This window comes from Budorcas taxicolor, chromosome 14, assembly GCF_023091745.1.
Source record: "Budorcas taxicolor isolate Tak-1 chromosome 14, Takin1.1, whole genome shotgun sequence".
NCBI lineage: Eukaryota > Metazoa > Chordata > Mammalia > Artiodactyla > Bovidae > Budorcas > Budorcas taxicolor.
Genome location: NC_068923.1, coordinates 4,480,991 through 4,601,658, shown reverse-complemented (window position 1 = coordinate 4,601,658; position 120,668 = coordinate 4,480,991). Strand labels below are relative to the sequence as shown.

At 41.1% G+C, this 120,668-nt stretch overlaps 1 protein-coding gene across 1 annotated transcript; it reads right to left on the bottom strand.

Annotated features, from left to right (window-relative positions):
• Positions 1-2,986: 2,986 nt before the first annotated feature.
• Positions 2,987-89,824, bottom strand: COL9A1 (collagen type IX alpha 1 chain). Its single transcript, XM_052651689.1, has 38 exons — positions 89,811-89,824; positions 89,248-89,321; positions 88,015-88,092; positions 87,749-87,881; positions 81,284-81,680; positions 66,375-66,458; positions 65,662-65,673; positions 64,320-64,394; positions 64,012-64,047; positions 63,814-63,876; positions 57,986-58,039; positions 57,683-57,718; positions 55,163-55,186; positions 54,741-54,794; positions 53,455-53,508; positions 52,787-52,819; positions 52,000-52,056; positions 49,777-49,830; positions 44,083-44,136; positions 42,727-42,780; positions 40,071-40,124; positions 38,633-38,686; positions 38,465-38,518; positions 38,285-38,338; positions 37,441-37,494; positions 36,331-36,375; positions 35,253-35,306; positions 35,094-35,147; positions 26,605-26,658; positions 25,951-26,022; positions 25,418-25,453; positions 24,522-24,566; positions 23,139-23,171; positions 19,399-19,545; positions 19,027-19,081; positions 17,347-17,535; positions 11,265-11,342; positions 2,987-3,174 (listed from the first exon to the last, which is right to left on the bottom strand). Exons 1-38 carry the CDS (start codon positions 89,822-89,824, stop codon positions 2,987-2,989), a joined length of 2,760 nt encoding a protein of 919 aa, XP_052507649.1.
• Between the last annotated feature and the right edge of the window lie 30,844 nt (positions 89,825-120,668).

Sequence of the window (120,668 nt, the reverse complement as noted above, 5' to 3'; positions counted from 1 at the left end):
ACTCTAGAAAAAAAAAAAGAGAGAGACTTGACCTATATTTATTGAAAACAAATGTTCTTTTTCTAAAAAGATATTTTAAATAATTTACATCCATTCCCTGTTTGTAAACAGCAGGATTACTTGTTGGCTAGTGCTTTTCTTAATATTGGTTTTTCACACCTTTTGCCAGGGCTCCCAGAAAATGTTTAAAAACCATTTTCTTGATATTTAGTGTGACTGTATGTATTCCTAGTGATCTTCCCCCTGTATTAGTTTATTTTTAAACTCAGACATGTTAATTATCAGAGAAGCTGTAACAGCCAAAAAAATAAAGAATACAGAGATTTATCTTCCAAAGCAGGGATTTACATTAAGCTTATTTCAGGTTGCAAGTAAATCAGATTTTACTTATGATGTTTAAGGATAGCAATATTCATGTAGTTAGCTTGAAATAGTGTGTTCATAAATAATAAAATCAATCAAGAAACTGATACGACTACTCATTCATCCTCTTCTGCTAGACAAAGTCAATGATCCCAGACTGTGCTGGGGAATTTATGTGCTCAGTCACCGGGAAGTGATTTCCACAGTTCTTACCCAACCTGTCAGATCTGTGGGATGGAAATCAGGTCACAGTGTCACAGACGCACTGGCTTAGAATTAGATCATCAGCCCTTGAGTAAGCAACACGCACGTTTCTAACCACCTGTAATTACCCCACACTTTTCTCAGCAACTCAGACACCTTCCAACTTCCCTGAGGTCTGGAGGGTTTCTGTTTTGCTGAAGAGAGAGATTTGGTCTAATTCAGGATTTATTAACATTCTTTCATGGAGAGGATCAGTGAGATGTTTTCTTTGCAATTTCTCCATCAAGTCTACACTGCTTCTGTAAGCTGTTTCTGAACTGGATTTACGATGGATTACTCCCACCATTGGGGATGTGCTCATTTCGCACAATCGCTTTGTAAGTAGTGGTTTCCAGTTTGCTGTGTCTATGGAGCTTGCTGTACAGCCTTTTGTATATCAAGTTTGTAGAACAGTTGACTCAACTTTTCCTTGAAATTTTATTTTTTTTAATTTTCTTATGAATCTGATAAACCTATTTATCGGAACTGAGAAATGTATTTATTCATCTTATTTTTCTTTTGTTGTATCTGACTGTGTCACTCCAGTTAAAATAAAACCATCTTGGTGAAAATAAAGGCGATTTCTTTGCATTTATTGGATTATATGTCACAGCACCTGAAAAGGTTCGCCATCCGTGTGGAGATCATGTAAGTAGTTATGACTGCTGTCTCGTCTGCAAAGATTATCTCTTCCATGAGGAGGAGGACCGTCCTCCCTGGCATGTAGATGGCACTGACCTACACAGCCAAGCTGGAATTGTTCCCCTTACACACAGTCCACACCAGGAGCACGGGACTCGAGGCTGTGAGTGGCTTTAAAGAAACCCAAATACATGTTACATGTTGATTGATTTAACCAAGTGAATGGGGCTAAGATTTTAAAATGCTGAGAGTCCAGCTGAGGGAAGAAATGCTTCACCAGTGAGGTGAGGCATCACACCTATCAGGGCTCACTCCCCTTGACTTGAGAGAACATAGTTCCATAAACGGAGAAGATCCTGACCGGCGCACTGTGCTTGGCCTGGGACAGGTAATCATACGCCCTGTGACACAAACTATGTTAAGGCTGGTCGATAGTTAACACAGATGTTGACAAAACAGCAGGCCAGTGTGATTATGTAAATAGTAATGGAGTGCTGGAGGGGCCAGGCAATACCTATCTTATTGATAAGAATACAGTGCTTTAGCTGAGCTGCCTTTATACAGTTTATAAGAAAAAATTGAGTACAACATAAATCATTTATGCAGTGAAGTTCTAAACAGGACAGCACTGAAATGAAGGCAGCAGTTTCTCCCCCAGAACCCGAGCAAGGCTAGACTTGGGGGGCCCGTGCAATCTGCCGTGGCATGCAAGCAGATTTGTGCAAGTGCATTCGTACATTTTTCTGGAGGATGGGTTCATAACTCTCATTTTATTTCTAAAAGGTCCATGAAACCTCCCCTACCACCTCCCCGAACCCGCCACGCTCCACCCCCACCATACACAAACACACAAAGAACTCTGTCACAAGGCCACACCCTCTGGGGAGCAGTAAGGGCTTTTTAATTTCTCTGTAGAACAAAGCACTAACATTATAAACACAGGCCTGCAGAAAAAGCTTTACGTATCTGAACAACTGTAAGTGACTCCTTTTCATTGAACACAGCTATAAAAAAAAATGCAAGAGAGTAAGAAACCATATTTATTGCTTCTTTGGTACAACCAGAGATGTGACCTCAAACCTTGAAAATAAATAATCTCATCAATAAAACTACCGAACGGTGGGGTATTAAGATTCTTTCTTTGCTTTCACATGGACGAGCCCAAAATACAAATGGGTTTGGATACAGTACAGTTCAGCAGAAAGGCAAGCCGATGCTGAGAACCCCACGGGTGTAAGGAAACCACCTCAAGTGGCACAGCAACTGCAGAGTCCCCAGGAGCGCAGTGATGGGGGTCTTAAGCACCAATTCTGTTGACAGGAATGGGGCTGCTTCTTAGCTAGTCTGGTAAATCCCTGCAGAGCTGGAACGAGCGTCTCAGGACATGCGCTCACTACAACATGGAAGAACTACTGCAACTGAGGTAAACCAAACCGCGGTCTCTGTTTATTGGCACAGCGGCCGTGACATACCACACACGGATAGCACACGCGAGTTCAAGAGCCTGGGGACGGGACTGCCGATTCACTCAAAGGGAGGGGTGTTGTCTGTCTGTCTGTCTGATCCATTGCTCTGTGGCTCCCCTCAAAGAGAAAGGAGAGAGGATTTGCTGAATAGCACCATTGTCCTAAACCTGATGCTCAGATGGGGCTTCTAGGTACCACTGAAGGGGCCGTCTCTCCCCCAGGCGCCTTCTTCAGGCGTGGTTTCCACCGACAGCCGCGTGGCACCAAGCCCCTCACTGACTGGGACCTTTGGTGTTGAATGCCCGCTGACCGGCCTGCATGGTGCAGGACGCTGGCTCGCAGAAACCAGGGGGGCCCGGGGGGCCTGGGGGGCCGGGCACACCGGGGATGCCCGCCGCCCCGGGGGGCCCTCGCTCGCCATCCCGGCCGTTCCTCCCGTAGCTGGCAGGACCCGGGTCACCTGAAACACACAGAGGGCGTGCTTGTGAGCAGGACACCCGCAGATGCAGAAGGCACTGGGCCCCTCCCCAGCCCGGCAGTGTCTGCAGAGGGCCTGGAGAAACGCTCGTAGAAACGACGGGATGGCCAAACCAGATCTGGATGGTGGGACAGGATCCCTTCATGGCAGTTGAGTCGCTGAAAAATTAAAGGTGTTAGGAGACCCCAGAATCTCTCATCCCCTCTCCCATCTGCCAGATACAGCAGCCTCTCCACACAGACGTCTGCTGAGCCCAGGAACAAGCCGACTCAGATGCCAAACACACCTGGACCTCAATCTCTAATAGTTCATCGATACAGTTTGTACTTATTACATAATGAAATTATGTTGGACCCAGTGGGTTAAACAGTTATTCCATCATCATACGTATATTAATCATTAAAATGAATTTCACCTGATTCTGACTTTTTAAACTTGGCTACTAGCAGATTTAAAATCATACACGCCAACTCGCATTTGCACCTCACGCTGTATTTCTTCAGACCACGCTCCTGTAGCAGCCACCCTTATTTCTAGAGGGTGATCAAGTTCCCCTGGGTGCCCCTGGGTGGTTGGAAGATGCAGACAGGCAAGCTGACGCTGGAAGGCCTAGCTCTGCCATACAAGTCACTCATCTCCCTGTCTCCTCATCCACAAGATGGATGATGCCTGCCTTAGAACTATATTCTCTGCCTGAATGCACCTGATGAATGACTATTGGAAAATTATTGCTTTGTGTCTCTTAGAAGACTGTGCAATGCACCCCACAAAGCTCCCTGAAATCCTTCTCATCAGAGCTATATCCCAATAGGAACGACACAGTGCCCTAAGCTCTTGTGGGGGGTTTCTTTCTTTTGTCAAGTCCAGAGATTGTTTGGTTCCTCCCTAAACCAGTGAGGCGTGGAGTCACAGACCCCATAACAAAGAGCCACATTTCTGCGAACATTCTCTCCATTGCACCAGCATGCTGTCACACGATGCCTGCAAAGGTGGTGATACCAGAGGCATGTAAAAGGAATCCTGTGTGCCAGGATAACACAGTGTTTACAGAGATCCTCCTTTGGGTCCGGGCTTCCCTGTTGGTTCAAATGGTAAAGAATTTGCCTACATGCAGGAGACGCAGGTTCGATCCCAGCGTCAGAAAGATCCCCTGGTGAAGGGCAAGGCAACCTGCCATGGCTGGAGAATCCCAGGGACAGAGGAGCCTGGTGGGTTGCATGGGGTCACAGAGAGTCGGACACGACTGAGCGACTAACACTTTCATTTCTCCTCGTGTCCACAGTCTTAACCTGGCTATTAAGCCAAAAGGTGGAAACAAAATTTATATGTTCAATTATATTCACTTAGATTTAGTTCCTTTCCCTGTTTCTTGGCAGTTTTTAGTTTTCTGTCCCTATTTTCAGTTCAGTTCAATCACTCAGCCGTGTCCGACTCTGCGACCCCATGAACTGCAGCATGCCAGGCCTCCCTGTCCATCACCAACTCCCGGAGTCCACCCAAACCCATGTCCATTGAGTCAGCGATGCCATCCAACCATCTCATCCTCTGTCGTCCCCTTCTCCTCCTGTCCTCAATCTTTCCCAGCATCAGGGTCTTTTCCAATGAGTCAGCTCTTCACATCGGGTGGCCAAAGTATTGGAATTTCAGCTTCAACATCAGTCCTTCCAATGAATACCCAGGACTGATCTCCTTTAGGAAGGATTGATTGGATCTCCTTGCAGTCCAAGGGACTCTCAAGAGTCTTCTCCAACACCACAGTTCAAAAACATCAATTCTTCGGCACTCAGCTTTCTTTATAGTCCAACTCTCACATCCATACATGACTACTAGAAAAACCATAGCCTTGACTAGATCGACCTTTGTTGGCAAAGTAATGTCTCTGCTTTTTAATATGCTGTCTAGGTTGGTCATAACTTTCCTTCCAAGGAGTAAGCGTCTTTTAATTTCATGGCTGCAGTCACCATCTGCAGTGATTTTGGAGCCCAGAGAAACCGTGTTTATCCCATCTGCCTTCTGTTGGTCTTGCTGCAGTGATCTGGTCTTTTTTAGCAGCCTTATTACACAGCCCACATACTTTTAGCAGGAAACTACATTAGAGACACTGCTTTACACATAACATTCTTCCCCTTATACTTACTATTAGGTCCACAAATAGCCACATTACAGGACAAAATGTAGCAAAGCTTTATACATCTCAAGGCTGTAGACAAGCAGATATAAGTAATTTCCCTTCATTTATCTCATAAGACTTCATTTGACTACAACAAGTGATGAAGCAGGTAATTCTGTGTTTTTCTCTCAAGACAAAGTCTACCCCTAACCCACAGCCTCTGTTGACAAGGCTTTAGCAGACCCTGCCTTTAAGCAGAGCCTGTTTAGATTTCCTGGCACGGAGACAGTTAAAGGTTGAGTTGGTCTTTTAAGGCTTACAAAGAGAGGCCAGATATAAACGCCTTTAAGTGGTCAGGCTGGACAAACGGCAGCCCATGAGCCAATGGCGGGGTTGTGAACAGTGTCATCAGGACACAGCGTGTCCGCTGTTTGCACATTGCCCTGGCAGCTCGGCACTACAAAGCACAGATCTGAGGTGCAGCAGAAGCCATCTGGCCCTCAGGGCTCAAAAAGCATGGTCCTGCAGCAGGGGGAGGAGAGGGCGGGAAAGGAAGAGAGTGGCATTGACACAAACGTGACCGCGCTAAACAGCCAGCCAGCAGGAGCTGCTGTGTAGCACACGGAGCTCAGCTGGCTGCCCCGTGATGACCTGCAGGAGAACAGGAGGAGGAGCGGGAGGGAGGTTCACGAGGGAGGGGGTATGTGTATACTTATGCACATATGCATATATATGCTTACATATGCAACGTGTGTGTGTGTGTGTGTGTATATATATAGTTGTACGGCAGAAACCTCTTTTCAACTCTTACGGGGAAGAGAAAGCACGAATTGAAATTGCTCTCACTCTGCTTTGCCTCCCTCGTGGGTGTCTGAGCTACACTAGCAGCCTAATAATTAGAGTTTTCTGAAATTTCAAGGACCTATAAAATGTTACTGCCAAACCTTTCATGATTTTTTAAAAATGAATGTCTGTGTAATTCTCTGTATTATCACTAGAGGGCAGTCGTGTTACACACACACACACAGAGGCCCAGCCTCTCGGTCCTAACAACACCTGCAGTGCAATAAAAGGGACTAAGACACAGGCTTTAAAAACAAAACAAAACATGGAAATCATTTCCAGCATTCAATAGGGAATTTCTTACATTTCTCACCTTGTTCTGAGCGTTTGACAAAGCACATATGCTTCAGGAATTCATGTATAAAGTGGTTTGTTTACGTAAGATCCCCACACCCCAATAAAAGAGTGGAGACAAGACAGCCGCAGAACAGGGGTAAATGACTATGTTAGACTCAAGCCCAGGCTTCCCAGGTGCCACTGGTGGTAGAGAACCCACCTGCCAACGCAGGAGACGTAAAGGGCTTGGGTTCAATCACTGGGTCAGGAAGATCATGGCAACCCACTCCAGTATTCTTGCCTGGAGAATCCCATGGACAGAGGAGCCTGGTGAGCTACAGTCCATGGGGTCGCATAGAGTCGGATATGACTGAAGCGACTTAGCACACACACAGACTTAAGCTTAAAGCGAGTGTGCCCTTTCTGCCTGGGAACTTCTTCACTCAGGATCCACAGGCAAAGCTCATCTATCTGCAAACCTTGAACAAGAAACCTGGTGCAATAAGTGCGAGTCAGTCTAACATCCGGGTTCATGTTCACACACAACCATCATTTAAGGTCCTCATTCTCCCAGCACATTTAGATACACAAAGAAGTCAGGGCCCACTCTTAAATATCTTTTCTTCAAATCCCCAGAGTGGGAAGCAACTGGTCCCCAGTGAACAAGTTCAGTGGCAACAGGCAAAGAGTTACTGGTGGAGAGACACTCCCCAAAGGTCTCTGTTAAGAGACAGACACAGGAGAGGTGAGGGCAGGGGGCAGGGTCTAAGGTCCCAGAGGCCTTGCTCAGTGTGGTCCCCACAGCTCTGGGACGGGGGCAGAAAAGGAAATGTGCCAAAGTCAGGGGCCAGAATGGTGAGACAGACTCAGCACACACCTGGACCGTCTGCACGTTACTCGAGAACATCACAGCACATCACAGCAAGAACCTGCACACGTGAATGTTGGCCTTGTCACTTACCACCCAAGAGATCTTTGTCAAGGCCCGTGACCTTCATGAGTCTGTATTTCCTCAAACATAAAAGGAGGAATAATAATAACTAAAGGTGCAGAATGGTTGCCATAAGCCAGGTGCTATGCTAAGTGCTTTCCAGGTATTAACACATCGACAGATCCTCCTCAGTGAGGAGGGTCTATCCATGCACTGGAAGCCCAGCTCCACACTCCGCCCCTCTTACACACCTGCCCTGCCCACCTCTGGCTGTGAGATGCAAACTCGACCATCTGTGTCCACGTTTAGACGACAGGGCACTACAGCCAAAATGACAGTCCCTGCAGTTGTCATGGTAAGAACCCAAGGTCTGTATCAGACGATGGACCATCACACCCCCAAGGGGCATGCAGTACTTCACAGTGAACATGCTGAGGGAAGGAGGGCAGACAGTGGGCAAAAACAGTCCAGAAAGAGCAGAGCCATTCTGACAACTGACCGATAATGAAGGTATTGCACTTCTTCCAATACATCAGCTATGTTAGCACCAAGAAAGTGAAAGTGGAAGTGAAGTCACTCAGTCGTGTCCGACTCTGTGACCCCATGGATTGTAGCCTACCAGACTCCTCCATCCATGGAATTTTCCAGGCAAGTGTACTGGAGTGGGTTGCCATTTCCTTCTCCAGGGGATCTTCCTGACCCAGGGATCGAACCCAGGTTTCCCACATTGCAGGCAGATGCTTTACCATCTGAGCTGCTAGGGAAGCCCAAGAAGAATGACCAAACGAACTTCTTTCCGTTTAGAAGGACCCAAGTCCCAGATTCAACAACAGGTCGCAGAATATCCTATTCTGCCAGTTCCCTCCTTTACTTAAGATGTGTGTTATCTATGAGGCTCCAGACAAGTCCCTGAACACAGCCCTGGTGAAGGGTCCTAAAGTCCACCCACCGTCAGGATTGTGAGAGACCAGAAATCACGTTCCTACCCACACTCCAAGCTCTCCCAAGGATATTTAAGGCAGCCCAGCTACTTGGTGACGTGATCTCCTGGGACCAGTGCTTTGCACTTGTGGTCTGGAGTCACAGCAATTCAGCAGACGGAGGGTCTGAGGTGTTAGGGGCAGTGCTGACTGACAGAAGGTCAAGAAAAATCCACAAAGGCTGAGCCAGGGTCCAGCTCTGCACTTCAGCCATCTCGAAATGCAACAGTGCGTTTGTTACATTAATAATAGTTCTAATAACTGGCATTTCTGGAGCATCCACTATAGCCAGAAACTGTCCTGGGCTCCTTTCATGGATTGATTGTTCTTTAATTCTCAGAATTAGACTCTCTGGGAGATGGGATTATTGGTTACTATCTCTCTTTTGTAAGTGGGGACACCGAGGCACGGACCCAGTCAGGAACTAGCCCAATGCCATAAAGCTCGGAAGTGACGGTCAAGGTGTAAAGCTAGATATCTGAATTACAGAGCCCACACTCCCAAGGGCCCACTCTCAGAGGACTCGATTTAGAGGCATAATGGCCCCAAAATCTCTTGTTCAGGGACCTGATGGATTTGGGAAACTGTTCCCTGAGTATGTTTAGGCAGAAACACGGGGATATGAGCCAACCCGAAACTCAACGATCCAGCTGGTGCCTCAAAACGGATGGTAGACACAGATCCAACTGCGTGCTCGGGAAAGTGAGCCTCCATTCTTTAAAAACTAATCTGTAACTGACTTCACCCTGCTGCTGCTGCTGCTAAGTCGCTCCAGTCGCGTCCGACTCTGTGTGACCCCATAGACGTCCCCGGGATTCTCCAGGCAAGAACACCAGAGTGGGTTGCCATTTCCTTCTCCAATGCATGAAAGTGAAAAGTGAAAGTAAAGTCGCTCAGTCGTGCCCAACTCTTAGTGACCCCATGGACTGCAGCCTACCAGGCTCCTCCATCCATGGGATTTTCCAGGCAAGAGTACTGGAGTGGGTTGCCATTGCCTTCTCCGCTGACTTCACCCTAAGTAATATCAAATATCCCCTCAACGAAAATGTACCTAAAGCACAGAAAACCACAGATGGGTAGAACCAGGAAGGGAGGGGCGAGGGCTGGAAAAATGCAGCAAGGAAACAGAGAAGGGCAGGCTTCTGAGCCCTGGACAAACCTGACTTTAACAAATCAGATTTAAGCCTTAACTCGAAGACCAACATGTAGTCATTTTCACAAGGAAGACCAGCTGAGGGTCACGTAGAGCTGCTGGGGATGACTTGCCCTACCTGACCACTCGCCCACACACGGATGGCTGGTGTCCTAGAAAGCAAACCCAGGGAGCCCCTTCTAGGCCAAGCAAGGGTCCCGGGGCACCATGCAAACTGCACAAATACAAGCTGGTCTCCACCTTCCTATTTTTAAATGCAATATGGGATTTATCAACAGATTTTTTTGAAAGCAGAAGTCACCAGATATGATCATGTATTTTTGGTAAATTGTGCCAGTAGTACAAGCTGCTGATCCAGGAACTGTAATTTGTCAACAAAATGGGAGAAGGAGAAATTGTCAGGATCTCCTTCAAATACATAGATAATTAGGTAAATCGTAATGAGGTTATTTTATTAGCCTTCAAACACTCTATTCCTACCACAGATAAGAGAGACGAGCCCTTAGTAAAGTCTGTTTTCCTTTTCTTTCTGCTAGACATCCATCAATGAATCCAGGCTTTATTGTTTATTAAAATCTTCCCTGGGTCCCATTCAACTCCAGCCAGATTTTCTTTCCCTTTCTGATCACAAAGGCTTCCTTTTCCAATCACAAAAATTCATCAACTTGTGAAAACATCTTGACAGGCCCACCAATTACCATTTTAGAAAGGCAGCGTTTGAGCTATCTCCAAATGCATTCATACTTTTTAAAATTCTTTTAAATGAGAAAGTGATCACCAGGAGTAATGAAATGGATAATTAGAAAGCAACGATGTTTGGGGGCTGCAATTATAGCCATGATTGACTACGTAAGCCTCCGGCAGAATTAGAAAACGATCATTTCTTTGCTTGATTTCCCTCAACCAAGTTTTTCAGATCCACGGCGGGAGTGTGGGCCACCCTCCTTCTGCACAAGTCCCCTCCCCTGACCGGTTTCCTCAGGGGCTTCAGGGGGCCTTCCTGAGCTTTGGCCCTGAAGCACTCAGAACGTTTACTGGAGGCTCAGGCTATTCACACTCTTCACCTGAACTGGATTTCAGCCCCCAGGAGGCCGCTTCTGCACTTGGACTTGGCGGTCACATCCAGCGGATTCACGTGGGGCAGCCTGGACCTCGGCCACAGAGTAGCCGGTGTGTAAGGAGAGCAGACACCCAGTGAGAGTGCCCACTCTCACTCAGACACGACTGTGTCACCTCAGTCTACCCAGCTGGGCTACATTCTTGGAGTGACTTTTGCAAGTAGGAATGTGCAGGTTTATTTATTTTGGGATATGGGTTTCTGGAGGGTCCGGGTGTTTGAAGGAGAAGCTTTCAGAATAAAATTTCAGTTATTCCCTGTGCAACATGAATAGCTGAAAACTTGGATTCATCTTCCTGTTGCTCTGACGTTTTAGTTAAAAAAAAAAAAAAAAAGAGGAAAATACCACTGGGCTAGAAATGGACAGGGCCCCATTCATCCAGAGTTTTATAACAAGTGCATTGTGGCTGGACCTCCACAGCAATGTTTAAAGTATTTATTTAAGAAAGTAACATTTCAAGACATGTATTCTTCTCTCAAAGAATACAGACATGATTTACAGACTATTTAACTCTTCATTAAAGGTGGTCTTCAAAAATCGATGGCGGTCATTATTATCACATGATAAGCAGAGGTAGTCAAAGAGCCATACTTTACAGTGTGATCCAGTTCAGACCGCCTGCTCGATACCACTTCCCACCTCATCCTGCCTTCATCCTTACCTGGGAGGCCAGGAGCTCCTGGCAAACCTTTGGGACCTCTTCCTGGGGGGCCACGATCCCCTCTTTCTCCTGCATCACCTGTGTGTCATTAAAGAAATGTTATTTTTCTATATGTCTATAAAAATGAACATAAAGCATAAACATAAATTCAACTTAAAGCAAAGCCCACATTCAGAAACCAAAAAGTCATGAGGTTGCCACAAACTAGGTCTTACTAAGTACATAGCAAGGCAAAAATCGAGTTAATTATATTAAGATATCTAAGGGGAAAAAAATCAAATGATCATCAGTAGATGCTGACAAGCCATTGATACAACATTCAATAAAATAAGTACCAAGCTACTTCCCTAACATGATGAAGTCCATCTGTCTCAATCTTGAAGCTGGCACAAAGCTTAACAAGAAACACAAGCAGCAGTTTCACTGAAGTCAGAACATTATTAATACAAACATGCCCACTTTATCACTATTATTATTTGGTTTGCACCATCCCTGCTTTCAGGTGATATGACTGTTTTCTGAAACCCTAGAAAATCAACTCAAAACCTGCTACAGACAATAAGAGAATTCAGCGAGGTACAAAATACATGGAAATCAATATTCATTATATATATAAACAACAACAGAAAGAAGAATCAGGAAGAAGGTCTGTGAAATGATGCCCAAGACATTGTTAAGTGTAAAAAGCAAGGCCCAGATGACTTACTAAAGGACAATGTGATTTGCTCCTAAAAGGACATGGGGAAAATATATATATATATTCATAGATCCTTTATAGTGTCACTGGTAAGGGTATGTAGGAAACTAAGAACAGCGACTCCCTGATGGAAGGATAAAGAAAACCAGGCAGATGGGAGGCAGGGATGGGACAGACACTCTTCACTAAGTATTTTTTTATACATTTAAAAACTCTTGAACCATGTAAATTTAGCATCACCAAAAATAAATTAATGAAGTTTCAAAATGTAAAGTGTGCTGTCACAGTGCCTACATTTCATTTCTGTCTCATTATTTATAGCGAATGTCCTTTGGATTGCAACCAACCCTGTGCCTTTGCAAGACCGTTGATTGAATTCAGGAATTCAGCAGCCACAGAACAAAACCTGTATTCATTATCCTGGCCCCTGCAGAGGCCAAACTTGGAAACTTGGCCTCATTAACAAAACACCCTAATACCTTAGTTAACAGGTGTTAAATGACATCGACTATGCCTAGTAGAAGACAACTTCTACTACCCCATTAGCACAGTAGTATGCGATTATTATACTATATCCTTAGAAGAGGCAATGGCATTTCACAATAAGTTCTATACGTCATCTTTTTATCCAAATATTCGTATCAATCCAACCTCATTAAATACCGACAGGTTTGTTACAATTTAAAAAACAAAATCACGCACAGAAAAAAAAACAGGAAGAATATCTGCACAGCCATCTGTACATTTGTCAAATAGTCAAAAGCCTCTAATTAAGAAATGAACGTTTAGTAATCATACTTTGACTTTGGCTGTGAATGTCCTTGTGTGAACATTTATATGATGAATCAACATTTTGAAGATAATTTAAATTTTATAAATATTATGTAAGGATATACATAATATTCAAGCTCAGCTTGAACTCATATATATAAACTAGCTATTTTTTACACCCATCATCAATATAACATTACTATAGTAGAAGATAAGACAATTAGCATTTTAAAAACTAACAGCTTATGCTCTCTTGTTAACTCGGCAATTTAAATGTCATTTGACTGTAATTCTCAAGGCCGGCAGTGAGAAAGTGCCACACTTTCTGAAAACACGAGATGAAGATTATAAATTAAAATGCAACTTTCACAGCAATAGTGACAGTTAAGCACATTCTAGCATGAAGCCACACCAACTTCAAAATGTTTGCAAGGAATAAGACCACTGCCTCTTTAAAACAACTTATATATATATGTGTGTGTAAACCAAGTCATAGGAAAAGATAGATATAATGGGTGAAGTGATATGATATTTCTGGAGAGAGATGAAAAGCCTTAACAAAAAATCATAATTCTAGAACCGAAAAATACAAAATCTGAAAGTAAAAACTCATTGGATGGAACCGCCAGCATATTTGGACACTGCAGAATGAAGGGAACACAGCGTGGTAATGTTAATTAGCAACACTGTATGATATGTAGAATAAAATCTTTTACAAATTAAAGAAAAGACCCTTGTCTTAGCTTCGATGCTGTTTCTGGAGGTCAGTCATGGAAAAACAGGTTCTCGACAGGCCCAGGACACAGCCACACCGCAGCCTGCAGCAGCTCCGGTGTGTGAGCTCTGCTACCCGCAGGGTTACTCTGCTTCAGCAAACACTGGCCACATCCTCCAAGGTGTAGGAGACCTGGCCTGGGAACTAAAGCCCACCTTTGTTAGCCTGTTGTGTCAGAAAGGACATATAAAAAGCATATAAAAGATGCTTTGGATACAGTATGAAGGGGATAGACACTTTGAGTAGAAAAATAGCTTTTTATGTTCAGAGTGGGGGAAACTAGAGAAATTCATATTGCTCCAAAATTGCTACTGAATTCATCTATTTGGAAGCCATAATTGATGCTCCATCTTCAAGTGAGGATCAACACCGGGAAAGGTGAGCTTCATGTGTGCCGGGTATACCTTCCCTAGCTTTCACTAACACAGACACATGTCTGCTTGAGGCCCACTAAAAGATTTAAAGATACACACAGCCTGTCTCAAAGGGGCTTAAAAGTAACAAACCACAAACATTTATAAAGAGTATTTATGACAAGAAAGACTTATTTAATTCTAAGCAAAGTGAACCCAGGTCCAGTCAAGGGTCACCTTCCATGAAAGGAGCACACAGCTCTAACAACGTTTGTGTAGAAGTGTGTAAAACATGTCGACAAAAACAAAATACACAAACACAATGGAAGCTTTGAGTGTGGTCTGAGGCTTATTTCTACTAGCTCCTGTTAAAAATGTTCCACTGTGTTTTTCAAAGTAACTTTTAAGGAAGAAAACAGTAATTTGATTAAGATACAGCCTGAACTGTTAAAAGCTTAGTAAAACTGATTTATTAATAGTTAAACTTGTCTGCATACGAATTTCCCTGGAAAATACCCTCAAAATGACTATGGCAAACCCAGACTCCCATCATCTCTTCTGTTATTAAGGATGAAGAAAAAGGCAAAGAAACACATCTCTTCTCTGATCAGTAAAATGGTAAAGTTTCAAGAGTGGAGTATTTACTCTTAGGGAAAATTTGAGCTCTAAACTTTGGGCGTTAGAACACCACGTGTTTTCTACTAAGTAGGACTATTAACGTCTGTGGAGGACAAGAAAGGTCAAGGCCAGCTACCTAGAACCGTACATCTTCAAACATGTGTCAACACTGAAAGATATAGAAAATCTGATTATTCCTTTCTGCCCACATCCCAATTTTAAGAAGTAAAACTGAGAGAAGATGCTGCTTTAATGGAACCCAATGCCAAGAAAGGCATGAAGGACAGGGAGAGAATGTTCATTAGAAAAAAGAAAAGAACAGCCTCACTTCTAGTTTATAAATTACGTCATGAATCCCAGGAAACAGGGGGAAGTCCCAAATACGATCAAACTCTGCTTAATGGATGGACTCGGTGCCAGAGACACGTCTTGGGTTTCCAATATAGAAATATAGTTTTCTTTCCTCCAAAATAAGGTGCACGTGCTGAGGACCACCCAGACACAACTCTGCTCTGTGACTCCCAGCTTCCCAGGAAGTTCTCAGGTCATGTCCCATGTGTTAGGAGTGCTCCTCAGTCCTGTGTGCACATTCAGATCACCTACAGAATATTTTTAAAGTCTGACACCAAGTAACCAGGTGGCACTAATGGTAAAGAACCCGCCTGCCGATGCAGGAGATGGAGGAAACGTGAGTTCAGTCTCTGGGTATGGAAGATCCCCTGAAAGAGAGCATAACAACCCACTCCAGGATTCTTGCCTGGAGCATCCCACGGACGGAGGAGCCCGGTGGGCTTACAGTCCGAAGTGTCACACAGAGTCGGACAAGACTGAAGTGACTTAGCACCAAGTAACCAAGCCAAGTGGATCGCAGTATCTGGGAAGGGGCTGCAGACATGGGCAGGGTTGAAGGCTCCTCGGGTAAGTTCCGTGGGCAGCCCGGGCTATCTCCCCTGGGCAGGCTGTCCTGACTCAACGAGCACACAGACCTCTTCCTTCCTTAGACGGAAGATGGAACTTCAGGAGCTGGCTCCTATGAACTCAAGGTTAAGCTCAGCCCCCAAAATGGGGGCTTCCTTAGAGCTGGAGAAAACAGGGCTGTGATCCCCATCACCCTACAAGGCGGTCCTTCCCAGGGAAGACAGGCAACTGCCCTGCACGAGCACATCTCCACTGGGGACCCCTCTCCAAAGTCTCTGACTCAGGGAGCCTGGGTGGGCGGGAGGATCTGCCTTCTGAACAAGGTCTCTGGTGATGCTGAGGCCACGGGGACCACTCTTGTGAATCACCGCTCTTTGGTTCCCTTTAGTGACCGCACACAGGCAGAGGAGTCACCGTGGGCTGGGGCACAACAGAGACAGCTAAGCCAACAGTCCGACCACGGTATGGGCTTCCCTGGAATGATTTACTTTTGCGGGTGAGTGCAGCGTGATCACAGCAAGTACCTCCAGTACGAATCCCTGAACAGAAGCTCAGAGCGGGACTGAGATGAATGGCTAAGGAACCTTTCGGAGAAGAGGTCCAGCTGAACTCACAGCTCTCTGCATAGTTGACCTGTCCAGCCTCCAAAAAACATGGCAACTGTGCCAAATTCACAAGAGGCCCCAATTAGGGCTCTTTTTTTTCTTTTTAACATGCAGCTCTTCACATGCCAAAAAAAAAGGTAGTGAACAACACTGTTCCAGCTGAGGGTGTTGTGAGCTAAATGCATCTCCCATTCAATTATAGATCCAGAAAGACAGCTTGCTTGACCTCTGACCATTTGCACCATATTTATCCCTAATTGGACTATCACTGTCTAAAAAACAAATCTCTCTCGTTTTGTTTTTTTATTGAAGGATAACTGCTTTACAAAATTTTGTTGTTTTCTGTCAAATGGAAACTTACATTACCATATGTAAAATAGATAGCTAATGACAAGTTGCTGTATGGCTCAGAAACCTCTCTTGTTTTTGACACCACGTTTTTCTGAAGTTCCTAGAAAGCTGTCAGTCACTCATCGTGATACAGAAACTCCACACTTTTCATCCTTTTGGTAAATTATCTGGGGCACACTGCCCCCAAGCTGACCTACTCACCTGAACTAGCAAGCACCATCTGAGGCAGCCCATTCTTCTGCAAATTCTGCAGAATACCTAACACACTCATAATCCTATTTTCCTACAAGACACCAGTTTCAAGAGCTTAACTTGCTTTAAATAAAAGAAGAAAACTCTCTCACACCCTCTCAACATGTTAAATAAGGAATACAGTTGTACTTCAGAGCTGAAAAAAATAATCCATCAAAACTGATATACAATGTCACTCTTTAAAAGGAGAGGGGGGTTTCCCTGGTAGTCCAGTGGTTAAGACTCTGCCAGTGTAGGGGGCATGGGTGTGATCCCTGGTCAGGGAACTAAGACCCTATATGCATATTTTTGGCAGAGCCAAAAACAAATAAAAGAAGAGGGAGGCAGCTTTAACTCGCGATGAGAACTGCTAACAAGCCTCATTAGTTGAAGTAATAGATAGAAACACTCCAGAGCCAGTCGCCATCTTAGAAGACCTCTACAGTGATTTCAGGGTCTCAAAAAACAAACAAAAAATCTGAACGATCCTGAAGTTTATCTTGAACTACAACCAAAGCAGCATGAGTGGAAAAGATCAAGAGCGAAAGTCAAGGAACCTGAATTCTGGTATTGGGTCTACTGCCATCACACACCAAGGTCAAGAAAATACCAAATGACAGTGTTTTAATCTTCACCAGCCCCACAGAACAGAATGATAATTTCACATCACAGACACCTGGCACTTGCCAGGACAAGTGAATTCACCTAAAAAAACAAAAAGGCCAGTGTGTGTTTCTGGTTCCACGTAAGTAAAAGGCCTTACCTTTAGGGCCCCTCACACCGAGAGCGCCAGGGGGACCCTTCATGCCCGGGAGGCCGCGGAGTCCCATCTGGCCTGGAAAGCCATTCTCTCCAGGGGGGCCCGGGGGGCCGGGGGGTCCAGGCCGTCCAGGGAGGCCCGAGGCTCCGGAGTCTGGACGCTTGAGACTCGCAGCCATCTGAGCAAAGTGCTCTACAAGGCAGTAAACAAAACCACGCAGGGAAGTCAGACACACATAGGCTATTCAAGGGAAATGCAAACTATTTCAGGTGCCTTTTTTCTAAATGCGTCACCAGAGCTTCAGAACTGGGGGTGAGGGATGAATAAAGCCCAGCTGGCTTTCCCTTGGGGTTTCTGCCCCGAGGTGTCACTGATGCCGCTGTGTTCAGCCCTCTGCGGGGAGAGCTGGTCCTGCTGCCTTGAGGCAGGGGAGGGGATAGAGAACCTTAACCTTCAGGACCCAGCCATTTCCAGAAGGATGAGTGTGTCACCCAGAACCTGGCTGGTTATCTGAAAACCCAGGATGCAACACAGCTGTAAGTGGACACCCTGAAGCTGTGTCAAAGCCAAGGACATTGTCCAGAATCAGTACTAAGATACCGTTTGAGACCTGGGCTCATGTCCTTAGCTTGAACATACTACTTTATGTGAAACATCCTGAGGACCCATGACTTGCTAATAATTCTCCTTCTCGAGTTTTTTTCATGCCTGGAAGATACACCAGATGTTAAAGAGAGCCTACTTCTTGGGAATGGTCACAATCTGTCTTAAAAAATTTATAACTGTGTAGGCTTTTTCAGGGTCCATTAAATAGATCAAGAATCATCTACTAAAACCAGAGAATAAGAACATTTTCCCATTAAAATACTCTAAGGGAAATATTCTAGTGTAATATTTCTTAAAGCTTTGGGTGCGAAGGAGAAAATGAATTTGAAACATATTTCTCACCAAAATTTCTAAATTGGTCACATGTGAATACCCTAGGTGGGCCTTATTTAAGTGAGGGTTAGCATAAAGTCATACTTTTCTCAACATGAAATGCTTAAAATGGAAATATCCTTTCAAAATAAGATGTCTTCAATATTGGTTTCCAAATATAGAGGTGACAATTTCATCCTGGAAAACTCCACGCATCTACTTGACAAGCTAGACTATCTCATGAACACATAAAAGGTAAGTGTTTCTTCATGACAGAATTAGTTCCAACTAGAATCAGACAATAAATAGGAACTGCCATAACTACAGATGAAGGTTAAGAAATGTGAAAATATATATCACCATTTTTGCAAAATTCCAGTTATAGATTTTCTACCTATGTGGTGCATGAATGGAAATAATGGCCTTAAGCTTCTTAAGGGCAGAAGTCTACTGATCATTTCTCATATAATCTGCAGAGAGAGCCTAGGTCAATGCCAGGGACACACCAAGGGGTAGGACATTTAGAAGGGAAAGAGCCTGAGAACTTGTTTTCCAAAGGAAGGGGAAAAGTGCGTGTGTGTGTGTGCATGTGTGCGTGTGTGTGTGTGTGTGTGCGTGTGTAGGCTGACCCAGAAATGTACTACTTTTCCTTGAGGCTATAAGCAAATGGCAACAAACTGTACTGAACAGAAGTGAAATGAACACTATTCAAAATCCCCCACCCTTTAAAGCCTACAAAAAGTCAAGCCATGACGACTTATTTACCTTGTATGACTCTCATGCAAACCTGCTTGATGTGCTGATCGGTCGGTGCTCTGCCCTGGGACGGAAAAGACAAAAGCCAGTCTGTCCACAAACGAGGCCCACAAAGAGGGCATTGTTGAATGGAAAACCGACAGGCTGGGCACGGGACCAGTGGCTGGACTTACAGGAGAACTGGCCCCGCGCTCGCTGCGGAGCAGAGGTAGGGTCCCTCCCAAACGCCTGTCCGCACCCCCAGCCCCCTAGCCCCCCAGACCCCTCCAGTCCCCAGCCCCCAGCACCGCTCCCCCAGCCCCCAGCTCCCAACCCCCAACTCCCAGCCCTGCCAAGGGGCGGCACCTCCAGAGGAAAACCGCGGAGCCGGCCCGCACTCACCGGGGGGCCCTGGATCCCGGGCAGGCCCGTGGCGCCCTGCTCCCCCTGCACGCCGCGCGGGCCGGGCGGGCCTCGGGGCCCTTCCTCTCCGGGAAGCCCCCGGCTGCCTTCGGGCCCCCTCACGCCAGGCTCCCCAGGGTTCCCCGCCTGGAACACAGGGGCGGCGCGCGTAAGTCCAGGCTGAACACAAGGAGGGCGCCTGCTTCAGGCTGAAATGAGCACTGACATGAAACTGTAGGTTCACCGACACTCTGCCTCCCAAGTTGAAAATCTAAGCGCCAATAGGTGTTGGCTCAGAGGTTACAAAGCCTCAAGGTGAACACACGTAATGCCACACAATTAACTCTCCAGTCTCTCAGAATTCCAATTCAAGTAAACACCTTAAAGATCGTTCTTTGGGGCCTAGATATTATTTCTAAATGTTAATGGAAAGAACACAGTTTAAAATCACGTTCTTCATACTTTAAGCCATTTCTAAGAGCAAGTTTGTTTTTAGTAAAACGTGTTACCTCTTTGGGGCCACAGAAAGACTACTGAGTTCACAAGACATGTTATACTGTGTATCACCAATACGAAAGCATAAAATAAAGACATTTCCAAGAACATAAGTTATTTAGCCTTTATAACATTCTTTGGAGAATCTGAGGAAGCCAGATGTATCCAGGAATTATAAAACACTAACGTGAATTAAATCAACACATTTAAAATGCTGCATTTAAAATACCAGAACAAAAAGGGTGAGTCCATAATTTATCTAAGGATACAGGAAGTTAAAAATCTAAATATTAAAGATGCTTAAACCACTACAATATTGTAAAATAATTAGCCTCCAATTAAAATGAATAAAATTCTTAAAAATAAAAATAAAACTGTTATCAAAAAAATAAAGATGCTTAAAAAAGCAAATCAATTATTTCTTTAAAACAAAACCATATACCAGTTAGAGTTTTCTTCTGAAAGCAGACCATTAAAAGCATCTTTATAGTCTTCAACTACAAAAACTGTTTTAAAGAGAAACTAAATTCATTTTTTGTTAAGCTACCTCCAGTGGAATTTGTGACATAGTAGTTACAGTGACTGCTGTTTACAGAATAAAAATGAGAGGATAAAAGTGAAAGAGCGTGGGGGAATGCCACTGCTCTAGATCTGATATTCATAAAGCTGCTCCATCCGGCTTCCTTTTCATACCGTTTCTCTAGGAAAAGTCAACTCATTCAAACATTCAGATGTTTTAATCTGAAGGAAAAATGGTAATGAAGCAATGCTTCCACCAGACACATCTTAAGAAAGCTCAAGGAGTATGCTTTTTCCAATCTCTTTGTACAAAAAAAAAAAAAAAAATGATATTCATCTAAGCCAACTTGTCAAGATTGCTTCTTCAAGAAATTATGGCTTTAAAAAATTTCCTGAGAGTCAGGCTCAAGGGAGAAAGCTAAGGATGTGCTGTGGAACTAAAGCTGGGTATTGTCAGGTCACTAGAATGCAAGGTATAGCAACTTCTAAAAAAGTCCAGTGTGTGTGTGCTCAGTCACGTCCAACTTTTTGTGACCCTTTGCACTATAGCTTGCCAGATCCCTGTCTATGGAATTTTCCAGGCAAGAATACTGGAGTGGGTTGCCATCCCCTCTCCAGGGGCTCTTCCCAACCCAGGGACTGGACCCACATCTCTTACATTCCTGCACTGGCAGGCGAGTTCTTTACTAGTGCCACCTCGGAAGCCCAGACTGCTGCTGCTGCTGCTGCTATTAAGTCGCTTCAGTCACGTCCGACTCTGTGCAATCCCATAGACAGTAGCCCACCAGGCTCTGCTGTCCCTGGGATTCTCCAGGCAAGAACACTGGAGTGGGTTGCCATTTCCTTCTCCAGTGCATGAAAGTGAAAATTGAAAGTGAAGCCGCTCAGTCTTGTCTGACTCTAAGTGATCCCAAGAACTGCAACCTACCAGGCTCCTCCCATGGGATTTTCCAGGCAAGAGTATAGGAGTAGGTTGCCATTGCCTTCTCCAGGGAAGCCCAGATGCTACATTTTAATTTCATCAGTATTCCTTGGGTAGTGACAGAAAAGATGGGGTGGGAAGGGAGGTGATCAATCAAGAGCTAATTCCTAGTACTGCATCCAAATTTAAATGAAATTAACTCACTTTGACACCTGCATTGTTCATCCTTTTTCTTTTATAACTTGAATTCTCACCTTTGAACGTTACTGATTATTTCTAGACAGTGAAGTAGGATTTTCACTATCAGATTCTATCCAGGCTTACCCTTTACAGTGTTTCTCAATCCTAAACCATTTCTGTCGAAGATTCTAAGGCATAAAGATGTTCTTTGAAGCTTGACTGTCACATGGTGTTTAGAGGCTATATGTACACAGGTGTGTGCATTTGTGTGTGTGTGTGTTAGTCATTCAGTCATGTCCAACTCTTTAAAACCCCATGAACTGTAGCCTGCCAGGCTCCTCTGTCCATGGAATTCTCCAGGCAAGAATACTGGAGTGGGTAGCCATTCCCTTCTCCAGGGGATCTTCCTGACTCAGGGATCGAACCCGGGTCTCTTGTATTGCAGGAGGATTCTTTACCGTCTAAACCACCAGGGAAGTCCAGTATGCACACAGGAAAGATAATATAAAATTTTCCATATCGAGGCTGCATGAAGAGCCCTGGGCGGGGCACGGTAACCAAGGCTGGGTGTGTCCTCCCAGAGAAGACTGGGTAGAGGATTGGGCTAAATGTTGGTAATCTAAGGAAAGAGAAAGAGTGCCCCAAACTAGGAGAACAGCACATGTCGTTAAACAGCATATGCCAAGTAAAAAGAACCACAAACAGATGACATCCAGAGAGGTCAGAGATGAGGCTGGTGAGGCTGCAACCACTTCACTGAAGCCTTTGTATTCTTTGCCAAGAGTCTGATTTTATTCTACAAATGCTATTCTCGAAGGGTTTTAAGCACAGGAGGGATAGATATGTAAGCTTTATCTTTTAATCTAGATGTCACTGACTGTCATCTGTTGGACAGAGAGGAGCGGCAGGATTCCAGACAAAGGAAGGTCTTGGGGATTAACGGAAGTTCCTGATAGATGCCCTGACACTGAAGTCTGAGCTTCATCCTTTCTCCTTGTAATATCTTAAATTTGTTATTGTATTAAGGTGTATATTCCTTTCAAAGTAGCAAGTCATTCTAGGTTTGCTACTAATTGATTATATAATTCTGAATACATCTAATCTCTATGAACATCAGATTAGTTTCTGAAAAGTGATAAACTGAAGGAGATGATCATTTTCTAGCCCTAATAGTTATCCATATTTTCTTGTGTACCATGCCTATATCTTACTTCTCCAACTGGAATACACAGGATATTATGAAAATTACTGAAATATTTACAATGATATGACTGACAATGAAATTCAGTTATGTTCTTGTCACTGCAAAGCACAGGTCAGTTCTTGTAAAACAATCCATTTGTGGAAGAGATTACAATATATACTCAGTGAGCCATTTATAATATGAAAAAAAAAAAAACTTCCTTTAGAGTGGTTAGGTCAAAAGGCAGATCCATTTACACTTATGAGTTTTTTCTCCTTTGAACTACTTCACTTCTTAAAGCATAAATTCAGACATTAACTTCCTTAAAGGTAAGTCCTTTTAGAATTGAATTTTACAGAATGATTTCATAAAGCAAAGCATTCTGTTTTTATAGCTTTGTTGATATTTTATTTTTATACCATTACTATTCATTATACTTACAGATCCCTTTGGGCCAGGTAATCCTATATCTCCCTAAATCAATAAAATGAAATCATATTAGAACAATGTATTCACATTTGATAGTTTCCTAAAAAACACTGAATAGGTTATCATGCTGCCAAAGTCAACAGAAAACCATGAACAGAAGAACCCTGACACTGCAGGAAAAAAATATGAGTCAAAATTTGGATTCTGGTCCCAGTTCTGCTATTTAATTTCTTGACCCTGTGTAAACTTTGTAAACCCCCAGCCTTTGGCTAACTCATCTGTTAAATAGTAGGGTTGAATCAGGGCTCTCCAAGGTTCCATCCAGATCTAAAATGCTAAGTGCTGAGAATTAAAACATGTAAGTCAAAAGATATTAAACTAGCATGCTGTTATACAACATAATAGACATTTAAATCAGATGACTTCATTTTTTAAATTCTAGCAGTGTTCTTAAAAATCCCTCAAATATGCATGCTTTTAAAAAAAAGCTTGCATATCTCCTACCACTAGCTCTAGGTATGAATTCAGCTCACGTTAGCACATTGGTGCATGTTCATTACAAAACAAGATGATTTTTAAACATTCTCTTAGCTTATAAAATGAACAGTTTCAACAGAATATAAAATTGAAATCATCCTTTTCTAGTTTATCTAATAGTTAGGAAGCTTTGTCTAATTCAGATGTTACATTTATATTAACTCTAAATCCTAAAAAACCTGAATAAAATATTATTCAGCATTTTCTCCTGAACCAAAAACCCTCTGAAACTACTTTCTGAGAATTCTGTCAGTCCCACAGCAAAGGACCAAATGTGACTTTCCACACTAGGTAGGTCCTGTTTGATTGCATTGTAACCGGAAGGAAGAGCCCGCAGACAGAAGTGCTGGAGGCAGTGATGATTTGTTCTTCTCCCTGCCTTCCTGGAGGTTCAGCAGAAGCCTCCTCTGGATTTGGTTTTAGACTCCAAAAGACCGTGGAAAACACCCACAGTCAAGCTTGCGAGCCACAGCTTTCTATCTACAATAAACTATTAATATAAACCACAATAAAGCTTTAGCTTTGTTTCCATGATAGGCACTATTCATAGACTTTCTGCAGTCTTACAAGAATCACCTGGAATTTCTAGATGGAAAAAAATGAGCAAACGTGCCCTCTAAAGGGAACACTTGGTCCTCTCAGTGCTTTAGGCCAGGTCTACCAATGCCGGAGTATTTCCCCTGCATTTTACTTGACCGTGGCTCAGTTCTGAGGGGTGGTGTGCGAGTTTATGTAAGAAACATCTTAGCCCTGAAAGAAGTCAGCAGGATAGCAGGGCCAGAGGAAAGAAGAAGGAAATATATCTGATACAGTTCAAAACCAGTGAGGCTCCACCAACATCCAGGAAAAATGTCTTACGAGTTCACCCCTTTCTCCAGCTTCACCCTCTTCACCAGAGGCGCCCTAAAAATTAAAAGTCACATTTTAAAAGTTCTTAGTCCCTTGGTTCAAATTTACCCAGTCAACACTGATAAAAATTCAGAAGTTCTCACAGTGCTCCCAAGGTCACACAGAAATACAACATGTCTTTAATGGTTTTCCAATCTAGCTGTCAGGGGCTAGTCCAACCCGGGACACAGACCAGAGAAAGGCCAGAAGATGAAGTTTGAATTTCAGCTAAAGTTAAGGATGAATGACTGTGTCAGCAACTGGATAATTAGGTAAGACTTAAAAAGGGCTCTTATAGGTGGCGGGGGGTGGGGGGGCGGGCCAACCTCAGGACGAAAACTAACTCTAATTCATATGCATTGTATTTGCTAAGTTCTTAGTGAAGAAAAGCCAAAACACTGTGATAAGGCTATGGAGGCTCCATCAGACTGGAGTAAACCCATCTGGTGAATGAGAGAGAGGCCACTCTTTTCAAAGGAAGGATAGTGTGTATTCTGGAAGGCAGGGCCACCGTTAGCTTGGATTATTAAAACAGTAGATAAGGTTACAGACGTAATTAGACCCTGGGCCTCACTCACTATACCGGGTGCTCAGGGCTGGTGCACTGGGACGACCCTGAGGGATGGGATGGGGAGGGAGGTGGGAGGGGGTTTCAGGATGGGGGACACATGTACACCCATGGCTGATTCATGTCAGTGTATGGCAAAGACCACTACAGTATTGTAAAGTAATCAGCCTCCAATTAAAATAAATAAATAAAGCCCTTGGAGCCTCCACAGTCTACCCACACCAGCAGATCAGCCCGTGCCCTCTGCTGGTGAAACACATTAGCACACGTTTCACAGGATTCCAATGCCGGGACCTACCTGTTCACCCTTTGGACCAGGTTCACCAACTACACCCTGCAATGAATAAAACGCGCTTTTTCAGTCTTTTGAGGTTTTTAACTATACAATCTCAAGTGAACCAACTCCACTACTGGGCTGGTGAACAGGAACAAGGATGAATATTCTCCATCTCCTCACTCTCTAGCCAGAGTCGCATCAGACCTGGAGAAACTCACGACAGTGCAAAATCACTGGTGACCTGAAGTGCCCTCTGACCACATTCATGTAAAATGTGACGAGTAAGAACAGAAATTGAGAACTGAATAGGAAGTGTGATTACAGCTGAAATTTTTCCTTTACTCGGCTTTTATTTTTCTTCCATCTGATAAATGATTAATAGATTCTTTTGCTTCTTAATCTCAGCTTTCCGTAATTTTAGAAATCTTTCTTGATAGTTCTCTATGGCAATGTCTAGAAAAATACTCCACTGGGCCAAAAGCAAGCTTGGTTTCTCAACATAGTAGAAATCACCCTTCCAAATAAGGAACTTTCCAGAGGGCTGGATATCTTACCCTGTCACCTTTCATCCCAGGAAGTCCAGGTGGGCCAGGCAAGCCAGGGAGGCCGGGGCTGCCAAGAGAACCCTAAAATAAAACACATCCCCCAGACCTACTGTTACTGCGATGCTGAGAGCACACACACCAGATGTAACTCATGCCTAGGATAGAAGTGCTGCGGTTGGTTTAACGCTGCTGCTCAGACTTCCCACTCTCCCAGATCTCAGGAGAAGACAGTCAGGCCTTCCTCCATCCCACTTCTGAGCTCCCCAATTCCCAGGTTTGCACCCCTTCCCAACAGTGGGCTCTTTGAGCTGAGTCCCTGCCTCCTCAGCTGTGTAAACATCACCGCTGGAGAAGTGAAAGGCAGCTTTCACACACGGTTCTCTCCAGTCCAAGAACAACCATGGCCAAATGGAGCACTTCGTATCTCCCCCAGTTTTAAAATAAATGCTACAAACCACACTGATTAAAATACCCTCTGAGGGTCTCCTAGATTAAATTTGAAATTCCCCATTTACATTTCACACATTCACATAGGAACAGAAACCAAACAAGGATGATTCAATTACCTGTTGCAAATTGCTTTTCTCTCTTTGCTCCCTTTTAAAATTTTATTATGTTTTGCATAAAGCAAATCCACTGCTGAGGACTAGAAATGCTACTTACCAGTTTACCTGGTGGCCCTGGGGGTCCCACTGGTCCTACTTCACCTCTGCTGCCCTAGAAACACACAAGCAGGACAGTCAACCAGGCAGTCTGCCAAAATGCAAATGTATGTTTACTACATCAACAAAGCAACCAAGCTACCTAGGTTTTTGTTTACACATATATAAAGGTCACCAAAGTGTTCCCGTCTTCGACTGAAGGCAGAGACCTTTATATAAACTGTCTGCAGCTTCCCCAGTGTTCATCCTGAGCTCTGACAGGCCTAACGCTGCTCATTGTGAATAGAGACTGTTAGATAATCACTCCTGAAACATCAACAGGAAGTAGCAATTAGGAATTTTCAGCATGTACATCACCCTCCAACTTAGATTATGGTTATTTGTGTACACACTTTATCCTCTCATTTATACTATGTGTTCTAGAGGTATAGGCACAGTAACATTTTGAATTCCACATAATTGTCTAAAACCCAGAGTAAATCTCAGGTCTACAGTACATTTTAAAGCAGTAGCTGGCAAATGACCTTGAACCTCAGAAGAGTGAAAAGACTCAGGACAGAGATGTTTGCCTTTAAATTACCTCTGCGACTTCAAAAGGACACACGCAGAAGAAACTCATAAAGTTTCCAAAATAATTCTTTGCGCCACTCATTCTACATATGTCTTAAAAGATTAAAGACTTTGGAAAGTACAATTTATAATGTAGTTGCACCAAAAGAACACTCTAATTTCATTCTGTGAACTAATTTCAATTTTTTATTGGAAACACTAAGCCCTTTGAGAAAAGGAATCACATGAACTCTTCCATTTCTTTCCCTGAGAATTTCATACACTTCTTTGAAATCTGCTAAAAGCTTGTTTCATTTCTAATGAATGTTCAACTAAGTTGAACATTGAGGTTGCTGGATAAATAATTACATTTCCTGGATGATGTACATGACAATGAAAGTAGTCTTTTGAGTTTGTGTTTAAAATGATATGACAACATATTAATACTTGATATTTATGAGTGCTGATAAGATTATCCTGATCTGACCCATACGCTACTCCTTCATCTATAAAAAGAATAAAATGTCAAGATCCATAAACTCTCTGCATTTCCAATTGCTCTAAAGGATCAAGAAATGTCAGCCAAATTACAAGCCTCTATGAGCTATAATTTCATGACAGCCGTTTCTTATGACTTATAGGTGATTTAAACAAAATGCTCTTAAGCGCTTTATGGTAAAGCTGAAGCTCCAATACTTAGGCCACCTGATGCAAAGAGCAGCCGACCCATTGGAAAAGACCCTGAGTCTGGGAAGGATTGAGGAGAGGGGGAGAAGGGAGTGACAGAGGATGGTGGGATGGCATCACCAACTCAACAGATATGAGTTTGAGCAAACTCTGAGAGATTGAGAAGGACGGTTAAGTGCTTTACAAAAACTTTCATATGAATGTTCTGTCTAATGTGTGAGTTTGAATGACACATTGATCCTTAACCCTTGTGAGCAGCCTGGAAGCCCAAAGCACTGCCTCATGAGGACAGATGCTGGAAAGAGGCAAGTCAGGTGAAAGTCAGCCACTATGATAGATTCTTCTTTGTGTCTCTACACATAAAGGTTTCACCCCATTACTTTGCTCCAGCACTTTGAAGTTCACGGTAGATTTTCTTCAGTATATCTGCTCTGCTGGCATTTTCTAATTATTTCTGAATTGCGTCCTGATTAAGATCCTAAATATCAATGGGATAAAATGACCTTAATTCACAGAACGATTAATAGTCACTGGTGGAAAACATAATTAATCATATCAGAAAGGGAAAGCAAGGTTCTTGACACAACCTCAAGTATTCATTTCTAAGTAAATGAACCATTATGCCATCCTATCCAAGACAAAGATGATTGATATACCTTTTTTTGTCTTCCACAAACCAAAGGGCTAAATGAAAATAAAGGATTATGAAACCTTTCTCTTACTTTTTGGAGAGATTAATCATCTTTTCAGGCAAACACAAAGATTCTCTGCTAGAATCTTATTTTCTCTGTCTTTCACGAGCTGGTATTATTCAGTTTCTAGTCTTTTCCAAGCCCTGGCAGCCCTTGGTAAAACCAATGAAAAGCTCAGAACCCAATCTAGGTAGCCCACTCTGCTGACCGACAGCCACAACAGGGCCACACACATAGGACCGAGGGAGGGCTGGGTGAAATGTTGAGCAGTCACTCTCCTGCCCCTGCACAAATACATGGCATGTGGGTCTTTGTTTTTATTTTACTTCTGTCCTATAAATCCTTTGCCATTCTGAACTTAGGCATTTCTATAGAAATTATTTCACTGTGAAAAAAAAAAGTTACTGTTTATTTTCACAATGACCAAACAGCTACAAATGTTAGGGCAGGTTATTCTCATGGCCATTCTGAAGATTTCTGTGTGTTCTAAAAACATGGATATTCTTCCCCTTAGTTCTTTAATTTCATCTGTAACTAAGATGAGCATGAGCAATCAAGATAGAAACAGTAATCTTTAAAAACACAGGTTAAACTAAATACATCCTGCAGGGAGCCATTCACCCTAACCTGGTAACCACACGTGTGCTAAATAAATGATAAATCTCTAATGTTTCAAAAGCTGTAGTGAAACCATATTTTCAGATGTGGCCAGGGAGTTTGGTAGGGAAATAGTTATTCTGCCACATGACTTATATTGCAAACCTCACGACAAAAGTCAAGGCTTTTAACAGGAGAATTGGAAGGAACCAGAACAATAGGCAAAATCCTACCTCTGAAAATGTGAAGACCATTAAAAAAAATGCTCTATTTTTTTCTCTTGAGTGCTCTGAGCCATCATATGTATCTCCAACATGTTAAGATACATCTGCCAATTCATCTCTATCTAAGAAGGCAATCAGACCTTTAAGAAAGATGCAGACTTTTACCAGTAATTGCCAACTCTGCCTGCACATCGGAATCCCCTAAGGAACTGTTAGAAATATATTTCACTGGTGTCTTCACCACCCCACCTCCCCATTCCCCTCCACCGCCCACCCCTCAGCCCCCAGTCCTGATTCTGAAGGTCTGGGTAACACCCAGGAATCTGTTGGGGGTTGTGTTCTGTTTGAATGTCTTCACCAGCTTTACTTAGACTTTTGTTGACTGCTCACTGCAGAAGTTCCATAAACACTAAACTCTTAAATTTGCTAAATATGTTTTGTGTTATTAGAATTTGCCAAGCTAACTTTAAACAAAAGATATCCAGCAGAGCCTTGACTTTGGAGGCACTGGAGGTGGAGATGAGGACCTGGACACCAGGTCTGAAGTCCAGCTCTGTTGTGCACCAGCTCAGTCCAGGCAGGCAACTCAACCCTTCCATGCTAGTAGCAATAGTGTTAGCTGCTCAGTCGTGTCCAACTCTTTGTGACCCCATGGACTGTAGCTGCCAGGCTCCTCTGTCCATGGGATTTTCCAGGCAAGAACACTGGAGGGGGTTGCCAATCCCTTCTCCAGATCTTTTCGACCCAGGGATCGAACCTGGGACTCCTGCATTGCAGGCAGATTGTTTACCATCTAAGCTACAGGGAAGCTCTTCATCTGTTTCCTCATCTGTTAAGTGGGTTTTGAGAGGATTAAATAGATACCTGAAGCACTTAGTACAATATCCAGCTCATAGTAAGCACCACAGATATGCTAATTACTATGCTCATCCAAGGTTTTATCCAAGGAATAAAGACATCAGTCAAAACTATGGTTTTCAATCAAATGATTCATTACATGTTCTTTGCTTTTCAAACCTCCCAAATTTCTTTAAAAGCACAAGTCATGCTCGGGGAAAAATGTCTCTAGTCCTCATTTTTTGAGTTTCTGTCAAGACCATTGATCACCAAGAAGGTACTCTTTTAATAAGCAAACACTACCAGCGACTTTGCAAAGCTCATTTCAATAAATACAAATGGATACTTCAATAAAGAAGTCTCCCTTTTAAAATGGAACTATCAGACTTCTAAAATATCATAGAAAAGAAACAATGTTATTACATTTGGGCCGTCATAATTATTTTACCAGAAGAGTGGGCTTTACTCTGCTGTGCTCTAGATTGTGTTGGTTGATACGTCTGCTCGATCACCCAAAATGCTAACTAGCTGAAGAACGAACATTATCCTCAGTACCTCTGCAGTTTCAGAAGAGGGAAACTATCACTATACTTAGTCTGCATTATACCCTAAGTGCCGATTTCTGGCAAAAATATGTTTAACCTAGAAGATCAGTTATGATTCCTAAAGACTGTTGCTTTTACAAATCATTTTCATAGTAACACTTGAAGATCATATTAGTCCTACTACAAGGATAATTTTGCCATAAAAATATTTATTTAATCTATTCAATTTTACCACATTGGATAGTTTATACTTCTCTCTAATGTAGGCTTAAATATCTCCTCACACACAGAGGCAGACCACAATCTGCTCACACTATAACCATCACAGCTGGTCCATAAAGCACTGAGAGGAGTGTTCTGGAGTGTTCCAGAGCCTGGTGTGGCAGGAAGGTGGCATAGATCACTCAACAGCACACCAAGTGGGACCTCTGTGTTGAAGCTGATGGGGTCACGGTAGGGGACTTCAAGAGAAAGGAGACAGGCTTCTACACACACTCCAGGAGTGCATAAACTTCAGAAAACCTGGGATAGATCAGCATGGCACTCATCCCAGTCAAAATCACAAGAGCAGAGCAAACCTAACCCACTAGACAAATGCTCTGGCAAGTTCTGAGGAGCCTGGAAGAGAAAAATGGACCAGGAGCCACTACTCAGTAACACCAAAGCAGAGGTCCCAGCCACCTGCTGGCTCTAAACCAGGAGTCCCCCAGATGCAGGTGCGTAATGGAAAAAGCCAGAAACACAAGCCAAGTGGGAAAGACATGTGCTCATGTGTACTCACTAGAGATGCTGAAACGCCAATATTTTTTGCTGTGGCATTGGCAGAAGTTGGTGGAACAATGGCGAGGAAAGTGGGAAACACAACTTAACTTCAAAGACGTATTTCAGTTAGCCCTGATTCTTTCCTAGGACACATCAGAAGTGGGTTTCATTTCTTCTACTCAGCTTTGCAACTTGAGATTTGCAGGAAAAACTGATCAAATTTGTGAAAAATAGTCGACATGGCATGAACTTACCTATGAAAATGAATTTAATGATGTAAAATGAAAGAACAAATGCCTCTTTCAGTAAGTAGATTTGGTGTTAAAATTCTGCTCCAGAACTATAATATTTATAACCTCCCATAATACTCTTCTGAGAAAGTTATAGTGGGTGAGAAGTCAGTTATCATGAACAGAAGCAGCATGGCAAGAGTTATCATTCCTCCCACCCAATGCATTTCAAGGAATCTTTATTGAGCACAACCTTACAGTGGGCCCTGAATAAAAAGACACAGGGAACACAAACAGGGATCAGACTTGTCCCTGCCTTTCTGCAGTGTCCACACCATGGGGGAAACAAGAGACTAAGGGTTACAGGTTCAGAATAAGGAGAGATCGTGTCTCTCAGAGGAATAGGGCATCATAAGAGATGACTCCATTGCAGAATTAACACTTCGGTCATATCTAGGAGGACACATGGGATGCTGAGTTAGAAAAATAGGGGAAAAACCCATCCCAGTTGCAGGGTATCACAAAGTATAAACAGGCAGACTAAGAAGCGTAGAGCGTGTTTGGGAATTAGCAAAGTCAAGCTTAGCTGGAACATGGGCTCTGAGCAAGAGAGAAAGGGGAGATAAAACTAGGGGACAAACAGACGCTGTAGGATTTCAGACTCTTTCATTGTCCGTGGAAACCCACTGAAGGTTTTTAAACGAAGGAGAGAAGTGATGACGGAAACTGTGCTTTGCAAAGATCATCCTGGAGGTGCGTGCAGATGTGGAGTCCTACACTTCTCCAGGCTTTTGTGTTTGCTCCCAGGACTGTTGGGGACACACTGGGGTTCGGGCGATGCAGGACACTCCCCCCCCCCGTGCCAGAGTCCTGGAGGAGGAACAACTATCCTGGCCTGAAGACCAACAGCATCCCGCGGGGAGACGCGGGCAGAGAAGGAAAGATGTGAGCAGGGAAGGCAAGTCAGCAAACGATGCAGTGGCAAGCCGCGGGGAACCGCCTGAGCTGGCGCGGGAGGGCCGGGAGCCGGGAGAGGTGCGCGGGCTTCAAAAGAAGAGGCAGATGGGAGGCCGTACAGACGCGGTGGTCGGATGAGCAGGTCCTCCTGCGGGTAGGAACGTGATGAAGGAGGAACACCGCAGCTTCGAGCCTTAGTGAGGAGACAGGGCTTCCCAGGTGATGCGAACAGTAAAGAACCTGCCTGCCAGCGAAGGAGACCTAAGAGACGCGGGTTGGCTCCCTGGGCTGGGAAGAGCCCTTGGAGTAGGGCACGGCAACCCACTCCAGTAGTCTTGCCTGGAGAATCCCATGCACAGAGGAGCCTGGCGGGCTACAGCCCAGATGGCAAAGAGTCCGACATGACTGAAGTGTCTCAGTATGCACCCACAAGGGCAATGGTGGGAAGAATACAGATGCTTACAGAAACTGAAATTGCAGTGAGGCTTGAAAACTTACACAGCCATCACTCCCTCTGAGTTGCCTCCCCACCATGAGAGGATGAAACACCGTCCCCAACCCATCTCTTTCTGCAACCCAGCTTAAGTCCATCGGTTTCTACACCCCATAACCCGGAGCTGGGGATGGGCCAAGCCCCCTCCACCAGCGAGGCTTGTGTTTAGTGTGTGGTCCCGCCATCATCAGGGTCCCACCATCTGCAAGGGGGTCCTGCCATCAGCAGTACTGTACTCAATTTTCTGCTCTATAACACGAATATGACACATTCCAGTCCAATTTTCTACAGCTCCAGCACCTCTGCCCCACAGTGTTCAATCTGCCTGTGATTTTAGAAATGCGATCGAGCTCTGACCTCATTCGTTTGTCAACTTAGGGAAAGTATTTTAATTAGAAATTCACAGACTTCCAGCAACAGAGGAGAAAAGGGAAGTGAGGCGTGAGGGGCAGGAGCTAGCTTGTTTGGCTGCAGAGAAACCTCCTGATAGAAGCTCCACTCTCAACTGGGATATTTCACTTTTCTGAAGCACGAAAATCCTCACTCACATGCTCAAGAAACGCTCTTTAAAATGTAATGGTGGTGTACCTATGGCTGATTCTTGTTGGTGTAGACAGAAAACCACAAAAGTCTGCAAAGCAATTATCCTTCGATCAAAAAAATAAATAAAGTGGGAAAAAAAGCAACAATGATGCCTGGAAACATTTCTGTGTCCTCACTTGGAGTTGTTTCTGTTACCCAGCAGGCTTTGAAAACAAGAACTTAAAATGAAGACAAGGAAGAATCGTTTAAAGTTAAAATTGAGTGTATCAGTTCCTCTCTAAGGGTTAAGGTCACTCTCTAAGATCACTAGGAATGTATCTAGTGAGAAAATGTGCATAGCTATATTTGCTGCAAAATAAATGCACAAACTCACACTGAAAGAAGCGTGGCAGGTTCTCATGACCCAGAAACTCCTCTCCTATACAGGTACCCAAAAGGAGTAAAACAAGTCTGTGCAAAAAAGTCTACATTTTCTACCTGTAGAAAAATGTTCATAGCAGCATTATTCGTAAGGACCAAAAAGTGGAAATAATCCAAATGCCCATCAATGGCTGAATGGATGAATAAAATAAGGTATGTCTATAGAACTGAATGGACATGAGTTTGAGTAAGCTCCAGGAGTTGGTGATGGACAGGGAGGCCTGGTGTCCTGCAGTCCATGGGGTCGCAAAGAGTCAGACATGACTAAGTGACTGAACTGAACTGAACTGATAGAATTGAATGTTATTTGACAATAAAAAGGAATGAAATACTGATACATGGTGCAGCATAGAAGAACCATGAAGCATTATGCTGAGAGAAGCCAGTCATTAAAAAATCCACATATTGCATGATTCTATTTACATGAAATTTCCAGAACAGGCAAATCCATAGAAAGTGGATGAGTGGTTTTCTAGTGTTAAAAGGGAAGGGGGGGAGATGTTAAATCTTCAAGTGGATCTGAAGTTTCTTTCTGAGGTGATGAAAACACTTTAAAACAGACTGTGGTGAGGGCTGCACAGGTCTGCAAATGTACTAGCCTCAATGGATCGTACACTTTAAATGGGTGACTTATATAGTATATGAATAATATCTCAGTAGAGCTGTTTTATATTACGGTAAAATACTTCCTTCAACATGGGATGAGAGTGGAAAGGGTCATCATGTTTCTTTTTTAAAATATTTCATCTTTATTTCCACTTTATGGAGAAAAAAGCGTATTGTATATCTAAACAGCATTCCTGTTTCGTTGGTTAATCTGGATTAGCAAATGTCAGGAGGCATTTGTGGATGAGTGACTGGAGGAATGAATAAAGGAAGAAAGGAGGGAGGGAAGAAGGGAGGAGGGAGCAGAGAAGGCAGTCTGGGAGGGGTCTGCAGAGAAGGAATACTCACAGAAAGGCCCCGGGGTCCTCGGGGTCCCACTTCTCCGGGCGGCCCCTGGCGGCCCTGTTATGAAGAAGGCAGGCAGAGAAAGAGTTAAACTCCCTAACCCTTTGCTTCGCCATGACAACAGGTTACTAGGCCTGAGAAAGGGAACTTAGGACGTCTTACCGGTTTGCCAGAATTCCCCAATTGACCGGGCTTCCCTGGAGCACCTGGGTTACCCTGAAGGTAGAAAACAGTAATTCAGACTAATTCAGAAAGTAAATAAGCAGAATGATCAACCTGACTTGTGCAGACCGGGTCTTTCCTACACTTACACAGCATTAACTTCCTGATTTTACACTGAGAACTTGGGAGAATGAAAACTCTCTTGGTGTATACATCAAAGTTCTTTAGATTTAGGATACTGTTTTGTCATTCCTGGAAGTATGATAAGGTGTTAAAAATGTTAAAAAGTCAAATGTCAAAAAAGGAAGGTCTTTAGCCAGACAAAAATAAGAAAGGCTTTTTCTTTTTTTACAATATTAGTTATATATGCCTTTCTTTATCATTTCCACCTCCAATACACTTCTTTGAGCCATTTGAACCTAACAGTGACACCACTAAAATTGTAAAGGATCACGCCAGCATGAGGAAACAAGGGATGTGCCAGCAAGCTCTGGGGAAAGCAGGTATCTGGGATGCCATCTCCACCATCAATTGCTCATGGTCTGCTACTGGGGGGGCACCTCAGCCCAAGATTGTCTGGGCCATTATGACCGAAAGGCTGGAGCCATGTAATCCAATCATGACCAATTTCTACATTAGTCACAGTGTACCTGTTTTATTTAAAGTAAAGCTATATTTTGCAAATTTTTCTTTTAACTATTATTTTTAAGTGCTTGCATATAAGCACCTAACACTGATTATTCTGTGAACAATATGCTTAATACCTTTAAGTTTCAGCTAAATCATCTTAATATTAATTGACAAAACCTCTGTGGCTTAATAATACCTTCCCTATTTTAAGTGGTAAACAGCAATGAAACCTCTGTTTTATAGTGGCAAAGGATGACTCAAGAAGGAAGTCTAATCAGTAACACTTTGTCAAAGTACTCTTTCTGCAGCTGCAGTTCTCTTTGATTTCCCCTTAAGGTCAAATATAAATTCAAAGGCAGGCTGGAACTATTTTAAATGATAAACAAAATAGACCAGTAAAAGAATAAAAATAGAGAAAAATATTAATTGCAAAGTTTTCATCTTTTACCTTTTCACCGGCAACACCCTTTGCGCCAGGAATTCCAGGTATACCCTGAAAGAATATACATGGAACGTGTGTTCAATCACCTCATCTGACAACCAGTGAGATGCCAAGCCCACTGCACACTGCCAAAGGGCTGAGGGCATCATGACAACCTCAAAGCTGCAGTGTAGGGGAGAGTCTCCCTAGATTCCCAATTCTGAACTTACAGACCTATCCACAATATCCACAAGCCACAGACTACAGACCTATCCACAAGCTACAGATCTATCCACAAGCCATGAGACTTTGGCTTGTTATGTCTGAACACCCTGGAAGCAAATTCTAGCTCTAAACTAACGTTACTTTTTAAGGATGAACTTCCAAATTAGAATCTGGTACTATTTTCAGGTCAACAGGAACTCTTCCTGGCATGATCTCATGTACAGAATACAAAACAGGAACCTGTCAATAAAGCTCAGCTGCAAGTAGAAAAATAGAATGACAGGAAAATCCTGGGCCTAACTGAGATTTGGTGCTATCTGGAGGCCTAATATTCTCTGGTTATTTTTAAAGTGTCAGATATCATAATAAACCAGAGGACAGTCCTCAACATCACCAAGTAGCTCCTTTAACTTGAAATATGTGCCTCCAAAGAGCCAAGAAAACACATGGGATAATCTACATGAACTTCCTGCCACAGTAATGCAGGAAAACACCAATCTGAATAATTCAAAATAGCACACAATCTGAAGATGAAATCTTATAGCTCACATGGTTCCCCAAACATACTCTCAACCTTATGGCTCAACCCTGGTCCTAGGGCTTCAGAACTAGTTAAAGTAGGAGGAAGTATAAAGCCCAGACCACAGCTCAGGGCTGGTGAAATGATATAAAGAAAATTGAGTGAACTAAACAGAGGAATGGATGTAAAAGATAAAGTTAAATCTTAGTGTGGTTATCGGAGAAATAACTAGTTATTCAGAGAAAAAGTACAAAAATGTACAACTGTAAAAACACAAAATTAAAGCATCTTTTCTTCCCCAGAACTTATCAAAACATACATGTTTCTACCCCAAATGCATATGTTCAAAATATGTATATAACCAATCAATATTTAAATACACAAATACTTACAGGTAACCCCTGCAAACCTGCTTCACCAGGAGGCCCGGGTTTCCCTGGTTCCCCCTGAAAAAAAAAGTTTTTGTTGATCCTGTATGAACTATTGTCTTTCTTTTAAGAAAAGGAAAGACAAAAACCGTCTAAGCGAAAGGGTTATCTGCATAGCTGACCTTATGTGCACTTTTATAATGCGACCTTGTTCAGGATGGGAAGGTGGAATAGGACTTAGGATGGAAATGCCATCAAAATATGTGATTTCCTTCTGCCTATGTTCATCAACAAGGCAGTTTTACTGAGCTTCTGAAAATAAGCAAACATTCTTTTTGTTTTTTGTGCTTTTTTAATTGAAGTATAGCTGATCTACAATGTTGCATTAATTTCTTCTGTACAACAAAATGACTAATATACATATATATAGATTATTTTTAATATTCTCTTCCATTATGGCTTATCCCAGGAGACTGGATATAGTTCCCTGTGCTATAGAGTAGGATCTTATTGTTTATCTATTCTATATATAATAGTTTGCATCCACCAACCCCAAACTGCTAGTTCTTCCCTCCCCCGTGGCAACCACAAGTCTGTTCTCCATGTCTGTGGGTCTGTTTCTGGCTGGCAGATAAGTTCATTTGTGCCATATTTTAGATCCCACATGTAAGTGATATTACATGGTATTTGCCTTTCTCTTTCTGACTTCCAAGAAGTATTTTGAATTGACCCTTGATGTAAAAAACTAGAAGGAGGGAAAAAAGCCGAAGCCAGCTCAATAAATGTCCCAGTGACATAGTGATGGAAGCTCCTTGGCGGGCCAGGGCGGAGACCACCCCATCGCCCTGAGACTAAACTGCACGGCTACCTTTGTTCCCGGCATTCCAGGTATCCCGTCACGGCCATCCACACCTGGCAAGCCCTAAAGATGCACAAAGAAACACAGTGTCCCTTAGAAACACATCCCTCTTCCTGTCATTATTTTCTAAAGTTTTATTACAATAACCACTTTGAAGAATGAGCTTGATGACTACAGCTCAGGACTTACCGTGTCCCCTTTGGGCCCAGGGAGACCAGGAATTCCTGGAGAACCTTGAGGCCCCTGCAGGGCAGAGGGAGGAGACAGAACAGAGACAGTTACCGTGTGTACTTAGGTCACGTCAAGGAGATCCACACGACCTCCATGCTGGTGGTGATTAACGTGGATTCGACTCACTCTCTCTCCCTTGGGACCTATTTCTCCTGGAGGTCCTCGCTGTCCTTGGTCACCCTGCACGAAAATAAAATTGTGTTCATATGAGCAGAAGTAACTTATTGATAGGCTTTTGAAATGATAAAATTCTATCCAAATTATCTTACATTGCTCTTTCATCTCAATGGCTTTGATTTATCATGGATGCCTCAAGAAACCTTTTTATAAAAACTATATTGTCCTAAAAATTGATATTACCATAAAGATCACCAGGACTGACATGTCAATTGATTTCACTGTAAATTCATAATGCTTCTGCACTCTTTGGATAAACAGGTATAATAAAATCAAGGTCCACACTGCAGGTAGCCTTGGCATCAGGAACTTTGTCCACACATCCTCTAGCCTCACTGACTGTCATGGTGGGTTGAGGTTTGGATGAGGTGCTAACCTTTTCTCTGTATTTTACTTACTTTCCATGTCAATAACAATGATTTCTCTCAGAACTATCCAGCTGATGCTGATACATGGTCAGGCAGTAACAGATGAGAGGACGTGTCTTCCTAAAACATGGCTTTGGTTGAATTGCTGAGCTGCTCTGAAACCTCAAACAGCTTCCAATTGCTACCAGATCGCTTATGATTGCCTGGATTGGCATAAAACATTCCATAACGTGCTTCCACCTTGTCTATTCCAGCTCATCTTCTAACAGGAGCTCCACACTCAGGCAGTGGCAGCCCTAGAGCAGCATGCCCCCATCACCCCAACAGGGCTGCTCCCCACCTGCCCTCGCTGTTCTATCCCACCTCACACATGTTTGCAGGTCCACCTCCCTCTAAGGTCTGCGTGGCACACCATGTCTGCAGCTTGACCTTATGATGTTATCCTCCAGTTACATTCTTTCTTTCCCCTTGGACCTTGACAGTTGGAAATTCTCAATCACTTACACTTTTTCTACTTTTTAATGTGGTATGAGTGAGTATCAATGAACCATTTTTTGGTTTATTTACTTCCAAAAAAGGTGTGAGGCAGTCTGCAATAAGGACACATCTACACATGGCCATTAAAATATCAAATAATGAGATCAGAAATCATACGAGAGGAAAAGCATAGAACTACCCAAGAAATTAAAGTGAGAGTTACTGTGACTCCTGACATCCTGGCAACCAGAGTGAAAGGGAAAAACACAGCAAGCAAAAAAAAAAAAACCAATTTGATTAAACTTATGAGAAAAACAAGACCCATGTCAAGTCAGAAGAACATTTCTCTGTACAAAAGAAAAAATAAAGGTGCTTGACTTAATTTTTAAAATTTTAATAAATATGAAAACTATTGCCCATTTTTCCACTTGATTCATATATAAACAATACCTGCACATATACATATATATATTAATAGCAAAAAATCTACCACTGATCATTGCTTAAAAAATCTATCAGTGGATCCCATGAAAAGTACTTACTGGTGCACCAGGGAGCCCTTGAGGCCCAGGTTCTCCATCTAAGCCCCGAGCGCCCTGCAAATAAACAAGACAATCAAAATGAACTTGAGATCAGTGATGCATGCTAAGGGTACTTCAGTCTGTCTAAAGAATTTTAACAGCCAGATAAGAAAGAGGCTTTGTGTCTTGTGGTGCAGTATATACTGATATTCATCAGTGAAACCAAGGAGTATTTAATCAGAAACCTCAGTGGTGAAAACACTGGTTTACATCTTCTCATTCCATCAAAAGTACTACACCCAATCTTTGATACCACCTTGGATATCCTAAATGAACAAACACAACACCCACTCCTAATTGCTGATGTGAGCTACTTACTGAGAGAACCTGGAAAGCCTATTGGGAAGGTTTGATTATCATGCTCTGGGGTTCCCAGGACCCCAGTGGGAATTCATTGCTGATGAAGACCAAGGTGCCACCTAAATAACAGTTGCCCTGGACCCTGCAGCTGCCACACCCAGGAGAGAGATTTCCATGACTCTGGATTCCCACCCAGATTTAGAATCAGGACTCCAGACTTGTGATTTGGAGGAAGAAACTGCAAAAAGGATGTGAGCATCCCCTCCTCCACCCTGAGTAAACAGTAGTTTCAGTTTGTGTAAAGTGAAATGATCTGTTTTCTCCATAATAGCTTCACCCTACCAAGTGATGCTGGCTAAAAACTACAGAGCTTTATAAATCTAATTATCCTGAAATTATCTCTGACTTCTGTATCTGTGGTACACATCCCCTCCTTATTTTCATTATAAGGATCAAAACATGATTTCAAAACAAAAATATGGGGATTTCAGCGCTTTCTATCTACGCTACATGGCAAAATACAGCCCCCTCCCCTTGTTGAAATCGTTTTCTCATTTGCCACTTGTATGAGAAGGCAGATGGGCACTTGAAGAGAATAATCCCTCTCCTAATGAACAGGCTTGGGAGAAGGAGATGATGAAAGAAATTTAAAAAAAAAAAAGTCAGAAAGGTATTGGGTAGATGTTAAGCCAAGAAAACCAGGTGGATGGTGTCTGCATTAAGAATTAAAAATTAGAAAACCTTTGATAGAAGGTTCAGACATGGGTAGAATCAAAGAAGCAGCAGAGATACCTACAGAGCCTTGAAAGTCTTTCATCCCTAAAAACTGGAATAGAGCAGAAGGTGTTCTCCATCCACCAGGAAGGAAGAGGTTTGGGAGACCTGAAAAAGCCTTTGAATTCATAGCTCGTGTTGCTGGGAGGTAGCAGAGCCAGCCCTCGTATTACAGAAAGGCTTTGATGCCTCTCTCTCTTTCTCTCTCTCTCATTGCTGTTCAGCGCCAGCTCAGACCCAAACTGCTGTTACTAGGTAACCACTGCATGGGTCTGAGTTCACCAGAAGAGCTTTTTTCTTTTTACTGAAAGCAATCTGACCACAGTCAGAGGCAACGAGAAAATTCTGAAAACTACCAAGTAGCAAACTACCTCAAATAAAGAGCATATCAACAACGGTAACTGGTTCCGAAATAAGGGTCACATATTTTAGGAGATGATTTAAACCCAGAAAACAAGCAAAAGCCTGGGTATCCGTAACTTCAAAATAAATGGGATTTATAACTTAGTAAAAGAACAGCATCAACAAAATGTGACCTAAGGTAACATGAATACAGAAATATAAAAATATGTTTTTAAAAACACAATGCTTTTAGAAAAGAAGTGCTCCACAGGAGATGGAAGAGGGAGCCAAGTACAATGAGAAAACCTAAAGAGACAGAGAAAAAGTTGAAAAAAAAAAATGACACTGAAGGAATTATTCACTGAATTATAATTCAATGAATTGCTTATTCACAAAGCAATTCCTTCAATCCACAAAACTGTGCATCTATTTTCTTAGAAAGTTGGAGTTCTTTTACTGAGCACCTGCAGTGTGCACATTTTCCTTTTCTGGTTGTGAATGACAGGCTGTGTGCTTCTGTCTAGAGCAACAAAGGATTAGTTTCAGAGGTTTTGTGAAGAATAAGGTGAGGGTCAGACAGGGTCATGGGCAAAGTGCCTTCTTCCTAACTTTCTGGAGCCCTACAAATGGGTTTTCTTAATAGACTTTCTAAAAAAGTGCAGACTGTTTTCTTAAAATCCGAGAGGTTAGACACACTCCATCACTCATGTAAACACACACACACACAGAGCAAGAAACATTTCTGAGCTCATCATGAAGGTTCAAGTTTGAGCTGTTTTCACATTTGCTATCCACCTAGCCAAGCAATCCCTGCCCTGCCCTCTCCACCAATGACAATGCCTCCTGGCCAGGCATTCTGCCTCCCCCACCCTTTTCCACCCTCCTCCGCCTCTGCCCTGCACCCCAGGTACTGTGTCAGTCTCAACTACTGACAATGACAAGATATGACAAACAACAGCCTGCTTACTCCTGCTTACCCTCAATAACTTAAGATACACAGTCAGTACATAACAAATATCCTGTGGATGACTCATTTCTATCATCTATGTTTATAACAGAAATGTTAAGAACCTAACCAAACTTCTACAAAGCATCCAATAAGAAATAAAAAGTGATGTTGTTGAAGATAAGATATTTTGAAATGGCCCCAAACATAAACATTTATGTGTTTTTATTTTGATGACCAGCATCATCATCTTACCTTTTCTCCTTTCTCGCCAGCTACACCGGTGATGCCTCTCAAACCTTGAGCTCCCTTGAAAAGTAAACAAAACGAGAGAGAAGTACATTCTTTGAGCTGGAGCACATATGCTTTGATGTCATCACAAAAGCTGATCCAGAAGAAGGATGCTATCATAACCAAAGGTAACAATGAGAAGAGAGACACACTTTCCTAATTTAGAAGAAAAATCCAAAAGGAATTCTGCTGATGGTAAAACTCTTTTTTTAAAATTCTGGAGACTTATACAAATCTGGAATTGGAATAATGACTGAACACAAAAAGAAAATACCATTAGCATAAAAGAATTATGATAAAGTATTTGACTTTTAACTCACACACAGAATTCACTGCCACCTTTGCCTTCTCTGTGGTTTGTAACTTGGTTACATGTCACAGGGTAGTGATTTTAAACCTTGGAGTAACTTTTCTCCACCGATAAATATATGCCATCCAAGGCAATTAGGCTCCCAAGGTAGCCCAGGAAAGCTTCTTCCTATAGATATAGCTGGGGTCTCCATCAACCACTCGCCATCACTCTTTGTTACACTGTTTCTACAATAAAAGATACTCTGAATTTCTGTTTGGGGCAGTAGGAACCCATCTTATCCCTTCTCGGGCATAGCAGTGGGTAATCCTCAAACTGAGCATGCAGGGTGTTATTTCTAGAATCCGCTTCAATCCTGAATGTTACCATTCTAGACTTCTGGCCCCACAGCTGTAGGGATCCAAAAACAGATGCTGTAGACATGCTGCCTGGGAAACAACAGGGGGAGACACGCCATCGGGAAAGCAGGCTGGCCACTTCCAGACAACCTGCTAACTGTCCACACTGGCTTAGGACAAACAGGCTCTAGGCCAGTCATTTCCCTGTGTTCTCACTGTCCCTACAACCAGCTCTGTTTTACATCCTGGTCAGCCCCAGTCTAGTCTCTGCAGAGCAGTTAGGAATGGCCTGAAATATACATTCAAGATGATCCAGCTCAGGACACAAAATGAGATGTGGCCAAATCAGATTAAAGAGGCTTCCTTACTGACTGTGGCTCACTTACTGACTCTGAACATAAATCAAAAAGAATTCCAGAAATATTTGGGTCAATAGCAGAGACATGGGAATGACATGTATTATCTCTCAAGGAGAGCTTTTGCATAAATATTCCAAAAAGCATACTTTTTACAAATCTGTGTGTTCCTTGACAAATGCTGTTTTTTATATAAAAAGTGAAAAAACTGAATTTTACAGAAATATTTTTGCGTGTCCTCTCCCAAACTGCAGAAGTAATGATATCCTCCAGTAACCACTGGGTTCACGCAGTGTAAGACTGAAAAATACTTAACCGGAGGTCCTTGAGCTCCAACTTCTCCCAGTCCACCCTGGTCCCCTTCTTCACCCTGAAAAGCAACACAGAGTAGGGCATCAAATGCTATTCCAGGAATTGACCTGAAGTGGGCTCAGTCTAACTCTGCATCCCCTGAATTAGTCTATTATACTTTCTTAAATCATTTTATAAGAGTAATCCATATTAATCGAAGACTATTCAGAAAATACAAACAAGTATAGCATTAAAGTCACCCCAATCCCACTTTTCAACTATAAACACCAGTAACATTTTAGATGCTATCCTTATCAAATTTTTCTAAAGAGGGAGGGAGGAAGAGACAGACACAGAGACACAGAGGAAGGGTGTGTATGCATTTAGGTACTGTGTGTGTGTGTGTGTGTGTGTTGTGGGTGTATTATTAGGGAAGTGTGACCACACTACACAAACTTTTCCATAAACTATATTTCTATTATGATTTTCATCTTAATTTTTTTATTACAGTTTTCATACCATGCACCATTTTTTAATTTATTTAAATCAGTCTTTTCTTCCATGACTTCTACCTTTGGTGTCACCCTTAGAAAAGCCTTATCTGTCTCCCAAAAATAAATAAATATTCATCTATATATATTTTCTTCTAGTAATTTTATATATATCATTTAATTTCTTACGTAGAAATCAATTATCAGTAATTTATTTTTATGTAAACATAAAGTAGAAATCTCTTTTTTCCTTCTTGTTGTTGTTATTAAGCCGTGTCTGACTCTTTGTGACTCCATGGACTGTAGCACGCCAGGCTTCCCTGTCCCTCACTGCCTCCCAGAGTTTGCTCAAGTTCATGTCCTTTGAACCAGTGATGTCATCCAACCATCTCATCCTCTGCCACCCTCTTCTCCTTTTGCCTTCAATCTTTTCCAGCATCAGTCTTTTTTTTAATAATAAATTTAACAATAATTAATAATAAATTAATAATAATATTATTATTATTAATAAATAATAATTAATTAAGTTTATTAATTATCCATTTTTAATTTTTTAGATTTTTAAACATTTTTAACTGGAGGACAATTGCTTTACAATATTATGTTAGTTTCTGCCATATATCAACATGACTCAGCCATAAGTATACATATGTCCCCTCCCTCTTTTTTAATATAAATTCATTTATTTTAATTGGAGGCTAATTACTTTACAGAACACGAGCATCAGTCTTTTCTAATGAGTCGGCTCTTCGCATCAGGTAGCCACAGTGTTGGAGCTTCAGCTTCAGCATCAGTCCTTCCAATGAATATTCAGGGTTGATTTCCTGTAGCATGGACTGGTTTGATCTCCTCACTGTCCAAGAGACTCTCAAGAGTCTTTTCCAGCATCACAGTGTGAAAGCATCAGTTATTTGGCACCCAGTCTTCTTTATGGTCCAACACTCACATCCATACATGACTACTGAAAAGACCATAGCTTTCACTAGATGGACCTTTGTTGGCAAAGTGATGACTTTGCTTTTTAATACGCTGTCTAGGTTTGTCGCAGCTTTCCTTCCAAGGAGCGAGCATCTTCTATTTTCATGGCTGCAGTTACCATCTGCAGTGATTTTAGAGCCCAAGGAGAGAAAATCTGTCATTGCTTCCCCTTTTTCCCCTTCTACTTTCCTTCTTACTGGCACTCCATTCAATATCATTTACTGAATAATAAATTCTCCCCACATAGGTTGGAAAATTCATCTTTAACATATATTAAATTGATAAATATACTTGTTTGTGGACTTCCTATTAAGCTCTACTGGTTTACTATACGATGTTGTCAATACCACAACATTTTAATTATTGAGATTCTATAATACATTTTAATCTTTGGTTGGGAGAATTTATTTACTCTTTTTTTAATTTAAATTTATTTATTTTAGTTCAGTCGCTTAGTCGTGTCCGACTCTTTGCAACCCCATGAATTGCTGCACGCCAGGTCTCCCTGTCCATCACCGACTCCCGGAGTTCACTCAGACTCACGTCCATCGAGTCAGTGATGCCATCCAGCCATCTCATCCTCTGTCGTCCCCTTCTCCTCCTGCCCACAATCCCTCCCAGCATCAGAGTCTTTTCCAACGAGTCAACTCTTCACATGAGGTGGCCAAAGTACTGGAGTTTCAGGTTTAGCATCATTCCTTCCAAAGAAATCCCAGGGCTGATCTCCTTCAGAATGGACTGGTTGGATCTCCTTGCAGTCCAAGGGACTCTCAAGAGTCTTCTCCAACACCACAGTTCAAAAGCATCAATTCTTCTGCGCTCAGCCTTCTTCACAGTCCAACTCTCACATCCATACATGACCACAGGAAAAACCATGGCCTTGACTAGACGGACCTTAGTCAGCAACTTTACAATATTGTATTGGTTTTGCCATACATCAACATGAATCTGCCACGGGTGTACACGTGTTCCCCATCCTGAACCCCCCTCCCACCTCCCTCCCCGTACCATTTACTCTTCTTTTTCATTTACAGTTACTCTTATTTTTCAGGTTTTCCTAAATGTATGTACCCTTAGACATGAACTTTAGAACTGTTGGGCAGCTCTTCACCAAAAAAGGCTGCTTGCTTTGTATTAGAACCTCATTAAATTAACAGATTATATAGAGAAACAATCTTTACAATACTGAATCTTTCCATTGTGGAACTCAGTATATCTTCTGAAATGTTTCCTTTTTCTTTCCATCACTAAAGTTTTGTTCTTTTCTTCAAATTGAATACTTAAGTGTGTTCTAAGGTATTTTGACTATCTGGTGGCTACTACGAATGGACTCTTCTTTCATCATGTTTTTTAACTATTCCTTTGACTTTTTATATCAGTTATATGATCTCTGATACATGTGCTTTTACTTTATTTATTTATTTGGCTGTACCAGGTTTTAGCTGCAGCATGTGAGATCTAGCTCCTTGACGAGGGATCAAACTCAGGCTCCCTGAATTGCACTGGGCCCCAGGACGGAACCCCCAGGGCAGTCCCTCTGATATATTTTTAAATGTTAGGATATTCTAAACAGAAATCCAAGTACTACTATTTCTTACAGAAAGATTACTTTATGGACTCTGAGAAAGTCATTTTTTCTTTGACTAGGATTTTGCTTTTTATAATAGATACACTACCCTACATTTCCTATGGTAACAAATAACTTAAATTGTGAAGTTAGTTATTAGAAAAATATCTTAATTTTTAATACATGTACATAATAGTAGATTTTAAATCCAATTCTATTGTTTATTACATGCTTCAATTCATTCATTTTCTTGTTCCACAGGCTGCAACTTTGTATTTGGAGATTTTTTTTTTTCACACATACACAAAGAAATACCAAAAAAAATTAGTAGCAGTATTAATATAGAACACCTGGTCACACAAAGCAAAGAACTAGGCTATTCCTAAATCACTTACACTTCATTTCTGAATAAACTCTAAGAGTCTTTTATAGTGGATTTTTGTTAGTTCATGGAGTGGATAATCAAAACATGTATAATTAAATACTACTTGTATTTTCCCACCTAAGTATAAAAACAACATTGATTATAATTTTTCATTAGCAGAGCTTGGGGTATTTTCCCATTGATTCTTGTTAAAACGTAGAGTAACATAGTTGATTTAAATATTTTACCAACAGGTGAATAGCACGCAGTAACTAATCAATAACCATAAAGCTAAATGACAAATTTAGGAATAGCAATTTATCATCATTTTACTGAAAGGTTTTTTTTTGATGGTTCATTCTTAGATTCATAACCAATTTTTTTTAATATTCATTAACTAATTTGTGGAGTAAATTCAATGCAGAATTGTGAATCTGAAAGCAAACTTCAAGACCCTAGTGTTAATTCTTCATCATTCTGTTTTCAGTTCACAACTAAATACATCCATTAGCCCTTTCAGGTTTCATTTTTCAAGGAGTTATATTATCTTCATAGATCAATTTTCAAAGACAGCCACTGAGAGTTTAAGTGACATATGTATGTGAAATAAAGGAACAGTCAACAATTTTAATTATGGAAAGGTTTTTCATGAAAATTTTGGCCAGTTGCTTAACACGCCAAGAATTTTGCAGGTTCCCCACTTTAGAAGTCCAGATAACTAGCTTGCATAGGTCTCAAAAATACTAGTTTCATGGGTGAGTAGTGAGACCTCTGATTGACTATTTCATTCCCAAACCCCATGGGATGGGGGAGTGGAAGTTTCCCAAAGAGAAAGGGTCACCAAAAAAAAAAGAGAAAAGGATACAGGGCATCAAAACAGCAGAAGTCCACTAAATCTGCTTTACTATACATACTACCTCGAGGTGTCTTTCAGTGTGGTTTAATATTGGGTTTCTGTGGTTAGATGATATTCTATTATATGGATATGTCATACTTAAATTAGCCACATCAGACATATTTATTCATTTCTGTGCGCTTAGCAGGACTTCCCTGGTAGCTCAGACGGTAAAGCGTCTGTCTACAATGCGGGAGACCTGGGTTCGACCCCTGGGTCGGGAAGATCCACTGGAGAAATAAATGGCAATCCACTCCAGTCACTTAGAATAAATCCTGGCACATAACAGGGATTAATAAATATTTGTTGATTTTTTTGTTACAAATTTAAAAATTCAATGGAGGAACGGGCACACAGAAAAACATCCAAAGTACTTGATGTTTTTATAATCTTCTCCAATTTGTCATCAAGAATCCACCTGTGATATGCCAGATGAATAAAATGGCTCAACTATTCAGAGCCTAAGTAATAAAAAACTTTTAAAATGTAAGTTCACACTGTAATAAGATACAGGAAATTGGTTTATTTATCTTCATTATCTGAGATTGTTCAATAGTTTTTCCTAAGGAATTCAAGAATATTAGTGCCTGAAGATATTAAAAACTCTCTTCTCAAGCTCTTAACCTCAAAAGACAGACTTCTGCCACCCTGTAAAGGTGTAAATGGACATATTCAACAAAGTCTAGATGACCCACATTAATACGAACAGTTTGGCTTTGTAAAAATATGCAATTTACAGGGACAAATATTCTACCATATAAGAAGTCAAATTCTTAATTACTTTAAGGCGATTTCATCCCGGTGGACGAAAAAAGACAAATAGATCACCTTACTTTAAATTTCAGCCTTGCAGGACACGCTAGCTCCACTATAAGTTGTGCTGTGGATTCCAAGTTTCTACCCAAAAAACAATATAAGTGCTATTGCTAACTTCCAGATGACTCAAAGCCTAAGTTATATTGAAATGAAGTCAGAAACAAACAAAAATTATTTCAGAACTTGAGAAGCTATAAGCCAGTTATCAACTTCCCTGTTTGCTTGTCTCAGCAACACTTGTCATAAAATTTTACACTTGTTATAAAATTTTGTCTAGTGGAGTGGAACAACCAGCTTGAATAACATTTGACTATCAAAAGCCTCAAGGAAAAGAGCTGAGTGTTATTGATTAGAAAAGGAAAGCGAGGGCCAGTAACACAGGAAGGAATGAAAGTGTGTGGTGCTTTCTTTGTTCTTTTTTTGTAACTGAACAACCTTAGGATATGATGCTTAGTCAGAATATTGATGCATCTACTGAGAACTTGTCAATCATCACTGGAAAAGGAAGGGGCAAAAATCATGCTTTGTTATTCTTTATATGCCCTTACAATGAAAGTCATTACAACCTCTTAATCACAATGTACCCACTAAATATTCCTTGTCCTTACCTTGTGACCTTGTCTTCCAGGTTCACCAATCTCTCCTTTAGCTCCTTTATGACCCTAACAAATGCAAAAATACATAAGTAAAGAAATAAATAAATGTGTTGGATTTGACACAGAAAGTGGTCAGGTGGCTCATAAAGTGACCTTGCTCCCCTAAATGTAAGTCAACGTGCTGCTAAGAGAAAAGGTTATGTCACAAAGAAATGACAGCCTTAGAAGAATTTTAAAACACCATGTGTACTACACAAGCATATATAATAGGTATCAGTTTCAGTTAGCAAACTCTCTCCTGGAATAGCAAATTCTCCATTACCTAGGTCAGTAACTAGATAATGACATTGCCCGCGGGTGTCTAGATCCCTTCTTCCCCAACTTCCTCTCACAGCTGGGTCTCCTGCAACATCAGTACCTCATTCTCCAGAGGTGGACCGCTGACCCACCAGACCCGCTGCCCGCTGCTCTCTGGAGCCTCCTCTGAAAACCCTCTTCCCCCTCTGCACCCATGGCTTTACTCGAGGCAGAAGAAGGGCTTTCCCAGATGTACAACTTTCTGCCCCTTCTTGTGCACAGTTTAAGTACAAATTCAGTTCAGTTCAGTCACTCAGTCATGTCCGACTCTTTGTGGCCCCATGGACTGCAGCACACCAGGCCTCCCTGTGCATCAACAATACCCGGAGTTTACTCAAACTCATGTCCATTGAGTCAGTGATGCCATCCAACCATCGCATCCTCTGTCATCCCCCTCTCCTCCTGCCTTCAATCTTTCCCAGCATCAGGGTCTTTTTAAATGAGTCAGTTCTTCACATCAGGTGGCCAAAGTATTGGAGTTTCAGCTTCAGCATCAGTCCTTCCAATGAATATTTAGGACTGATTTCCCTTAGGATGGACAGGTTGGATCTCCTTGTAATCTAAGGGGCTCTCAAGAGTCTTCTCCAACACCACAGTTCAAAAGCATCAATTCTTCGGCACTCAGCTTTCTTTCTTGCCTGGAAAATCCCATGGACGGAGGAGCCTGGTGGGCTGCAATCCATGGGGTCGCTAAGAGTTGGACACGACTGAGTGACTTCACTTTCACTTTTCACTTTCACGCATTGGAGAAGGAAATGGCAACCCATTCCAGTGTTCTTGCCTGGAGAGTCCCAGGGACAGGGGAGCCTGGTGGGCTACCGTCTATGGGGTCACACACAGTCAGACACAACTGAAGCGACTTAGCAGCAGCAGCAGCAGCTTTCTTTATGGTCCAACTCTCACATTCATACATGACTACTGGAAAAACCATAGTCTTAATTAGACGTACCTTTGTTGCAAAGTAATGTCTCTGCTTTTTACGTGCAAATAGACAGCTATAAACAGCAGTCAGCAAAGGCTACAGAGCACAAGAAGAAACTCCCATCTTTCATTGTCAGGACACCTGTCCTAACACTTTGGATCAGTAACATGAAATAAATGTGAAATAAACATTCCAAACATTGTCTGTCAGAGTTTTGTCCTGAAAACCTTTCTTGTTCCAAGGTTCAAGTTTCCATGAAAAATAAGACACCCATCCAGGCTCCCGTCTTCTGCATCGTGGGCGCACACCCAAGCTAACCTCGGAGAAAACTGCAATGGGAAACCTACTGCCTCGGAGTCTTTTGGACCTTGGCACAACTCCCCTGATCCGGAATTTTTCAAAATCATTTCAGACTCAGACTAGAGAGAGAAAGCTGATTAACCCCAGCATTTGGTATTTATTTCTTTATTCCAATGGGCAATTTTGAAGCAATTATGATGGCAGAGTGAGAGAAAAACACATTTGGAAAGTGTCTTTTTTTTTTCTCTATTTTGGACAGTTTTTCCAATTTCTTTTTGACGAAAACAGTTTGAAATACATTATATGTACGGTCCCTGGCTCCCATCTGTCACTACTGGAGTAAATTTCTGAACCTTCATCTGTTGTTCTAGAGTCTCTCAATCCAGTGCGTTTCATTGATATCTCTTCCCTGAGAAACAGAAGCACTGAATAGCCAAGTATCTGTGTCTTGTTAGGAATAGCTGTCAGCGTACCAGCGGGAACCTCCAGGACTGAAAAGGGACCACAGACAAAGCCACCAAATAAGCGACAGACTTGCCTAACCCATCAGAGTGGGGTCTGTGCACGAGCAAGGCCAATGCTTCAGGGAAAGCCTCTGTTTTTCATATGGATCGTACTCTTGAAGACAGAATACAGCACAGACATTATTGTCTTACCCTCATGCCTGGCAGGCCTGGGTATCCCGAACGACCCGGTGGGCAGGAATTGGGACACTGCCAGAGAAACAGAAAGAGAGTAACCGAGAGCCTCTGCTTTGTGATAAAATGATACATATTTTAGGGTTTCCAGCTGCAGAACCCCAGTGGAAGTCTATTCATTAAATAACTCTGGCTACTCTTTCCTTTTTTATTTACTTGTAAACTCAGAAATATTCCTAGTTTACAAAACATACAGAGAACATAACAAACCCTTTCCCCACGTATCCACCATCCAGATTTAATGAATACTACTATTTTGCCATATTATTTCAGATTCAATTTGTTCAAGAAATAAAACATTTGCAGACCAACCTCTCCCCCTCCAATCCAACAACTCTGTCCTAAAGGTCACATCCCCCCCACCCTGCCAATAAGTGGACCAAAACTGCATTTAGTGCAGTTTTCCTACACTGTTTGAATATCAGTCTATAAGTAAAACAAGTCTCAGAGAGTATTATTGGACTTAGATCTTCTAAAATTGGAGTGCTCTGGTGAAAAGCAGGTCTCCTCCATAAAGTAAAAAAGATTATGTAAAAAGAAAGATAATTCTATAATGAAAAAGTTAGTGTGAGTAGGTTTAAGTGACCAGTCCATCAGTCCAACAAATTGCTCTGCCATCTGAGTAAAATAAAACATGAAAATACAACATATTCTATCAAGATCATCTTAAAGAAAATTCATCTTCTAAAGAGAATTCCTGGTCTTTGACTTAATACTGTATTTTATTCAAAGGAAAATGTCTTACCAATGGATCTCCATCATGAAAGCCAATTGTTCCCTAAAGTAAAGAAACTGTTAAAGTCAAGAATATAGTGAAATATTTAATTCATCCTACTAATAATAAAATGCTTATTGGACAAATACAGTAAATGTATTTTTTGCACAAGCTATAAGGAATAAATTGCCTAAGATATGCTAATATTCTAGACACTTCACTCATGGGTCTATTCTGTTTGGAGAAATCGAAATTTTAGTACATTATTTCTTTCACACAATTGAAGAGAAGTAAAATGACAGGATAGAAAATATTCTGAATCATAAGTTGAAAGTATGGATTATCTCCCAATTAACCTCATTTTTTAAATTGCTCATTGTGTAAATCCTTCATAAAAACTAGTTCATTTGAAAGTGTTCCTTTTATATGTCCAAGTTTTGAGCATTTGAGAAGTCAAAAGCCTCAAAGCACTTCAAATATAATGCGTAAATCATTCCCTTGAAAATCACCTTTCAAATTATTGTGATTTCTCAACTATACTGGCCTTAAAAGACCAAGCTCTGAATGAGTGAAAATATCACAGCCATTTTGAAATTTTAGGACAATGATTCAATTTAAAAGTCCTTTCATTTTTGGTTCTTGGGGTTCTATAATCCCAACTTTCAGACACAGAGAAATTCAAACTGCAAATAACTTACACTGGGTCCCGGGGGGCCAGGGGGTCCCGGTCGTCCTCTTTTCCCAGGGTCGCCCTAAGTTATTTGAAAATTGTGACACAGAGGTTATACACACGTCAAAACACAGTGCACAAAACAGGTGAGGTATGAGAAACTGACATTCCTACAAACCCTGCAGAACTCAGCCTGCATAGACCTGCCACCAAAATCAATGGGTGACCCGCAATCCAATTAGTTCCACAAAGCTAGAAGAATAAAGGAGTTCCAGCCTCATCAAAGTAAGAGAAGGTGGAGGGAGACCTGGGGAAAAGAGCCAGTTCTTCTCTATACACTGATCACTTTACTCTGGAAACACTACGCATTTTTCTAGTTGATTTTCAGGGGAACCAGAACAGTCACTGCTGCCAGTGCCGCCCAGCTAAGGGCAGCTCACGCCTGCCTGACACTGTAAACAGGACGGCGACCTCTGCAGGGCCAGTCAGCCCTGGACTCTTCACTCGGAAGCTGTCCCTCGGTCTGTCACCGCACGCACTTGCAAATGTGACAAGAAGAGCAAAGATGGCTAAATAAGCCATTCAGATGAAAGTGGATTCCAGTTAGACTTAATCACCAGCGCTTCCTCCCCGCACACTTTTCCCTCTAATATTCCATCATAAACCAAAAGCATCTTACAATCCACTTTATAATCATTTTATATGCATTCTTGCATTCAGTAAATAAATTTGCCAAACAGCAGCACCTACAGAGAAGCTAGATAGGTATATATATGTGGCTCCCCCTTTCAATGGATTTACTATTATCGATTCTTCAGATAACATCACTACTTCAAGTTTTTGGAATATTTATTGAATATTAACATCAATTTCTCCCATGCAGTTCAGCTCTCTGTTGCCTAAAATTCTGTTGGTTCAATTATGATTTTACGATGCTAACATAAAGGCACGTGGGAATGGTTTTCGACTATACACTCATTTCATACAGAGAAACTCATACAAAAGACACTGGACCCCAATCCCAGCTGAGTCTGTAAAATGAAGGCGACACTTCTTGGCTTAATCACTAATTCTAGAAGTTGGGAAGAAAAAGTTCAGCTGAAAGCTTTGGGGGGAAAAAGTAAAATCTCTCTACAAAAATGAGATAGCATTATTACCCTGGTCCTCATCAGCATTATAAACTGGAATTAAACTTATCTGCCATGTCTTGGATTTGCAGGGGGAAACACACATAGGGCAGCCATCCCCAGTAACATCTCCTATTAAGTCGGCAAACATCTACCAACGTGCTGTGTTTGTGTCTCTGGTACTCACAATTGGTCCAACACGGCCAAGCTCTCCAGGGAGTCCTGCTCCCCCAGGAGGACCCTGAAGTCAACAAATTAGAGGGACATGGTGATTTATGACATTTTCACAATTTATGACAAGTGATATCAAATACGATAAACAATTGACTCAGAATGATGTATCTGTGCTAGCTTTGGCTTCCAATGAGACAACTCATCTGACCGAAGAGTAATTACTTAAAATGGAAATTTCTTAAATTAACAGAAATTTCTTAAATTAATAAAATATTTTTAGTAGAATAGGGGTGCTGTCATAGTAGCCACCTAAGATCCCTAGGGGAGGACACTGTCAACACCACTGGTAGAGTGCTGACTGGAGACTAAGGTTGGGATCTGAGAAACAGGCTGTTCTTACAGACTATGCAAAACAAACCAAGAGACGACACTTACAGGAGGTCCAGGGATACCACGGCCCTAAAAGGTTAAAATAAAAGTTGTTATGATACAGGACCCATACTTCATGTAAATACAGTAGTTACAGAAGTAAATACCGAAGTTACTTCTGTAAATACAGAACTAACTCAGTTCAAAAATAAACTACCAAGTCTATCACTAAATAAACATAAGATTCTCATTGGAAAAGAACGGACTCAGTAAAGAAAGCAAACTCGGCTCCACTTCTAAATGAAGAAGCTTGCTTCAGCTCCTCAAATGTTCTTTTGATGTCTAAGCTAGCCGGTAGTATTTTTTTCAAACTTTTTTTTCTTTTTTTTTAAGAAAAGCAAAGTAAAGAAAACCCACTCCAGTATTCTTGCCTGAAGAACCCATGGACAGAGGAGCCTAGCAGACTTTAATAGTCCATAGCGTCGCACAGAGTCAGACACGGCTGAAGTGACTTAGCACTGCAAGTAAAGAGGCCATCCATGCCTGCTGTCAGGAGAATTTACCATTCCTCACAAAGAGGCACATCACAACTGGACTTTTTCACATTCTTTCCCACTACAGTTTATTACAAAATAGTGAACATGTGCTATACCGTAGGTCCTTGTTGTTTATCTGTTTTATCTGCGGTAGTTTCTATTTGTTAATCTCAAATTCCTAATTTATCCCTCCCTTCCTTTCCTCTTTTGTAACCACAAGCTTGTTTTCTATGCCTGTGAGTCTATTTCTGTTTTGTAAAGAAGTTCACTTGTAGTATATTTTAGCTTCCACATATAAATGATATCATTTGTCGTGTTTTATAAGAAAGTGACATTAAAAGTAAGACAATATTGCTTTAAAATTTATAATATGATATTTGGAAATTGCCCAAACATTTAGCACAGAGAGGAAGGGGAGAACCAAAGTGTTTAGGAACATACCCCTTGACAGGTAAGGCTATGTATCCAGACACCAAATCCAGTAGAAATGGAAAACAAAACTGTCACTCCTAAAATGACCTCCAGCGGGATCCTCATTTATGCTGAATTTTATTTTAAAACCAATCATTCTGTCTCCCACTCCCTTACATTTACTATCTCTTGAGCAACATCAAACTGCATGTAACCAGGGATTGAAACGATGCCTTATGCAGCCTCCAAGCCTCAATTCCAAGCACAGGGCCGAGCACACAACGAGCGCTAACTCTGTGCTGGTTGAATTTAATAAAACTGAGCACCGCTGCCTTCAGGGCGCAGTCTCCCAGCCTTGGGCCTCCTCGTCACTCTCTCTCCTCTGTGCGCGTGAATCCCTCTTACGCACAGCTGTCTCTGACACCATATTCCTGACAGCTTGTACTTCCAGACTTCGTATTCTCTAGATAGACATATCTAAGATAGATATTTTCTAAAATATCCATCCGTATATGAAGCATCCAGGGGAATCACATCCTCTGATAATGATGCTATTATCTCTAATTATTTAGGCAGCCACAACAAGCATGAATTTCACATGAGTAATATGTTTCAATGGTAAATGGGGAGTTTTCAAGGCATTCTTTGAAAAATTACTTCTGTTTGAACATTATAATATGTGGATCAATATGGAAAATAAATGTTATGCTTGAAAATACCAAAGTAATCAATAAGTTATTTCATTATCAAGAGACCTAGAGCTTTGATGAATTTTTTAAAAGCCATCTCTATAAGATGTTGAGCTCTGAGTTAAAAATGTGGGAAGGAAGCCAGCAAACTATTCACCTCTGAAAACAGGCCTATAATGGAAAAGATGAAACGTGGCAAAGGAAACAGTGCAAATAGAAAACAAAGAGGAAAAACACAGATTAATAGCAAGAAGAAAAAAGGAATGAAGAACAAATAGAAAAAAAAAATAGCAGCCTGAGAATCCAGTTCTCCTCTGACTAGAAATAACACCTGGATTGTGCAACGTGGAAAAAGACTCGCCAGGGAAGCAGGTGGGTGATAACATGGCTGGTATTTCATTAGACATAGAACCAGTTGTGAAGAAACCGGTGTGATGCCGAGGTCTAAACACCGAATACTTAGGTTTGCTGCTGTTACTCAAGAAACAGTTTCCATCAATGGGAACAAAGTGAAAAGTAAAGTCGCTCAGTTGTGTCCGACTCTTTGCGACCCCATGGACACCAGGCTCCTCTGTCCATGGGATTTTCTAGGCAAGAGTACTGGAGTGGGTTGCCTTTTCCTTCTCCAGGGAACTTCCCGACCCAGGGATTGAACCCAGGTCTCCCACAGTACAGACAGACGCTTTACCGTCTCAGCCACCAGGGAAAGTCAATGGGAACAAAGAGGGGGTTATTTCCATTGGTAAATGCCACCTGCAAACAGATGTATGTATTTTGCACCATACATTCAGATTGCTCTGAAATTGTCTCCTCATAGTCAGAATGCTTATCATAGCAGAAAAGCCATAATCTCTTTGTTTTGTATATTATGTAGAAAACTAAATTGAAAAATTTCACAGTGGCAGAATTTTACCTAAAGACAGACTATAAATCACTTCACATTTACTTACTGGAAATCCACGAGGTCCTGGCACACCAGGTTCTCCCTAAAAATAAAAATAGCTCCATTGTACTTAGCTTTTTTAGCATGAGTAAGTACGTATGCAAACTGCATAAATATTAAAATCATTAAAACACTCCATCTTAGTGTTTGAATGCAATTTAGTTCAACTGTTATAAAACATGATTTTGGTTGAACAAGTGTATTTCAGCCACTTCACAACTAATCTGTTAATTGATTTGGAAATACTACAATAAAATTATGCTTCAGCATTTAATTGATACCAGCAATTAATACCAGGTGGCTAACTTACTTTTTGTCCTCTTGGTCCAACAGAGCCGGGGGATCCATCAGGACCTGTTAATCCCTAACAAAGCAAGATGATATTAGAACTAATACAACATCCTTAGGCAAGCCACTAAGTGGATAATTCCATTTTATTTATTAATTACATACAGGATAGTTTACCTATGTATGGTGCAAGTCTTTATAAAGAAAAACCTTTCTATATTCCTACTCAAAGGGAATGTTTGACATGACCTCTGACTGTTATAGTTACTTTCTGTTAATAAATTGTACCCTGTTCATAACTTCCCACTAAATGCACTGTTTATCACAGGATTCAATAATTTAGTATTTTTGTCTCTGCTTTGAAAAAATGGGAAGTAATAATTACAATGTTTTAATAGGTAAGTCTAATGGGACAACTCCAATACTTTGGCCACCCGATGCAAAGATGCGAAGAGCTGACTCATTTGAAAAGACCCTGGTGCTGGGAAAGATTGAAGGCAGGAGGAGAAGGGGACGACAGAGGATGAGATGGTTGGATGGCATCACCGACACAATGGACATGAGTTTGAGTAAACTCCGGGAGTTGGTGGTGGACAGGGAAGCCTGACGTGCTAAAGTCCATGGGGTCGCAAAGAGTTGGACACGTCTGAGCGACTGAACTGAACTGAACTGAATGGGACAACAGGACTTGGCTTTGCCACTTAGCCATGTTATGTATCTCTTGATTTCATTTATAAAGCAAAATGTTTTATATATGTATGTCTCTGTAGCTCTCAAATAACATCTTGAGAGTTAAAATGTTCCTTCAATAGTGATTAAAACTAATCAATCTCATTGTTGCCTTTTAGCCAACTAAAGCCCCTCAGTTACCTCCTAGCAATGACAACTGCTTATGGAAAACATTAACTTTTAAAGTTGAATCATTTGAGAGCATGTTTCTAGGTTATCTCCTTTAGTGAAATAGCTATAATTAAATATACATTTTCATGTGTGCCACTCAATGTGTAGACTCTAAGTCCATTACTGTAAAACACATTTATAACACCACATGTAATGCTAAAGTAGTTATTCAAGCATCACTTCCAACCATTGTTGCTTTCCCCACCAGTACTTATTTCATCATCATCCTAATATAAAATAATATAATTTAAATATAATATAAAATAATATGAAACAGATATCAAACCATGATAATACTACATGTACATCTGAATTTCCACATTGGATGAAGACACATTTTTATCTTTTTAGTTCTTCCTTTACTTTAGATGCTGTCATTTATAATACAATATTGAAATTATACCCTACAAAATACAATTATATGTACCTATATATGTAGATATATACATACTTTATGCACATACACATATACACATGCACATATAAATAACTTGTAAAATCTATTAGCAAGAATTTGAAAAAAATTAAAATGATATTAATCAAGGAGTTCCTTGAAAATATGAAAGTCTGAATTAATAATGAATCACCAAAGTGCATATTTAATCTGTCAGTCTGCATAAATATCAATAAAATGCATTCATGTAACTTATATAGAAAACTATTTCACCAGCCACCATTTTTACATTTCTCTGCATCAATTAATTTCCTTCATAACTCCAAAGACTGAATCAAAGAAAGGAGAAAAGAGTGAGTTGACAATATTAATTATTGGAAATTTACCAAAGAAGAAAGCTACTAAACACACGTGGAAGGATTTTTGACAGACTTTGCTTTTCAGTCTCTCTAGTATAATTACAATGCTCTAACTTGGGAACAGGCCTTAACATCTTAGTTGCTGAGCACCTGTGGTAATGGAACACTGGCTTCTGTATGTGAGCAAATAAACCATACCCCAGGAGCTCTCTGTAAACACATATGGCACAAGGGTTTTATAAACCTCACAGCAGGTCTGACTAAAGGGACTTCCAATGCCCACTTCACACATATACCCTCCAAGACCCGTCCTGGTCAGTTCCCACACACACTGCCAACTAACCACCTTTAATCAGGGGCTAAAACCACTGGCAAAGTTGGAGGGCAGTAGCTACTACGTATGGCAGAACTTCAGCTGCATAATAAGGAAGCACAGTGGCTGGATAACCTGGAGGCTGCTTCCAGATACTTCTTGTCTCAACTGTCTTCTGTAAGACATGGTAAACCACATCTAATCACGAGGAGGCTGTGAGTTAATGAAAATGTATTCTGGCATCCGATCTAGTGAACTCTGTTGTGACACAGCCATGCATTAAAGCATAGGCTCTGTGAGGACAGGACTCCATGTCCATTACAATCTGAGCACACTGCCCGAGCATCTAACACATGCAGAAGATTACAAAAGGCTACTGAACAGAAGATTTGGGCTAGCCTACTGGGTGGAGGGATTTCACACCTGTCGCTCCACATCATCTTTATTTTTAGTTCAAATGCCAGCTCTGCCACTTAGTATTAGGCCACTGCGGGCAAGTTACTCAACTGCATGGAGCCTCAGTTTCCTAATCCGTAAAACAGGTATAAAGTTAATATCTACCTCACATGGCAACTTTGAAGGTTCACTGGGATATTGTACACAGAGTGTTTACAACAGTGCCTGGAACAGCAGATGCTAAGTAAATGTTAGCTTTTATTATTATTATCATTATTTTGTAGTCAGATTATCCTAGAAGCTAATGAAGTAACATTTCCTGCTCTCTGGGAGCTTAAAATCTCATTCAGAAGAGATTCTGCAAAAAAAAAAAAACAAGCAAAAAATCTGGGTATTAACCACAGGCACTGTGCTTCACAGCCCCCTCACATTTCTCTGATGCCTAACTATTTCCCCTTACAGTGCCTTTCAGAATAATTTCTTTATTACTCATTATCCTAATCATATAACATCACAGATAATCGTTGTATACATTCAGAGGATGTTCTAATCTCTCTCCTATAAAACATAGCATAATGTAACTATAATTCATGTACTTAATTCTAATTCCTCTTTTCTGTATCTTAGATGCTATAAGAATGAAAAAAAATACTCTTTTAGAGCTCTTAGAGCTCACTAAGCATGCCACAGCATAAGTGCCTGTAAGAGTATAAGTTATTAATGATAACAGCACAGTTGCCCTTTGAGTACAGAGCTTGCAACCAAGCTTGGATTTCTTTAATGTTATGTGTCTATAAGGGAAAAGAATCAAGTTAAACTAAAGAAAAGAAGAGTTTTATATATATGTATATAAGTCTCTCACAACTTCCATTTACAAACATATGCATAAAAATCCAATTTGCAATCATTATTATCTGTCAAAGAAATGACAGAGGAATATATTGCCAGTGGCAGAAAGAATTGCTTTCATACAAATGTTTATGAAGATAAGGTTCTATATAGGATAAAATTAAAGCCCACTGTATTCTGAAATTTTCCACTACTGCTTGGCAAAGCAAGCAGCCCTCACTATTAATTTCCTTCCAGCATTCCACCACTCAGTTCAGGAGACCCAGGCCATAATCCTACAAGACTAGCTGCCATGACTCATTTACCTTTTCTGTCAAAAATTCACTTAATTCAGGATAATAACCTTTAAGCCGTATTCTTTTCAGATTCTTCCAGACAAACCATCTGATTGACCATTTGTTAACATTACCAAAAAAATACAGCATGTTTGTGACTGCACTTTAAAAAAAGTTCTACACAAATGCTAATCAGTATAGCTAATTTTTTGCTTAGCTCTAAATGTCTAAAATACTGCCCCATGCATGAACTTCTTACTTTTTTCTCTCCTTCCTTTCTCTTTTTCTTTTTCTGTTGCTTTTCTCTGCCATTCCAGAAAATTGATTCAATGCCCTCATCAGTTTCTCCCTGAGGCTCTTACAGAGTCAAAGTTCTATGATGTAAGAAGCCTTACTATTTTACACCTTTTAACTTTGGAAATCTTATTTGGAAATGGAAATCTATGCCATGATACTGCAGTTATAGACAAAAAAAAAGTACTTGCAATTATTAGTTACATTGTACTTCTAAAGATTTTGAAGAATTTTCTTTTTTATCCTATTTCTGTTCAAGTGTGGAAATTACTTTATAAAGTAAAACCAGGCATTGCCTTTATGAATTTATGGTACTAGAGGAAGAATAATTTGTTGAGCCTACTACAAAAGCACCATGAAACCCAGACACAGACAAGTCTAGTCCTTTGTCTGAAATTATGCAACTCAGTTGTAAGACAAGACTTCAGGTCGTTCATTTATGTTTCAACCATGACAAAAATTGATAATAATATAGTCATTTAATCTTCCATTTTCTTTTCACATAAAACAAGGTCCAAGGTTGAAAGGAACACAGAAATAAATCTAACCTACTGGTTTATTTGCATTCATCAGATTTTTTTATTTGGATGTGACAGTTCCAAGTAATTCACTGTGTTTCAAAGAGATGTTTGATAGCAAACAAGTTATATAATTTCTGTTCATATTATACAAATATTAGGCTGATATTCAGTTCGCGTTGTCCAAACGTTAGTCCCTAGTGACCTCATGCCCTGCCACTTTGCCTACATAGGAAGTTCAAACTAGGGTCTTTTAGGTATAAAACAAAGTCAGTCTCCTAAAGCAATGAATTGTTGTTGCTGTTGCTGTTTAGTCCCTAGCATAGACAAATATCCCCATTATACTAATCTTGATAAAGAAAGCACATCTTAATAACCACTAACATCTAGCTATTTTTCTTTTTCTCAAAATGAAGACTCTGTCTTAAATTCTAGCCAAAAGTTCTCAGAATCTATAATCATAGGTTTTCAAGGGCTTTGATTTAGAAAAGTCTTTAGTTTGGGGAAATCATATAAGCTGGTAACTTGAAGGATAATTTGAGGAACCCAGCACTGTCTGTTTTCTGAGAGCAGAGGTCCGGATATCACTTTACTTTATCCCAGCCGGGAAGTCAAGGAGTGGCCCTCAGTAAACTCTCAACAGTCCAATGCAGGGAGAGAAGAGATGAGAGCCCTGAAGTCCTTTTCCCTGAAGAAATGTTGACTAGTGTTGGGTTTACCACACAGCTCAGCATCTGAGCTTGCCTCCCATGCGGAGAGGCAGGTGTGTGACTGGGTATGTTGGGGAGAGGCAGCTGGTTCCCAGGCTTCAAGCAACCCTATCAGCTTGTTTCTGTCAGTGACTGCGAACCAAGGAAACACCGGAGGAAAGACAGAGAGCTAGGTTTGTGTTTTTGTTTGTTTTACTTACATTTTAGAAACCGTCAAGTCCAAGTCTTCTGAGCTGGATTTCTCTTGATTTTTTTTTTATTTTAATTGGAGGCTAATTACAATACTGTAGCGTTTTTGCCATCCAGTGACATGAATCACCCGTGGGTGCGCATGTGGTGTAGGACCAGCCCCGCCCCACACTCCCTCCCGGGCAGGCTCTCCCCCAGCCTCTTTCTCTGGTCTCCTCCTTGGGGTTTAGGGGGACTCTGTCCCTCCCCTGCCTGCAGGCCCTTTCCCTAAACTCACTTAGGGGGTGCCGGGGAAAGGACAAGAGCGAAGCCCCAGCACCCCCCCAATGGGGTGAGTGGTGAGCAGCCGCTGACAGGCAGAAACGTGTATCCACCGCTGCCCGCAGAGCAGAGAGGAGCACATGCCAGTGCCACGCTCCTCGGGGCCCCTCCACGCTCCGCAGACCCTCGCGCAGAAACCGCGTCTCAGCGCCGAGCCCGCGGGCACCGCCACGATCAGAGCCAGTCTAGCCTTAGCTTGGACCACAACCGCCTGCACGCTGCACTCTTCTCTCTCACACACACACAGACACGCGCGCGTGCACACACACACACACACACACACACACACACACACTGGGCCTGGCTTCATGCCCCCAGCACCCACTACTCACGTCGGCACCTGGTGTGCCCGGCTTGCCTGGAGCTCCTGGTTTCCCCGGCTCTCCAGGGGGACCCTGGGCAGGGAGGGGGGAGGAGGGGGGAGAAAAGGAAGAGAAAATGGGACAAAGTTGAGCCTCATCGGATGCTGTGTGGTCTGCAGACCACATTGGAAGGAAAGAAGTGGAGAGCCAAGGCGCTGATGTACTTACAGGGGGGCCCGGGGGACCCTTCGGACCGCGATCACCCTGGAAGGCAGGAGGGAAAGCAGGGCAGTGGGTGAGTGGAGGGTGCTGGGGCCCCTCCGGGACAGGGACAAGACAGATGGTGCGGGGCTGTGATCAACCGCCCGGGCCACGGGACGCAGGACGGCCTCCCTCCGCAGTCCCCAGGGGTCTGGGCCCCACTCCCAGCCCTCACACACGTCCCACCCCACCTCCGGGTAGAGGGCTTACGGCCTCTCTCGAAAACCCCACCCGGGCCGCTGGGAGAGGGGCAGGGGCTGGAGGTGGACACTTACGTCGATGCCGTCGATGCCCGGGACTCCAGGGGGACCTGGCGGCCCCGGAGGACCCTGCTCACCTGGGGGGCCCCTCTGACAAAAGAGCACACGCGGGTTAGGGGAGCACAGGAAACAAGGACGAAAAGGTGGGCGCGAGCCCGCCGCCTCCCCGCAAAGTCAGTGCCCGTGGAGGCCGGGTTCAAGCCCAGCATAACACGCTGAGACCAGACTTCCAAGGAAATGCGGTTGCTTCCCGTCCTCGAGGTTCTGAACGAGGCTGACAGTGAGGTGAGAGCAGAATCTGGGCCCCCAGAGTGGGATCCTCCCGTCTACGGAGCTTTCAACCCAACGGGGCTTGTGGGGAAGAGGGGGCCTCTTACTCATGGGGTTGGATCATGAAGATGGTGGTCACTGAATTCCTGAATTTAATCAGGAAATGCAGGTCACCTTTTGGATAAAGTGAGGCAGCTCAGAACCGAGGCGAGCCACACCAGATCAACTCCAGGATGGTTCTGTAGATCTGTCTGCGTTCAGAAGAAAACTAGGGGGCCCTCTTAGGGAGAGACAGGCGAGGCCGAGAAGCTCAGCGAGGGCCCGACCTCTTCAGATCCTCCTCTTGAAGGAGGTCTGTGCACCTCATTTCAGAAAGACGCCAAATTTCAGGCCGACCCCCGAGGGTGACCCCTTTTATCGGTTGCAAATAGCTCCACTTTGATGGCGCTCGATGGAAGACTGGCCTCTGAAAGTTTGGACGCGTTTTAGGAAATGTGGGAATTTTAGGTTTTTTCTCTTCTGAATGGAAGGAAAAAAAAAAAGGCTTCTTTCATCAAGGAAACCTTGGTTTTTCTAAACTCCCGGTGACCAGACAGGTTACAATGGGGTCTTTGTAAGTGAAACCTCAAACGGCGCCGCCCCCTACCCCGCCCGCCTCTGCCTGGTGCGGCCGAAATTCCGAGGTGAGCCCGGGCCGCCGAGTCCACGCAGGCGGGATGCGAGGTTGCCTGGGATCGCGCCTCCCCCGGGCTGGGCCGCCCAGGACGAGCGGCGGGGAGGGGACAGAGTGCGGAGGGAAGCACGGCTGAAAATTAAAGCCCCGGCCTCCAGCCTCCTCCGGCTTCCGCGGCCCGAGCCTGCAGTGTGGGGCCCGGGCGGTAAGGGGGCGCCGGTTCTCGGACCCTCGGGGTGTCCCCTCGGGCCCCCGCCTCCCACCTTGCTCGCTGCAGGTGCGTGGCCCGAGGATGCACGGAGCCGCGCGGCCCGCGGGATGCTCCGCATCTCCGCGCGCTTCCCCAGACGACTGCACCCCCGCCTCGCCCTGAGAGCACTTGGAACACGCCAGCGCTTCTCGCCCCCGGCTTACCTGGTCGATGGTCTGGAGGAAAGAGAAGAGGGGGGAGACAGTGAGAAGGCGGCCCCCTAAACCCGCGCACAACTTACTTGAGCCGCGCACAAGCAGAGCCCCGACAGCAGCAGTCGCAGCCCCAGGGCCCTGCGGCCCGACGCCGCCCAGGCCATGCCCGCAGCGCGCGCAGTGGCGCTAGTCCCCGCCAAGAGCGCCCCCGGGAGCCGGGGATGCGAGGGGGCGCCGGCCCAGGAGGCGTGAGTTCCTCCTGTTTACCCCCGAGAGGGTCCCTGGGATTGGAGGAGAGCTGGCGGGCCAGAGGACGGATAGAATGACAACAGTCCCCCTTAACCCTTTCCCCGCCTCCGCCCCACCCGCCCCTGGGGACCTCTCGCGGTCCCCAGAGTCTTCTCAGGTGGCCTGTGTGCCACCGAGGGTTTGAGTAGTCACCGGCATTTTCCTGGAGAGAGGCTGAGGGGTGAGGGGTCCGGGGGCTGGGGAGGATCGTAAGCCACCCAAGCTGGATCCATACCCCTTCGGTCGCCCCCCTCCCCCGCGCAAGTGGTTTCTACCCGCCAGACTGTGGGTGGGACCCGCGCTTCTTCAATATCTGGTCTGTGCAGCAAAAGCCTGGACTCTTTTAGACCAACAGTGAGGACGGGGAGAGTTTGCGGCGGTGTAGAGAGGTAAGCTGGCTGCAAGTGGCCTTTGCAGATAGTCTAGGGACTCACCGTGATCCTGGCTGGCAGCTCATGACAAGTTTCTCTCCGGGGTCGCAGGGGGTCACAATGGATCAGCATCCATTGAAGTTCAAACTGGAGAAAGACAGCAGCCAGTCAATTAGGTCTCTTTGGAGAACAGAAGTGGGTCATTTAAAAGGGAGATGCGATGGTAAATGTGGTCCAACTGTTGAGTCAGGTCATCAATTCATCTCAGCGGACTAGGACTCTCGTTCCTTGAATACAGTTTTTCCAGGAGGAATGGGCTGGAAATCCTTCCCACATTTCTCCTATCATTGGATGTAAATGACTTAGCTTTGCATTGCTCCAGCAGAGCCCTAGGCAGGAAACCCACCAGGGATATTTACTTCCTATTTCTGTTCCCACACAGCCTTCAAGAGGTAGATTCTATTAAAATGAGTCTCAGAGAGAAGAGGTAACTGTTGTAGGCACAAGCTAATAAATGTCAGAGTCTGGATGAGAAGAGGCCTACTGAACTTCACAGAGGACATATTCAATAAGATTTCACTCAGGAAAAGATTAGAAACAGACAGCAAAGAGGTGGCACCAGGAATGAAATAGAAAAATGGAAATTGGTCCTTGGGAGAATATACATGATAGATATTGGCCATGGGGTGTCTCTGCCTAAAATGCAAATAAGATCTAGAAGTGGAAGGAATGAGAGAAATCTAAGACTCAGAGAAAAAACAATAAAAAATACTTGAACTTTGCATAATACTAACATTTTCATTTGTTGAAGAGAGATAAAATTCCTAGACAACTAAAAGTCAGGTGTGTCCTGACAGCTTCTTACATTTTAGCAGGTGCTAAGGGAGAGAGAAAAGTAGGACAGGAAAGAAATAGAAAAAAGGAAGAATGGCCAGGTCTGAATCTGAAAGCCTCAAGCGAGAAGGTATAAAAGAAAAAATTAGTGTACCCAAGGGAAGCCTGCCACTAGGTACTACTCTGGCCCCTCCTCATTGAGGAAGTTCCTCACCAGGCATTTCCAATCAAATCTGTATTTCTGGATCAGCTGATTCTCCTGGCATTATGCAGATGTCTAAGAAAGTGAGCAGGTCCCAGAGCTAAACATAATACATCTAAATGTAAAGTAATATAAGGTAAAGTGATCTCTTTTCTCTCAACCAGTAGTGATTTGCCCTCCATCCCTCTTGCCAAAAGGACTCAATGTACTGGATCTAGAATTATTAGATGCATTTTCCCATTGTTACAAAAGCTTCCAGAGTTGAGGTTACTAGATGAAAGATCAAGTTTGAAAAGAATGAAAGATGAATTCCTTCCCTTCTGCCCACAGAGGAAGGGAAAGTTAAACAAAAGGAGGCTTTTCATTTTATAAAGGGGTGAAAATAAGACATGAAGCTTTGATGTTCCCACACTGATGCCCCTTCTCACAGGATTCTAATTGCCCTGGAGTTCTCCTCTTCCTGTTTTTCTTGTTTCCCTCAACCCTCCCCTGCCTTTTCTCCAGAAAAGATGGACAACTAGGAAAATGAATTAAGTGGGATGAAAAGAAAGCTAAAAGACATATTTGGAGATGGAAAGGTATCTACGAATTGTATGAAAATGATGACAGAGCAGCATACCTAGTTGTGTATTCTTGATGTGAATAATTTTCAATAGCATATTGACATCCTACAAAGGAACTGCTTTCCAAACCACACAGTGTCTTGCAGCTAAGGAAATCACTTTAATCAAACACTTTATTTTTAATCAGATTAGTCTTGTTTCCTTGGGAGGGATTTTATTTTGGTTCTGTTCTAAACTGCAGTGGAAGTTTTAAAAGGAAGATAAAAGAAGGAATGGACCAGCCTTTCCCTTAATGATTGCTAAACACGAGGACCACCTCCAACAGCTCTTGGAGGCCAGTCATGTATGGGAAAGGGGGCTCAGAGAGGTTAAATCATTTGCCACAGGTCACATAGCTAGTAAATGTCAGAACTGGAGTTCCAAATGTGCCTGACTTGAAAATAAGGTCAGCCTCCTGGGAGAATACATCCTATCTCCAGAATGAAGTATGATTTTTCAAGCAGGTAACCCTAGCACTTGGTGATTGAACATTTGTATTAAAGATGAATAGAAAAGACAGATCTAGAAATAAAAACTACATAAATTTGTTTCCAACATGTACTAGAAAACTTCAGAACTAGACTAAGAAATTTCCGTAAGACAAAAAAGAAATCCCTATTTGCATGCTTCTTATAGAAATATATCCAGAAACAAAATTTCTGCTGTTGCTTCTCAAATTAGCAGCTGCTTCTAAATGCAGTTACATATTCATGTGTATGACAAAATATGACATATAGTAAACGTGATTTTTCTTCCTTAATGACCAGATAAGTATTTTACCAAAATAAGAAAAGGTGTCTCCCCATCCCTAACTCTCAAAATAGAAGAGACCACTCACACAATGTTATTCACTAAGTCCTTCAGAAATTGATACCAAACTGGCATTCATTGTATGCATGTGATATTTTGATTCTCAAAAATAATTCGTACCTTAAACACCTTGAAAAAGTTTAATTATATTACTAACCAGGAAACCTATATCCTTTGTATTGATAGTTCATTTAAGTTACTTATTGCAAATGCAAAATAGTTTATTAAGCTATTTTCTCAGAAGTGTAGTCCTCTCTGGATAAATGGGTACACCTGTGTAAGTATGCCCAGGGCAGTTGTGATGCAGGATAAAAGGGAATGAGATGGAATTCATCTGTGAATACAGGCGGGTTGTGACAGAGTGCCACCCAGGTCAGAGGTTTCTGAACACATCTCTGCTTCCACATAAGCACCACCTACGCACTATACAATAACTGTTTGGGGGCATGCAATATTAATTCCAATTTCCATGTTAATTATTTTGAAGGCAGTTGGCAGAGTTTCCTGGTATAAGTCACTTTCATTATACATCTAAAATGTTGATTTCCACACATCCCATTTTCAAACCTATAATCATTCTTCTCTTTGAATACCCATGGACGAAATATGTGTGAAAAATATTTTAATGTAGTCCCAGTAGAAGCCAAGCACTAAGGAAATATTCTAGAGAAACCACAGATATTTTCCTTTCCACAATGGAATTACAGTATGTGACAGTTGAGAAAAAATTCTAAAAGAGAAAAGTAAAATGCTTTTAATTTTAATTTAATTTTATTTTATTTTAATCTGTTAAGCGGAACATAAAGTGCCCTAGGCCAACCTATCTCTCTCAACATAAAATACTTCTGCATTGTTTCAAGAAAAACAGTTGTGTGCGTGTAAGCTATCTTACATCTGCCCAAATTCATCATTACCCAATTCTTTTCCATAAAAGGTGTAATTCAATCCCCTAAGCTAGAATAGGGTCCAGAGGACAACACATTAAAACATGGAATTTTGGCCCCAACTCTTAATTCTTATTAGGGCTAGAGATTTTTACTTATTTTGCTAGGCTATCAATAAATATTAATAAAGTACTTAAGCCTTTCATAAAAATTAAACAAAAACTAATAGCAGACAACTATCTTTTCCTCCTGAAAGAGAATTCTAATGACAAACTATAGGACTTAGCTCAATATTAAAGAGAATGGAACAAGGCTTAATTTTCTTTGCAAACTGAATTATTGAATTTTATATACAATGCCTAAAAACTAGCTCTTCAAAGATAAATTCTTAAACATGAGATATATTTCATTAACATTTTTGTCTAGACAGTACAAAAAAGGTTTAGAAAAATTACTTGAATTCACAGATTTCACGCTTCTTTTTAGTTTATGAAGAAATGTTGGCTTCTACCATCATAAGGGAACTCCTCTAGGTGAGGCTTCTTGGCAACTGAGCAGGAGGCTCTGAGTTGCCACGAAATCGAATATCCCCCTAAGTCTATGTAGGCTAGGCCATGCAGTTCCAGACATAGTGCTGGAATGTGGTTAAATATGTTTTACATTTGCTCATTTTTAACTCAACATATCTTCATATAACTCATTCATGTGCTTCACATTCTCCTCTATGGAAGACACAAAAACGTTTAGTCTATAGGACATTAACTAAGCTGAAAAACGCTTTGACAATAAATACAATGGTAGTAGAGATGAGAAAGATATATTTCTGGCTAAAGCCATCAACAAGAGGAGGTCATATAATCTGGAATACTTGAGTAGGGACCTAAAGGGCATGTAAGGTTTTCCTAAGCAGAGATCAGGAAGGTGAAGGAGGTGACAATAATTAGGCACAAGGAAAGTTATGCAGAGAGAAGGGACAGACTCACTGTAGCAAAGAATTTTTCCCCCTTGAATTCTAAGGAAAATAATTTGAATATTATTGAGTAGATAATTAGGGGATTGTCACCAAAGTTTTTTGCTACAGGGATAAGATGAGGGAAGGTGGCCTTAATTTAGCAGGGCATCTGAGGGAGATGATGTGGTAATAAATGCTGGTCCTTTGAAGCCTAAGGCAATTACCGTAGCAGAGTAACAAGAAGAGTTGCACTCTGAGTTCTGGTGAGGTGTCCTGCGTATCCTCCTCTCGTGCCACATGCCCCTTCAGCTACCATCTTGTTTCCTTCCCCACTTCATACAGAGCTCGAAAGAGTGGTCTATGTTCATTGCTTCCAATTCCTCTCCCTTCCGTTCTCTCTTTAACCCTTTCTGACTGGGCTTTCACTCCCAATACTCCAGTGGATCTTTTCTCAAGATCAGTTCCATTGGTTTCTAAATCCAGTGGTTAATTCTAAGTCTTCATCTTATTTGTCCCATCTACAGCATTTGAGTGAGTTGACCTTTCCATTCTCCCTGGAATACTATTTTCCACCAGCTTTCCAAGTACCACAATATCCTGGCTCTCCCCTCCACCATGGGCTGCTCGTATTGGTCTCTTTGACAGAATCATCCTCACCTCAGTAAATTCTAAATGTTGGTCGTTCGGGGCCTCAACCTTAGAGTCTCTCTATTACACTCAGCTGGAGAAGGCAATGGCATCCCACTCTAGTACTCTTGCCTGGAAAATCCATGGACAGAGGAGCCTGGTAAGCTGCAGTCCATGGGGTCTCTAAGAGTCAGGGATGACTGAACAACTTCCCTTTCACTTTTCACTTTCATGCATTGGAGAAGGAAATGGCAACCCACTCCAGTGTTCTTGCCTGGAGAATCCCAGGGACGGGGGAGCCTGGTGGGTTGCCATCTATGGGGTCGCACAGAGTCAGACACAACTGAAGCGACTTAGCAGCAGCGGCAGCATTACACTCAACTCTCATTTGGTCCATGGCTTTAAGTACATATATACTTACAGCCCCCAGAGTTCTATTCCCAGCTGGACCTATCTCTTGAACTCCAGAACATATCTAACTACCTGCTCAGGATCTTCACTAAGGTATCAATCTCCTTATCAAACTTAGATATTCCAAATCAACACCTGATATTCTCACTGATACCTGCTCTTCCCCCACGGTTTTTTATGTCTCAATAAATGGAGACTCTATGCTTCCAATTACACAAAAAATATTGGAATCGTGCATGACTCTTTCTCTCTTACACATAAAATTTCATCTGCTTTACTCCAAAAATATTATATCAGGATCCAATCACTTTGCAACACCTCCATCACTACAGGCTTGTTCTAACCGCAGACCATCCCTGCCAGAACTATTGTAGTAGTCTCTTAACAGCTCCTCTTAATAAACAAAATTGACAAATCTCTAACCAGGCTCATGAAGAAAAGAGAGAAGATATAATTAAACAAAAAAGAAATGAAAAAGGAGACATAACAACCAATAACACAGAGATTCTAAAAGTTGTAAGAGTATTCTATGAACAGTTATTATCAATAAACTGAACCTAGAAAAAATGGACAAGTTCTAAAAACATAAAGCCTGACAAGACTAGGTCAAGAAGAAACAGATCATTGGAACAGATAAATCACTAGAAGTGAAATAGACTCTATAATAATAAAATACTCCAAGCAAACAAAAATCTAAGACCAGATGGCTTCACTGGGGAACTCTACCAAACATACAAATAAGAACTTATACCTTCTCAAACTGTTCCAAGAAATTGAAGAGGAGAGAACACTCCCAAACTCATTCTCTGAGGCCACCATCACCCTGATACAAAATCAGACAAAGATGCTACCAAAAAAGGAAATTACAGGCCATTTTTTGATGAATATACATACAAAAACAAAATATTTTGTTTTCCTCAACAAAATATTAAAAAATCAAGTCCAACAATACATAAAAAGAATCATACACCATGATCAAGTTGGATTCATTCTAGGGTCACAAGGATGGGTCAACATACACAAATCAATCAATGCAATGCACTACATTAACAAAACAAAGGATAAAAATAACACAATCATCTCAATAGAAGCAGAAAAAGCATTTGACAAAATTAAGCATCCATTCATGAAAAAAATGTGTTTCAAATTTGGTACAGAAGGAACATATCTCAACATAATAAAAGCCATTTATGACAAGCTCACAGCCAACACAATACTCAAGAGCTAAAAGTTGAAAGCCTTCCTATTGAATTCAGGTCAAGGATGACCACTCTCATGACTTCTATTCAACATATTACTGGAAGCCCTAGCCACAGCAATCAGACTAGAAAAAGAAATAAAAAGTATCTGATTAGGAAAGGAAAAAGTAAAACTGTCACTAGTTGCAGAGGACATGATACTCTGTATAGAGAACCCTAAAGTCTCTACACAAAATCTATTAGAGTTAAGAAATGAATTCAGCAAGATAACAGGATATAAGATTAATATACAGAAATCTTTTGTTTTTTACATTAACAATAAAATGACTAAAAGAGGAAGTAAAAAAATCCTGTTTAAAATTGCATCAAAAGAAAAAATACCTAAGAATAAACTTAAACCAAGAAGGTGAAAGAGCTATACTCTTAAAATTATAAAACACTGATAAGGAAATTGAAGGTGATACAAAGAAATGGAAAGATATCCCAAGCTCTTGGATTGGAAGAATTAATATTGTTAAAATAGCCATACTACCCAAAGCAATCCACAGGTTTAATGCAATCCCTATCAAAATACCCATGACATTGTTCATGGAACTAAAACAAATAATCCTAAAATTTATACGAAACCATAAAAGACACAGAATTGCTAAGTCAATCTTGAGAAAATAGAACGAAGTTGGAGATATAACCCATCCAGACTTCAGACTATATTACAAAGCTACAGTAATAAAAACAGTGTTGTATTGGCACAAAGGCAAACACATAGCTCAGTGTAACAGAATAGTGAGCCTAGAAATAAACCAGTCAATAAGCAATTAATCCACAACAAAGAATGTAAGAATGCAGTGGAAAAAGCACAGTATTTTTAACAAGCAGTGCTGGGAAAGTTGGACAGCCACATGAGCATCAATGAAATTAGAATATTCCCTCATACCACATACAAAAAAACTTAAGATAGTTTAAAGACCTAAATATAATACCTGAAACCATAACACCTCTAGAAGAGAAAATAAGCAAAATATTCTTTGACAAAAATCATAGCAATATTTTCATAGATCAGTCTCCCAAGACAAAAGAAAACAAATGGGACCTAATCAAACTTACAAGCCTTTGCACAGAAAGAAAACCACCAACATAAAATGAAAAGACAAACTAGAAATTGGGAAAGAACATTGGCGAAAACTGCAACTTACAAGAGATTAATATCCAAAGTATACAAACAGTTCATGCAACTCAATATGGAAAAAACAAGCAATCCAATCAAAAAATGAGTTGGTCTACTTAGGTCTTCTGACATTTTTCCAAAGAAAACACACAGATGGCCAACAGGCACAGGAAAAGACACTCAATGCCACTAATTATTAGGGAAATGCAAATCAAAACTGCAATTAGATATCACTTCACACTGGTCAGAATGACCATCACCAACCAAAAAGTCTACAAGTAATATATGCTGGAGAGGGTGTGTGGAAAAGAGAATTCTCCTCCCTTGTTGGTAGGAATGTAAAGTGGCTCAATCACTAAGGAAAACAGTATGGAGTTTCCTTTGAAAAAGCAAAAAGAGACCTACCATATGATCCAGCAATCCTACTCCATGGTATATACCCAGAAAAAATGTAAAGCCAATGTTCCTAGCAGCACTATTTACAATAGCCAAGATGTGGAAACAATTCAAGTGCCCATCAACAGACAATTGGCTTAAGATGTGGTACACACACACACACAATAGAATATTAGCCACAAAAAAGAATGAAATATTGCATTTGCATCAGCGTGGATGGGCCTACAGAATGTTATGGTTTTAGAAGTAAGGCAGACAGAGAAAGACAAATATAACTTTTATGTGGAATCTAAAAAATAATACAAGTGAAAGTGAAAGTTGCTCAGTTGTGTCCGACTCTTTGCAACTCCATGGACTGTATAGTCCATGGAATTCTCCAGGCCAGAATACGGGAGCGAGTAGCCTATCCCTTCTCCAGCGAATCTCCCCAACCCAGGAATCAAACCGGGGTCTCTTGTATTGTGGGTGGATTCTCTACCAACTGAGCTATCAGGGAAGCCCACAAGCTACTATACATAAAGCAGATAAGCAACAAGGATTTACTGTGCAGCACGGGGAATTACATCCAACACCTCCTAATAACCTATAGAGGAAAAAAGACTATCTCAAAAAAGACCGACTCATTATACTGCACCCTTGAAACTAATGCAATATTGCAAATCAACTGTACTTCAAAAAAGGGTCTTCTCCTAAGAAGCCCCTAAATGCCCTGTCCTTTTCTCCCCCTACAATACATTGTCAAAATTCAGCCAAAGAGATGCTTTAAAAAGAAGAAAACAGGTTTCTTCTCTATTCAAAATCATCTGCCAGCTCTCCACCTCACACGAGGCCTAAAAGCCGGCGTGTTGACCTGCTCCCCACTCTCATGCATGGTCCCTCTCCAGCCTCAGGGCCGGCTTCTCTCCATCTCATCCCAGACACGCTGGTATCCAGGCTTGCTTCAGACACAGTGGACAACACCAACACCAGGTTTTTAACTCATTCCCTCTTCTTGAAATCCTCCTCCCCTAGACCACATATATATGCTCACTCCCCCAACTCCTTCAGGTTTCTACTAAATAGGTTTTTTTCCCCTCAAGGAGGTCCTCTCTCCAAGCACTCCAATTTTCTTCTTTTTTCTCCATACCATTTATGACTACCTGGTAATAATATAAATGTACTCATTTACTCACCTATCTCTGTCTCCTCTCCCTAGGATGAGTACAAGCACCACTGTAGCTTCAATTTCTGTCTATAACTTAGCAGATGTTTAATAAGCAGTTGTTGAATATTAAATATACACATAGATATTGATTTTTAAAATGAAGAAAGAATTGGTAGTATTTGCCTTCTGGTTTGATTACAGCTTAGGGAAAGCCCCTTCCCCTGTCTGGGTTTCAAGTCCTTCATGTATAAACTGAGAGGTTTGAACTACATAGACTTAGTCATAGACTTAGTTTTATATATCTTTGAAAGATCAGGATTCTATGGAAACCATGTTGTAACCTAAGAAACTAACCACACAGAGATTGACATGAAGGGAAGTAAAAATGTCATTGAATTAATATCTTGCCTTCTAGCCACCCAGAAGACACGACAAAGATTTTTCTATGTTCTTAGCCTGTATACATTTTAAGAAAAATAGAAATACTAATAACACTGATTATTTTCAGTTGCAACAGTCTGGGCATAGCTGAGACCAGTAAAAATTTTCATATTTTCAATTTTCCATTGAAAGCAAGTTTGGCCATCATTTAGGTTTTACTCTAGTTATCCTTAGCACCTTTGCCCATCATGGCTTCTTCTCTGTAAGCAGCTCTTTTTTCTGTGTGTCCCTCTTGTTTCATTGCCACCTAGTGGAAAATCTAGCTGATGTTGTTAATGTGGTCTATAGTGTAGCAGGCTTTATCTCGAAAAACTTGACAGTATTCAAAAATATTCTTATCAAATCACAACACCAAAGTGTTATAAAAAGTATTTTGATGTTGAAGCTGAAACTCCAATACTTTGGCCACCTGATGCAAAGAGCAGACTCATTTGAAAAGACCCTGATGTTTGAAAAGATTGAAGGCGGGAGGAGAAGGGGACAGCAGAGAATGAGATGGTTGGATGGCATCACCGACTCAATGGACATGGGTTTGGGTGTGCTCCGGGAGTTGGTGATGGACAGGGAGGCCTGGCATGCTGCAGTCCATGGGGTCGCAAAGAGTCAGACACAACTGAGCGACTCAACTGAACTGAACTGATGGACATGTACAAGTAACACTATCATTTCTCTTGTATTTAATACTTCCAATTGAAAGAAGATTTTTTAAAAGTATTTGTCAAAAACAACATAATAAGCAAACTTAATAGCTTAGATATTTTGTATAGTAGATATCATGCATTTCTTAAACCACTAAAAACATAACTTTCCTATAATATTTTCAAACACCAGAAATGATATTAATCACAACCTCATAGTTTATTTTTCCCATGTTATCATTCATGAAGCTCTGTTTGTTTTTACAGTTGGGAAGTTAGTATGATTTAATTCTGTGGGGTAGAGAGAAGGATGTGGCTTCTGCATCACGAGTTTTGCTAATCATATTTTCTCTGAATTTAACAAAAGTAATGTAGTGCAACCCATTTGAAATATACTTTTAAAAGCATTGTATCTGTCTGATTAATCATGTTTTCTGCATTGATTTATTCAAAACATGCATAAGATAAAGGATTTGAATCATGTATTTATAAAGCCATATATACTTTCATCCTTTGGGCTTTCATCATTTGGGCTTTCAAATAAGCCCAAACCCCTAGTGTACATCCTGAAAAGGTAGAAAGGCTAACTTTGTTTTCTAATAGAGCTGTGCCAAATAACTCTCCTGGGCAATCTTGCTGACAACAAACAATAAAGAACCTGCCATAAAATCACATATTTTTATGGTATGATGCCAGGAAACTGAGCTTTGCAGTGAAATAAATGGCACCAACCTAAAATATGGGCACAAAGGCAAATAGAAAATATGGAATTTATTGCTATGAAATCAAACTAACCATGTATTATAGCAGTATGTTGGGAAAAATATAAACGCTTTGAACCCACTAAATAACCATGGAATGACGTGAAGGCGTTTGAGTTGTAGTGCATGTGAGCAGCTGTCTTGAAACCTCCTGAAATTGGTTCCCTTTTCCAATTTAGAAAAGAGAAAGAGATAAAAGTTGGGCTAGATTGGGAGAAATCACAAACAAGAGCAATATAAATGAGTCTCTTAGCGACAGCGCCCCATCAAATGTCATTTTCCACTGCATTTTCATTATGCAGTTCCAAGGGCTACCTTTTGACATCAATTAATACCTTTAGAAGGAATGTTTGCTTTTCTAAAGAAAAGCAAGTGCTGATTATGAAAAAAGTATTCAATTCATGTAGTGTCAAAGATTAGAAGGAATCCAATTTCATGAAGAAAAATGGAAAAATACTCTGCAACTTGTCGCTTTCATGCTATTGGCACATTTCATTTTAATTTAAAATTTCTCTCAAGTAATACTGAATATTTGCTGTCTCCAATCAAGAGGGAAGTGCCCCAGCAGTACATGTCTCCTACCCCTCAGAATAATCAGATAGCACCATTCACCACCGTAAGTCTTCCAAGGGACCAGTAATTGCCAGCAACTTCAGATTACAGGCAAAGAGAGAAGATCACAAACCACAAACTAAAATAAAAACAAGAGTGTAGGGACAACTCATGGGCATTTGGGTTCGTCTGGAGACTCGCATGAGTATTTGACTATTCTTAGTCTAGAAGAGTGAGGAGGAGTGCGGGGAAATTAATGAAGCTAGAAAAGAGGAGAGTTCATAAATACAGGAATTCCCATGTGAGAGTCCCTTTCCCTAGAACACTGGATTTGTCTCATCCTGGATAAGTCTGTTCACCTCCAAATTCCTCTCACAGACCCCCCCCCCCTGGGAAACAGCCCTGGACTTCACTCCTATGCCTGCCCGCCCTGATGTGAGTGAGGAGACTGTCCCTTCGTCCACTTTCCTGGTCCTAGTCAAGTTCCATTATCATTGCTCACCCGTCTCAGCCACTCACCCCCCAGGAACTGGGAGGAGACCTGTGGCTTGCACGCCGTGCGCCCAGTATAGAGGCACACAGTGAGAGTTCACTAAGTGAGCACGAGTGTGACCGATGTCTGAGGACATGTTTTCCACTGTGTAAACTTCCTTCTTTTAGAAAAGAGTCTTATCTGTCCTGCCAAGTAGATTCTAAAAAACTTATGCAAATCACAAATACCTTCCAAAATGAAAATGATGATATCCTTTACAAAGAACGGTAGATGGTTACACATATTTCTATTTTTCTCAAAGGAAAGTTAGTTGGCACAGAGAAAATAGGGAAGATGAGAAGTTTTATGCCCAACACTGTTTCTCACAAGCCAAGAGATCTATGTGAGATTGTGTCTTCAACTGAAAAAATGGAGCTAATCCTATCTGTGCTTGTTATCTTATGAAATTGTTCAAAGGATAAAGTAAGTTAATGAGAGAAAAAAAGCACTTTTAAAACTTTAAATTGGTGTATTAAAGGTATTGAGATGCTAAAAACACATAAACAGGGTTTACTTATGTAGAATTTTCTACTTCTTTGTCTTATACAGGGTAAAAATTGAGGAATACATTTTGGTGACAACTTTGGGCTTCCCAGGTGGCTCAGATAGTAAACTGTCTGCCTGCAATGCAGGAGACCCAGGTTCGATCCCTGGGTTGGGAAGAGCCCCTGGAGCAGGAAATGGCAACCCACTCCAGTATTCTTGCCTGGAAAATTCCATGGATGGAGGAGCTGGTAGGCTACAGTCCATGGGGTCGCAAAGAGTCGGACACGACTAAGTGACTTCACCTTCACTTTTGAAGTTGACATTGTCACTGCCTATCCTTGGGTGTAAGTAGGGTTTGGAGGGCCTATAACCTTGATCTATTTTAGTCACCACACCACGTCATCAAATACGGAACTTTAATGAGACTTTACGCTCAAGTCTCTTTTGTGTTTCCTTGTGATGGAGTCAGAATTCAGCATGAAAGGAAAAAATTGCTCATGCCTGTTGCAAATACTTTTAACATGGACAATGTACTGATTCTGAAAAGCTCCTTGGTGGACCAAAAGCAAACGTAACTCCAGCTGCCAGGTATTTTGTTGCATTCCTGCACATGGCAGAAGAAAATCAAAGATAACTGGACCTAACTGTTCTCCACCATGAGGTGAGACTATACTTGGCAGATAACCCACAGTTAGCTGTGACTGGCTAGACTATAACATAATTAATAACACTACAACTTTACTGCTGTGGTCATTAGACAGCTTAATAGCATCCTAGCATGTAGATTTCAGAATTCTAATGATGACATATTTTTCAAGAACAGTAAATTAAATCAATTATGCAAGTGCTTGATTGATATTCATCACAGTGAGGATGTACTCTAAAGTCTCCTTCCCCTCGCTTATGGTCCAGAAGTGACACAAACATGGCAGAGGCTGTGTTGTCTGAAGGCCACCCCAGTGCCATTGCAAAGATCTTGCTGCACAAAATTTCAAGATGGCGCCCCAGTGGTCCCATTGGCTTTCTAACCCAGCCACTTGAGGTGTGATAAATCATTAGCTGGAGAAATACTTGCTCAAGTGTCTACAAGCCAGAGCAGTAATGTGGCAGTTATAAATTGCTTCCTGTCCATCACAGAATATAGAAATTTCACACTACCCTTCACACTAATCACAATTCTTCCCCTTGAAAATAGGTTATTTGAACAATTCCATTACTGAGATGCCCGCTAACCTTTCTTTCTTTGGAGAAGCGGGAAGGAACCATTCAAAATCATTGTGTCACCCCTGCTATACTCCATGATATGAGTTCTGTGACTAGAATTTAACAACTCTGTACCAGAGAGAAAGCAGAGAGTTTAGAGGATCAAGCATTTATTTATTGAGCTCTAAATTCTTGAGTTTTTTCCAAAAGATCACTTGCCCTGTAAGATTTAGTTTTTAATTTTCTGTAATATTATATAATATCCTTTTAAAGGATAACTCAGTGCAAGTTTAACAATTCAAAATGATAGAACTATATGGTACTGTATCCTTATGTCCATAGGTCTCTACAGCAAAATCACAAACAGAGCTCTAAAATCCTTTACTTTCATAATATGTCAAGCAAGACTTGACTGCTTCTAAATAAAGAAATATTGTGCCATCTATATCATTTCTACATCTTCTGGGTCGGATACCATATGACTTCCTAACCTCACCTCTCACATGCTGCAATTACTACCTCTGACCCTCTCTATGCCCCCCTCACACCCATACTCACAGTTTTACATGTACACTTCTTCCAAACCATCCAGGCTCCCAATCTTTGAACATGGTTTATTTCCTCTCTATCTCTTTTTTCTTTCATTCTTTGGCTCTCAGCTAGAATGCACTTTCTCTTCTTTTTTTTTACCAATTCAAATCCTTCCATGTCAAGCTCCATTGCTTCTGAGAAGAATGGGATTCTTGATTAACCAAATCTACCATTCATCTTAACCTTACTTTGAATATGGCCATTGGTTATTTATACGTAATATGTATGACACCAGTGTGGGTTTTTGCAGGTTGCCTCAAAGGATTCTGGGTGCTCCAGGTGGTCATGTAGCATCTTCCAAGTAGACTTTCAGCTACTCGAGACCAGGAGCTGTGTACTCAACTGGCTCTGCTTCCCCCATTCCATACTACGCTCAAAAGAGGCATTAAAGACATTTTGAAAAATTGATTGAAAAACATTTTTAAAAATGAATAACTGCCCATTGTTTAAGATATTCAGGTGATTTTTCAAGATGCTGAGGTCTTAATTTTCACCATTCTGGATTCGTTTTAAGCTCCCTTAGTGTGTGGCTGTATACTTACCGGAACAGAAACTTGAGGATTATCCACAAGTTTTCCCAGCACAGCAAAGCCATCGACATCGATCTGACCTCTTGGCTTTATAGGTAAGGACTCAATCATGTTGCAGTCAACGAAAAGAGTCGCACTCCTCCTTTCCACACCAATCATGATCTTATGCCACTGGGAATCGAACAAGGAGGGCAAATTCGAAAAGGCTGCAGTTTGGAGACTTCCATCCAGCCCCTTGTATGAAAATGAAACAGATTTTGTTTGGCCATTAATCTTCACGCCAACTTGCTCCTTCCCTGAGGAATCCTGAATCTGCCAAATGCTCCAGTGCTTTTCAAGTGTGCTTCCAGTCATCCGAAAAGTGGTTAGAAAGGAGTATTCTTCAGGCAGCCCACTGGGATATAAATGCCTGAGTAAAATTTTAAGACAGTAAATATAACTCTTGTTTTTTGTACTCAGGTGTATTACCATATTTCCTAGTTATGCTATTTTAGATTCTAGACCTACGGAAACACCACAGTGTGAAACCCATGTGCTGGTTGCTCTTTCATAAAGACCTTTACTGGAGTCCATTCATGTGCATTAAAGTTCCATCTTAAAATACACATTAAATACAAAACTCCCTCATAGCTAAGTAAGGTCCCCAAATGCCACATAATTTCAACAATGTTACTATTTATGCTACCTAAAGAGCTACTGTTCAGCAATTCCACCTCAAAAACACATTCTGCCAAAAAACACATTCTTGCAAAGTTCTTGGTGACATTCTTCCACAACTGACAGAAGAGAACATTTGAAATCCAAATCAGCTCTACCAATTTACATGTTTAATTAAAGCAGGTTCTTAAACTTTTATTTTGATGTAACATGTTAAGATTAATTGTTATTTTCATTATTGTTTGGATCTTTTCCTCCTCAAATATAACCTAGACTCACATAAGCATTTTGAGGACTGGTCACTTGCAGACCAGTGAGATCAGTCCCTTCACACTGAGCATGTTTGTCTTTTCCAGGAACTTCAAAGTATGAAGTTTAAGTGACAGCTGGTTGCTTGTCAGTGGATGTGCGACAGAGGAAATGTGACCAGTTCTTACTTCTCTATTGCAACCCAGTTGTTCCCCAATCTGCCAGTTAAAACGGTGGCGCCTTCCTAATTTACTGCTTTAAGTGGCAGCGGTAAGACGTCAGTGTCCCTCCTGCGTCCTCCTCATCTTTGGAGGCAGCCATCTGGAGCACCATCAGCTACTTGGGTGGTCTTCTCTTGAAACCAAGCGGCTCAAGGCTGAAGACCACACTTTTAAAAATCAGGACCTAGTAAATGTAAATATCACCTTCACATCTCTATCTTCAAGGTTGTATCATTCTACTTTGCTCCTCATAAGCATAGAAAAATTATTAAGCGAAGGATAAATCTTAGGAAAAGTGAACTCGCTCAGTTGTGTCTGACTCTTTGCAACCCCATGGACTTTAGCCTACCATGCTCCTCCTTCCATGGGATTTTCCAGGCAAGAGTATTGGAGTGGGCTGTCATTTCCTTCTCCAGAGGATCTTCCTGACCCAGGGACTAAACCCGGGTCTCCTGCATTGTAGGCAGACGCCTTATCATCTGAGCCACCAGGGAAGTTTAGGAAATCTAGATGCCAATTAACTTTGTTTGACATTGCTTAAAACAGTTATGGACCAGGACCCAAAGCCTCAGATAATCTTCCTTCAGATCATACTCCAGTTTATAGCCCTCTTCTGTGTAAAGAAGAAAAGATAAGAAGAAATATCTAAGTGGATAGTGATTTATTTATTACAAACTAATATGGTGGTGGTCATTTAGTCGCTAAATCATGTCTGACTCTTGCGACCCCATGGACGGTAGCCTGCCAGGCTCTTTTGTCCATGGGATTTTCCAGGCAAGAATACTGGAGTGGGTTGGCAGTTCCTTCTCTGGGGGAATCCTTCCAACCCAGGGATCAAACTCAGGTCTCCTGCATGTCAGGCAGATTGTTTTCCGATTGAGCCACCTGGAAAGCCCCAACACGTATAAATGTCTTGTGTTGCCATATGTACAATGCCAGTTACATTAAGATATATTGTTGGGGTCAGAAATTCCTAAACCAAAAAATACCTCAGTTCCAAGAATGTTTAGCTATAAGTGAAAATATTCAACTCGCTATGATTTTCTGTCTTTAGCTATAAAATGTTATCATCTTTATTATAGCATAAGCAAACATATAACTTTTTTCACTTCAAATATTTTTGCAAATCTTCAATAAAACGGGTCAACTAGGTCAACAAACGTCATTGTTTTGTTAGTTTTACAAAACTAACAAAAATTGGAAACTTTTCTTTTGAGTACTCTTTAGGCTGCAGTCCATGGTGTCACTAAGAGTCGACACAACTGAGCAACTTCACTTTCACTTTTCACTTTCATGCATTGGAGAAGGAAATGGCAACCCATTCCAGTGTTCTTGCCTGGAGAATCCCAAGGGCGGCAGAGCCTGGTGGGCTGCCATCTATGGGGTCGCACAGAGTCAAACACAACTGAAGCGACTTAGCAGCAGCAGCAGCAACAGCAGCAGCGTCCAAGTATTTCTTTTAGCCTTTGTTTTCTAATATGACTGGCTTTTATTCATAAGACTGGGTGGATTTCCTTTGTAGCTTTTATTTTTAACTGGTTACTGATGATGCTTATTATTCTCTTTGAAAAGCTTTCAATTCTCTACGTATATTTTATATCTGACATGTGCATGGGAGGTTTAAACATGCACATTTAAAAAGATTCACTTTGGAGCTAAAGAAAAAAAAAAAACACATACAGCAACTACTTACTATCCTATTTTCCCCAGATGGGGATGTCTAACATATATATTTCAATATTTTTTAATATGTTATTTCCTTTGACTTAAGATTTTTCAGACTATACCTATTCCAGAGAGCCCTCTAAAATAAGAGGTTCACTAATGACAGTTTAAGATACTGCTTACTGTGTAATTATAAAATCTTACAGAACATTATACATCTCATTTAACCAACTAAGTTAATTGAGAACTAGGAGATACATTTTAAAATTTTATTCAATAGTGAAATTTGGCAATTTTGCAATTTAAATTACAGATATAGTCTTTTGAGTATTCTTTTCAATAATTGATGTGAATTTAACTGGATACTTAAAGAATTGGGGCAGGTAGTTAAAAATAGTTGTTGTTGAGGTGTGAGGTTTTCCAAGAAAAAGGATAAACCCTCATGCTTTGTCTCTTCTTACTTAAACCATTAACTTCCTAGGCTTTTAAAAAACTCTGTGTTACCTATTATTTGTTTAAAGATGTACTGGGGAAGGCTTAGAATTTCATCAAAGAAAACAACTCTATTTGTTTTGATTCTAGAAGTCACAGTAACTTCTTCACAAAGACATTAGGAGGTTAACTGAGGGATCTCTCCCAATTTGTGCTTCATCAGATTTTTCCTGCTAAATAAGCAAAGAGGTTATGTTGAAGGTAGGGTATGATAAAATGTCTTCATTTACTTCTGACTTGGTCATGTAATGATACTTTTTTCTTTTTACTGGGAGATGGTTGGGGTCACTAGAAAACAATTCATTTATGGACATATTAAGTCAAGTGTATCCAACTCTCTCTCTCTCAATATATGTGAAAATACTATGTGTGTATACAAATATAATCAAGATTGTCATGTTATTAATCTTTCAGGCTAAGTTAATGCATTAAAAGGTAAGAGGAGAAACATATAAGAAGAGAAAATTCCTTTTAGTGTTCAAATTGGTTATATATGTACATGTACTTCTATCTACCTAAGACCATTTAAAAGTCCTCACAAGTCTAATTCATAGAACAGTTAGTCCAATTGTCTTTCTCGGATCCCTAAGATTCTGTTCTTGAAAATATGCTATGCACATCGGTAAGTAAACTTGACAGCATACATAATTTAAAAGAGGCTGAATCTATAAATGATTAATTTCATTATGTTACAATCTGCACAGAATATCTTAAAAGGAGAATCATACAGTTTGAATAAAAAATAAGTCCTTGGACCATGGAACATTTGTTTATGACCTTAACCCATGAAAAGCTAAAAATTGTATTTGTTGCTGCAAACAAACACAACATGTCTGAAGCACGAGACGAGAATGTAAAACTCTTATGCCTAAAATAAAGAATTCAACGCATCAAAATTATGTGGTTATGAATATTTTTTAAAAATTGAGAAGATAACCACAAATTATTATTCTATCATGTTAGCTCCATGTGCTATAGTCTTCCTCCCACGAAAATCGGCCTACATTGTCCAGCAGAGAAATCCAAGTCAGAATGGTCTACTGCATGCATGATTTGAGAACAATTCCAGTTTCTGCCTTTTTTAAGCAGGACTGCTTGGACTTCCCTGGTGGCTCAGATGGTAAAGCATCTGCCTACAATTCGGGAGACCTAGGTTTGAGCCCTGGGTTGGGAAGATTCCCTGGAGAAGGAAATGGCAACCCACTCCAGTCCTATTGCCTGGAAAATCCCATGGACAGAGGAGCCTGGTAGGCTACAGTCCACGGGGTTGCAAAGAGTCGCACACGACTGAGCGACTTCAGCTAGTTGATGCAGGGCAACTCAAAAAGAAAGAGTCCACTAAGGTGAAAAGGCCCCATCAGCACCTCTGCCCTCTAGTGCTCTCCACTATTACAGGAAACACTTCACCAAAGCCCCTGTGCACCAGGCTCTCCTGGAGCCCTCTCAGTTTAGCAACATTTACTCTTCATGGCAACCAGTGGCATTGTTATTATTATTCCTAATTTTAACCTGAGGGAACTGGGTCAAAGACAGTTTAAGCAACTTGTTCAAGGGGCTCCATCCATCTCAGCCCTGGTTCTCCTCCTTCCCTTTTTTTTCCTTTCTCCTACTCTCTTCTTCTACTTCCTTCCTCCTTCTTCCCTCATATCTTAATAAGTAAAACAAGAGCCTTTAGTCTTTGTGGGGACAGGGAGTCAGAAACATAGAGAATATGGGACATTAGTTGTAGCCTATGAAAAATATTTCATAACCACCTTAGGTGCTTAAAGAAAAACAAGACAAGCAGGAGGAAGGAAGGCTGCATGACCTTCACCTCTGAACTTAGAGTTAATGACAGTCCAGAAAGTACCCTAAATTTAGAGAAGAAAGGTCAGCATTAGGGTCTGGTGTCCTGTTCAATTATTTTATTAGAGAAATAAAAATCAGAGTATTGTAAAGTTTACTTAAGAATACATCCATCTCTTCGGTACATGAAAAGAAAATATATGAAAAATCCAAATGTTGATCTTTCCAAACACAACTGGTTTCCAGGGTCACTATGGGGTAGTGGTTAAAGGCACAGCCCCTGAATCAATTTTGCCTGGATTTCAATCCTCTCAGCACCTCCTCACCCTGTGATGTTATGCAAGCAACTTAAACTTTCTGGCCTCAGTTTGCTCCTCCATGAAATATGGATAAAAATGTCCCCACCACAAAACTATAATAAGGATGCAATTTGATGTTGATTGGTAAATCTAGAAAAAGAGCTTAAACAGTGTACTATTATTGTTTTATAAAATATAATATGTTCAAAACATGAATTTCTATATGCAATCTGGAACTATATCAGAATATTCTAATTTTACGAAAATTTTCATTATTATAAACACTTAGCAATTCTATGATATTCTTTTGCTGTTCTAATTAGTCATTATTTACCTTTACATCTTAATTTCTGTCGATGTCTTAATTTTCTTGTTCATATACTAAAGAAATCTTAACCATATTTTTTACCTAAAACATTCCATCAGCATCAATACCACATTTAAGGTATTTAGGTGATATAAAGCTGAAGCCCTGAAGCTCATTCATAACAATGTCATGACTCAATACTTACACATGCATTAAAACATCTCAGTTATAAATTATTTAAAGAAGAAAAAGCTTAGATCCAGAGAAGGAGATACAGAATTTTTTAAAGTATTGTTGCTTCCATTGTTTTTCTTATCATTATTCTAGTTTTAGTTTTGTCTGGGTCCTGCCAGGAGCCAAGCGTTGGATGTGTGGATCTATTTCAGCACCGGGATACTTGAACAGCGCCATTGTGAGCCTTCTAACCACTGGGTGGTTTCTAGTTAAATTTATGCTTAACCCCTGGAACTTTTCACAGAGGGTCCTTTCAGGCAAAACCCAGACAAATTATAGAAAAACAGAGAGCAAAGTAATAAGAACATGTCCTGAATCAATGTATAATAGTCTCAGTGATTTTTTTTTTCCTGGAATGGAAAGTAAATTACACACTGAAAACATGAAAAGCATTCACATATTTGGGCACTAAAGATAGGTAGGTAAATAAATTCCTTCATCTTTAAATAAAATCATGATCCAAGAATTATTGAGCTGGGAAAGACTCTCTAACATTGGATAGATTTTCATTTTTTAAACTGTGTTTGAAGCAAACAACTAAATCAAGTATTTTTTTTTTTTATATTACCTGGTTGGAATCCTGAAATCTACATTATTTCCCAACTTGTAAGCCACCTGTAAGGCGGTTGATCCAACTACCCTCTGGATAGCTCTTCTGGATGCTGCTTTATCTATCTGGAACTGAGAAATCAAGTCAAATCCTACAGAAAGGGAACACAAGATAAAAGTAAAATGAGACTGGTTTCATTCCTCTCCAGAGCCTTTCCAAATAAAAGAGGTATCAGGTAGATTTATAGAAAGCATACATTGTCAATATGATACACTGCTACTCACCTGGTAAATCATCTTGTCCAATCCTGACCTTTGGACAGAGTTCATTTTCACCATTGGAATTTGAATTAACAGGGAACCCTGCAAAAGAGATAGCATGTCATCTTACCTCAACCCCTACACAGATCATAGGACTATACCAATAATAATAAGAGCTGAGCAACTATTTAAAGTGCAATATTATACTAAACAGCTTCATTACTAGTAGTATATTTGGCTTTAACTCTACAACTCTATGATTATAATTTATTCATATTCAACACATCCTGGGTTGAAGACACAAAGTTGCTTTAATAACGTGTGTTGGGAAAGTGTTCCCTTTGGGGAAGTTTGGAATTTGTTCTTTTTGGAACCACATCTTCATGATGTTCTGAATGGCACAGTGTCAGAGCTTATTTGGTTTGGGCTAGAATATATTGCTTTAAGCACCATAAACTTTAGAAATCCTGAGAGAATCCAGAGCCAACTCAATGGTACTTCTGAAGAGTGCAGTTCTTAAGAATCTTTGTCAAGTAGAGGAAGGAGCTGAGGATTTCTTAGGATTCCCTAAGCCTAGATAAATAGAGAGAATGCACTTGATTTCATAAATTTCTTCTAAGAGATCAAATAACTGTTCCAACTAGAATACTATCAGCAACTTAGAATGGGGAAGAGTAGTGAGGAGAAGAAAAGAAATCATGCAAATTAAACCCTCAATCACAAGAGGGATGAAAAATCCTATAATGAAATTTGGTGCTTCTTCGTAAGTAAAAGATTGTAGGGAGGGCCACTTTTTTCAACAACACAAAAGGCTTCTTGTAACTGTCCAAACCCAGTGCCCTTCTGGGACTCACCTGGTGACAGACATTTCCTAGATTTCAGAAAAAGCGTTTTCCAGTTACATAGCTTGGGCCTGCAATTTCACTACATCAAACGCACTCTTTCTACCTCATCTGACTTCAGACTATTGGCTTCTATCTATTCATCCATCCACCCATTCATCCATCTAACATTACCAACTACCATCTGAACCAGGTAGCTTCTGGGCTAGACACAGGTTAGGTTTCCTGCCCAGCTGTGGTCACAGCCAGGACTTCTCCATAGGCAGTACTGAACACAGCCATAAAATACACCCACAGCCAAAGCAGGGTTGAAGGAGGGTGTGGAGGACCCTGGCTGCCTCACTCAGCCACAGGCCTGCCCAGTCCTTTCAGGGAACAAGTAGTATTTTGAAATCGAGAAACTGGGACCTCTTACTTGGGCGACGCTTGACAGTCACTGATGCCCATGTCCCCAGGAAACTGCATACAAAGAAGAGAACTGGAATTTTCCTAAAGAGGAGAGAATAAAAATGTCTCAAACAGGAGTCCTTCCAGGTGGGGACTATGGCACTATTTTAAAAGTGGCACACCTGATGAATGCAGGTGACTGGTCCTCAGTCTAGTTTACTTTTTTCCATTTTCTTTATTAAATTCAATTGAGAGAGTTAATGAATTCTCAATTTCCCAACTCCTAAAATGATCACGAGATGACTGGTTTTCCCTGTCTCGCTTTCTCCATACCTACCTGTCTTGCTGTTTCTACACCTCTATCTCTGTCTCTGCTTTCTTTCATCTTCTTTTTCTGCCTCTCCATTTTGGCAGCTGTCCCTCTTCTCTCTCTCATTTTTGCTCTTTTCTTGCTCTCTCGTCTATCTCTCTGTCTCCCTCCTCTCCCCTCTCCCTCTTCTCTCCTCCCCTCTACTGTAAAAACACAGACCCCTGGCTCTGAGCACCCCCAGTCCAATCTCCCCACCACTGCTTTCCATCTCAAAGTCTTACCATAAGCTCTTCATTTTCCCAGCTGGCTTTCCTTCGTTGCCAACAGTCCCAGTGAAGATGGGACTATAGGGGAGTCGGTACTCCCCCAAGATCCCTTCAGTGCCACCCCAGGGCTGAGTTCTGGGCCGGCTTTGGTCCCTCCTGCCCTTGTGAGGGCTAACAGCAAAGGAAGTGGACCAGAGGCATCCAGGGCTACTTTAAGGCAGAGCAGAATGAAGGGGTGGGGAGATGCCGCCCAGTAAGGCCAGGCCTAGTCAGGGGTGTGCCCCCAAAGCTAATGAGGTTCTACTGAAGGAGGGACTAGCAAGGGAACATTTGCCAAAAAGAAAAAAAACTCAGGATGTGGAGAAGTTCACAGGCAAGCTGCTATAAGGACACAGTGGAAACTTTGAGAACTGCTATAGGAATACAGTGGAAGCTTTTAGAGGAAAGTAGGGATGTGGGGGTTCACAGGGGCCCCAGTGCCCAGTCAACCTTGTTCTGAATCTCCGTTTGTTCTGACACTCTTCAGTTGTATGTTCTCCAGCAAATTAGTTAATACGTCTGTCGCTCTGCGGCCTTAACTGCAAAACAAGTTGAAAATAGTTACCCCCAAACAGTTGTTTAGAGAATTAAACTGGATAGCAGGCAGAGTCTTGCACCTGGTTCAGGAGAGCCATCATTATTCCCATCATCATTGTCATTGTAGTTAATAATTCTCCATGTGTTTCCCTCTATTGAAAGTACTTGAAGCCTGATAACATTTAGTTTTTGTGACATTATAAGGTAAGACTAAAATTATTCCCACTTTAGAGGTAAGAAAACTGAGGCACAGAAAATGAAGTAACTTGTAACTTCAAAGTTGCACGGCTTATTTACTCAACACTTGATGTCTGGAGAGCCTGATAAAATCTCAAGCCCCAGGTCTTGTTTCTTCCTAAACTCTATAGTTAAAATACGAGTTGAGCAGAATATTCTTGGAAATCAGCACCATTCTATGCTCTAAAAACAAGTTGAGTGCAAGTTAGGAGGAACACAGATGTGGAGAGAGAGATTTCTATCAGTCCTGTGTCAGACATACCCACCTTTTCCCAGAACCTGAGCAGGTCAAGAGTGAGTCCCCACCCCACCCACTCAGGACTGTCCAGCCCAAACTCAAGGACTTTCAGGGACAGAGGATCTAAAAATCCTAATGAGCCATGGTATCTAGCATGAAGTAGTTTTGCTTCCTCGACATTTCTCTAATTTTTAAATTAACTAAATTTTTGTTTCACTGCAAAATAAGCAGTGATTCTTCTTATGTTTTGTTTGTTCCCCTTGCCCCACCTCAAAAAAAAATCCTTTCCTCTTCTGCCTCCCTCAGCTCACTGAAGGGTTTGGCTGAGGAGATGGGACTTGGCAAACTCCACCACCCATTTGCTTTCCATTGCTTTTCTACTCGTGACCTACCTGTTGGAGTCCTGTCTCCCCACAGCACTGGGACATCCGTTTCCTCATGTTGTATGGAGTTTTCCATGCATCCCTGTCATTCTCCTTCCATCTATCCAAGACGATTTCCTTGGGCAGCCATTTTAGTTGAGTCACAGAATTACAGATGGTCCTGCCTTCAGTTCAGTTCAGTCGGTCAGTCGTATCCGACTCTTTGCGACCCCATGAATCGCAGCACGCCAGGCCTCCCTGTTCATCACCATCTCCCGGAGTTCACTCAGACTCACATCCATCGAGTCCGTGGTGCCATCCAGCCATCTCATCCTCTGTCGTCCCCTCTCCTCCTGCCCCCAATCCTTCCCAGCATCAGAGTCTTTTCCAATGAGTCAACTCTTCGCATGAGCTGTCCAAAGTACTGGAGCTTCAGCTTCAGCATCATTCCTTCCAAAGAAATCCCAGGGTTGATCTCTTTCAGAATGGACTGGTTGGATCTCCTTGCAGTCCAAGGGACTCTCAAGAGTCTTCTCCAACACCACAGTTCAAAAGCATCAATTCTTCAGCGCTCAGCCTTCTTCACAGTCCAACTCTTACATCCATACATGACCACAGGAAAAACCATAGCCTTGACTAGACGGACCTTAGGTGGCAAGGTAATGTCTCTGCTTTTGAATATACTATCTAGATTGGTCATAACTTTTCTTCCAAGGAGTAAGCATCTTTTAATTTCATGGCTGCAGTCACCATCTGCAGTGATTTTGGAGCCCCCCAAAATAAAGTCTGACACTGTTTCTACTGATTCCCCATCTATTTCCCATGAAATGATGGGACCAGATGCCATGATCTTCGTTTTCTGAATGTTGAGCTTTAAGCCAACTTTTTCACTCTCCTCTTTCACTTTCATCAAGAGGCTTTTTAGCTCTTCTTCACTTTCTGCCATAAGGGTGGTGTCATCTGCCTATCTGAGGTTATTGATATTTCTCCCAGCAATCTTGATTCCAGCTTGTGTTTCTTCCAGTCCAGCGTTTCTCCTGATGTACTCTGCATATAAGTTAAATAAGCAGGATGACAATATACAGCCTTGACGTACTCCTTTTCCTATTTGGAGCAAGTCTCTTGTTCCATGTCCAGTTCTAACTGTTGCTTCCTTACTCTTAAAAGTCAACCAGGGCTTATCTTACATAAATGGAGCCGTTTACTAGCCTAAAGAACTGACTCTCTAGATAAACCTCACGTAGTCTTTAGAGACATGAACAATGACTCACTCTTAAGTAAGAGTGTGTTCAGACTGAGGACAGAAAAACTCCGCTGCATAAACTGGAGCCCTTGACCTAAAAGAGCCCACATTTCCATGAGTAAATAAAGAGTGACATCAAGATGCAATCCAGTAAGTGCTATTCCACAAATATGACAAACTGGGTCAAAACAATCAAAGTGGGGGTTGCATTATCACAGCCATTCTTAGAACAATGTAAAAAGCTTTTGAATGAGCCAAATGAAATGATGAAATTCTGCACTGGTTTCTAGTTATAAAAAGAACCTTCTATTGCACTGCATCTCAGTTAGAAAGCACAGAAATCCTCCTCTCCGTTACCTTCTGACTTCTGCTTCTAAAGGGCCATGTGAGTCCCAATTCTCCTGTTAGTAACCTAATTACGCTCTGTGTAATTCAGGGGGCATATGCTTCCTGTACAAAATCAGTGTTAGGTCCCCTTTATATGGCAGAAACCAACACAGACCACGTTGTAATACCAGCTTTTATCTGCTGCCAAGAAACTTTAAAATTGCTTTAATAAAATTCAGAGAAAATGATGATTAAAAAAGAAAAGAATTGACTATCTACTGGTAGGACATCAAAGGAGACTTCTTTACATCCCAAAATCACACAAGGTAAGCCAACCCTAGATCCTTAGGGAAAGGGGCTTTCTCCAAAGGCACCTGCCGGGAGCCAGCATGAGGAATTCCACCCGTGACAAGGTCATGTGGCAGAGCTCTGATGGCAAGGCTAATCAGACCTCAGGTTTTCCCCCTGGAATTTCCTGAGTATCCACCCCCCCCAAAATAAGTATCTGCCTGCTTTTCCACTCTTCTAATATTCTCTGGAAAAAGTCAAATCAGGGCTGCATTTGAAAGAGATGTTTCAGTTAAAACCCCTCTGACAGCTCTCTAGCTTGCCTAACAGGTTCCCCTGGACCTCTTACAGCTTGTGAATTGCTTACAGCCCCACAACCAGAGAGGCACAAAGCTTAAAGCGTCTTAAAGATATAGAGCCTTTTCTAAAGAGTTAAAAATCATATTGGTAGAGGATTTTCACTGTTGACTCAATGACTGCTGCCAGGCCTCCATATTCTTTATCTTTTAGGCACCTGGGAGGATGTTAATCAATGTAAACGGGATATGGACAAAGATATATAGTAGTTTTGATGTTAGCAACACTAGACTTTTGAGTTAATTACTTTTCTCTTTGTTATATGTCACTGCACTCCTCTTGTGTCCTTGCTATGTAAAAATGTAACTTTATTTAGTGCTTTCTGAGAGGGGCCCCAGACTTTGGGAAGATCAACACAAATAAGTCTTCTGGTTGGCAAACCCTTATCAGAAAAAAGGCTGTAAAATGTTAATTGGCCCGTTTGGCCAGAAGATGATGTAAATTACCTAAGACTTGTGTATACAACTAGGTATGCAGAGAGAAAAGCCTGGTTTTGATAAGAGTCTGGGCTGCTAACGCTGCATAACTTTGTGTTACCCATTGATCTCCATGTTTTAGCAAAAGTATAAAAGGCCTTCTGAACAGTAGAGGATGGGGCCAGTCGCTGGACTGGTTTCCCCCGTGTCTCCTCTCTAATTTCTGGCTGAATTCCCATCTGGGGCATGGATGCTCACCATGTTTACTTACTTGTCCCGGCTTTTAAGATCCACGCGAGGTGGGGCCCAAGGTGGGACACCCCCGATATTCAAGAGGACGCTGGTGGCCTAACGTAGATGGTGCAAGCTCCTTGTCTGGAACTGTATTGGTTTCCCACGTAAACCAAGTTATTCAGCCTTCTTTCTCCACTTAATTTTCCTACTACACTATTTCTTCCTAATCTAATCTTATATTTCCATATTAATAAATAAATAAGTTCTCCTCACCAATGCTGTCCCCGCTTCGAATTCCCTGTATCCACTGGGGCTGGACCCCGGCAGGCACCCTCTCCACTGAAATGATTTATTTGCTAAACAAGTCCTCTAATATATTACTCCAGGAAAGAACTGGCAGGTTTCCCCATGGAATTATGATTTTTGAGAAATTCTTTTGTTAAGTGTTTTAGAAATCTCACCTCTGCTTTTGCTCCTGCCCCATCCCACTTTGAACAATCTTCTATAGCTGGAATCTGAAGGCAAACTTTTAATAAAGACATAAAAGAATACAGAAGAAAATGGGTTTGCTTATAAGTGATTTGGTGTATTTCCAGCTTGGCAGTTTTATTTAAGATGGTGAAGAGCAAGCAACTACTATATTAAGAAAAAAATGTAAATCCAGAAAAAAAAAATATTTTAAAATATATATAAATATAAAATATTTTTAAAGATAAAAAGATATTTTTATCTAACACGCATATTTAAGGACACTTTGTCCCTCCTCCTCCCACCCTCATTTTCTATTAGTCATATTTCCTAATATGACATTAACCACTATCACTGTGGCTCAGACTGTAAAGAATCTGCCTATAATGCCGGAGACCCAGGATCCATCCCTGGGTAGGGAAAATCCCCTGGAGAAGGAAATGGCAACCCACTCCAGTATTCTTGCCTGCAGAATCCCATGGACAGAGAGGAGCCTGGCAGGCTACATTCCATGAGATCACAAAGAGTTGGTCATGACTGAAGGACTCATATGACATTAGGGTCTCAAAGGGAGATGTACAAACCCTACACTATTCCCATCTGGTCATGCCGCACCCTAAAATCATAGGTACACAAGTTTTTTCATCATTAACTCTATTGCCTCACTATACTTAATAGTTCGAATCCTAAAAAACCATATGGAAATGAAATCTGGTTATTTATGTCAGGCTGTAAATGCACCAAGACACCTTGATATTTTAAATGATCCATTTTAAAACAAAAGTATTTGATACCGAATAATTGTGCTTTAACCTCTCTTAACCCCCCTCAAAACACTGTGCTCTACATAACATATATACACACTGACATTTTCCTTTCTATCAACCCAGAATTTCATTTATTTACAGTTTAAATTAGGGAACATCATCACAAATAATCATCTTCCTTCATCATCTACTTTCTTCATTTGTTCACTCAGTCATTCGACAAACACTTCTTGAATCAAGAAGTATACCCCAAATATATGTCACTGCTACCAAGTGTCAGGAGTTAAAGAGAGCAAAAGTACGAATAAATACAACCTTGCCCTGAGGAAGATCATGGCTCAGTGTGGAATCAAATGTAAGAATGACTGCAAAATAACAAGTGAAAGAGGCTGCACCATCACTGAAAACAAGTATGAACTCAGTCCAGGGGCACTGAGAAATTTTTCAGTTTAAAAAAAAAAAAACATACACAATTGACCCTTTACCCATTTTGCTGACCCTCCAACTCCCTGCCTCTTTGGTAACCACCAATTTGTTCTCTGCATGTATGATTTTCTTTTTCATTTGTTTGTTTGAGGTTTTTTCAGATTCCATATATGAGTGAAATCATATAGTATTTGTCTTTCTTCTTCATTGTTTCACTTAGAATAGTACTTCCCAGGTCCATCCATGTTGTCACAAATGCCAAGATTTCATCCTTCTTACAGCTAAGTATACAATATCCCACTGTATATATGTAACACACCATCTTTATCCATTCATTCATTGATAGATATGGATTATTCTCATATCTTGACTATTGTAAATAGTACTGCAACAAACATGGGGGTAAGTATATGTTTTTAGTTAGTGGCTGCAACCAATTTATAGTCCCGTCATCAGTTTAAGAGGGGTCCTTTTTTTTCCACATCCTTGCCAACATTTGTTATTTCTTATCTTTTTAAGAATAGCCTTTCTAATAGGTGTGAGATGGTATTTCATGGTGGTTTTGATATGCATCTCTCTAATAATTAGTGATATTGAATATATTTTCATGTATTTGTTTCCCATCTGTATGACTTCTTTGGAAAATGTCTATTCAGATCCTCTGCCTACTTTTAATCAGGTTGTCTGTTTCTTTTGTTGTTGAGTTGAATGAGTTCTTTACATATTTTGCATAATAAGTCCTTGCCAGATATTTTATTTGTAAATACCCTCTCCCATTCAGTAGGTTATCTTTTCATTTGATGATGGATTCCTTCATCCACTGTGCAGAAGCTTTTTTGTTTGATGCAGCCCATATGTTTACTTTTGCTTTTGTATCTCTTGCCTTTGAAATCAGATCCGCAAAAGCATTGCTAAGAACGATGTCAAGGAGTTTTACTGTATATATCTTCTCCTAGGAGTTTTGTGATTTCAGGTCTTATATTCAACTCTTTAACCCATTTTGAGGTAATTTTTGTGTGTGGTGTAAGACAGGTGTCTAGCCTCATTCTTTGTGTGTGGTTGTCCAGTTCTCTTAACACCCTTTATTGAAGAGACTCTCGTTTCTCCTTGGATCCCCTGTCATAAATTAATTGTCCATATATGTGTCTATATCAGTTCAGTTCAGTTCCGTTGCTCAGTCATATCCATGTGACCCAGGGACTGCAGCACACCAGGCTTCGCTGTCCATCACCAACTCCTGGAGCTCGCTCAAACTCATCTCCATTGAGTCAGTGATGCCATCCAACCATCTCATCCTCTGTCATCCCCTTCTCCTCTGGCCTTCAATCTTTCCTAACATCAGGGTCTTTTCAAATGAGTCAGTTCTTCGTATCAGGTGGCCAAAGTATCGGAGTTTCAGCTTCAGCATCAGTCCTTCCAATGAATATTCAGGACTGATTTCCTTTAGGATGGATTGGTTGGATCTCCTTGCAGTCCAAGGGATGCTCAAGAGTCTTCTCCAACACCACAGTTCAAAAGCATCAATTCTTCAGCATCTAAAATATTGGCCTGTAATTTTCTTTTCTGTGTTGTCCTTGTTTGGTTTTTGTATCAAGGTTATGCTGGCCTCATAAAATGAGTTTGGAAGCATTCTCTACTCTTAAATTCTTTGGAAGAATTTTAGACATATAGGTATTAAGTCTTCTTTGAATGCTTGGTAGAATTCATCAGTGAAGAGATCTGGTCCTAGACTTTTGTTTACTGGAAGATTTTTGATCATTGATTTCTATGTCATTACTAGTAACCAGTTTATTCCAATTTCTTTTTCATCATGGTGCAGTTTTGGCAGATTTTATGTTTCTAGAAATGTATTCTTTTCTTCCAAGTTGTTCAATTTGTTGGCTTATAATTGTTTATACTAGTCTCCTGCGATCCTTTGTGTATCTGTGGTATCGGTTATAACTTCTCATTTCTAATTTTATTTGAATAGTCACTCTTTTTTTATTGCTTTGTCTAGCTAAAGGCTTGCCAATTTTGTTTATCAACTCAAAGAATTAACTTTTATTAATAGTTTTATTGGTCTTTTCTGCTGTCTTTTTAGTCTCTATTTCATTTACTTCTGCTATGATCTTTATTATTTCCTTCCTTCTACTAACTTAAGGCTTCATCTGTTCTTTTTCTAGATCTTTTATTAATAGATAAAAGTTAGATTATTTATCTGAGATCTTTTCTTGTCTTCTGAGATAGGTCTATATTACTATGAACTTCCCTCTTAGAACCTCTTTTGCTGTATTTGATAGATTTTGGTATGTCATATTTCTCTTTTCACTATTCTCTAGGTATTGTTTAAATTTCTCCTTTGATTTCTTGAATGAGCCTTTGGTAATTCAAGAACATATTGTTTAATCTCCACATTTTTTTCAGCTTTCTTCTTGTAATTAATTTTTAATTTTATACCATAGTGATCAGAAGAGATGCTTGATATGACTTCAACTTTCTTAAATTTATTGAAACTTTTTTTGTGACCTAATGTGATCTCTAGGAGGAGGCAATGGCACCCCACTCCAGTACTCTTGACTGGAAAATCCCATGGATGGAGAAGCCTGATAGGCTGCAGTCCATGGGGTCGCTGAGGGTCGGACACGACTGAGCGACTTCACTTTGATTTTCACTTTCATGCATTGGAGAAGGAAATGGCAACCCACTCCAGTGTTCTTGCCTGGAGAATCCCAGGGATGGGGGAGCCTGGTGGGCTGCCGTCTATGGGGTCACACTGAGTTGGACACGACTGAAGTGACTTAGCAGCAGTAGCAATTTGATCTCTTGGAGAACGGTCCATATGCAATTGAGAAGAATATGTATTCTGCTAGAACATGCCGTCTAACAGCAGCAGAATACACATTAATCAGTTCTTGTATTTCTTCCTCTGTTCCTCATTTTCATATATTTAGTCTATCTGATTAATGTGCTACTTAAGGCAAAATCTTCCCTACTGATTTTTTGTCATGATGATCACTATTCATTGATATAAATGGGGTGTTAAAGTCCCCCACTATTTTTGTAGTGCTGTCAGTTTCTTCCTATAAGTTCACTAGCTTTTATCTGTTTTGGTGTTCCTATATTAGGTTCATATATATGTATAAGTGTTATATCTTCTTTCTGGATTGACTCATCATCATTATGCAATGCCCTCCTTTGACTTTTATTACAGTCTTTGTTTTAAGGTCTATCTTGTCTGATATAAATATATCTCTGGCAGTATTTTCCCCCTTTCCATTGTCATGGAATCTCTTTGTCCATTCCTTCACATTCAGTTGAGTGTGGCTTTCCTTCTGAAGTGAGTCTACCACGGGCAACATATAGATGGGTTTTATTTTCTTATTCATTTAGCTACTTTATGTCTTAATTGGATAATTTATTGCATTTACATTTAAAGTAATTATTGACAGACATGTGCTTACTGCCATTTTGTTAATCTTTTCTGGCCATTTTTGTATTTCTTCTCTGTTCCTTTCTTCTCCTCTTTCTTTCTTCCCTTGGGGTTTGAGTGCTGTTCCTAATATAATGTTTAGTTTGCTTTCTCATTTTTTGTGTGTTTTTACTATACATTTTTGATTTATGGTCACTGTGGGGTTCACCTATAATATTTTATGTATATCATGGTCTGTTGTAAGTTGATAACTTAAATTTGAACATGTTCTATAACTTTATACATTTTTACTTCCCCCACCAGATTTCGTATTTTTGACATCACCTTTTATATGTTTTCATTTAATGCATCACTTAATTATTGTAGTTTCAGTTCACTTTAGTAATTTTGTCTCTTAACCTTCATACTTCCCTTATAAGTGATTAATCTATTACATTTACTATATAATTACCTTTTCTGGTAAGATTTTTTACTTTAGTATGCCTTTTATTATTTATTAGTACTGTTTCTTTTTAGTTTGGGAAAGGAGTATGTCAAAGCTGTATACTGTCACGCTGCTTATTTAACTTATATGCAGAGTACATCATGCAAAATGCCAGGCTGGATAAAAGTGCAAGCTGGAATCAAGATTGCCAGGAGAAATATCAATAAACTCAGATATTCAGATGACACCACCCTTATGGCAGAGAGCAAAGAGGAACTAAAGAGCCTCTTGATGAAAGTAAAAGAGGAGAGTGGAAAATCTGGCTTAAAACTCAACATTCAAAAAACTAAGATCATTCATCTTGTCCCATCACTTCATGGCTAATAGATGGGGAAACAATGGAAATAGTGACAGACTTTATTTTCTTGGGCTACAAAATCACTGAGGACCACGACTGTAGCCACAAACTTAAAAGACGCTTGCTCCCTGGAAGAAAAACTATGGCAAATCTAGACAGCATATTAAAAAGAAGAGACATTACTTTGCCAACAAAGGCCCATCTAGTCAAAGCTTTAATTTTTTCAGTAAGCATGCTTGGTTGTGAGAGTTGTATCATAAAGAAGGCTGAACACCAGAGAATTGATGCTTTGGAACATCAATATTGGAGAAGACTCTTGAGAAACCCTTGGACAGCAAGGAGATCCAACCAGTCAATCCTGAAGGAAATCAATCCTGAATATTCACTGTAAGGACTGATGCTGAAGCTGAAACTCCAATACATTGGCCACCTGATGCAAGGAGCCAACTCATTAGGAAAGTCCCTACTACTAGGAAAGATTGAAGGCAGGAGAAGAAGGGGACAGCAGAGCACGAGATGGTTGGATGGCATCACCAACTCAATGGAGATGAGTTTGAGCAAGCTCCAGGAGATGGTGAAGGACAGGGAGGCCTGGCTTGCTGCAGTCCATGGGCTCGCAAATAGTCAGATATGACTTTTTAGTTAAAAGAAGTCCCTTTGACATTTCTTGTTTAGTGGTGATGAACTTCTTTAGGTTTTCCTTATATGGAAAATTATTAACCTCTCCTTAAATTATGAAAGATAACTTGCCAGATAGAGAATTCTTGGTTAAGGTCCCCCCCCCCCCCCCGACTTTTGACCACTTTAAATATTTCATGACACTCCCTTTTGGCCTACAAAGTTTCTTCTAGAAAATATGCTGATAGTCTTATGGAGTTTCCCTTGTTCATAACAAAGCATTTTTCTTTTGCTGCTTTTAAGATTCTCTCATTATCTTTATTTCTTTTCATTTTCATTATAATATGTCTTATTCTGTCTCTGTGGGTTCAAGTTATTTGGAACTCTCTGGGGTCCCTAGACCTGGATGTCTATTTCCTTCCCAAGATTATGGTGTGGGGCTAGACCACTTTTTTATTCAAATGTTTTATGGCCCTCTCTCTTCTTTGCTATTCTGGACCACTATAAGGTAAATGCTAGTCTACTTGATGTTGTCCCAAAGGTTCCTTAGAGTACCTTTACTTTTTTAAGTTCTTTTTTTCTTTTCTGCTCTAAGTTCCATTACTCTTCCAGTTCAGTGATGTATTCTTCCATTTTTCCAGTCTGCTGTTGAACCCCTCTGTTGTATTTTTCAGTTCAGTAATTGTATTCTTCCACTCTGTAACTTCTATTTGGTATTTTCTTATGTTTTCTGTCTCTTTGTTGAAATTCTCACTGTGATCCATCCATTCTTCCATTCCAAGTTCGCTGAACATCCCTATGACCAATATTTTGAATCCTTTATCAGCTAAATTGCTGATCTCCATGTTATAAAGATTTTTTTTTCCTGAAGTTTTGCCTTGTTCTTTCATTCAAGACTTATTCCTATATTTCCTCATTTTGCCTGACTCTCTGTACTTGTTTCTATGTATTAGGCAAATCAGCTACTTCTGCCAATCTTGAAGGAGTGGCCTTGGGTTAAAGTCCCATGGTGCTCAGAAGTACAACCTACCCTAGCCACCAGAGCTGGGTGCTCAAGGGGCATCCCCGGTGTGGTCTGGGCATGCTTACTTTCTGTGGCATGGGTGTGGGCATGGAGGGTGCTCTCACCTAGCTCAGCTATGACATAGCTGTGGCATTGGCATGCTTGTGGGTACTCAGCAGGTGCACTTCCCAGCACTAGCACATTAGAAAGAGAGTTACAAAATGGCTCCTATCAGCACTTGCATTAGTAGGTAGAATAATATCACAAATGATACCCACCTGTGTCTCTGTCCCAGAGAGAGTCACGACAGGTCCCTGTCTGTACAGCTGGTGCTTTAGGATTAGTAAGTGAGGCTCCTTCATGTATGGTTCAGACACTTTTCAAACTGATTTTCTTACTCTGGATCCCAGGGTGACTGAATCTGTGCATGACCCCTTTAAGAATGGATTCTTCTTTCCCTAGAAAGGTATGGTCTTCCTGACATAATTCCCATTGTTTTTAAATCCCATTTGAAGACTTCTTCTCTACTATTGCAGGACTTGAGATTTGGGGGTTCCTAATGTGGAACATGAACCCCTCACTCCTCAGGAAAAATTCTATATATATATATATATATATATATATATATATATATATATATATGTATGTATTTTAGATACCTCTCCATTTTGGATCACTGCTCCTAGAGCGAGGTGTGTGTGTGTGTGTGTGTGTGTGTGTGTGACTGTGTCTCTGCTTCTCCTATCCATCTCAATGCTTCCCTTTTATCCCTTGTTGTAGAGGCTCTGTTCAACCAATTTGCAGTCTATTTCAGAGGAAACTACTCCATGTGTAGTTGCAGATTCAACGTGTCTGACAGATAAGGTGAGCTCAAGATCTTCCTACACTGCTATCTTGAGCCAGGAACTCTCAAGGAGATGAAATCTTAAAGGATGAATAGATGCCTACTAAGAGAACAAACAAGTATAGTACATTTGGGGCAGAAGAAACAATAGATATCATGACAGAAAGGTCAAATAGAATATTTCAGGAACTAAACTTGCTAGTTTAGTTCTGGAACTCTTTTGCTTGGTGAATATATATATATATATATTTCTATTTATTTATTTGGCTACTCTAGGTCTTGGTTGTAACATGCAGGATCTTTGATCTTCATCGCAGCATGCAAGATCTTTAGTTGCAGTGTGCAAGCTCTTAGTTGTGGCATATGGCCAGTTCCCTGGTCAGGATTGAACCTATGCCCCTGCATTTCAAGCACAAGAGTCTTAGCCACTGGAACACCAGAGAAGTTCCTCACTTGGTAAATATTTGTTTCTGACTTTTCTACCATGAGCCCTGAACTGATCTCAGCACATAAATAGCACAGAGCAAGACCAGGTCCCTGCCCTGGGTAGCTTACATGCTTGTGGGGATGTGTGTATGTGAAAGTCACTCAGTCATGTCTGACTCTTTGAGACCCCATGGACTATACAGTCCACATAATTCTCCAGGCCGGAATACTGGAGTGGATAACCTTTCCCTTCTCCATGGGATTTTCCCAATCCAGGGATCAAACCTAGGTCTCCTGCATTGCAGGTGGATTCTTTACCAGCTGAGCCACCAGGGAAGCCCAAGGATATTGGAGTGGGTAGCCTATCCCTTCTCCAGGGGATCTTCCCAACCCAGGAATCAAACCAGGGTCTGCTGCATTGCAGGTGGATTCTTTACCAACTGAGCTTGTGGGGAGACAGATACTAAATATGTTTACAAGAATAAACAAGAAAATTTCAGCTGGAACTGTCATTTTCAAAATTATAAAAGATGGCATAGTATGCTAGAGGAAGGGAGGGGTTGTTTTAGAGGCTGGTTGAGACTGAGGAGTGAGAAAAGTCTTATCTGAGAGGGTAAATTTTGACTCAGACAAGGTGAGAGTGAAGAGATAAGACTGATGAGTGGTACATTAGAAAAGGACTGGATGAGGGAGTAGAAGTTTCAGTAACTGAGCAGATGGTGATACTTTCTAAAATGCAATTAGGACCATAGGGGAGGAGATGAGTAGGGGATCTTGAAAATCTTGGAGTCTGGAGTTTAATTCTGGCTGTTAAGCAAATGAGTGACATGGAGAAGGAAAAAGCAACCCACCCCAGTACTCTTGCCTGGAAAATTCCATGGATGGAGGAGTCTCATAAGCTACAGTCCATGGGGTCACAAAGAGTCATACATGACTGAGTGACTTCACTTTCTTTCTTTCTATAGTTTCTTTTGGAAAAGAAAATGGCAACCCACTCCAGTGTTCTTGCCTGGAGAATCCCATGGACAGAGGGGCCTGGTGGGCTGCGGTCTATGGGGTTGCAAAGAGTCAGACACAACTAAGCAACTAACACACATGCACACACACAAGCAAATGAGTGATGAGGTTATGGACAAGAACAACTTTTTAGGTGTGTCTTCAGAAAGATGGTTCTGGCATTTCTTGAAAGATAGATTGAATGGATTTGATAAATATGCATAAATATGCACAACTGTAACAGAAGTTTTAGAAGACAGTACTTACATATGTAATTGTGGTATGTTCTGTTTTCTGCTTTATCCTATTACATTTTTTAGTGATGATGATCAACTCAATAAACTGATATCAGGACCATCTAATGGGTTGCACCCCATGGTTTGAAAAACACTGGATTAAGATATAGTAGGCACTAGAAATGCCATGAGGTATCTTTCCTCTTATTTTTTGGTATGGGGCACAATAGTTGAGATGCCCAATAAGACTCTTGAGTAGCAGGACAAGTTCCTTGTTTTTCACATGAATGTCTTTTTAAAAAGTATCCATTGGGAGGGGGCGGTCCTAAGATGGCAGAGGAATAGGACAGGGAGATCACTTTCTTCCCCACAAATTCATCAAAAGAACATTTAAACGCTGAGTAAATTCCACAAAACAACTTCCGAATCCTGGCAGAGGACATCAGGCACCCAGAAAAGCAGCCCATTGTCTTCGAAAGGAGGAAGGAAATAATATAAAAGACAAAAAAAGAGACAAAAGAGGTAGGGACAGAGCTCCATCCTGAGAAGGGAGTCTTAAAAAGAGAGAAGTTTCCAAACACCAGGAAACACTCTCACTGCTGAGTCTGTGGTGAGCCTTGGAAGCACAGAGGGCAACATAACAGGGAGGAAAAATAAGTAAATAATTAAAACCCACAGATTAAGAGCCCAACGGTAACTCCCCCAGTGGAGAAGCAGCACAGATGTCTGCACCCGCCACTAGCAAGCGGGGGCTTGTCAGGCAGGCACGGGCTGCATTGCTTAGAGTAAGGATCAGGCCTGATAGCCCCAAGGACAATCTGAGCAAACTAACTTGGGCTAGCAAACCAGACTCTAGGATAGCTGCCACGCAAAAAGCCCTAAGACACCACCAGACGGGCACACAGAACAAAGGACTGAACGGAGATAGCTGACTGCAGACCATCCCCCTCCAGTGACAGGCAGCCAGAGCCAGAAGGGGGCAATTGCAGCCCCAGAGAGACATTATCTACCAAACTGCATGCAGGCTTCTTTGCTAACTAAGACTTCCTGGGGTTCTGGACAGTCAACATCTGCCTGAGAAGGTGCACCGGTGGTATACCCAGAAAACCGAGCGGCAGGGACGGGGAAGGCGATAAGTTGCAGTGACCACGCTCACCAAACACCTCATCACCTGAGCTGTTCGGACCTGGGAAGGGCACAAAACACAGGCCCCACCGAGTCTGCGCCTCTGAGGACTACCCGAGTGCCTGAAACTGAGCAGCTTAGACATGGGAGGTGCATGCAGCCCAGGGCCAGCCTTGGACGGTTCCCGGGGGAGCAACCTAGAGCCTGAGCAGTGTGGGCAAGGAGGGTGCAAACGCCGTGAGAGGGGGCAGACCCAGTGTGGCTGAGGCACTGTGAACACACGCCAGTGTTATTTGTTTGCAGTGTCCCTCCCTTCCCACAGTGCAACTGAACAAGAGAGCCTAAAAAAAGTGTCCACCACCATGCCCTTTGTGTCAGAGCAGAAATCAGACACTGAAAAGACCAGCAAACAGAAGAAGCTAACACAGAGGGAACCACCTTGGAAGTGACAGGTGCAATAGATTAAAACCCTGTAGTTAGTACCGACTACATAGGAAGGGGCCTATAGATCTTGAGAAATATAAGCTGGACCAAGGAACTATCTGAAAATGAACTGACCCCACAATACCCACAACAACACCAGAGAAAGTCCTAGATATACTTTTACTATTTTTACGATCATTCTTTTTTTTTAATTTTTAAGTCCTCTATTACTCTTTTAATTTTCACTTTTCTAACCTACTATTACTTTGAAAAAAAATACCATATTTTTTAAAAGCAAACTTCATATATATATTTTTTTATAATTTTTGTGATTTTGTTTTCTTTTTTTTCTTCTTTTCTTTAATATTGTATTTTTGAAATTCCAAACTCTACTCCTGATTTTTAATCTTTGCTTTTTGGCATTTGTTATCAATTTTGTACCTTTAAGAATCCAATCTTCAGTACCCATTTTTACTTGGGAGCGAGATTACTGGCTTGACTGCTCTCTCCCCCTTGGGACTCTCCTTTTTCTCCACCAGGTCGCCTGTGTCTCCTCCTGATCCCCTCTCTTCTCTACCCAACTCTGTGAACCTCTGTGTGTTCCAGACAGTGGAGAACACTTAGGGAACTGATTACTGGCTGGATCTGTCTCTCTCCTTTTGATTTCCCCTTTTATCCTCCTGGCCACCTCTGTCTCCTTCCTCCCTCTTCTCTTCTCTGTATAACTCCATGAACATCTCTGAGTGGTCCAGTTGTGGAGTGCACATAAGAAAGTGATTATTGGCTAGCTTGCTCTCTCCTCTTTTGATTCCACCTCATCTCACTCGGGTCACTTCTAACTCCCTCCTCCCTCTTCTCTTCTCCATATAACTCTGTGAACCTCTCTGGGTGTCCCTCACTATGGAGAAACTTTCCATCTTTAACCTACATGTTTTATCAATGGTACTGTATAGAAGGAGAAATCTTGAGACTACTGTAAAAATAAGACTGAAAACCAGAAGCAGGAGGCTTAAGTCCAAACCCTGAGAACACTAGAGAACTCCTGACTCCAGGGAACATTAATTGACAGGAGCTCATTAAACGCCTCCATACCTACACTGAAACCGAGCACCACCCAAGGGCCAGTAAATTCCAGAGCAAGACATACCACGCAAATTCACCAGCCACACAGGAACACACCCCTGAGCTCCAATATACAGGCTGCCCAAAGTTACTCCGAAACCATTGACATTTCATAACTCATTACTGGATAATTCATTGCACTCCAGAGAGAAGAAATCCAGCTCCACCCACCAGAACACCGACACAAGCTTCCCTAACCAAGAAACCTTGACAAGCTACCTGTACAACCCCACCCACAGTGAGGAAACTCCACAATAAAGAGAACTCCACAAACTGCCAGAATACAGAAAGAACACCCCAAACTCAGCAATATAAACAAGATGAAGAGACAGAGGAATACCCAGCAAGTAAAGGAACAGGAGAAATGCTCACCAAACCAAACAAAAGAGGAAGAGATAGGGAATCTACCTGAGAAAGAATTCCAAATAATGATAGTGAAAATGATCCAAAATCTTGAAAACAAAATGGAATCATAGATAAATAGCCTGGAGACAAGGATTGAGAAGATGCAAGAAAGGTTTAACAAGGACCTAGAAGAAATAAAAAAGAGTCAATATATAATGAATAATGCAATAAATGAGATCAGAAACACTCTGGAGGCAACAAATAGTAGAATAACAGAGGTAGAAGATAGGGTTAGTGAATTAGATGACAGAATGGTAGAAATAAATGAATCAGAGAGGAAAAAAGAAAAACGAATTAAAAGAAATGAGGACAATGTCAGAGACCTCCAGGACAATATTAAATGCTCCAACATTCGAATCATAGGAGTCCCAGAAGAAGAAGACAAAAAGAAAGACCATGAGAAAATCCCTGAGGAGATAATAGTTGAAAACTTCCCTAAAATGGGGAAGGAAATAATCACCCAAGTCCAAGAAACCCAGAGAGTCCCAAACAGGATAAACCCAAGACAAAACATCCCAAGACACATATTAATCAAATTAACAAAGATCAAATACAAAGAACAAATATTAAAAGCAGCAAGGGAAAAACAACAAATAACACACAAGGGGATTCCCATAAGGATAACAGCTGATCTTTCAAGAGAAACTCTTCAGGCCAGGAGGGAATGGCAGGACATACTTAAAGTGATGAAAGAAAATAACCTACAGCCCAGATTACTGTACCCAGCAAGGATCTCATTCAAATATGAAGGAGAAATCAAAAGCTTTACAGACAAGCAAAAGCTGAGAGAATTCAGCACCACCAAACCCAGCTCTCCAACAAATGCTAAAGGATCTTCTCTAGACAGGAAACAAAAAAAAGGTGTATAAACTCAAACCCAAAACAAAAGGGTAAATGACAATGAGATCATACTTATCAATAATTACCTTAAATGTAAATGGGTTGAATGCCCCAACCAAAAGACAAAGACTGGCTGAATGGATACAAAAACAAGACCCCTATATATGTTGTCTACAAGAGAGCCACCTCAAAACAGGGGACACATACAGACTGAAAGTGAAGGGCTGGAAAAAGATATTCCATGCAAATAGAGACCAAAAGAAAGCAGGAGTAGCAATACTCATATCAGATAAAATAGACTTTAAAACAAAGGCTGTGAAAAGAGACAAAGAAGGCCACTACATAATGATCAAAGGATCAATCCAAGAAGAAGATATAACAATTATAAATATATGTGCATCCAGCATAGGAGCACCACAATATGTAAGACAAATGCTAACAAGTATGAAAGGGGAAATCAACAATAACACAATAATAGTGGGAGACTTTAATACCCCACTCACACCTATGGATAGATCAACTAAACAGAAAATTCACAAGGAAACACAAACTTTAAGTGATTCAATAGACCAGTTAGACCTAATTGATATCTATAGGACATTTCACCCCAAAACAATGAATTTCACCTCTTTCTCAAGCACACATGGAACCTTCTCCAGGATAGATCACTTCCTGGGCCATAAATCTAGCCTTGGTAAATTCAAAAAAGGTGAAATTATTCCAAGCATCTTTTCAGACCACAATGCAGTAAGACTAGATCTCAATTACAGGAGAAAAACTATTAAAAATTCCAACATATGGAGGCTGAACAACATGCTGCTGAATAACCAACAAATCACAAAAGAAATCAAAATATGCATAGAAATGAATGAAAATGAAAACGCAACAACCCAAAACCTGTGGGACACTGTAAAAGCAGTGCTAAGGGGAAAGTTCATAGCAATACAGGCATATCTCAAAAAACAAGAAAAAAGTCAAACAAATAACCTAACTCTACACCTAAAGCAACTAGAAAAGGAAGAATTTGAGAACCCCAGGGTTAGTAGAAGGAAAGATTTCTTAAAAATTAGGGCAGAAATAAATGCAAGAGAAACAAAAGAGACCATAGCAAAAATCAACAAAGCCAAAAGCTGGTTCTTTGAAAGGATAAATAAAATTGACAAACCATTAGCCAGACTCATCAAGAAACAAAGGGAGGGAAATCAAAATTAGAAATAAAAATGGAGAGATCACAACAGACAACACAGAAATACAAAGGATCATAAGAGACTACTATCAGCAATTATATGCCAATAAAATGGACAATGTGGAAGAAATGGACAAATTCTTAGAAAAGTACAATTTTCCAAAACTGAACCAGGAAGAAATAGAAAATCTTAACAGACCCATCACAACCATAGGAATTGAAACTGTAATCAGAAATCTTCCAGCAAACAAAAGTCCAGGTCCAGATGGCTTCACAGCTGAATTCTACAAAAAATTTAGAGAAGAGCTAACATCTATCCTACTCAAACTCTTCCAGAAAATGGCAGAGGAAGATAAACTTCCAAACTCATTCTATGAGGCCACCATCACCCTAATACCAAAACCTGACAAAGATGCCACAAAAAAAGAAAACTACAGGCCAGTATCATTGATGAACATAGATGCAAAAATCCTTAACAAAATTCTAGCAATCAAAATCCAACAACACATTAAAAAGATCATACACCATGACCAAGTGGGCTTTATACCAGGGATACAAGGATTCTTCAATATCTGCAAATCAATGTAATATACCACATTAACAAATTGAAAAATAAAAGCCATGTGATTATCTCAATAGATGCAGAGAAAGCCTTTGACAAAATTCAACATCCATTCATGATAAAAAGTCTCCAGAAAGCAGGAATAGAAGGAACATACTTCAAAATAATAAGAGCTATATATGACAAACCCACAGCAAACATTATCCTCAATGGTGAAAAATTGAAAGCATTTCCCCTAAAGTCAGGAACAAGACAAGGGTGCCCACTTTCACCACTACTATTGAACATGGCTTTGGGAGTTTTGGCCACAGCAATCAGAGCAGAAAAAGAAATAAAAGCAATCCAAGTTGGAAAAGAAGAAGTAAAACTCCCACTTTGCAGATGACATGATCCTCTACATAGAAAACCCTAAAGACTCCACCAGAAAATTACTAGAGCTAATCAATGAATATAGTGAAGTTGCAGGATATAAAATCAACACACAGAAATCCCTTGCATTCCTATACACTAATAATGAGAAAATAGAAAGAGAAATTAAGGAAACAATTCCATTCACCATTGCAACGAAAAGAATAAAATACTTAGGAATATACCTACCTAAAGAAACTAAAGACCTATACATAGAAAACTATAAAACACTGGTGAAAGAAATCAAAGAGGACACTAACAGATGGAGAAATATACCATGTTCATGGATCAGAAGAATCAATATAGTGAAAATGAGTATACTACCCAAAGCAATCTATAGATTCAATGCAATCCCTATTAAGCTACCAGCCATATTTTTCACAGAGCTAGAACAAATAATTTCACAATCTGTATGGAAATACAAAAAACCTCGAATAGCCAAAGCAATCTTGAGAAAGAAGAATGGAACTGGAGGAATCAACCTGCCTGACTTCAGGCTCTACTACAAAGCCACAGTCATCAAGACAGTATGGTACTGGCACAAAGACAGAAATATAGATCAACGGAACAAAATAGAAAGCTCAGAGATAAATCCACGCACCTATGGACACCTTATCTTCCACAAAGGAGGCAAGAATATACAATGGATTAAAGACAATCTCTTTAACAAGTGATGCTGGGAAAACTGGTCAACCATTTGTAAAAAAATGAAACTAGAACACTTTGTAACACCATACACAAAAATAAACTCAAAATGAATTAAAGATCTAAACATAACACCAGAAACTATAAAACTCCTAGAGGAGAACATAGGCAAAACAGTCTCCGACATAAGTCACAGCAGGATCCTCTATGACCCACCTCCCAGAATACTGGAAATAAAAGCAAAAATAAACAAACGGGACCTAATTAAAATTAAAATCTTCTGCACAACAAAGAAAACTATAAGCAAGGTGAAAAGACTGCCTTCAGAATGGGAGAAAATAATAGCAAATGAAGCAACTGAGAAACAACTAATCTCAAAAATATACAAGCAATTCCTGCAGCTCAATTCCAGAAAAATAAATGACCTAATCAAAAAATGGGCCAAAGAACTAAATAGACATTTCTCCAAAGAAGACATACAGATGGCTAACAAACACATGAAAAGATGCTCAACATCACTCATTATCAGAGAAATGCAAATCAAAACCACAATGAGGTACCATTTTACGCCAGTCAGAATGGCTGCGATCCAAAAGTCTACAAACAATAAATGCTGGAGAGGGTGTGGAGAAAAGGGAACCCTCCTACACTGTTGGTGGGAATGCAAACTAGTACAGCCACTATGGAGAACAGTGTGGAGATTCCTTAAAAAACTGGAAATAGAAAACTGCCTTATGACCCAGCAATCCCACCGCTGGGCACACACACCAAGGAAACCAGAATTGAAAGAGACACGTGTACCCCAATGTTCATCGCAGCCCTGTTTATAATAGCCAGGACATGGAAGCAACCTAGATGTCCATCAGCAGATGAATGGATAAGAAAGCTGTGGTACATATACATAATGGAGTATTACTCAGCCATTAAAAAGAATACATTTGAATCAGTTCTAATGAGGTAGATGAAACTAGAGCTGATTACACAGAGTGAAGTAAGCCAGAAAGAAAAACACCAACACATTATACTAAGGCATATATATGGAATTTAGAAAGATGGTAACAATAACCCTGTATGTGAGACAGCAAAAGAGACACAGATGTATAGAACAGTCTTTTGGACCCTGTGGGAGAAGGAGAGGGTGAGATGATTTGGGAGAATGGCATTGAAACGTGTATAATATCATATGTGAAACGAATTGACAGTCCAGATTTGATACATGATACTGGATGCTTGTGGCTGGTGCACTGAGACAACCTGGAGGGATGGTACAGGGAGGGAGGAGGGAGGGTTTCAGGATGGGGAACACATGTATACCTGTGGTGGATTCATGTTGATGTATGGCAAAACCAATACAATGTTGTAAAAAAAAAAAAAAATTTATATTTAAAAAAATAAAAAAAAAATTTTTAAGTATCCATTTGAAGTGACACGGCCATTAACTTATAACATTAAAGATGCCACAAGTCCCACATTTAATTACATTATAGCTTAAAACAAAGAAGTGAAGTGAAGTCACTCAGTTGTGTCCAACTCTTTGTGACCCTGTGGACTGTCGCCCACCAGGCTCCCACGTCCATGGGATTCTCCAGGCAAGAACACTGGAGTGGGTTGCCATTTCCTTCTCCAGGGGATCTTCCCAACCCAGGGATCAAACCCAGGTCTCCCACATTGCAGGCTGACACTTTAACCTCTGAGCCACCAGGGAAACCTTAAAACAAAGAAGAAGAGGCACTTTAAAAACTGGCTTCCAAATGGTATCTAGGTTTAAGTTTTCTTCCATCTCTCTTGTCTTTAAAAATAAAAGACCCAAAATTCCTAAGGGCACATACCAGTTGTGTGAGGTTGCCACAGATTAGCCACAGTGAGAGCCTGAAATTTATCATAGAAATCTGTCTGAAAGGTGATTAATAATCAGAGAGTTGCTAAAACTAGGACCTCCACAGTTTTGGGTTAGGTTACTTTTACTATAAAGAAATTTCTCCACAATCAAAGTGCTAGTTTTAATCCACTTATTTTGATTCTATACTTGTAATCATAGCCTAATCATATGTAGCAAGCCCCACAATGAAAGTCATTTCTCTCTGAAATCCCTCACAAATAAATGTGTTCTTGTCATGGACCATTAATACAAGAATGTGTTATTCAACACAAACCCCATCCCCACCCCAAGTCTTTCAGCATGTTACTTTTGCTTCCTCCGAAATATTAATATGGGCATTTCCATGTCCCCAAGATGACAGAGGATGAGATGGCTGGATGGCATCACTGACTCGATGGACGTGAGTCTGAGTGAACTCCGGGAGTTGGTGATGGTCAGGGAGGGCTGGCGTGCTGCAATTCATGGGGTCCCAAAGAGTGGGACACGACTGAGCAACTGAACTGAACTGAACTGAATGTCCCCAAGAAAGAGAAAAGTCAACTCCACTCCACCGTATATGTGCCTCCGATACATATTGCTACATCTGTTACCTTGTGAGTCCTCAGTTTGTGGAAGCTAATACACGTCCTGAGCCTCTTCTTCTACTTCCAAGTAACTTCACATTCTGGTCCCTCAGCATATTTTTCTACATACTATAATTTCCTTTTCTAACAGTTGTTCCCAAAGGCATACCAGAACCACCTGAATGGCTTGGGGTTCTGATGCAGGAGATTTTAGATAGGCATGAGAATCTACATTTCTAACAAGCTCCTGGGTGCCGCTGGTGCTACTGGCCAAGAAAGACTGCTCATAAAAGAAATGTTTTCAGCTCCATTAAGCTACTTTTCCTTTTCACAGCTAACATTGGCTGTAGCATGTAATAAGTATTTGCAGAATAAATTTTTAAAATAATTATCAGTTGAACTCATAAGACTTGCAGGAACTTTCAAGCTCATGGAAGAAAAAAAAACTGCACTAATTTCTTTATTGGGTATATGTTAAAGAAATTTACTTGAAATTAAATGAAGTAAAGGAACTCAAGCCTTCCCTTCTATACTATTATCACCTATTAAATAGAAAATGTGTCCCTGAATTCCATGTTATCTTCTATCAGTATATATAGAAAGATCCTTGATTATGAAATCATCCTTTCTCTTTTATGAAAGAACCCTTAAATAAACATCCTTTAATGTTGCATCCCACAAAATTTTATGTATATTCACTAGCTTCCACACTCTGGGAAAATGTTTTGTCTGCACTAGATGGCAGTGTAATCCTGAAATTCGAAACCTAAACTAAGGCATCAGACTAGGATCTAATTTCCAGTCTTAAAGGAGACAACTTTTGATTTTAAGCAAACATCCCATTCTTGGTTATTTTCTAAATATATGCAGTGGAGTATTATAATTGATTCCATTTTGGAGTTGCTCTCAGAGTAAATGTACAAATACAATGCACGCTGATTGTTCAGAAAGTCTGTTGAAGGACAAAGACACTAAGTAAACACTAAGTAAACTAAATTTAATTCTGCCCCAGAAGGTGAGTCATCTGCTCTCTCCACCTCTCACCACCACCAAATTGAGCCTTATCATTAAGCAAGTCATCCTCAAGGTTAACAGTGTGGGTTATAGAGCAAACTACTTAGGTTCAAATCTCACCACTAACCTCTTTAAGCTGGGAAACCCTGAAGATGTCATTAATCTCCCTGTAACTCAGCTTTCCCATGTGTAAACATGAATAATAAAAGCATCTACCTAATAGATATATTATGAGTTAAACTAGAGTTTAACATGGTGACTGGAACACAATAAATTTCAGCCATAAATGTTTTTGTTGCTGTAACTCACTCTCCTCGACTTATTTCTCTCACTCAGTCCCACTCTGCTGGGACAAGTGATGGCTCATTGAGATCACCTTAGAAAAAATCTTTCCTTGTGTGGGTTGTGTGGTTGTGCTAGAAACTAAAAACTCCTAGATGATATACCACTGGTGGAAAATCCACCCACGATGATCAAAGTAAACCCATCGAAAGCCCCCTCTTCCCTTCCATATGCACATTTTTGACTGTTTGCTACACTTTTATGATTCTTCCTCCTACAAAACTGCTCTTAATGAGCTCCATAAGGTCACTTGGGCATCAGTAAAACCTTCTCTTTCATAAAACGCCGTGGTTTTTCAAGAACATTTATCATCATCATATCCTTTGTATCTCAAGGCAATCCAACAAGACAGATGTGACTGCCCTGTTTTCCTGCTGGATAAATGGGTGAAGGTGGAAGGGAACTGCCTAAGCTCGTGGTGACAACAGAGGTACCCCAGTCTATTGATTGAATCTTGAGCAGATACAAAGAAAAGGCAATGTCATCCATCACCATAAAACAGTGAAACTGCCGCTTACTCTCTCTCTCCTTACCCTCTCTATATACATTTGGTTTCTTCATTTTAGGTACTATGTGATTACTATAGAAAAGGCCTTCCCTGATGGCTCAGGTGGTAAAGAATCTGCCTGCAATGCGGGAGACCCAGGTTCAATCCCTGGGTAGGGAAGATCCCCTAGAGGAGGCCATGGCAACCCACTCTAGTATTCTTGCCTGGAGAATCCCCATGGACAGAGGAGCCTGGCCGGCAACAGTCCATGGGGTTGCAAAGAGTTGGACATGACTGAACAACTAAGCACAACACACATAGAAAAGTAGAAAATAGAGATAGAGAAAGAAAAAAAGGGGGGAAATCACTCATTGAGACAACTCACTATTACCATTTAGAATGTTTTTTCCAGTTCCTCTTCTATGTGCAAGTTGTGGTCATATTCTACACAGCTTCATGATTTCCATAAATGCACGTTGCAAAGAACTTACACACTTTCTTTCCCAAAATTTAAATGCAAGGATGTGTCATGTACAGAATAGAAAGCAAAGTCCAGTTTAAGAACTCAGCCCTGAAGTCAAGATTACAGCTTTTAATTCTAACTGCAGTAACCTCGAAAGAGAAAATAACTGTAGAGAAAGGAACCTTTGAGTAACTGGGGCAGATTCTTCCAGCAGTCCACAGTTTTTTGAAAGACATTCCTTTTCTCACTCAAAGCCACATGGGACCTTAAAATCACAAGCAACTGACTAACCGCAAAGCAGCAGAGGCGTGGCAGACATTCCGGAGGCACCAAGGGCCACCACGGGGGAGCCCTGCCTCTTGCTTTCCCTGCATTTCAAATACCCTTGGAGCCACCACTGATGCCAGGAATAGCAATGGCAACTGACACGTGGGCAGGTGATAAAGAGTCTTTGTCCTCAAGGGCTGACCTTAGAGCCCCCACAAGCTGAAAGGGCTCTAGTAATAGAGCACTCAGGGATTCCAGGCAGAGGTCCGTCCAGGATGGACCAGCAGGACTGCTGGGCGGAGAGTACACGATGCTGACAGAGGCTAAGAGGGGGACCACTGGTGTCACCCCAGTCTGTCTCCATGAAAGGCTTCTCCGAGGCTTCCAGGGCTTTTTCTAAAAGTGCAATATAAAGAGGGAGTGAGAGAAGAGATCCCTCTGCTATGCCAGGAACTGCTTCATGCTTGAAAATGTGTTATCCTCAGTCTACGCAGCTCACCATTATCGCCATTTTATAAGTGAGGTGAGGCTCAAAGACGTTAGAAAACTTGCTAAAGGACACTCCAGATGAGATGCCAAAACTAGGCTTGGGTTTATCTGACACCAGAGCCAATGTCCATCCTATACTTTGTTGTTTCTGAGTCCACACACACACACTCACACACATGAGCAATGATCTTAAGTACATTTTTCACCTTACTGTGCATCTAATCCTACACAATTATTTTCCTTTCTTCACAAACCCCAAGCTTCCATGGTAGTGTAATTACATCCCAGTTTCACTCATTTGTTCACATTTTAAAAGTATAAAAGTATGGTCTATATAGGAAATATTAAAAAGTGAATAAATAAATCCCCAAGCTAAAAACCCCTTCAAGAGGTGATAAAATTTGTTCTTGTACAGACCACAAATTTGGTGCCCTCACTGAGCAAACTGTGTCCAAAGATTTGTTTCATGGGTGCTTTTGCTGAAACTACAAAAAGTGGTAGTAAAGATCTTTTCTATATCTTCAAGTGGTTCTATTCATATCAAAATTTGTCTCAAATTTTATGCTCTCACAGGTTAGGGACTTGATTATTTACAATCTCTCTTTCTTTATGACCTCCTGCAGCCAGCCTTGTATATTCATCACCAGTCAACACTTCAGCCAACAGCATATTTAAATCACAGTGCTGAGTACTAAAGAAACCTTCAGAGCCAAATAATGCCTTATCTGTCCTCAAAGAAGAAGGACACACACACACCCTAAAACTGAAGCACACTTTAGCCTTAAAGGAACTCTCAATGAAAATAAGTAGAACCACAAAGAGCTCTATAGACAGAAAGGCAAAAGTAATGGATACTTTCCAGAAAGATTCTAGAACATTTCATAGACAAAGTGACACTTTAACTTGACCTTGAGTAATGAATCAGATTTTATAGGCAGACAAGGCTATAAGGAGTGACAAGACAATGGGAATAAGGGGGACAGAACCTCAGAGGCATCGTGATGAGAGGCATGTATTGAATTATGTCAAAGCGTAACTTCACCTTTTTTAACTTTTACATTACAGTATAGTCAGTTAGCAGAGAAGGCAATGGCACTCCACTCCAGTACTCTTGCCTGGAAAATCCCATGGACAGAGGAGCCTGGTAGGCTGCAATCCATGGGGTCGCTAAGAGTTGGGCACGACTGAGTGACTTCACTTTCACTTTTCACTTTCATGCATTGGAGAAGGAAATGGCAACCCACTCCAGTGTTCTTGGCCTGGAGAATCCCAGGGACGGGGAGCCTGATGAGCTGCCATCTATGGGGTCGCACAGAGTTGGACACGACTGAAGCAGCAGCAGCATAGTCAATTAGGGCTTCCCTGGTAGCTCAACTGCAATGCAGGAGACCCCAGTCTCCTGGGTCAATTCCTGGGTCAGAAAGTTCCGCTAGAGAAGGGATAAGCTACTCACCCCAGTATTCTTGGGCTTCCCTGGTGCTTCAGATGGTAAAGAATCTGCCTGCAGTGCTGGAGACCTGGGTTCGATCCCTGGGTTGGGAAGATCCCCTGCAGGAGGGCATGGAAACCCACTCCAGTATTCTTGCCTCGAGAATCCCCAGGGACAGAGGAGCCTGGTGGGCTACTAGCTATGGGGTCGCCAAGAGTCAGACACAACCGAGCAACTAAGCACAGCACATAGTAGTGACAGTTTCAGGTATACATGTATATATATGAAAAATGACTTCACTTTTTGAAATATGATTTGTGTGTCATTATGGACTTAGGGGTTAGGAAAACTAATTTACACATTTAGTAAATAAATAAATAAGGACTCTAACAGTGTTTATGAGTCTTATTAGGCTGCTGATCACATTCATATTTTGTCACTGGGAAACAAATCAGCAATCCATTTGCTTCCAGGGAGAAGGTAAAAGTAAGACCTTTGATCCTAGGCTGGCACAGCTCCAGGAGAAACTTAACTGTTGTCTGCAAAGCCTTCTCAGTGCGAGAATTCCATCAAGACATGAGGACCACCAGGTGCCTGATACCAGGAGCCAGGGTAAAGGAAGCATGATGCCTTCCCTAGGACACACAAGGTATTTGCTGCCACTTCAATTGCAAGTTATTTTTTCCCTTTAGTATCAGTATTAGACTACAAAGCCTGCCTGTAGTCAGGCAGTCTGCCTGAAGTCAGAGGCTAGGAAGGGTCAATGGCATAACCAGTTAGCAATGCCATCATTTCCTTGGGGAAAAGCTGATCAGTAAATAAAGATCTACATGACTTTAAAAGGGCTTCCCTGATACTCAGTGGGGAAAGAATCCACTTGCAATGCAGGACACCCCAGTTCAATTTCTGGGTCAGGAAGATCCCCTGGAGAACAGATAGGCTACCCACTCCAGTATTCTTGGGCTTCCCTGGTGGCTCAGCTGGTAAAGAATCTGCCTGTAATGCAGGAGACCTGGATTCGATCCCTAGGTTGGAAAGATCCCCTGGAGAAGGGAAAGGCTACCCACTCCAGTATTCTGGCCTGGAGAATTCCATGGACTGTATAGTCCATGGGGTCACAAAGAGTTGGACACGACTGAGAGACGTTCTCTTTCACTTACTTTAAAAAAATAACAGCCTAAAAGAATCCTGGTACATGCTAAGTGATGGCTTCAGGCTGCAAGAGTGAAGGCACATGGCCAAGAACATCAGACGTGTTGTGTGCAGGGAGGAGATTTGAAACTGAAGTTGCTATGAACAGTGAAATGAGTTCTGGAGTGTAGCTCAAAAGGGAGGCCAGGAAAATGCAGCGTAGCCAGAGCAACCCAAGTGGAAATCAGCATGCCCATGGTGGATTTCCTAAAACCTATTCTGTCAAGTAGAACAAAACAGCAAAGAAGCAATAAAAGAATAAATGACCTAGAAATATTGGCCTCTTCAAGCAGAACTTGCTACAGAGGGCTGGTTTCAGAAGCGCAAGTGGAGAAATTGCAGCCCCACAAGGCTTTCATCACCATAGATGTTCTTATAAGCTTTGTTATCTGACAGGACCCTGTTGAAAGTCAGAAGAACGTGTAAAACATTATTACAAGAATAACAGGAGTAACCACCAGAAATCTGTCTCGTGGTACAATACTTGGGAAATGTCATTTGGCTACAGATTTGTACTATAATAAAGTTGTCCATAAATACACACTATAAACACAGAAAGCAAGAAATAAATAACTTTGATGCCATATTCAGAGGCTCAGTGACAGCTCCTTGGTGTGTTATTGAGAGCAGTCATTTTACAAGAAAAAGAAAATCCACCAAGTAAGGTGACCCTCACTGGACTATAAATAATCATAAAATTTTTTTAAAAAGAAATTGAAAGATTATAAAAAGCCTCAGGGTTTTGCTGTGTTCCCTACAAAGCCCTATCACTCTGTCACTCTTGTGTCCAGAGTCACTGGCAACAAATTCAACTGTGTTTTGTATACTAGCCATTCATGTGCCACCTTTAAAAATAAATTTTACTTAAAAATAAATAAAATAAGTACCATTGTTTTATCAAGTGAAAAATAGTGAAAGCAATTTTAATACAAGACTTTCCCCTGCATGGATATATCTTCCCTCTGAGCACCCTTCAGAGTCCCTGTCAAGTAAGCCCACCCACCTACATGAAGCTCCTTCTGCCCTAAACTCTAGCCATGTGTTCTGCTCTCCTTTTTTTTGAGCATTTTTTAAATTGAAATATAGTTGATTTACAATGTTGTGTTAATTTCTGCTGTACAACAAAGTGATTCCATTATATATATGTGTGTACATATATATATTTACAACTATATATACTTTTAAAAATATTCTTTTCCATTCTACTTTATCACAGGATATTGAATATATTTCCCTGTGCTGTATAGTAGGATCTTGCTGTTTATCCATTCTATATATAATAGTTTGCATCTGCTAATCCCCAACTCCCAGTTCATCCCTCTCCCACACCCCTGCTCAGTAACCAAAAGTCTATTCTCTACCTCTGTGAGCCTGGTTCTGTTTCATAGGTAGGTTAATTTGTGTCGTATTTTAGATTCCACACGTGAGTAACATCATAAGGCATTTGTCTTTCTCTTTCTGGATTACTTCACTTAGCGTGATAATCTCTAGTTGCATCCATGGCATTACTGCATTCTTCACCATGGCTGAGTAATAGCCATTGTGTTTATGCACTGCATTTTCTTTATCCGTTCATCTGTCACTGGACATTTAGGCTGTTTCTGTATCCTGCATTCTGATTGCTCATGGGAAAAGCTATTTGCAATGAACAATGTCGCACTCCATTCCCCAGGCAGGAGGGTATAGTGGAAAAGGCAGAGGCACCTAAAATCAGGAGACTTAGACTTGCTACCCCCTTGTTCCACCAGTAATGTCCTTCACTGCTCTTGAAACCACAGAG

Excerpts from the sequence above, each read along its gene's own strand:
- COL9A1 (XM_052651689.1), bottom strand. Across the intron at positions 66,459-81,283 it reads ATCCTCAAGTTTCTGTTCCG|TTTGAACTTCAATGGATGCT; the intron begins GTAAGTATACAG and ends GTCTTTCTCCAG. Across the intron at positions 63,877-64,011 it reads AGGGTCCCCCGGGCCCCCCT|GGTCCCCCTGGAGAGCCGGG; the intron begins GTAAGTACATCA and ends CTCCCTGCCCAG.